This window comes from Telmatherina bonti, assembly GCF_933228915.1.
Source record: "Telmatherina bonti genome assembly, chromosome: 3".
NCBI lineage: Eukaryota > Metazoa > Chordata > Actinopteri > Atheriniformes > Telmatherinidae > Telmatherina > Telmatherina bonti.
The window spans coordinates 13,841,677-13,985,855 of record NC_136621.1 but is presented as its reverse complement, the minus strand read 5'-3'; the positions used below and the strand labels follow the sequence as shown (position 1 = coordinate 13,985,855).

The window sequence follows — 144,179 nt, the reverse complement described above, 5'->3', positions numbered from 1 at the left end:
CGTTCATCTAGTCAACACTCTGTAAATGCAGCCATCTTTACTTCTGCTCTCATAAAGTCCAAACTGGGCTTTAAAACCAAACCACAGGCAGCCAAAACAACATCAACTGCAAAATTTTCAACAGAAACACATTGTTCTCTATCATTATTCTTATCATTATTCTGCATGACGCGCTTGTGCCTACAGGTACATGGGTCGTCACGGACCGCCAATGGGTCTGCGGCCCTGGCGGTCTCCTGTGGTGGAGCCCAGGGAAAATGGGATAGAAAATGACTTCAGTGATCCAGCTGTTACTCCAGATGAGCCCAAGTCTGAGCCCCTTCCTGAGATACCGCCACTCCTTCCTTCTGAAAATGGGCTGAAAAAGAACATCCTGTACAGACAGCAAAGCCTTGTGATACTCACAGGTAGAGGACACACACACACACACACACACACGCACACACATACATACACACAGGCAACCTTATTACAACCATGTCTTGTGGTGTTGTGTCATAATTGTCTTCTTGCAGAGCCGGAGCAGGATAAAGACTCACCAATATCCACTGTAAAGACTCAAGAGATTCTTCAGGGTAATGTGGTGAGAGAGAGTGCCGAGGGTCACGGCACCATTGAGTAAGTATTGATCTTCTTGCCTCCCATTGACCTGAAGTCAGACAGCTCTGCTTGAGTCTGAAATGTGGGCTTATTTTGTCAGCAAGCACTAATTGTAATACTTTAGAACATGTCGCTTTAAACGATAAATATCTTTACCTCCTGTAAACTCAACACCATTCAGTTCCACCTCTCAAGATTTAAAGGAGTATGTAAGATTTTCAATATTTTCAAAATAAATGAACTAATAAAATAACTACAATCATAATTAGAAAATTTTTTGAACATGTAGGTTCCAGTCTGTTCATATTTGATGCGTTATTAAATTACAAGTTTAATTTATGACAAATGACAAAAAGCACTTTTTTTTTACTGGTAGGCAAACATTCAAGAAGGGTCTTTGTCATTAATTAAACTTGTAATTTAATAACACATCAAATATGGACAGTCTGGAACCTACATGTTTAAAAAAACTATCTAATTATGATTGTAGTTATTTTTTAGTAAATTTTTTTTTTTCAAAGTATTGAAAATATTACGTACTCCACCTTTAAAAACACAGGTGTTTTATTGAGTCATCAGATCATAATGACACATCATCTATGTCCCCACCCCAAACTGTGTCTGATACAGTAGACAAGGTTTACGAACTCCAAAAGGAACTACCACTACACATCCAACAAGTTGCATGCAAGTTCCCATGAGTAACTGGTTGTAGGGTTGTATGGGAATTTTCCTCATGTAATGGCTGGTCTTTGATGTGGAGAAGCTGACTGGAGCACAGACATCAGGGTGTGGCAGATGCCTTTGTTGAACAAGACATGGGTGGAATTCTTTTTTCATGCTTCAGATATTACTGGCCACATGCACACACACACACAAAGAAAACACACTCATACGCACTTACATAAGATTTAAAGAAAGCTATAGATGCAGTGACTAACTGCTCTTTTACAAGACTTTGTTACTGCTGCTAAGGTCATTGGCTCAATTTAAAACATATGGACATTTGGCAAAATGCAGCTGCTATATTGTGTTGTGCTTGTAATTACTACTCATTCCCACACATAGATTAACTAAAATGTGTAGGTGAAATAACTAAAATAAGTGAATGAAATATACACTTCCTTTAAAAAATAAAGGGAATACTTAAAAAACACAATGTACCTCCAAGTCAACCCCACTTCTGTGAAATCGACCCCAGTAAAGGAGTGGTTCTGCAGGTGAAGACCACAGACCACTTCTCAGTTCCGATGCTTTCTGGCTGATGTTTTGGTCACTTTTGAATGCTGGCGGGGCTTTCACTCTAGTGGTAGCATGAGACGGAGTCTACAACCCACACAAGTGGCTCAGGTAGTGCAGCTCATCCAGGATGGCACATCAATGCCAGCTGTGGCAAAAGGGTTTGCTGTGTCTGGCAGCGTAGTGTCCAGAGCATGGAGGCGCTACCAGGAGACAGGCAAGTACATCAGGAGACGTGGAGGAGGCTGTAGGAGGGCAACAACCCAGCAGCAGGACTGCTACCTCCTTCTTTGTGCAAGGAGGAACAGGAGGAGCACTGCCAGAGCCATGTAAAATGAGCTGCAGCAGGCCACAAATGTGCATATGTCTGCTCAGTCAGAAACAGACTCCATGAGGGTGGTATGAGGGCCCGACATCCGCAGGTGGAGGTTGTGCTTACAGCCCAACACAATCAGTGTTTTCTTTGAGCAAGGACGTTTGGCATTTGCAGACAACACCAAGATTGGCAAATTCGCCACTGGCACCCTGTGCTCTTCACAGATGAAAGCAGGTTCACACAGAGAGCATGTGACAGGGATGACAGTATCTGGAGACGCCATGGAAAATGTTCTGCTGCCTGCAACATCCTCCAGCATGACCAGTTTGGTAGTTAGTAATGGTGTGGAGTAGCATTTCTTTGGAGGGACGCACAGCCCTCCATGTGCTCGCCAGAGGTAGCCTGACTGCCATTAGGTACCAAGATGAGATCCTCAGACCCCTTGTGAGACCGTATACTGGTGTGGTTGGCCCTGGGTTCCTGCTATTGCAAGGCAATGCTAGGCTATTCAATTTTTCTTGATTTTGTTGTCAGCACATTCAACTATGAAAAGAACAAAATATTTAATAAAATATTTTCATTCAGATCTACAATGTGCAACTTTAGTGTTCCCTTTATTTTTTTGAGCAGTGTATATTTCACAATCAGTGTTTTCTTTGAGCAATTACATCAGGGCTTAGAGTAAGAAATATAAACGATTCAGACAGAGTCAGGACTTAAATACATTGAGCCTTGTTCACATTTAACCTCCTGAGAACTTACTCAAATCCTTTTAGGTTCTTTAGAAAGTTATAAAGAAAAATACACATCAATTCATAAATGTGTCACAGGTTGGTGGAGGTGTGGACCCAAATGCAGACAGGAAGCAGAACCAACAAGTTTTCATACAAAACTAAACTGAAGACAAACTCACACAATGAGGCAAAACACAAGCACATGGAGCAAACAAAATGAACCAGCAATGATGCACAGAAACAAAGCCGTATATATATATATATATATATATATATATATATATATATATATATACACACACACACACAAACAGAACAAGACACAGGTGGAATGACTTAACTAATGAGTCCAGGTGAATCGAATGAATGGGGAAGCAAAACAGGAAACAAGACAAAAGGGAGCTTAACAAGGAAAACTGCCAAATAAAACAGGAAACTAGAACCAAAGACACAACATGAAACATATCATGACATAAATGTGTTCTCAACCCTCAAAATTGTTCACAACTTTTCTCTTGTGACCAAGGATTACTAACCTCCTCCTGAGTGGAAAGGATGTATCAGCTGATAATAGTCTGCATGTAAACACACACACAAAAAAAAAAACGCACACAAAGACAAAAAGGTCCTGAAACTGAAGGGCTGTGTGCTGATATGGACAGAGGTGAGTCAGAGTTGAGAGTAATGAAAGTTTTGTTATTAACAAGGAGGTCAAGATATATCCTACAGTACATCTTTTAATACAACTAATCACTACTCTTTAAGACGTGTCATTTCCTAAAGGTTGCATACCAGTGAACCATGATGAGTTGGGTATGTGTGCAGTCTGTTGCATCGATGGCATTAGGAAGACCAGTCATAGAATAAAATCCTCTCTTGATTGCTACCAGTTCTTCAGCTATTTATGGAAATGTTTTGTATCATTTGGCTTACTGATTTATTGCATCCATGGTTCATTGAGAAGAGCATGGCTGATAGATCTCCGTCTCCCAACTCCTGGTCAACCTTTTCGGTGACCAAAGAACCTTAAGTGGACAGATCATCCACAGGTGGTGGAACAGGATTAAACAGTTGTGTGTGACATTTGGAGCCTTGATACACAGCTCACATATCTTGATAGCTTAAAGCAGGGGCCTGTCGGCTGAGTCGCCTGTGTTGGAGCAAGGATACTTGGAAAACCTGTTGGATTGTTGGCTTTGTTGGACCGAATTGAATACCCTTGGCCTAAAGCCTTCAAATAAGAACTTGCAAATAAGCCTGCAAAGTCATTAAAGATGTGTTACCTCTGTAGGCCATAATCCTACAGCAACAGTAAATATTTTATTTTCTGAGCAGGTTTGGGATGAAAATGTCTTGATCATTATTTCCAGGTCAAAATAAAGGTCTCTTCACAATCCATCACAATTTACACCACAGTTACACACTACTATTCCTGGGAAATTGCTGATGAGCTATAGTGCTTGGGGGTCGGAGCGTTTAAACAAAGTTTTGAAGGGTGAATATGCAATTTAAAGGCAGAGTATGTAAGATTTCAAGGCGATTATTTCCACCACCAAGTGGCAAACACCAGGTCGTGAGCAAAACCACAAAACTGTTACCTCCACAAACGACCACAGGTTGGCAGTAATGAGCAAAACTCACCCCTCACCCCTCCTCCTTGCCAGCTCCAATGAGGGCAGGAATCGCTTGTGATCTGTAGCTCAGAGCCGCTCTGCTATAAATGGGTTTATACTCACCCTACTGGTGGAAAAAAAGTACTTTTTTTTCCTTGTCAGAAAACATTCAAGAAGGGTCTTTGTCATTCATTAAACTTGTAATTTAATAACGCATCAAATATGAACAGACTGGAACCTACATGTTTAAAAAAAAAACTATCTAATTATGATTGTAGTTAATTTATTTAGAAAATATTGAAAATCTTACATACTCTACCTTTAAGGAAAAATCTCTGAGATTGCCAAAGGAAGGCCCAGAATAATAATGATCTTACTTGTTAATTTACCTCAGGCTGTAACTTAAAAGCTGCTGGGATGCAGTCTTTGCCATTTTTCTATTAGTCAGTTAAATAACTTTATTTAAACAATGATAAACCCTTTTAGCAGAGCTTAAGTAATGTTTCTGGTCATATGAATAAAGCACAGCATGATTCTGAAGGAAGTTAAGCTTCCTGGTCACTGATTTGTCATGTTGTCACTATATCATACTACATTCACTTTTAAAGGAAAAACCAGGTCATTGTTTAATAAAAAAAAAAAAAACTTTCTGCACAGATGTGCAAACAAAAGAAAGACACAGTTCATATTTAATGCATCCAGTCAAGTCTCACACCCTTTTTTTCTTATCTCCATTGCCCAAATATCCTGCGCATGGAGTGAACTTTCACTGCCGTTACATCATGCTGTTTTGCAGGACGGAGAAAATCGACAAGGTGATAAAGCAGTGGGAGGGCTCTTTCTTCAGAGGGAATCCCAAGCTGCGGAAGAAATCTGTGTCTCTGCGTTTCGACCTGCACATGGCTGCAGCGGACGAGGGGTGCGCCCAAACCAAACAGGATAGCCTCCCTGACGTGGAGGTGCGTCTCATCATGAAGAGGTCTCGCAGCATCTCGACCATTGCTCAGTGACTCTGCCACCGTTCAGGCAGAGATCACACTGGCTAACAGCAGTTTGTGGTTACGCTGGTGTTTCTGAGGATGCTGATGTCTGGGAACCTACGATCCATTTCTATCATGCTTTCAAATGCAACATTCACTGAACTTTGCATCACAACTGATGACTGAGGTTTCCCTTCAGGTCTGGACTCTGGCACATGAAGCGTTCATAAGTTATGTGGCTGAAATTTAAAGTGCCAGAAAAAACTACATAAAGCATAGTCCTGTCATCGCGGCAGACTGGATAAAAGAGTTTCTATCAATTGATTGTAGTATTTATTTCTGATTAACACTTGCAGTGCAGGAGTCTGAGGAGATAAAAGGAAGCACATCTTAAAGAGCTGCTGTGAAATGAGGGTGAATTTATTGATGGATTTTCAGTAAATGACTGTATGAAGGTTATTTATGTGTAAACTTTTCATTTAACATTTGCCACTATCCAGTAACACTCCTGACTTTCACTTCATTCTGCTTATCAAGGAGAGGACAAAAGCCAAAGAGCTTGTCTTTTAAAGTGGATCAGAATCATCTGGAAACTGTTCTCCCCAGTCGTGATGTGTGACTCGGGGTCTATGCAGGAGTTATTTCAGGAAGATGGATTTCAGCGGAAGCAGGTTGAATAAACTATAGATCAGAAATCGACGGGACAGTATTGAAAATAAAAATTGATAATAAAAACTAAAAATAACTGACTTTTATCTCCTTTGGCTATTTAAACAAACTTGTGTTTTATTTAATTAAATTTATTGATTTTGTCAATATATATCCATTTTTACATTTCAGACCTGCAAGTTGTAAAGCTTTTACCCTTTTCTAACTTTCTTTGTTAGAAAAGGGTTTATTTGTTTTTTAGATGTTTATACATTGAAGACACCGCGTGGTAAAGAGTTACAGGTGCTACTTAGTCTCATTTTTCAGGCAGACATGTATTAGCTTTAATTTCTCCAATACTCTGTGTTCTGGACAGTGGACAGACAGACTGTGGACAGGCTGGTCCAGTGCCCTCTTGTACGTGGTCTTGAAAGTTGCTCATGTTGCTGTAGAACATCTCTGCATTCCTGCTGCAGAGCCCCGATCCCACCCCATACCGTCAGAATCAGATTATCATGCACCTTCTTTTCTGCTCAGTAAAGTTTGAGGTAACATTTGTGAATATAACTCTGTATTGTAGAGTTTGACAAAGGTTTACATAGTAGTTCTTGTTCATGTGGTACTATCAGCTGATGATGATGATGATGGTTCTGGATGCAGGTCCATCTAAGGATCAGAGATCAGGGTGTCCAGTTTAGACCTACTCTCTTATCCTTTATACATCGAAACTCTTCCAGATTTCTTTAATTTCTAAAATGATATTCTGCACCATAGATGGAAAGTATGCAAATCCCTTTTAGTTTCCATTGAGAAGCTTTTTTTTACTTTTCAATTTTTTTCTAATTCTGGAGATCATGCAATCCTTAAAGACTCGTAATCCAGATTACAGTCACCTGTAGGCATCATCTACCTGAAATAACATAATTTTTTTATCTGTTTACAGGCTCTAAGTCGCTCTCATCTAAACGTTTTATGTACTGCAGGCCTGAAATGCTTAAATGAATATATACAGTATCAACATATTAAATTAAGTCTATGCGACAATTTGAAATGTTTGGGTTCATGTTGCCTTCAGTGGAAAATCGATCAATTAAAAAAATTGCTGGATTTTATTATATTTGCATTTTTAGTACTGTCCCAGCCTAAACTCTGACCTCGCTTTATTTCATTAAACATCACTTGGATTTCCAAGAAAATCCTAAAAAATCCCTGTTTCCTAAACCAATGGTTTTCCTTCTTGTCCTTGATGCTTTGCACTGCAAACACAAATGTCACCACTAAGAAGAGCATCAGCCCTGAAAGATGAGTTTATGCTGTATGCTTTGAGGGTATTTCGTCAACGCAGTTGGTTCTCACGCTGATTATGTTGGCTGTAATGTATACGACTCACTGTGATCTTAACGACGGCGCGGCTTTAACTCTTCCTGTTTGAGAGAGCTGCGTGAGCCTCCAGTGCTCACCAGAAGAGAGCAGTGTTTGTAAATAAATACCACTGCAGTGAATCTTCAGCACTTCACTTAGAGTTGAGTAACTCGCGCTGTACGTTGCACCTTGGATTGAGTTTTTCTGCTCAGTTTTAAGTTGAGCACCAGAGATGTTATGATTAAGAGCTGGACCACTTAGCATTGCTGTCTGGGCCCCTCAAAAATATGTTGAGAATATTTAGCTCTATCTCTTCTATGCAGTTCTGTGCTTGATTTTATGCTTTGCTCCAGGAAGTACACTCTTTATTTTGAGAGCTTTGTAACTCCAGAAGAAAAGCTTTATGATTATATATAAAGATTTATCATTTAAAATAAAGAAGAATCATGTGCAGTGTTGTTTTTGTTTTTCTGTTTATCCTAATGTCACAATGCAGATTTTTAATTGACTCACTCAGACTTAAAAAAAAAAAACAGCTATAAGAGTTAAACATCTTTTATTCAACATATCAGACAAACACTTAACTCTATGAATTTACAGAGTGCAGTATAATAAATACATATAAACAGAACTGTACAGTGAGGGAACCTGAGTGGACATATTTGTTGCTTTTCTTCAGTTCTAAAGTCTGGAATACATTTTCCTCCATCAGCAGGTGCAAATTCATGTAGATCAAGAGATAACAGATCAACAAATTTCCAGTGTTCTAAACTTTGTGTTTTTGCAAAAACATGTAGCATTAAAAAAGCTGGATACATGTGTTTGTTGTGTTCATGCTTTACATCTGTTCCACACTGCTTTTCTCATCATTGTCATCAAAAAACAAATCTGTAAATTGACAACGTTGTTTTTCTGGGATTCCATCAGCAGACAAAGAAACAGGAGTTAGTTACTACTATGTAAGTTAAATAACTTGTAAAACAGGCAACAGAAGCCTCCTAGAGCTCCAGTGGTTCTAATGCTTGTCTATAGCAGCCTGAATAAACTTGGCAACTTTGCTGCAGGGCTGCAGGGGGTCGTACTCTGCAAAGACGTGACACACATTCTCTACGCTGCCTTCGACACCTTTTGCCACAAAGCCAAACATCCTGGAGAAACAGGGACACTATTAGATGAACAGGAAGGAAGAGTTGTTCATGTGAAGTGTAACAGATATGAATCACAGATTACCTTGCACCAAAACTTGAACCCTTCCTCCACCTGCATGAGAAAAAATAAATGAAATGTACGAATATGCACAAATGTGTCATTGTCAAAATAAGTATGTGTGCAAGCAAACCTACAGTCGGTTGTCCGGATCTTCTCCACTGTAGCTCAGCAGGTGAGCAGGATAATGGCGTCTGAAAAAGAGCCTGCAGACACAAGCATGGTTTTCAGGAAATGCAACACAAAAAGCAAAAAACAAAAAAAAAGCTTTGCCACCGGCATGAATCTACTGAAAAAGTAAGCAAAATCTCAGCAGCATGCAGACAGGTTGTGCATTTTCTTACTTCCTGTTGATATCTGTCAGCGTTACACCCTTCAGAGACCCTTTTAGGTTTACAATGGTAGGTGTGAAGGTCGCTGGAGGCTTCTCAAGTGTTAAGGACACCGCCCTCTGCACCGCGCAGGGCCCCGTGAGCATCTCCGTGGGAACGGCATCCAGGTACACAAAGTTACAAGCTTTGATGAGAGGCAAAGACAGACAGTTCAGACTGAATCAGCAGGAAATTCAATCAATTCAGAGTGGAGCTTTTTTGGAAATGCAAATAGAAAAAAGCTAAAACGTCAGAGAAAAATGTGCAGATTTTATGACGATTTTAAATTTTCATGACTGATACACTGATGAAAAGTGTAATCCCTCATCAGGAACAGTAAATTGATTGTGTTCTCCTCACCTGTTGCACTTGTATTTTCAGATGCTGTCCGCTCATTTGACCTATCCCCTGTTGAGTCTAAGTCTGTGAAGGCAGAAAAAAAAAGAGATTTTTCACTTCTCTGCTTCTTAACACACTTGCACACAGCACAACATGTCAAGCAGTAAAGGTTGAGTTACCCTGGGAGTGGAGCAGTAATCTGCAGGGTAAAGCGTAAGCAGAAATGGTGTGCTGGTAGACCAGGGCTGAGAGACTACCTGTTGAAAGATTCACAATCACGTCAAGGGTCGAGCACGGTTTTAAGTCTGTCATATCAGAGTTTTAGCTCAGGTTCTTGTCGGACATATAGCGGGCAAAAATTGATTTTAATAAAGACTCTGTGGCTTGAAAAACTCATTTAAAAAATCAAGCTATCATGAATGGCAGACACTCACATTCAACAAATCCAAGCATGACTGAATAAGGTATTGTGTCAACACAAACACCAGTTTCACAATTTTTAATACGTTCAAAAAGAGATCTTACCAAAGTATGGCTCCTGAGAGGAGCCTCTGATGCGGACACCTTTAGCAGATGATTCGATGAGGAAGTGTCTGATGAGATCTGAGCTGCTTTCTCCTGTTTCCATAAAATGACAAATGTTTCTGAAAGAATGCTTTCAGGCATAGAATATCATTCACAATGTGTGACAATGATGTGGAAAAGGTACCAAAATAAAGAGGTTCTGGGAATTATTGCATCATATGCGCGCCAGTCCAAAGAAACAAGGCTCCACATGGCAAAAGTATGAAGACAGTGAAGCAACAAATCACATATTATAAATCAAATCAAGGATTCAGAAAGAGGAACAGCACTTCTGTGGAACACTACATAATGTTGTTTTAAGCAAGATGGAAAAACTTTGAGGAGATTCGTTTTAAGAAGCTGCTTTACTGGGATGTGGGATCATTGCAATGTTAAAACTTTTAGTTTTGAAAGTTCATCAGTCGTCTTTATTAGAAATGTTTTTAGGCTTATAAATTACATCCCAGAGGTAATCAAGTATAAAGTCATAAATCTACAGAACGGAAAGTATTGAAATTTCTTATCTCAGAATTTGAGTAGGAGCAGTGATGTTGTTGTTCCTCCACTGAAACACTGCACCAGCCCTGCAAGGTCTTTAAAGGAGATATTTGAGTGTGCCAAATCAGTCTACATGTGTTTTATAGACCTGGAGAAGGTGTTTAAATGTATCCTTTGGAGAGTCTTGTAAGGGGTACTATAAGAGTACGTGCCTGTTTGTATGACTGGTGTCAGAGCTTTACTGACAATAAGAATTAGTTTTTGTAAAAGCTGGGCTCCATCAAGGCTGACTTGGTCAACAATTATGACTTTTATAGACAGAATAATTCTATGTGCAGCTGAGATGTTTAGGGGAACTGGTTCATCAGGTTGGGATCTCCAGCTGAGTGTCAGGTGCCAGGGATGAGAATCAGCACCTTCAAGGCCCTCAAGTGAAGTGTGTTCTTCATGTTGGGAAACACGGTCCAGTTGGAGGAGTTCAAATGTCTCTGGTTCATAAGCAAGGGAAGGACGGAGGAGATCTATGGATGCATTGTTCCAGTGTCAGCAGTGATGTGGACTCTGCATTAGTCTGTTTTGATCAGCGATGAGCTGAACTGAAAGCAAAAAAGCCAAACTGAAAGCTCTCAATATAGTCTATGTTCCTACCCTCAGCTTCCCTCAGTAACCAAGAGGAGTTTTGCAGAGTGTCTGGGCTTTCCGTGAGAGATGAAATTGAATAGATGCTGAGCTACATCAGAGAGAGATGTGCATCCAAAAGCTGGCATGCTAATGAAAGGACAATGAATCAGCTGTGAATTTTACTCTGATTCAGTGGAGCTTCCTGAGGGAGTGGAAGTGGGAAGGGGTCCGTTTTTGGAAATGTCCAATAAGTCTAAGATGGTATCTGAACTTTTATTGCCGTAATACCATCCAGATACGGCTATACAGCCGGCCTTGTGAAGCTGTTGCCGCTCAGGATGGGACAGCTAGACTTAAATAATTTCGTTGCATTTCCAAAAAAAAAAAAAAAAACTTGCATTGTAATTTGTTCCTCGCATGCATAAGAATTACATATTGTTACGCCCTTTAATATAAAATAACTTCTCTCAGTGATGACATGCTGAGTCTGTAAGGTGGGGGGATCTCAGTGCCTCACACAGCGCTCACATGGCTTTCATATTTACTGTTGCCATGGGGCTGGAGACAATACTAATCTGTTTTTTTAGCAATCTAAAAATAGTCTCATGAGTGAGAACAAGATTTTTTCCATTTTTGTTTGCTTGCATTGCCATAAACAGCTGGGTTTCTTTTGTGCTTACATAAGGTGCACTGTGGGTGGAAAATCTCTCTGGCTCGCCACAACTTCTGGATGTTGGAAGACGACAGAACCAAACACATCAGAGTTGGGTAAATTACTGTCTTTGCCTCCATCCTGATACAAACACTGTTATGTTGTCTTCATGTTGTTTGTGTTCGACTGCAGCACAGTTGTGGCTTTGAAAATTTTCCATTTCCTCTATTTAGCCAAACTAAAGGAACTAAAAATAACATACCAAACAGACTTTGACAAAAAAGATGCTTTTCAAACAGCATCAGCTGGTGAAGGCTTTGATCGCTTCTGCCTCAGAAGAGTCAAACTTAAACAGTCTTGTACACCAAAGCAAGGACCTTAGTCCAATTAAATGGTCTGACTGAACATACTGAGGGTTTGTTTGCTGAGTTTTACCTGGATATGCAGCAGCAGTGACGTTGGTGGGCGATTGGTTTATCTTCATGGCCAAACCAAAGCTCCCCCTGTAGGAGGTACAGTTTCTCACCACAAATGTCCCTGCTCCTCTGTCCTTCAGAAGGGCTTCAGCTAAAATAAACAACACAGAAAGCGTAAGTACAGATAGAGTATATGAATTTCTTACATTTCGATTGAACATCTACACCACGGCTTTCTAACCTTCTGCCCTGCTGACATGTGGACGGAACCAAAACTTTGAAGTATCCATGACAAATTTCATCGATGGTTGGCTGCCACCAAAATAGGCCTGGAAACCAGAACATTTTTGCTTTGAGGGGGATGCAGGGATGTTCTGGATCAGGTCAACTTCTGGTGCAAGGTTCGGACTGTGCAGACTGGGTTCTGGTGCTCCATTGACAAGAAGTAGTGGAATATCAGTCTGCGATCCACAGAGCGAAGCAGGACTGCTCCGTGCTCCTTTGCTGTGGGGCTCCGGTAGATGATCTCGCTTTGTGAGTGATGGTCTGTTGTTGATTGGCTGAGTCCTGGACCCGTCACTGATGGCGCCAGGTGTATATGGAGGAATGGAGTCTGGAAAGTCAGCGTCATCTCCGGCCAAGGACAAGTTGCTTTTTCCAGAAGAGAAGGAAACATATAGATCATTACAGTACAGTAATCTATTAGTTGTGTCTGTAAGTATTAGCTTTAAAGTAAAAATGAAATATCTGGTGTCCTTTAAGAATGTCACACAAGAATGAAACTGAAACACGGTGTAAGTTTTTATTATCTGCAGGCTCAACTACAATAATTCCTTGTTGGGGTCTCCCAAAGTTCCCTCAGAGAAACAAGTTGTTTTACTCAAGGAAGAATGTTAGATGGTGAACGAAGCCAGATCTGCACTCTTCAAAGCTAATAACTTCTGGCAACGCCACTGTTTCCCCCCCGGGAAAGAGTATGAGTGTTTTTCTTGCTACTTCAGCATCATTCCAACCCTTAATCAGTTACATCGCTGTGTGTGTATAGTTCCATCTAGGCAACATTATTCATGTCCGTCATCTATGATTAACCTGAAAAGCTGCTATATTGATCATTGCCTAGTCACTTCCCAGTAATTCTCCATTCACATTAAGAAGTCCCTCCATAAGCACGAGCCTCAATTAGTTTACAGTTATTCTGAATTATGATCACACCAAAAATGTAGTGAAAGTTTATACATGGTTCGTACATCTATATGATTTATTTTGTCTAATTTAAAAAAAAAATCATGAATTTATGTCTCAACTCCAAAACATTAGTCACATGGCAAATATTGTTGTATTGGCAGTTGTTTATGTGGACAACATCTTTGAGGTTGTGTTATTTATGTTAAAGGTTAACACTTGTGGAGCAGCCTTCTCTGAAACCCTGCAACAGAAGCAACCATGTAAGCTGTTTCATAGCCTTCAGCTTCAACACAACCCGTATCCTGTGAAGTGCCATCTTCAGCACTTTTAAGGACCATGGCACCTTTAAGAAGTTGGTTTCACACTGCTTTTAAGAACTTGCATGATTTTACTTAAAACTGGTGTGGGTTTTATTTTGCAGCTGACGCATGGCCCCGGATCATCAAAATTGAAGATTGGCCAGTATTTCCAGTGGGAGCTTCTCAGCTCAAGCCAAGAGCAGTTTTATTGCTTAGACTTGTATTTCTGTGCATTTTGGGACAGGGCAGATTTAAACCAACGAGTCTTGTTTTACATTTTTTTTATTTTATATTATATTTTTAGAAATGGAACCAGAACAATTTTTATTGTAAATAAAATTGTAAACTCTTCCTGGCTAGTGCTTTTTTTTTTAAAAAACAAACAAAAAAAAAAAAAAAAAAACAGTGGACTCATTCCCCTTTTTTTAGCTGGTATTTACAGAACCTTCACACTTCTGTGTGACAGCTGTAAAGTAGTATGTTGTCACAGTGACATAAAAAGGAAAAGTCACATTTCAGCCTGAGGTAGACACTTTTTACAAAGAAATAACTAACTTTCATGAACATTACTTTTACGTTGTAATGTATGGACCCCAGAAATACCAGCTTGACCCATTTTGTAGACAGCAAATGGGGATCATTTCGACAATATAACAAAAATATTGTGCTTGCACTTATTTCTAGCCCCAGAGATCACAAATTCTACTATTCCAAATATACTGTAGATTGCATCTGTCTACACGGACAAACACACCATGGAGGACAATATTTTTTTTATAAAGAAAGATTTGTGTGTGTCTGGAGTATTTAGGAGAACTCAATGTGTTTCACCTGCAGAAGTCTTGAGGTTGGAAAATCAGAGACAAATTTGAGCCACTCGGCACATGGCCACAGAAAAGCACATTTCCTCCATATCTAAAATAACTTTGGTCTCAAAAATTGATGGCACCTTAAATTTTTTATTTAAGTAACATGGACTGTATCATATTCCATGTTTCCTCATGGTGTTGTTTTCCACTGTACGCGACAACAAATGATACATATGTTGTGTATCAGAGGAGAAGACACATTCACAACTTCCACTTTATTTTCTCTTTTTTCAATTTTCAGAAGTTTTTCTCCATTTTTCTGCCAGTGGTGTTTTCTCAGTGAAAATGAATAAGGTTTAAACATGACAGCATTGTCTCAGCTTTTCATTCCTTGCATTGAATGCTTTGTTCAGGATAGAAACTCTGCTGTAGGCTACTGGATTTGCAGTGGGTGACAGTTTTGAAAAAGCTTCACTGATAAAAAAAAAATCAAACCTGATTTGGAAAATGTGGTTTGCATCAGACATGTGTCAGACTGGGGATTTTTTTTTTCTTTTTCTGATTTTCCCCTTTTGTCTTTTTGCAAAACAATAAGTAGATATCAGCTTAATAACAAAAACGCACACATGCTCTCACACACACACACACACATTAATAAACACACACACACACACACACACACACACACACACACACATATATATACATATACATACATACATATACATGTATTAATGTATAAGTATATATATGTATATATAGTCAGCTCCTGTTTTTTTCTAATTTTACCTGCCGAGGATGTAGCTGGTGTCTGAGCATGTGGACGTGGAGAGCAGCGAAGTAGCGCTGTTTCTGTTGGACTGCGACAAACGCAGGAATCCTTGCGAGAAGTCCTGCTTTACTGAGGGATTCCGCCTGGGCGCACTTCCACATGGCAGCGGAGGCAGGGAGGATGTCGGCGAGCTGGAGAACACCAAGGTGCCTTGGGGACTGCAGCTGATACTGCTGCGTGAAGGGATGGGGATGCTGGGTGATGAAGTTGGCACCGCTGTGGGCAACGAACTGGGAGGACATGATCTAGAAGTCAGTATGTTGGTGGAGAAGTCATCTGGGCCATCTGAGCACAGGGAGTCAAAAGATGGAGAAGAAATGTTTTTGGAAAATACTTTGGAAGTATTGCAGTAATGTCAAGAGTCTTATTTGCAAGCACTGAATCTGCAGGCTGTGTCACAGTCTTTTGCTTCAAAACTTGTTTGACTCTAGTTTTGTTTCAATAAAATGGGCTTGGTCTTCTTTTGAAAACACTTAATTTAATGGATCTAAGACACTCATATTTTTCCTGCAGGAACATGCTCAGCGCATAGTCAAATATACAAACCAACTGCTTTTTGTGCAATTGTGCTTCTGTAGGAACGCCAAATCATCCAGAGGAGTTCTGACATGCTCACAAAGGTGTGTCTGCTACATTATTATTGTATTGAAGAGTAATGGGTGAATAAGTTACTTTCGGAAAATTCTGTAACCTTTGATCAGCGTGTGAGTCAAACGTGTATCTTCTGCAATAAAGTTAAAAAACACTGATCCAGACATCCAGACAAACCTTCATCCAGACATGACAAACTCCTCTGTAAGTGGGTTGGTGCTGTGAGTCTGTTGCTAGGGGAACTGCTGTAGCTTGTACAAAAGGAAATAATGCCCATCCACCCAGCACATGAATTTTCTCTTCCGTTTTTCTGCCTGTTATTGTTTCCCTCAACGACGTTTATTTCAACTTCTGCAACACTTTCATGAATACTTGCCACCAAATGTGGTGCAGATCAAGCAACAGGAAACTTCTACACTTTGTTGCCTCTTAGACACACTTCTGTGGCAGGATACTGCTGTACCAGTTAGATGTTTTTCTGAAATATGCAGGGTGTGATTACAGTTTGGACAGTAATCCACAGCAGCAGGAGCTGTGCAATCATCACATGATTGAAATAACTAATGCTGTCTCAGAGGGTGTGAACGTGTTCAAGGCTGCAGGCCATGTTTTCGTGAGCTTTCTAACAACACTCTACACTCTTTCAAGAAGAGAAATCATTAATTCATCCTCTGCTGTGTGTTTGCTTTTAACAGCATCCATAAAGCCTGAATGGTGCTTAAAGACACAGGCTCAACAGTGGTTCAGTACCTGAGGGAGGACTGAAACATGTGGGACTTTTCGTCACCGGGATGGGTTCAAAAGTCGGATCTAGTTCCAGGATGAGCTGGTTGAGGTTTTCCAGAGAGATTTCTAAATCGGGGTCTTCGCAGTGACCGCTGGACTCTGTGAGACTGGAGTGCTGAACGGCAGGTTCTTGCACCGGGTCCAGATGGATGGTTTGACCCACTTTCAGAACATGATTGGGTATCATTGGGGACATTCCTTTAGCTGTAGGCATCATATTAAGGGAACTCGATGTCTTCAAAAGCTGCCAAAGACAAAAAAACACAAAGGAGAGGAATTACTAAACACTAGTTTTTGTTCTCTACGCGACACACCCACCAGAAGCCCTTTGTTAGTATAGCGGTTTAACCTTTCAGTGATATTCTGTTCATCCAACAGAGCTTGGTGCTGGTTTTCTGCATTCATCTGCAGCTCCACCTGAACAGCTTGTTTATCAACTACAACTGATTTCAAATGATCCTCAGAAAACCGTTTAACTAAACACATGATGTTCTCAAATGCAAAACCAGCACTTAGATGGTTTTTACTTATAACCACCATTCAGGTCTTTTGAGGCTGGAAACACAAAATGTGAATTTAGACTTTTTTTTTTTTTTTTTTTTTTAGCCAAACATTTAGCATTTAGAGAATTGTAACAATTGCATGATTTTCCAGAGATTTGTGAACACCACGTTACATTTAGTTAAATTGGTCTCCTTTGCCTTTAAAGCTACTTGTTTTCCATTCACAAAGCAAAGAAATTTCTCATCTTTCGACAAGTATGCTGGTCCAAGGAAGTATTTCTTTTATCTGTTTGCTCTTCAGAAATGCAAATAAGATCAGCTGCAAGACCGCCTTAATCTTAAAGTGATTTTTTTTTTTTTAATCATGATGGGGAAAAAAAGTTAACCCATAAAATTTTACACAATCTCAAATATTATCATAGAATAGTTGTGGGGAAAAAAATTCTGTTTGTGTTTCAAAACATGTGTCTGCATTAGACAGACATAAACAAATGCAAAATAATCCTTTATTGATTATTTTTTACACAAAAAATGTTTAAAATCAAATACTTGACAGATTTAATATGTCAGTTTTAACTTGGTTGGCATCAATGTCAACAAATGTGATGAGAATGTGTGTTTAAAGCTGGACAAAAAACATGTTTGATGCTGGAGAAATGGCTTCACCGGGTCTGCTGCATACCTTCACATCATCAGGAAGAGGAAAGCTAGAAAATATACTCATCTGACTACAGAATATTCTATTTTCCTGGCTGTCCAGTTCTTGTGTGGTTGGGCGCAACAATCTCTGTATATTAATCATCAGGAGCTTCTGAAGAGCCTTTATAGAACCTTAAACCATGATCTAAAAGTTGGACACATACAGTGCAGTGGACCACCGGACTCCAGTTAGGTTTGATCACTGCTGCTGAAGCTCCTGTGATGCCATCAGGTTTCAGTCATTTCTTGCTGCAGAATTAGAGGCCAGATCTTGGTTTGGCTTCCAGGCTTTGGGTTTGTGTGCATTTCTGCAGAATTTATTGTACCGCTGAAGGATGGTATTTATTTGTTTAGATTAGTTTTGTTTTGTTTTGTTTTCTGAAAAACATTAAAATGTGCTGGCACGACACAAAGCATGGCAACGCACACCTTCATTAGTGGATCACTGATGTCAACATTACCCAGTACTAAACATATTCTGATGTATTTTTGAGGAACCCATCAGTTTTAAGTTTTAAATGCCTTTTTTCGGATTTATGTAGTATTTTTTGCTGCATTTACTCTAGTCAAAAGAAACCGCACTTGAATACTAAGAGGCAGGCTTAATTTAAAATTTGCCAACACATTTTGAAGGGTAAAGTAAGAATGTTTTAGTTTCTTCACATGCTGCCATCATGCCCTGACACAATAAAATAAACATATTTCTAAATATCGACTGGCTTTTATTTCACAGACAGATGAAGGCTGAAAGTTGTTGTGAAAGACATTTAACTTTCACAAGACTACTTGATGAGTAATGATACAAGCAGCATAAATGTAACATCTTAGTGTTGACCTCAGCATGAATCGCTGTTAACCAAGAATATGAAGGAGAATCAGATCGCACTGCGTGTCATTGTCTGCTTCTCAGACAAGGTGTGGTGCTCAATGACTCACACAGATGGTTGGCTGTTACCTTGGCAACATTAATGTTTTCCCTACAACAGCTAAAACTTACAGTTGGAAAGCAGATTTTATCTACCATTCAGATCATTTTAAAGTATTTCAACTTTTCAGAAGCACGTTTTCTTATCCTGTGCATGAACTTTAATACTGTAATATCAAATAGAACTCTTTTTAAAGCATTTATTCTGTGAAAATAAAAGAACATTCATTAAAGAAGACTTTTAATGCCTTGCTTTATTATAGAGTGCAAGCTAATAAAGGAGAATAAAACATATGTAGCACGCAGTCCAATAAAAACAAATGTCTGTTAATCTCATGTCAACACTGAACCACCTAGTAGAATAATTTTTCAGATCAGTGCCTCCTAAATCAGGGGGTGTCGATCTACACGTTAGTTCAAAGGCCAGATTTAGCGCAATCTAATCTGATTAACTTTCTCCCTTCATTTCAGTACAAAGATGTGCAAGTACATGATAATGATGTTTACATTCACTAAAATGACCTTTAACAAAACAAATTATAAACAAACTAAAATAACCGCAGAATTTAGGTTCATTTTCAACTGTATTTTGCGTTAGTTATATTTTTACACAATTTTGCATAATTAAATTGACTTAATTTGTTTAAATCTATTCTATTTGATATTTGATTATGTATATTTTCTACCTGTAAAATATATTTCTATGAAATATAGATATATTTATAAAGTACATTTCAGGTTCTTTCTTAAAAACAGATTTTTAAATATATATGAATAATTTTCTCTGTGTATGGATTAGATTTGTATTACATTTATTATATACAAATATTATATACAAATCATATATTTGTATCTATATCATTTCAAAAGCTTATTCATTCATTCATTCATTCATTCATTATCCTAACCGCTTAGTTCGGTGAAGGGCTGCGGGGAAGCTGGAGCCTATCCCAGCAGGCTTTGGGTGAAAGGCGGGGTACACCCTGGACAGCTCGCCAGTTCATCGCAGTTATTTTATTTTTGTTTGTGTTTTTAGTTTGTTTTTTTTTGTTGTTGTTGTTTGTTTTTTTAAATATTTTTTTTAACAAACTGACACATTTACATGTTTTCAAATCTAAATCACAAATATCAGAATCTCAATGAATTCACATAATCTTAAAATATTTAATTCAAAGTTTCTGGAAGTGACAAATCCAGTATTTCACAATGATCAGAGTCATTTTATTAAGATCTAGAAATTGTTTTAACAGACATGTGTGTACATTTCCACATCTGTGTAGTAATCCTGACAACTCTACTTCATCATACAAACTGAAGTCAGATCTTTTGAGAAGGAAATGTATGAAAGAATTTATTTCTTTTTTTATTTTCATATGTTCCCCTTTGATTTTGCAGAAGAACCCCAATATAAAAAACACTGTTTACATAAAGAAAAGTTGTCTTACCTTATATTTTTCCCCACCTCAGGATCCTGTAGCCTTAACACTGACGTTCTTTCTTACTCTTCATCTTCACATGTGTGTTGGAAGCTTTTATTTATGAAATCCCAACCCTTGTCCCTGTCAGCCTATCAGCAGCGAGGATCAGGAATCCCTGTTGCTCCAGCTGATGATGTCATGTTTGCAGGCTGATATGAGTGGCCTTAGGGCTTGCTTTCTATTCAGCAGTGAGATCAAAGTACACAGCACTAGAACACCTACAACTGTTTCCCTCATTAAAGTCATGAAAACTTAAAGATTAAAACATGTAAGGTCTTAAACTGAAGACCTTCTCATCTGAGCGACATTGTTGACAGGAATAACAGACTGTTTGCTGTAGCCATCACCACCATGTACTGGGAAAACAAATCAATAATGAGCACACCCCTTACACTGTGAAGCACTCCCTTTTATTCTGTTGTCCAACATCTTTAGAGGCTGACCTGAGGAAACACCTGGAAGTGTCAAAGTTAAAATTAATGAAAGTTTCAGTTTATTTCCATTTAGTTCCAGTTTAGCACAAAGACTGTCTTTATTTAATCTACAAAACTGAAGAGCCCTTTAAACATTCTTCATCAAGTCTTAACAAGTTTAAGAAGTCATGATTCAGTGGAGGTGGGAGGATAATGCTTCAGCTGTGAGCACAGCAACAGACTTTGGGTTCAGGTGGAACATTTTACCTCTTACTTTCCATCAATGCACGCTCTGGCTATTCCTGCTTGTTCCAGTGTGGCTCACAGGAGGGTGTGGCTGGAGTCTCATGCCCACTCATGCCCACAGAAATGTATGGGCATCTATCTATCTATCTATCTATCTATCTATCTATCTATCTATCTATCTATCTATCTATCTATCTATCTATCTATCTATCTATCTATCTATCTATCTATCTATCTATGTGTGGGGCACACATAAATATATATAGCCAAAATGGTGCTTGCATTTTACAGTATTTTTTAAGTCACTTTTGTACATTTAAAAAAAAAAAAACCACACTCTTAATTACAACAAACATAAACTCCCTTTGGGTAGAGCTGTGCACAACTGTAAACATTATTGTAGTACATATATTGGAACTGAACATACAACATAGACAGTACTGGAAATTGTTCATGCACATCCAGACATTTCTATTTGTCTGGCCACATATTTTCATCTACAACACACCGAATATCATCTCTTGCAACGCAAATTACAACACACCAGGCCGATGCAATAGCATTCATTACACTACTTGCAGGATGCTTAATACTGCTCAACTGGAAAAAAGCTGCTCCCCCGTCTCATAAGCGATGGATAGAGGATGTTATGTCACACTTGAAGCTCGAGCATTTGAAGCAGTGACTCTATTCATAAATTCATTCTGACGTGGCGGCCATTTCTGTTGTATTTTGTGACTGAATTTAGCAGAGTAAGGCCCAGACTCCTTCCCCCTTTCCCACCCCAATTTTCCTAATTATTGTTTATTTGTGACTTATTTGCACCTTTGTTGACATTGTTTTGTATGTCATGTTGTTGTTACATCTTTAAAAATTCAATAATACGGGTGAGGACGCCGTTTTCTGAGATGGCTGCACACATAGTAATATTCCCTCCTCGTTGGCCTGGGACATCAGTGGTTGCCCTCTGTCCAGTGCCATTCCTTCCACGTCTTCTACCTTTTGCCAGATTGCAACCCGCCTCATCAAGGTATATGAATGTGTGCAGTGGTTCCAGCTCCAGCTCCAGTACAGGCTTTATTACATATTTATATTAATATAAATATTTAAGTATGTATTATCATATATGTTTTAATATAAATATGTACTATATAATATATTTATATATTTATTACTCTCTCTTCTGAGAGAGCGACAAAAGCTATAACATAATGCATTTTGGACAACATATTGTACAGCATGGACTGTGAATACACATACACAGAACTGTCATGTAAGTGTAGTGCATGACACCACACAAAGTAAATAGTTTACAGCACTGAATATTAGAGTATGCATAACACATACATGTTTTACCTGTACATACTTGTGACGACTATCTTTCACTCTGTCGTTGTTCCGTTCATACGTCACATTGTACAGTTTTTCATGCGCATTTTATTTCGCCTGAGCACTCTGTCAATTGTAGCAATTAAAACAGATTCTATATTCCCAAAGATGTTGTCATTCTCCATAACAACACTTTGTATCTCTCTCAACCTTATGGCATTGTTTTCAATCACCACTGCACAAATGGTCTCCTCTTGTTGCGGAGTAAGAAGACGGCCTCTTCCACCGCTGCGAGGTTGTCTTGGAATCGTATGTGGTGCAGAGTAAAATTACAGTAAATATGGCGAATCTTTACTGTAACACTACTGTATACTACAATACACTAAATCTGTGATGCTGTAAAGCTGTAAGTCTAAATGTAAAATGTAAAAAGTGACAAGCTTCATGTATGACAAAATGACAGCAGTGCAGTGCAAATTATTTGGTGCTGAATCACTGTCTGTTCAGACACACCTGTTCTCCCGACAAAATGCTTGGATAATTGAATCCACAGTGATTCCCCCAACATTTTGGCTGCACCCTTCGACCAGCTTCAGCCATTGTGAGGTCGTGATTGACAACATGATCCTCAGTTGTAGGCCTGATTTAATCTAGAATCTGCCTATACTTGGCCTCTTCTTCCTCTTCCCATGTTTTGTCCCCTTCCCATTCCTCCCCGCAACCTCACCTCTTTTCCACGAGGGTGTCCTTCCATTTCTGTCACGTTATTTTTAGAAATGGTACACATGAAGTCCTGCTTGGTTCATATATGCTGGTGAATTGGGGGTTTATGGGATTCAGCTCTGAGTGATTGTAGAGAAGTGGCTTATCATTGGTTGCAACTAATGCTTCACACACTCCTTCTCATCAGTGAAAGCTGAGGTTCACCTGAGAGAAATTGTTCAATTTAGAAGACACTTTCAGAAAATTTTTTTTTTTAAATATTTATACAATTTTCTTTTGACAACTAGTTCAATATTTTTGTATGTAATGACTCAAGCAATGAAATGAGGACTATTAGCTTTCACAAGTGTAGTTAATTTTAACTGACATGACCTCAGCAAATGATAATGTTATAAAACAGCAGAGAGTTGTATAAAAGCAACTGATGCATGTCCAAACGCTTTTGCAATTTGTTGGAAGGAATGAGAAACTGCTATGATGACGTGCACAAATGACTAAAGGTTGTGGAGGTTGAACTAACTGTTGTGCAAATGCAAATAGTAATGTGAGAAATGCACCAAAGCGACTGAGAAAAACTGTAGTAGAGTAACTGAATACATGACACAGAATACATTTGATTACATTTTACTTCAAAAGCTCTTTGCTGTCTCATAATCATTTATTTACAGCGGTATGCAAAAAAAAAAAAAAAAAAAAGAATAAAAACACACTTCAGTCATATCAACAAACTTTTTTATCTTGTATGACAACTGTAAATAACATACTGCTGTAAGAGTACAGATACTTCACTGTATTGAACTGAACGCTAAACATATCAAATCACTATATATATATATATATATATATATATATATATATATACATATACATATATATATATATATATATATACATATACATATATATACATATATATATATATGTATATATATATATATATATATATATATATATATATATATATATATATATATATATATATATATATATATATATATATATATATATATATATATATATATATATATATATATATATATATATATGTATGTATGTATAGTTGTGCACATATTTATTCATACCCTTTCATTAAAGAAGGAAAAAAAACAGCTGCCTGTAAAATAAGTTGAAATTGACTAAAGTAAGTAATGAAAATCATGACATTATTTTCTAATTCTGGTTCAATCGAATTTTTTTTAAAGAGCAAAAAAATAGGAGCATTTATTATATATTACATCACTCATAAACTAATATTTTGTTGAACAATCCTTTAATGTTTCCACTACAGTCAGGTGTTTTCTGTTCCTCTCAGTCAGACTTCTGCACCTGTTGACAGGTATTTTGTCCCACTGTTCAACAGAAAAGTACTCTAATTTGTCCAGGACCAATTTGTTTTTTTTGTTGTTTTTTTCCTTTCATCAACTCAATTAAATGAAAAAACAATGTCTCATATTACTAAATTATATTTTTGCAATTTTTTGTTATTGTTCCTTTTTTAAGTCTCCTCTTATTTCAGTGACTATTGTAAATTCAGCCTACACTTAAAGAAAATTAACAACCAATGATGGTGATGAAAGCGGAGAATGTTTTGTAAAATATTGTAAACTGTGGCAAATCTGGGACAAAAGCTAAAAAAAGAAAAAGAAAAGAAAAAGCTGAACGTGTTAGTAAAACATCCAAACCCTCTCTCCTCTGTGTGAGGAGAGATCACTCAAGGTGAGAATATGGTGGTGGTCTGTGGCGAATGGAAGGTGCTGATGCAATGCACAGGTGAGGGCGCAGCCGACCCTCATGTCATAACATTATGTAATATATCAAACAAGCTTCTCAAATGTAAAGATTAACAGAAGAATTGCCTCAAATGGTAATTCAATGGCAGCTTCCACTCGCCATAGACGTCTCTGTGTCGTTGACCCCGGAACTCCTCCTCCTGCCACAGGTGTACCTGTAGAACCTCTCCTGGCTCATGCAGCCAAAGTCCTTCAGAAATTTCAGGAGGTCATTGCGAAACTTCACACCAATAAAGGCATAGACGAGGGGGTTCAGGCAGCACCTCAGGAAAGCCACACACTGCGTGATGTCAGTGGCAAACATGAGATTGTTTTCATAGCTGCAGTCTGCATCTCTTCCTCTCGCTGTGACAACTGTGGTCCAGAAGAGGACCACATTATAAGGCACCTGGGAAATCAGGAAGACGGCCACCACAGCGAGAATCACCCTGATGGCCTTGTTCCGTTCAAAGTTACGAGCCTGGCGAAGTGTTTGGATGATACTTATGTAGCAAAAGGTCATGACTACAAGTGGAAGGACAAAAGCCAAAGCGATCTGACTGGCCTGGATGCTGATGCGAAGATGGTCAGTGCTGCTGGAATATGGGGTGCAGGTTTTGTTGTTGGTGTTGGGGTACAACATTTCTGGGATGGAGAAGATCAGTGCCATCGCCCAGATGGCAGCTGATGATACCTTGCTGAAAAACACAGCTTCAGAGCGGTGGCGGTGAGCAGAGACAGCTTTGGCAATGGCAAAGTAGCGGTCGATGCTGATGAAGGAGAGAAAGAACATGCTGCTGTAGAAGCTGACTTTATACACAGTGTGCATGGCCTTGCACACCACCAAACCTAGCACCCACTCCACCATAGAGTTCGCTGCCCAAAAGGGGAGCGACAGACAAAACAGCAGGTCTGCGAAGGACAAGTTGAGCAGGTAGACATCCGTCATGGTCTTGAGCCGCTTGAAGTAGAAGACTGTGAGGATGACCATCAGGTTTCCCGCCAGACCCAGCAGGCAGATGATGGTGAAGAAAGTCGGGATAAACCAGCTGCGAAATTTTCGGTTTTGGTCTTTCGAACACAATATAGGATAGTCTTCATAATCTGGGCTGGAGGGCATGCTGTAATCTGAGTACTGTGTTGAGGTTGTATTTTCTCCATTTTCAGCCATGCAACCCTGTAATCAAACATAACGTGTTAAAATGATACCTTCTCATTTTAATAGTCAATCAAAAGTCAATATTGTATGAACCTTTAAGCTTTACACGATGAATAAGGCCAGAAAAAAAATGTTTCTCTGCATTTTGGGTTTTTTTTTTGGTGGTGGGGCAAAAATAATCAGAACAAATGTTTTTTAGCAAATGTGTTAGAAGTTAATAATAATATAATGGCTGTGAAATGGTCCAAATTTGAAACAGAAGTGTTATAACAAACACTTAGTTTGGGTTTTTTATACCTGGACAAATTGGTCGATGGCTCAGGCAGGATTATTTCCACAATTTTTAAAGAAATTCATCATAGTCACTGCAAATCTACTTCTACCAAACCAGGACCAAAGAGTCCATAAAGGGTTAAGCGGTCCCATTGGTTCATGCTTGAAACTGTTGGCCCAGTGGAAATATGCCCCATGAGAATTTCCACATTGAAGCAAAAATAACTTTAAGTGCTTCCCCTTAAGAAGGAAAGAGATAAAGAGGGACGACTTGGTTACATACAGCGCTTTCACCAACCAGCCGCTTGTGGTTGTAGCAAAACACTTTCACACTTCCTGTTTGGATTTAAACCAAAACTTCAACTGCTTACTTGTACAAGTGAAAACTACTTTAGAAGTTGGGAGTAAAATGTCTTGATCCTACACCTGCGTCACCTCAATGGTTTTCATTTTGACATCTGATACATCTGCTCTTCCACATGATCATGCTCTTTCTACAAAATTATCCATTCCACTGCTTGCGAATGCGACACGATTTTCTCATCAGGTCTCAATTCTTGCCTTTCAAAGACCAGGACTGAGGATCCCTGCTCTGTTGGGACCTACACACACCAGCTAAAAACATCCCTCCACCACCATGTGGCTGATGATGCAGCCTTTTGGGGACATGGTGTCCATCTGCCAAGCATACAGAACACCTTACATCTGAACCATCAAGTGTAGTTCAACATTCATCAGTAAAGAAAAGTATTTGGACTTGTGCTTTTTACACATCTCTGAGTCCAATGTTACTCTTTGAGCATCGGTTAATTTAACTTTTTGACCTTAAAGTGGAACTATTATGTCCATTTCAGGCTAACTTATTTTTATTTCTGAGACCAGAAGGGCTGGGATTGATCGAGTTATGTCACAAATCGCTGTATTTACTTCAGACTGACCCTCTCCGTAGGCTGTCAGATCAGCCTGTGGGCAAAATGAGTGGATTGAGACTCTTCCGCATTAAGCCCCGCCTCCTGCCACAGCACTACATTGGGAGTGCGAACTGCTTTCACCATCATTGTAACATATCTCATAAACAGAAGGATTAGGCTAATATGAACTCAATAAAAAAAAACAAAATACAATGTCAACACATAGCGTACAGCGCTACATGTTGGAACCTGAATCAGACCCTGAAAACGAAGTGGAAAACAGCAACCCACAGCAACGAATGCAGCAGGATGTCTCTCTTTGGTAAACTCACCAGCCATCGTTGGAAATAACTTTATCCGACGTTTTCCACCCGCCTGATGTATTTGTACATGCCCTTGTTAACCAGTAGAAGGTAACCAATCACCGAACCTTATCCCCCGGGACATCACAAGGATTTGTAAGTAGAAAAAACTCTCTAAACGTTTTTCGTCTCCATGGAAACCGAACAGAGAGAGTGCCGGAACTCAAACTCAAACATGCGTTTAGGTGATAAAAAAAACAGTGCCGTTCACATGTCTGATGAGGATTCAACATTGTAACACTGTAGAAAGCTCCGAAAACTTAAAATACCATAATAAGACCCCTTTAGAAATATGACTTTCACAATTTGGGGCATAATCAGCAAGATTTCCATATAGTGGCTTCTAAAGTGGCCTAACTTCAGCTGCACCACTGCAGCCTCTGGAGAACCCTGATGAAGAGATTCACCTGCAGCTTCAATTACATGCTTGCTGCTCCTCAGTGGCGTTTAGCAGCTGCTGTTGTAAAAAGATTCATTTGCATGACAGAAACTTTCCTTGATTTGCTTTTATGTGAAGAAAGCTGTTTGCTCCCCAAATGGCATTTTTACAGTTTTGATCAAATGTCAAGTGTTGTTACTCCTTTATCAAAGCATCAAACTATTTCACACTTTTCATTCACCTTTCTTCCTTTTCTCTATATAGCATGGAAACTGTGGAGCAACGTCCTCAAATAGTTTGCTTTTAATTAATATCGCCTAGAAATGTAATTAGCAAACTTGTCTGAGACGGTGATCAGTGATCTAAATCATCCATAGAAAAACTAAATCCAGAATGTTTCATTAAGTTAATCCTACATGCAGAATCATTTAGAACACAGTGTCAAGATTGAGTCAGTCTTGAAGAGTCTTATGGCCTCTGAATCTTTAACTAAGATGAAATTGTGTTTTTCAGGGGAAGACGGTGGTTAGAGCTCCTTATTTGCATATATTGTTTGCAATGTGTGATAATGTATAATCCTACCACGTGGAAATTTCTTACCTTGACATGTGTGAACCATATCAGCATTGTTGGCAGGAGGTTTGGGAGCTCTGAAAAACAAGTCAAGAGATTTGTGAAGAATTAATCAGAGATCAGTTCAGTGGTTTCCTGATGCACTTCACCAACCAAGGAAAAACCTGCCTGGCAGATGTAAACATCAGACATCAGGACGTCTCAGAGAATAAAAACAAGGTCTCCAAACCCACATAATGATGATCTAATTAGATTCTCGGGTTTGTTTGTTTTTTTTCCTCTTGTCACATCCTTTGAGCTATGGCACAGGTCTATATTGTTCTCATTTTCATTAGAAACTTGAGTTTTATGTGAAAAATATTCAAATCAGCTGAGCCAGAAGTATAAGTGAACAACACATAACTAAACACAGTGATTAAAAAAGAACAAAAAAGTGCAAGGAAATAGGGCCGCAAAAACCTTTCCTTTCCATTATCTTCACCAATAAAGCTCAATAAAGCTAGTTTTATGGGATGAATCCCCATTATTATTATTCATTCATTCATTATCCTAATCGCTTAGTCTGATGAAGGGTCCCAGGGAAGCTGGAGCCTATCCCAGCAGTCTTTGGACAAAAGGCAGGGTACACCCTTGACAGCTTGCCAGTCCATCGCAGTGCTCATTATTATTAATTTTAAAAAAAATCCTATTTAAGAAACAATATAAATAAATCTTCTGTGACTGCACCATCAGCACAAAAAAACCTGAACATACTAATGAAGACTGTGTCTGTGCAAAGTCTTCAGTCAGAGGCTTCTTCACCACCACTGCAAATAAATTTTCTTATGTGGTTAAAACTCTAACTATCTTACTACTTTGTAGTTTCAGCGAATGTTATATCATGCGCACCTTATAGTTTGACTTTGTTTCTGGCAACTTCTTGATTCTGTATTTTTCATACAGAAAGAGCTCTTGGCAGCAGCCATCAATCATTAAGGCACTGATGCTGCAACTGATGGAGCGATCACTGAGATCATCAAAAGTCCCCATTTGTTCCTCTTATCAAAACAGCAATGTAAGATTAAACAAAATAAAGAATGAAGCAATTTATTATTTTGATTTACTATGTAGCAACAGAAATGGAAGGCAGGGGTTGGTTTCCTGAAGAACAGTTAGGCTAATAAATTTTTTTTTACAACAACTTTTACAAGATATCCCTCCTCTTACATTTTCTGTCTCTGTTTCTATGATCAAAAAGTGGATTTAACTTCCTAAAAATTTTGTTTCTAAACACACGCTACAATGCCTTTGTTGCCACGTGTGTGGGTATTGTCGCATGACTTCCACTCTTTAAAAAAAAAGAAGTGATGATTAAACATCAGTGCCTGGTAGATAGATTACCTCTGATAAGTTTATATGTCATTTAACTTTAGATTTTTTTTTAAATGCCACACAAAATTCACCACACCATTCACAACATCCTTTCTAGTATCACCTCTGGCAATGTACTCACCGGTGGCAGAAGTCATGTTGTCTGAGTGAATCTTGCAGCAAAGCCACTAAAGAGATGAGATGAGGGCTGTTTCTGATCGTGGTTAAAAAAAAAAAAAAAAAAAAAAGACTCAAGGAAATGTGTTTTTTTTCCCCTGCTCAGTTTCTGAACCTTGTGACAAATTCAAAAACCACAATCTCCAGCTAAACGTGATCAAAGCTGGCATGTTTCACTTCATATCTTCATATTTTTTGCAGCTTTTCTGCATGTCCTTTAAATGTAATGAAATATTGTTTGTAAAAGTCTGGTGGTTTTGATCACACATTGTCACAACCATGCACTCATGTTTCAATGGCAGCTGTTAGGTAGATTGTAAATTGTATTTAAATGAGATGTTTTAAGGAAACCACATTTCTAACAGATGCCATGCATCAACTTGTCAGAAGATGGCAACATGATAAAGCTCAGTTCCACAAATAGTTTGAGATACTCAGCAATTCATCAAATATTTGTTCAATAACATTTCAAATAAATGCATGTTATTAAGTTGCACTTTTTCATTTTTTGTGTTGTTATCTTCAAGTCTATGTTTTTTAGTACTGGGCAACAGCTGAAACACTGCAGAAATACATCCTGAAATCCATCTGTGCAGGCATCTGTACACCTGTATCTCTGCGGTTGTGGTTTTGCAGCGTTTACTTCAAACCACAGAGTACAGAGCCCAGCAGAGTTGCAATGTGGAGCACATTATTCACATTTAAACTCAAGCAGTGTAAAATCTGATCATAACCCAGTCAGATGTCATACAAAAGATTGCACACAAATCTCAAATATCCCATTGAGGTTTCCACATTGTTCTAGGTGGTAGGGCTCAGTTTAATCACATGCACAGTTAGGTCTGTGCTGCTGAAAACAGGAAATCAGAACAATTCCTTCTGATCTTACCCACTTCCCTCACCTGTACTGTGCAAAGGATAAACATGATGCAAGTACTCACGAAAGCCCTTTAAATTCTCGGCACATTTGGTTTTTTCTCATTTTTTATTAATCACAATTTATGAATGGATTTGAAGTTAAATAAAAAATCATGTAAAATAAAAGGCAAGTTTTTTATCCTTATGTTTTGAAACTCAGGACATAAAAGATTAATTTGTTTTTTACCAGATGTCCTGCTGTAGCTGTGATCACTACACATGCAAAAAATCTCACTTACGCTGATATCTATTCACTGCAAGACCTAATGCCTTTATCAGAGTCAGCCAACCACAGCTTCCATGCAGGGACTAAATTATTGCTCAGCAGCCAGAGCCATGTCATGCAGCGAGCCTGTAACGCCATGGCAACACTGAAGGCATGGGTTACTCCGCATGGCTGTCAGGAAAGCGGCCTTTGTAAGGCAGGTGGTGTTTGAACAGATGCTGAAGAAAGCATTTCTTGTTGGCACTGGGATGGAGGTGGCTGAGAGAGTTTAAGATGCATTTCTAACTCAGTGTCAGTGAAGGAAAATCATGTTGAGCAGGTAGATAATTATTTTGTATGCAGGATCGATAATGAAATCAGATCTTTTTTTGTTTCACATTTTCATTCAGTATATATTAAGATATGTTCTTGGTTCTTTTGTATCTACTTATGTAACTTGTAGAGTGGTCCCATTGTTTTCTTTGTAAATAAACCTAAAAATAACAATTTGTCATTATGTGTTGTTTAAAAAGGCAAAGTTTCTCATAACGCCACTTTGTACTTCATATGTGTGTAATGTGGGTTAACATCTTCATGTGATGAAAGATGAGTTTAAATTTCATTTAGATTGTGGAATTTTATCATGACATAAAAAGAGGAAATGATGTTAACTGTGATTAGGTGTTGTTGATCAGGTGTTAATGATTGGCTCAAGTGTGTTTTTTTTTCTCTCAAGGCCATTTTGACACTTTACATGAAACTTGTTTCAGGTTATAATAGAACATTTCAATAGTCCTCAGTGGTTTCAGTAGAATTTGTAGTTTTTCACTTTCATATGACAGTATATGCACATTGTCACGCTAATCTACAAAAAGTAGTTTTCTGTACCTCCCAGCCTTTTCTCAGACACATTACAGCTAAATTTAATCTCTAAAGGGCAGCTTCTGGTGAGTGGTTTTTACTTTCTTGCATCTCATACCACTTTTTTTATCCAGCACCGAGCATTTCTCACCTAGGATAAGTGTGTCGTCTTCCCTTGTATAACCAATATGGCAGCTGCCACATACATTGACCTACTGCGAGTACACATAAATGGCTCATGCTAAGAATGAAAACATTATTTTAGTGAAGTGACACAAACAAAAACTTTTTTTTTTTTTTTTTTTTTTTTATCACGGTAGAAAAATTTATTGGTATAAATATGCAAAAGGAAATTTATATTAAGACTGCATGTTCATGACTGTTCAAGCTGTTTTACAACAACATGTAAGTCCATGTTTAAGCTAACCTCGTTACACTGTGTACACATTTATGGAACAATAAAGTTTCTTGCTGAAAACTGCAACACGGGTCATAACACAGATAATGTTCTAAGCATACTGCTTTTGATTTGATTGACAGCAAGCAAACTTGAGAACACTTGTAGTTGAGCACTGTACAGCATCAATGATCATGTGATGTACTCGAAAATGGAACTGGGATGGCACCCAGAGCACCCAATACACACGTATAATAAAAATCCTGATAATAAATAATAACAATTATAATAAAACACTACTTAATGACTACAAACTCCTGAGACAATACTGTCACTGTAATACCAATACAGAGAGTAAACAAATATTCTCCAACCAAGGAGATGGTCACCTAAGGTCCATTCTTCACAAATTGTTTTAAAAACAAAAAATTGCAACATGCAAAACAAAGAAAAAGTAACAATGGCACTACAATACAAAGAACAAAGTTAAATAGAACACTGAGCAATTTTGTTTGTCTGCCAGACATAGTGCTAGAGATATGTATCAGTATGTACTGAAGAAGGGCCTGAATGCGTTCTTCCTAATGGCAATGCAGCCAGAATGGTGCTTTCACATGGGCTTTTATGGCACACTTTAGCAGCCATCATTGTCAGGCAGGTCGTCGCTTTGTTGGCTTTGAGTGCAAGATTTTTCCTTTGTTTGTGTTTTGTCTCTGTGAGCCTGGCAGTTCAGGCTCAACCATAACCTCAGGCTTGTTTACCAATAAGCCCATCTGAACGCTCTCTCACGCTTTGACAAACAGAAATGATATTGTGCAATATCTGTAAGCAAACGATTGTACTGAAGGCCAGTGGATGCAATGGCAGCCTCGGGGTTCACAGATGGCTGGTGCTGGACTCAGTGGGCTGCTCTGGCCCTGCTGGGACCTTCTGATAGCTCACTAGTCGCGGCATCTTCTGTTTGAGCAGAAGTGGTCTCTGAGCCAGTGTTACTGTCGCTGGTTCCCTCCTCCATGGCTCCCTCTGGGACACTGTCCTTGTCCTCCGATGCCCCCTCCTCGCTGCCTGGGTGAGCCTCCAGCTCTTCTGACGCCTTCTGCTTCTCTGTATTTATACAACATAAAATTACACACTGTGAAAAAAGTCCTGAAAGAGACTAAGTAAGCAAAAAGATCTTAGTGGCTGACCTGGTGTATTTGTGGCGTTTGATTCTGCATCCTTGCCTTCCTTGTTGCTGCTTTCGCTGAGAGAACTTTTCTGGGACTTGCTGCCATGTGTTGCACAAATGTGTTTTTCCTCCTCTGCTAAGACACAGGTGGGGGCCTCTCTCGCTCCTCGGCCCCCTGCATCCTTCTCACGTTCTGCCATTCGTTTGCGTGCTGCCTCTTCTGCTGCAGAAATTTCTGCAGAAATCTTCTCCATGTCCACCTCTACTTTCATGCAACACAGCTGTGGAAAAAGAAGGACAAAAGGGGGACTTAATGAGAGAACAGAACTCAGGTGCTGTTATTGCTCCTTTAAGTCTGTATCCTGCCTGAACATGCAGTCAGTAAAAACTCTGCAAAAGATAAATGGCGCCACCTGTTGTGAACACCAGACACTACACTACCACTAAATCAGCCACAGCATTATGGATGCTGCAAGTCATAAATGATGACAGCTATCTGATTGCCAGAACATGTGGATGGAATTAGCTGCAGCTGGTGGCTGCAAGACAAACAGAGACTGTAATAACCAGAGCTGCAGACTACATGCAAAGTGAAGCTTGCGTGCAAGTGAGCGATGACCAAATCTGATGTAAAAGATGCCGTACCCTTTTGAGCTCATTGTTGAACGACTCTGTGGCTTCAATGAATTTTCTTTTCTTGTCCTGATGGCGATCTTCAATCTGAAGCAACTCTGCCTCTAATTTTCTCTGAAACACAAGACACGCAGGCAACAAAGTTATTCAACAACCCAACAAAAAACAAATCTGTTCATCTGGACCACGGTAGTTATGTGCAGCCTTGATCCCACCTGATGCACCATCAAAGACTGAACCTGCCGTTTGAGGACCTGCATGCGAGCGGTGGTGACGACGGAGCGCACGTCCGGGATCACGCTCTCGCTGAGGATCTCACTGATCAGACGGTGGTTGCGTTGAAAACGAGTTGCGGCTGAATGTTTTATAGAAAATCCGTCGTCGTAATCTGAGGACAGAAACAAGAGCTGTTACAGTTTTTTTGCAGGAATATTTTTGTACACGCATCAGAAATGTGTATGTGTCCATTCAGAAGCATCGGGAATGACGCGAATCCTGTATCTAAACATGAGGAGGAAATTGCTCAATATTTAAACAGAGTTAAGTGTATGCCATTATGTCAAAACACATCCTTAAGCAGAGCAGAGCCATTATCGTTAGGTGAGCTGGACAGCGAGTTAATTACAGCTCAGTGTGTGTGTGGACAGATGTTTTAAGACGTAGGCTGCAATTTTCATTCATCAACAATTGTGCTTCATTTTAAAAGAAAACTCCCCAGCTGTTTAAATACAGGACGATACTTGTGCATACAATCCAAACCAACGCCTTTCCTCTATCTATGGCGTTCAGTTTTCCCAATTCTGCTCTGAAAGTCTCCAGTCCAGAGGGCAGAAATTTACTTCATTGTTTCATTGTTATTTAATTTATCAAAATGCCTCCAGAGTGACAAACGGAACAAAATTTCTTCCAGAAAGATTTCGGACCAACATCACCACCTTCCATTAGCTTGAATTTGTGAGCCATTGTGTGAATGTTTTTTTTTTTTTTACTGGTTTTTCTTGCATATATTTAGTGAGTTAATGCAGAAACAAACATAACATGCCGTGAATGATTCACAATATCATGTTGAATGATTAGAAAGTAATTTGCTGAACTGACAAATAACAGAGCAGATCAGTAGAATATATTCTCGCTCCATCTGAAGACAATTTCTAATATTGTCCAATTATTTTTTGGGGAATTCAAAATTAGTTTTAAATGAACCACGGCACCGAGTCTATTCTGAAATACACTTAAGTCTCATGGCTCTGAAAGGGGAGGATATTCAGGAGCTCGTCATCTTAGATTTGAGAGGACCATGAATCCTGCTGGATGTTGTCTTTCATTTAAACTTCACCTTCAACAGCTAACAAAAACAAAACAAAGGAGAAAAAAAACTATTTTTCCCCCCAAGAGATTTGTTGCTGCCATATTTATATTTGTAATTGATTATGGTGATGCTATAACCTGCTTGTCCAAATAAAGTCATACTGTAATATTTCAACGATAACTGTGCCCCTAATTCTCTGTAGCATAGTTTTAGTGAGTTTCAGCAATGTAACATTTCAATCCAGAGTTGCATTTGTTGTTCACTAAAATCTTGTTCGGCAGAACATCTCAATGATTCTCAACGGTATTCAGGTCTGGACTCTGTGGTGGCCAATACATGTGTGAAAATTATGTTTTGTGCTCCTTGAACCGATCTTTCACAATATCAGCCCCATGAATCCTGACATTGTTATTCTGGAATATTCCTGTGCCATCAGAGAAGAAAAAAAACAATGATAGAATAACCTATCACATCATGTTGCTGAACATAATAATAATAAAAAAATAAAAAATAAACATAGACCTGACCAAATTCTTGCTGGAAGATAATGGTGTCCTACAATCCCACTAATAATGCTTGGACTGTTCTGAACACAACTTTAGTAGTCTCAACATACTCTTAGATGTTTTCTTTACTTTATGCCAATAATCTGATCCTTCTAAAAACAGATTAGCATGTTTTCCACAACCACAGGATGGTTATGACATGGTTCTTTTGAAAAATAAGAAGCCCCTCATTGCATCAGCTGGGGTTAAATCCCATGCAGTAACAGGAAGCTCTTACCCATTTCCTTGGTTAAGCCCAGGTGGTAACTTGTGTTTTGGTCAGGCAGTGTACAAGGCAATGTTTACAGCTCTGGATACCATTTACCATGGAGCACTAAGGTTCATCACAGATTTTAAACCCTTCACACTTCACTGCATACCACATGTTCGGGTTGGATGGTTTTCTTTGTCCTCTCATAGAGTCAAACACTGAGAAATAAATCTATTTTGTTCTGCTTCCAAGTTATCAACACATTTACATCAGTCAAGAAAATACTGGAACTTCCTGTCTTCGTTCCAGCAATCTAATCCTGTTATCTGTCCCTGATGTCCACACCAAACCTAGCGAGAAAGGATTTAAGTATGTCTACCCCAGCCAGCAGCCAGAACTGCAAAAAGAGCATTTGAATCTTACAGACTGCTCTTATTAGAGTTTAAAATATATAAGATGGAGATACACCAGCTTGTAATAATTGTGTTACATTTTATGTCTGTGATATTAAATCTTATAAGTTCTTGATGTTTTAAACTTGTGTTATTGCAGTTTGTGTTGGTCTATATAAATTCCTTTTTATACCTGTATGTATATGTAATTCAGTGTATTGTTCTGTGTTTAACACTGTTGACTTGAGTTGCTGCTTATTTTGGCCAGGACACTCTTGGAAAAGAGGTTTTGAATCTCAAGAGTTGTTTTTTGGACTTAAATAAACTCCAGATTGGGTTTTTCTTGCATTTTAGTAAATTTCCCAACTTTTCTGGAAATGGAGCTTGAATTTACCAGCAGTGTGATACATCTCACTGCTGTGGAAGAAACCTCTCTTCGTCTGATATTTTTGCAGCTCTGCACCCATGTTTGCATACTCTGGAAATTTCCGGTGAGCAGAAATGAGTCTCATTTGTTATGTTAGAGGTTTCAAAGGTGCGCGTATTTTCTCTGACACCACAACAGGAAACAGTCGGAGGGGTCATAGATTCTGAAGATAAGGTGAAAAACAGAAGCCTTTCTGAGCTGATGCAGTCCCAGTAATGTGTGCGGCTGCAGATATTTTCATAAACCCTTTCCCTCATCACCGTTCCAGCTTATTTTCTGTTATGTATTTAATATAAAACCACTGCGCCACCTGAATGCTTAATATTGATTCTGATTAATTATACCAGAGACAAACTTCACGAAGAAGATCCTACTGCCAAAGACACAAACACAGACTTCTAAGATGTGCATAATAAAGCTCACTTTGTTCAGATGCTCTGAGGAACAAACCAGGCCAATCTTGTGTACAGCAGCAGCAGATTAAGAGTTGAATTTCTCTAAGACATTATTAATAAAACTCAATCTCTGACTATGTAGCTACCTGGGCAGCTAAATCTTATTTAATTAATAACATACGTGCAAGCTGCTCAGAACATAACCCACAGGGATGCCAGCATTAACATTTTATGGTCTGGGGTGTTTTCTAAATAGCAACCGTTTTATCTGTAGTTTTCCTGTACATCATTAACTTCTATTGTAACCCAGCCAGGCCCCAGACAAGCATCATTTCCTTGAGGTGGGTGTAACTCTTCTACTGGCAAATGTGCGTCAGACTTTGAAACAACATAGAAAAGAATGTAAATTTTGTAATTATGACTAAACCAATGCCAAGAATACCTACAAAATCTAAACACTGGTGCAAAACAAAGACAATTTTTGTCCCATTCCTAAGTTTTTTGGGTTTAAAAAAAAAAAGAAGAAGAAGAAGAAGAGGAAAAGGCATTACAAATGTAGGATTACAGAAACTGAAGATGCTTGTAGTGCTGAAAGAGGAAAGCAAAAGATAACACTCTGGGAAACTCTGTGTGGTCGGGCTGCAATAATTACAGGTTTGTCTCGGTGCTCTAAACTTTGGGAGACAAAACATTCAGCCGAGTGGCCTTACCATCTGGATCCTCTGCTGGCTGAATGCTCACATAGGGCTCACCCTTGTCCAGTCTGGACTGCCTCTGGCGGCTCTCCTCCTCCAGAGCTGCCTCAGCCCGGCTTTTGGCATTCACATAGGCCAGGTAGGCTGGCGAGTTGTGATAGGCCTTCATGCTCTCATTATATTCAATCTACAGTGGAAAAGATAACAGGAATGACAAGGAAACAAGGCAGACAAGCAGACATAACATGTGGACCCTTGTTTGTATCAGCTACAACAAGACAAGGAAAAGAGATTTACTTAGGACTGTTAGAGAGGAAGGAATGATGACTGGAGGGACCCACAACTGGTGGGGACACAGCTACTGGTCACCCATTAGAAAAAACCCCATCAACACCCCCCTTGTAAAACAACCAACCTTCTCTGCTTCGTAGTCATTCAAATAATCCTGTTTCTCCTCATCAGTGAGGTCCCTCCACATGCCACCGATTATCTTCCCAATTTCCCATAGCTTCAGATCAGGATTGGAGGCTTTTACTTGATCCCAAACCTGGTGATGAGAACCAGACATGGGTGTGGGGTTGGGTTGGGTTGGAGGGGCTATGTGTGGTTATCTCTTTGGTCACAAACCAGAGGAGGCCGTGTGCTTTAAGCTCCATCTCCAAAGCTGATAAATCCCACTACGATGATGTTGAGTCCTACTTACCTATGGCTTCATACCTACCTCACTGAAACAACTAGTGTCTAGAACAAAATGTGTATCTTACTCTGAACTTATAGGATGACTTAAAATCATTGCTGCTTTATTAGCAGAGCACACGATAATGCAAAAGACAGCGAATTCACAGTGTACATACCTTTCGACTGTATCTCATGTATGGCATCAGTGGCTTATCAGGAGGCTTGGGTGGCTTTGGGATATTTATTCCAGAGGAATTCTAATAAAGACAGAAAAAGAGCCTTTTGCATTTAACTTTACTTGACTATTAAACAAGGATGATGACACTTGAGACGCATCACTTCAGCTGACATTGTGTAATTAATGACAGTTTGAGGCCATATGCAAGTCAGGAGCTTCACAGGGAACGCTGAAGCAGTGCTGACTGTGGGAAAGAAAAGAAGAAAAAAAAAGAAAAACTCACTTAAGCTGAGATTTGCTCACTGCAAAACCTAATGCCTTTATCAGAGTCAGCCAACCACAGCTTGCATGCAGGGACTAAATTACAGCTCAGGAGCCAGAGCCATGACAACCGGTGAGTCTGGAATGCCATGGCAACACTGAAGGCACATGGCTGTCAAGAAAGCACACGTTGAAAGGCAGGTGGTGTTTGAACAGACACTGATGGATGCACATCTTGTCTGCACTGGAATGGGAAGCGGCTGGGGGACTTTCAGATGACATACATTTCAGATTCATTCTTAGTGAAGGAACATTACAGGCCTCTCACACTGACTACACTGTCTCCTTTTTTCGGGAAGATGTACTACAAAAATATCTCTAAACTCATTCACTTACACATAAAACAAGCTGTCTGTAGTTTTTATTTAACTAAGTAAGCTCACTGATGTTTTGTAATTTAAATGAACTGATGTAAGATATTAGTCAGACATGTGGTACACAATGGACATTTAAAAGCATCATCTGGTCCGTATCTGGTCTGAAGATGGGATAAGTACACTTTATATGAACAACCACACATAAAATGTACATTGTTGTTTCACATCACATTTAGCTTTAGAATTCTTTGATATCCAAAGGAGTTTATGGTCTAGTCAATAGCCTGGTTTACATGCAGCTAATCGCTTTAATCTGATTGCAATTAAATCAGACCTGTACTGTTGTAACAATCATTATACATGTAGTTTGGAGAGTTGAATCACTGGAATATCCTGCCATTATGGGCGACACCATAGCAATGCATTAATCAACAGGGTCAGATCAGCTGACTTTTGACAAGAGAACAAGAGAAACGCACTGTAGCTTGACAACGGTTGTTTAGCATAAAAAGTACAATACCAGCCATTAAATCCAGTGGGAAAGTGTGTTCAAACTTTTGACTGGTTAGTGTACATCGAGGCTAACATAAAATAGTTCCTATACCTTACCATATTTAGCAAGTTTCGTAAAAAGAAATAAACATGTGTTATAAAATGCTTATTGTGGTGCTCTAGACTCTGCATCGTGCATTAAAATCGTGTCATGGACAACTCCTCGTTGTTTAATCCTTCCTTATGTAATGTAATGTAATGTCTACATGTACTGCATGTTTAAACAGAATGAATCATTTTGACGGTCACAGAACTATACCACTATCTGACTTACCGGATACAGAAATAGAAGAGAAACGGTGATGAGAGAAATAAGCATGTGCATATTTTTTGCCGTCTTGCCAATTTAACTTTGTACTCCTTAATAATTTTAAAGTCTTTTAAAATCGCAATTTGTATATTTGTATCAAACACTGATTTCTTTTCAATTTTAGTCTCACCCTGTCTTTTAGTACATATAACTTACCACATAGTTTTTTTTTTCCCCCAAATAAGCTCAGTCGAGTAAAGCAAACAAGCTTGGACCCCACTCAGCCAGAATGAAATTGTGATTCAAGGATGATCAGATCAAAATTTTATGATTGGTGTTATGTTTACACTTTTTATTGCGACCTGGCTTTTAATCCCAACACTTGTGTCTATGTAAACTTGGCTGATGTTGCACGACGTCCAGGTTCTGTAGCTTCAAGAAATGACCAAAACATCAGCTTTCCATCATATGTAATGCTTCTTGTTCTTTATCCCCTGTAAGACCGGTAAGAGTCAGATTTTTATTTTATGATGTCCGGATATGAAGTGAGTGTATTTAACACATAACTTTATATTCAGTTAATTTCTTGTCTCTATGTTACTATTCATACCATTACCCGACTGTTGCTGCTTTGGCTCCCTCCCAGCCTGTAGTTGTTGTAGGCCAGATGGCTGTATGGGTTGTACCCCACAAACCCGGAGGTGTTGGGCATTTGCTGATGGAAATACATAAGACAGAAACACGAATGAGAAATGGCATAAAAGAAGGATAAGAAAAGGCTCTAGACCAAAAAATGCAACAAATGAACCAAAAGAGAAAATTCAAAAAAAAAAAAAAAAAAAAAAAAATTCTGAGCAAATGCAAAATTGAAGTTTAGGATAAAAAAATAAATAAATCAGATGCAATTTGTGCTTCATTCTGTGTGACTTTTGCAGGTTGCAGACTTATTTCCTGTAAAATTATGTTCTTTAAAAACACAAACATAATGGCAATTAAGACACCAACCAGCAACATAAGCTAACATGGAGTACTTGAAAAGTGCTCCAGAGTGCTACATGTAGGAATACTTACGGTTGTGGGTGCAGGAGGAGGCGGAGGAGCATAGGATGGTCTCTCTGTTATGAGAAAAAATATAAGCAGTCAGTCATAATCAGTCCAGTGACACAGTCAAAAACTCCCATCTACTTTTAATCAATCCCAGTAATCTCTAAAAATAAAAAAACTTTTTTTTTTTTTTTAGGCAGTTTAAGTCATCAATCAAACCACATCACTGACTTTATCAGTTACACTTTTGGTCAGACAGCAAAATAATACAAAATTTATTATTGTAACATACGCAGAAATTAGCTTCACAAATGCTCATTAAAACACTACCAATTTCTTACTTGACATTTTTGCAGTGAGGAAGTTGTTTCAGTCATCGGATCTGTAACAGACAAGATTTGGGGTAAGACAGCATTTTATATTTTGCTGCTATAATGGAGATGCTTAAAAAACACAAAATATAGAGAAGACACATATGTCCCCCTCAGGATTCACTGAAATCTTACAAATCCATTAAAAACCCATTTTCTCTTTATGTGCAAATTATGAGCTTATACAACTACTAAATCTTATGTGGCAAACATAATTATGATACATGTCCACACACTTTCTCACACACATTGTTTTATGATCCCTTTGAGCAGAGGTGGAGCTAATCTTCCTGATGATACATGATGATAATCAGAAACCCTCCAACTGATCCAATCCAGTATTAACTCAACCAGGAAGGAAAAGGACAATATTCTATATTAGAAACCTTTTTTTTTTTTTTTTTAAATCAAAATGCCTGAAAATCAGCTAAGAAGCATGCTATGTTTCAAAGTTTACTGTTGTTGCTAGCTTGTTATCTACTTTTATGGCACAGATGTTAGCACTGACAATCTATATTCATTTGTTTTGTAATTGAATATGTATGCCCTATTGCTGGTGGTAAGTCGGATTCGTTTCCGTTGAGGGTTGGACTCCGCCAAGGCTGCTCTTTATCACCGATTCTGTTCATAACTTATATGGACAGAATTTCTAGTCACAGCCGAGGTATTGAGGGGATCCGGTTTGGCAGCCTCAGGATTGGGTCTCTGCTTTTTTGCGGATGACGTGGTCCTGTTGGCATCATCTGGCCACAATCTCCAGCTCTCACTTGAGCGATTCACAGCCAAGTGTGAAGCAGCTGGGATGAGAAGCAGCGGCTCGAAATCTGAGACCATGGTCCTCAGCTGGAATAGACCCTCTCTGGGTCGGGAGTGAGGTCCTGCCTCAAGAAATGTGTTTCCTCCGCAGGGTGGCCGGGCTCTCCCTTAGAGATAGGGTGAGGAGCTCGGTCATCCAGGAGGAGATCAGAGTAGAGCCGCTGCTCCTCTGCATCGAGAGGAACCAGTTGAGGTGGCACGGGCATCTGGTCTGGATGCCTCCTGGACATCTCCCTGATGAGGTATACCAGGCACGTCCCTCTGGGAGGAGACCCCGGGGAAGACCCAGGACACGCTTGAGGGATTTTATCTCTCGGCTGGCATGGGAAGGCCTCAGAATCCCCCCCACAGAGTTAGCAAATGTGGCTGGGGAGAGGGAAGTCTGGGCTTCCCTTTTTAGGCTGCTGCCCCCACGACATGACCCTGGATAAGCGGCAGAAGATGGACAGAGGTATGGATGGATGGATGGATGTAAATGTGTTAATTTGGAAAAATTGTCACATACACATTTAAAGAGGTTAATTTATAAAAAAAAAATTAGAAAAAAGTCAACATTTGTTGACTCAGCAGGGTTATTATTTATGAAATCAAGACAAGATTATTTTACTCAAACATGGACATTTGGGAGCTACAATAAGTCTCCCATGATGTTTAAGATTTATTACTTGAGGATTTAATTATCCTTTTTTTTAAATGATTTATTTTGTCTAATTTTATTTTATTTAAGCTTTTTTTTTTCTTAAATTACTTAATTAAAGCTGGGGTAGGTAATGTTGGGGAGCTAGCAAGTTCTGAAAGTAGCACTGTCTTCGCTCCACACCCTAAGGTTTTGCTCCTTGTGTGATCCAAGACTTTTTCTTACCTCAGCCAAGGAGGTTTATGTTTTTACTGGCGTTTATGTGTTTGTGTTCATTGTAAATTGTAATTTAATTCTTGTTATCTTATTTTATCGTATTTAATTTCTTTTTTGCTTATGTATACTTTGTTTTGTTAGTTTGGTGCCATAGTCTGATAATGGTGAAGTTGTGTGGCGCAGAGAATCACAGAAGCCGCCTCTCTTCACCATTTTACTTCACTGCAGTTCTATAAAGTTGGATTGTGTGAAGTATCTATATTGAGTGGTTTCAACTACAAATGTCAAACAAGCTTCAGAGAAATTATGTCACTAGTTTGAAGAAGTAGGCAGGGAGACTGACAAGGAACACAAAAAAATGTCCTGTTAAGAAATATGTCCAAACCACTGCATTATACTGTCACATATTCCCTTACTGCACCGTATTTATGCATCCATCCTTCTACAAAGCAACTAGACTTTTCACAAAGACAATAACTTTGCATTACAGAACCCAGAAGATACTCATGCAATGCTGTCTTGACTGGAGAGTTTGTTACAGAGACTGTTACTGCTGTTTTTGTAAATAACAAACTCTTTTAAATACCAAACTCATGCATTACAAATAAAGCCTTTTTACTCATCATGATTATGAAAAATCATGAAGAGTATTTTCACATCTGCCCTCGGCTTTTATACTTAAAGGGGTGCTATTATGGTATTTCGAGTTTTCTGAGCTTTCTACAGTGTTACAGTGTTGAATCCTCAACAGACATGTGAACAGCACTGTTTTTTATCACCTAAACGCATCTTTGAGTTTGAATTCCAGCACGCTCTCCGTTTGGTTTCCATGGCAACAAAACACGCTTCGTTTTAGAGAGTTTTTTCTACTTGGAAATCCTTGTGACGTCCCAGGGGATAAGGTTCGGTGATTGGTTACCTTCTACTGGTTAACAAGGACATGTACAAATACATCAGGCGGGTGGAAAACGTCGGATAAAGTTATTTCCAACGATGGCTGGTGAGTTTACCAAAGAGAGACATCCTGCTGCATTCGTTGCTGTGGGTTGCTGTTTTCCACTTCGTTTTCAGGGTCTGATTCAGGTTCCAACATGTAGGGTTGTATGCTATGTGTTGACATTGTATTTTGGTTTTTTTATTGAGTTCATATTAGCCTAATCCTTCTGTTTATGAGACGTTACAATGACGGCGAAAGCAGGTGCGGTGTGCGCTCCCGATTTAGTGCAGTGGCAGGAGGCGGGGCTTAATGCGGAAGAGTCTCAATCCACTCATTTTGCCCACAGGCTGATCTGACAGCCTACGGAGAGGGTCGGTCTGAAGTAAATAAAGCGATTTGTAACAATAACTCGATCAATCCCAGCCCTTCTGGTCTCAGAAATAAAATTGAATTAGCCCGAAATGCACAAAATAGTTCCACTTTAAAAAAGCATATTTCATGATTTAATGTCATCCAATGACATCCTACATCAGAGAGATGCATGTGCATACTGGGTGTAGAAGTAACAGTATCATTTAACTGTGACTATAGTTCACATGCTTTCACTTCTTACAAGATGACAAAGGATTTGTGGAGACTTGTCCACGTTCCAGTTTAAACCTGGTGCACAACTTAAGAAGTACAACCAGACAGCAGCAGAAACAAATAATCAGGTGTTCGCACTGACAACAAAATAGAACATGTAGAAATATCTGAGCGTTAATAGAAAAAGATAACGTAATAACAGAAATTTTTCCTGGTAAATAGTTACTAATTTTAAAAATTATTAACTCTGTTACTTTTTTTGGAGAAGAAAATATAACTAGAACTAATTAGGTTTTAAAGTAACGTGCCCAGCCCCGTTCCTCACATTTTGTGTCCAAGTGTCAGAATAAAATAACCTAGTTCAAGTTTCCGTCCACACTATTTATCCAAGTTGCTGGCAATGACTTTAAATCTAGCTGTCGCTGATAAGTGATACAACAACACAGTGTGGACACAGGGGAATGTACCACACCAGAGGTGGCCAACACCGGTCCTCGAGAGCTGCAGCCCTTTAAGTGTTGAGAGTTTCCCTGCTGCAACACACCTGAATCTAATCAATGGGTAATTAGCAGACCTATGCAGAGATGGATATCAACCTCTGCATAGGTATGCTAATTAAGTCTAATGTGTATCAGGTACATTGTGGCAGGAAACTCCCAATACTTGCAAGACTGCAGTTCTCAAGGACCATCATTTTCCACCCATATACCAGTCCTAGTCACCTAACTTTGATATTCACGTTTGCATAAATGTTGTTCAAATGACTTTTTTGCTTGAGGTTGGATGGCCTTATCTGACAACACATCAGTGTATACCCTGGTATATGTTAATTTACAAAGGCCTTCTTGGTCTGTTTCCTCCCTACCTGAAAAGTGATAGAAAAGAGATAGATAGATAGATAGATAGATAGATAGATCTTCAAATCAATTGGGAACTGACAGGAAGACAAAAAAAAGTGTTATTTTATCATTTTATGTATAAGCATCTCCCTTTTCAGTTTCATTTGCGCTTTCACTGATAAATATTAATTCAAAACATACATGGACTGCAAATTGCAAATTGAAACTATTACCCAAAATATTTAAAAATAAATAAATAAATAAATAAAAAAGTATTTAGGAAACTAGGTGTCATAGCATTTTAAAGGGCGGACCCTCACCGAACACCCCGGGCTGGTGAGGGCCCCCCTACAGTCACATTAATCCTACGCCCCTGAGCGAAAGCAACAGTATCAGTGACGGCATATTTTGAAGTCGAATAAAATGCATGTATTTTATGCCTTTTTAGTTTAGCCGGTAGCTTGTTAGTGGCTGTTGCTAGACACTTAAGCGTTGACAGATATTTATGATTAACCAAAGGGACAACTGGAATTTACTAGCGAGCTAACGGCTAATATTGACGCACGTCAGCTAGCGAGCTAACGGCTAGCATTGACGCACATTAGCTAGTAGCCGCTAACGCTAACTGAAATCATCAGTTGTTGCGTTAGCTAGTTTACAGCTACAACTAAATTTATCACAACAAGAGAAGGCTTTAATGCAGATGCTATATTATAACGTTGAGTAAGTGGTTGTTTAACTCTGTGAAGCTATTGTTGTCCATAGGTTTTAGTTAACGCTTAAAAAAATATTACTAGCATGCTAACTAGCTGAAAGCTATAAAGAATATGAGGTGTTAGCGCGCACTGTCAAGTCAAAACTACACCTTCAGAGATCCCCCTATATCCTAATGGTGACAAACAGGCATGTATACAGAAATTATGCCCAGACGACTCACCATAAAACCATCAGTCCCCATCACAGAGCTGCGTGGCTTTTATAGTGAAGGCTAACCACCTAGCTGTGACAAAAACAGCCCCCACAATAAACGAATGAAATGGGGTCCACTCATATGATTCCTGCAGAATCTTCCAGAAATGCACCCCCACCCTCTCCTGACTACAGCTGTGCCTTGGCTTGATGCTGATGCTGATCGCCTCAAACTGTCAGGGCTACAGCTATCACTAATTCATGTGACACCAGAAACATCTTTCTATTTAAAGGTGACCATCAGGACAAAAATAATGCAGCAGAACTAAATATGATCTTTTCATTTGCAAGCTTCAGATGTGCAGCCTTGTTATTTTTGTCTAAGTGTAAAAGTTGATTTATAATTAGTAAAAAAAAAAAAAAAAAAGGGATTTTTCCTTGGCAAAAATCTGTCATATAGTCACAACATCAATTGATACTTTTTGATGCTTTGTGGCTTATATCTGTACAATTTATCTTTTTGCCAACTTTTGCAACAGTTTTATCCACAGACTATCTCTACTTCCTTTCACACCAATTCTGGGTTAAATGATTTGTTTAGAAAAAGAGACAGAAAAGAGCATTAAGCAGAGACTAACATAAGTTTAACTAATTTTCTTCTGCGTTTTTTATTTTAGATTTGTAGCGTAGTATCTCTAATGTCAGTGCAGCCGTTTTGCTGCTAACGCTCATTTATTTCTTTACTTCTACAAGTTTGTAATCTCAGATTGTAATTGCCAGAAAATATGTGGCATGATTTCTTGTGTCAGCATATGTTAAGTTGTGTTATGTATGCTTCACAGGCAATGAGCTTTGGAGAAAATCAGCGTTGCCCTAGTCACTGGTCCTTTGTTGTTAGAACTGAAATACTTTGCATTCTTGTTCACATTGTTCAAGAGCCGCCCAGGTCAACAGTTCTAATAACGTGTTGCCCAGTGATAACAGTCCTAAGCCTGCAGGATTTACTCTGCATCTCTGTCCATTCAACCTGAATAGTACTTGTTTAGGACTTGTTAATTGATTGTGTTCATTGTGTCCCCGTTTCTCTGTTTACACTGCACACTTGAGAGCTTATTTTTTTCTGCTTGACCTGAAGCCTGTAAAATATTCATCAAGACACTTATGTGATTTCATCTCCAGGTGATGCTTCGTCTCTTTTTTCACCCTCCAGCCAGTGGCCAGGGAGGTGTATGGATGGAGAGGGGTGCTAAATCCACAAAAGTCATGTGCAGGACCTTGTGTAACATTGGACACCTGCAGTGGCGCACATCTGGAGGTAGGGTGGAGGTCACAGGCTTCCGTAAGCTACCGTAAGACTTTACACCGACACTCACAGAGGGCCTCCCAGGCACAGCTGTGGGACTGTGGATGTGCATGGGCTGAGCACAGACATTTTGAATCTGTCACAGGAAAGCCATAAAGCTGTCTCAGACCCAGTTCTTAAGCCTGTAGAGCTCTCCAAAATAGAGTCAGGCAGTGGAACTAAGCAGACTTGAAAGTTTACTCTAGTGTGGTGGATAGTAAAGATATTTTTAGAAGCTGCTGCTGTCAGGATTATTGTGATGTATCTTTTCAGAGGTATGTCTTATGCAAGTCCCTTGAGTGATATCAGTAACCTTCTATCTGATCAGTTTTTACATTAGACTCAATAAAACAATTGTGATTTGAAAGAATACAGCAGTACTTAAAGTGATAAAATTTTAAAAAAAAGTACATCTTCAAATCACAACATAAAAGACTGTTTTTAAGAAATTATGCAAATACAACTTTAGATGAACAACAGCACATGACATACTGTATTACATTGTGAAATTATTTATATAGCAAAAACAAAAAAACCTAACCAAAAATGCAGAATCAACTTGTGCAAAGCAAAGTCCATCCTTACTGTTATGTACAGTTGCTATTAATCAAATGCTCTCAATCAAACGGTCATCATCATTGAATGATCACATATATATGTATATATAGCATCTCTAATATATATATATATATATATATATATATATATATATATATATATATATATATATATATATATATATATATATATGTATATATAGATAGATAGATAGATAGATAGAAAGATATAGATATAGATATACATATATAATGGTGAGAAAAGTTTTTATTTTTAATCAGAAGCCTTTTTTAGGCCTTTTGACAAAATGTAAAAAAACGAATAGGTATACTTTTGCATGTTCACTGTTTATTACTGTGTGATATACTGAGATGACTGTCATGTCTTATTGTATTATTAATGTTTCCACCATGTGCTTAGAAAACAAGTATTAGATTGTGTACAACTGTTTTGAGACAAGTTTTTACTGTAAAAGGTCTCAGAAACAGTGTGTAAAATATGATTCATATGGCATTAAAGGGTTAAAAACATTCAACAAGAGCTACTGCTTTTTCCAGAAATGGACATCCAAGCAAGTTGAGCCCAAGGTCAGATTGTGCAATACTCTGACAATCTGCAATAAATCAAGATCAACATCTCAGACTCCCCAGGCCTCAGTTGGTTAAATATTGAAGTTTATGACAGTAATATTGAATAAAACAAATATTAAACAAGTTTGGAAGGCATACAAGTGAAAGCCTCCTCTCTGTAAAAAGAGCCTGAAGGAATGGAGGTTTGCAAAGCTGCATCTGAACCAAACACAAGATTACTGGAACAATGTCCTTTAGACTTATTAGAGCAAAGTGGAGATTTTTAATCATAATGCAAAACAGCACAAAAAAGCGCCTTTGGAGAAAACTGAAAATACAGAGACCTCATACCAACTGTCAAATACAGTGATGGAGGGCTAATGATCTGGGCTTGTTTGAGCCACAGGACTTGGACACCTTGCAATCATCAGCTCGTCTAAATACCAAAGTATTCTTCCTTCTGAGAACTGGACAGATTTCTACAAGTAATTTCTGCTAAAGTTGATTTTAAGCAACTGAATCATGAAGTAGTATACTTATATTTTTCACAAATGACTTCTTCTTTTTGACATATTATTTTTTAATAATATGTAATGTATTATTGTTATCTTCACGTAATTCTAAGACCTGGTAAGTATATTGTTATGATTATTATTTTATCATATATTAAACTTTAGAACTCAAAGCCAGATATGCTCTCCTATCACATTTCTTTTGGTATTAAACCATCAAAATGTAACCCTCCAGCTAACATAATGACTTTCCCAAATTCACAAAATCTTGCATGTTAATTGTTGTGACTCCAGCTGTATATAAGTAATCCCATGAACACATCTCATTATATAGTAATGCATCTGCAACCTATTAGTAAAAGGTTTGTTACATTTTCATTTTGGCAAAGAATCAATATCTCCTTTATGCTGATTGGAAAATTAAAGGTCTGCAGTTATCTCTCATTTATATTAATAATTATTATATTAACAATTCCCTTGTAAATAGTCTTTCACCGTCACACATCTAGAGCTTGACCAATAGTCTGTAATACCAATACATGCAGATGTATAGAAAATGTTAAGCATACAGATATAATGCAGCATTTTTGGCAGGTATCTTTAATGAAAGTATGTGGGGTAAAATATGTTATTATGGATACATGCCTGTAAAAATACACAAAGAAAAAAAGATGCTTTTTAAAGAACAATCTCATTTAAGTATGTATAAAAAAAATAATAAAAAAAAAGAAGAGACTGCAGGAATAACGCATATTAGAAAAGTCGGCTTATAAAAGCATTAAACTAGAAAAGCACTTGGAGAGCACAAACCTCTGCCAAGGCATTTAAAAGATTTCTGTATCCAAACGGTGATCTGGATCACCACCATCAGTTCTTCCTTTTGACATTTCCTACAACTGCTAAAAATTTCATGAAAATCCATACACAACTTTTTGAGTTATCTTGAACACAAACAAACAAGCAGACAAACAAACAGAACAGAACAGAACAAAAACATAACCCCCTTTGGCGGAGGTAACTATCCTGCATCCAGTTAAGAGTTAAACTCAGCAATGTAACACAAGGACAAACCTAAAGCAATGTATCTGGTTAATTATACTTTTAAAATTGCCATTAATGCTATGCCTGCCAACAATAATCACACCAGCTACTGTTTCTAATGTGGTTTTATTGATGCATTACAATGAGTACACTTCCATCAGGTAGACATTTACAATACAACTAATTATTTTAATGATTGATTGAAACTCTATATATCGGTTCTTTATTCATGTGAGTGTTTGCGCATAACGATCACGGTCTGGAACAGATACACAGAATATCAGCTGTCTTTGGCTCCAGTCCATTTGTATGCATGCAAACATCACTGTATATCGTCTAAACATCAACAGATAATATAAAATGCAAACAACAGTCTATTCTCAAAAAATGCAGTTACAGTTCAGTACATCAACGTTAGATAAAGCAACTTAGTATAGTTTAGATACACCGTTCACGCAAGGCTGTTACGCAATCAGAGCCAAAACTTGTCTGTCGTCTGTCTCGCAAAGATTAAATCAGAAATGTGTTTGGCAAGTTGATGAAGCCTAAGTTTGGATTTAGTTAGACTATTCTTTGTGTGGAAATATTCATGGATTTGTTCATCTGTATTTTTTGTATTGTTTTCAGGATCTCTGGTATTTCTTGTCAACTCCTTTGGACATGTTTTGGTGAATCGCCTTTGGATACTTTTCTTTTTTCACGAACAGTAAAACATTTAGTAGAGAATCAAAAATTTGTCTCAGTAGTTTAAGTCCATGCAATGTACATGTAAATCTGGCAGATATAATTTGGTCATATTTATTAAAATCATCCCACATGCAAAAACAAAAAAAGATCATTTTTAATAAATTTACATAATTATTTAGCATTACAAGGTGTGTTCATTTTTAATTTTCAATTAAAATTCACCCTCGCTGCATGCTAATGATACTTAAGGAAAAAAAAGGTCTAATTTGTCACATATGGGCCAGCCCATACAAGCTATTCCCAACTTGAGTTACTGGGAGAGAGCAACTTATTTTCTGCCCAAATGATTATTTGTGTTATTAACTAAGTCCTAAAATGTGATTATTTGACTTTCTCATATTTATAAATGTGCCTATGTCTGCATTTAAGAAAGTTCGAACAAAATCACTGGTCAAATGTGTGCAAAAATAATCCTGCTCATTTTTAACATTTCTAGGACAATTTAGTTGTCGTTTTCCTCTTATTTGGCTTAGACAGATTTTCAATTCTTGAACGGTGTTTAGATAAAAAATGCCATCATGCGTGAGTGTTCATTTAGATATTTTTTTACAATGCACATAAATGGGGTTTTTTTTTACGCCAGCATGTAAATACAGGAAAATCTTCTTTTCTCTCTGCTGGATAAGATATATTTCAGTATCTGAAGTAATATCAGCTCAAAATCCAACATAATCTGACCCTGTCACTCTCTTCTCTGCCATGTTGGTCCAAAGGTTTGTCAGTGAGTCACTCAGATTTGCAAGGCACTGTTACACAACACTTCCAACTCAAAGTTTATTAATCTAACAATCCCATCTTTATCTCCACCCATCTTCAACAATAAACTCCCACTGATACTAAACTTCAGGGGGGTTGAAGTGAAACCCTTCAGCCTTTATTTATTACTTTTCTATTAAAAGCTGTAGTTAACATAAGAGGTGCTATTGTTATTATTATTATTATTATTATTATTATTATTATTATTATTATTATTAATAATAATAATAATAATAATAATAATAATAATAATAATAATAATAATAATAAAATATTTAAATATTTAAATTATATTACTTGCTAGCTGTTATAAAAAAATAATAATTCTACATGACAAACTAATGTATTTCATAATATCCATATTTTTTTTTTAAAATTATTATTATTATTATTATTATTAATAATAATAATAATAATAATAATAACAATAATAACAACATTCTGTAATGTGCAAAATGGGGGTGGCATGGTGGAATAGTGGTTAGCATCGTGGCCTCACAGCAAGAAGGCTTCGGCTGGGGAGGTCTGAACGCTCGCCTTTCTGTGTGGACTTTGCATGTTCTCCCTGTATATGCATGGGTTCTCTGCCGATACTCCGGCTTCCTTCCATCATCCAAAGACATGATGTTAGGTTAATTGATTATTCTAAATTGTCCCTAGGACTGAGTGTGAGCGTGACTAGTTGTTTGTCTCTCTGTGTTGGCCCTGTGATGGACTGACGACTAACCAGGGTGTACCCTGCCTCTTGCCAATAATTGCTGGGATAGGCTCCAGCTCCATGGCCCTTAATTAGACTAAGCAGTTAGAAAAATGGATGGATGGATAGTGTGTGAAATAATTTGCACACCCTAGAGGTGATTTTGGCTGAAGTGTCATGATACAGATTAAATGGGAATGGAATAAACTGCAAATCTTTCCAATGAAGTAAGATTAAAATTACGTAACGCACCAGGTGTTTCCTGTCAGCTTGCAAAAATAAATTCACATGACTGACATCTTTCAGATATCCCAAATACCTGCAGGGATTAAAATAATTTTTGAAAAAGAGTTACCTCCATTTCCCTCTTGTAAGTGTTCACAGTTACTCTTCTTGAAAAGGTTTGCTTCCAGGGGCAACAGGTTATTTGCATCAAAGCAGTTTGGAAAAAAAAAAAAAAATTTGGCTGGTTTTCTTTCCGTTTTCTTTTCTTTCTACAATTTTTAAAAGATTGCTTCAGATTTGCATTATAATTTAATATAGACCCAGAATTGCCCATATGAGCAACAATTCTTAAGGTCTGACTCTGAAAAACCTGAACCAAATACAGGAGAGGAGCAACAGCAAAGCCCAGCGTTTGTAGAGTTGAAATGGTGGAGAACTCGCATCAGGATTTTGATGACTACTGTACAGATTACAGTGCAGAGTTTATATGTTTGATGCTTTGTTTTAATGTTGTTGGTCAATTACAACAGAATCCATCACTAGACTGAGATTGTCAGAAGCTGAACTGTAGAGGAAGGAAACAAAAGTACAAATAAATCTGTTTGCTGTGTGGTAACCCGGGCTTAGTTTGCTCTCTGGGTACTTACAGTATCTTCTTTTAAATTGGTGCATCATGCTTCAGGAGTTATTGAAATAAAGTTTTCATACTAATTTAAGTTTATATTATATCTGGACCCCGCAACCCTTACTTGGATTTGGCGAGTTCAGAAAATGAATGAATGATATCTGGATTTTGTACAAAGAATCTAAATTAGATCCAGAAGAAGAGAGGTGTGGAGTCAAGGGGCTAACTACTCCATTAACAGTCTGCTGTCACCAGAGCTGTAAAGACTATTTTGATTTGATCAAATTCTGTTAGATATTTCATTAAAACATGACGAAATTATGTCAACTTGATAAAATAGGCATATTTTTGTCCTTTACGTTTGCTCTTTGCAGTCAAACTTTCTCTTCCAAACTTTTTGGGGATATTTGTCCCTCTTCTCCAGTAAAGTCCAGACGGAAGTTGACAAAAGGACTTTAACAAGAAAAATCTTCACTTCTTTCAACAATAATCAAAGTCTGCTGTGAACCAGATTAAACAAGCAGTCATCAGCATTAGTTCAAACCTGCTAATCTTCTCTAAACTCCCTCCAACAATAGCTTCAAATTTGTTTTAATGGTGCTTCAAGCTGCACCAACAATATCTAAGTATGAGATAAGTAGCTATGTCAGCTGCAATAGTATTTATACAGCTTTAGTGATGATTACAAAACCTAGCAGATAACTGGCAATAGAGTTAGTGTTTAACATGATCATTGTGGTATATTTACTGATGTATTGTTTGTGAGCTAAACGTTGCTAACATGTCATGGGTGTGATCATTAAAAGTCATTCCCCTCTGTTTTTATAAAAACACACATTCTGCCTGCAGTTTACAACACCAGCCAATGAAACATGGAGCCAGTCAACTGCAGTGATAGTAAAACGCTAATATGGGAATTTGACACTGTTAAAGACAAAATTGGAAAGGCCAAGTGCAGATAGTTGCACACATGTGAGTGGTACTCACACTTGCCCAATGCTGCTCTTCCCGCTTCAGTTTAAATCCTAAACAATATCCAAAAAGTGCAGAGACCATTTTTGTTTTGTCTGTTGGCACAATCAATATATAGCACCACAAAGTTCTGCCAAGCTGTCTATTTGGGAGAAATCTTGTATGCCACAGCATCTTCATACAGAAACAGAAGTCATACTGGCATCTTAGCACCAGCTGGAGAAACAGGATTACCCTATCAGCAGTGAACAGGGTTTTCAGCCCAGCTACGCTGCCAGTCTTTTTGCCACAGAGGACTCTCCAGCAGAGACAGGGAACGTAGACTTAACCACTGGGTGATGAAGCAAATCCACCCTAGACTCTCAGATATGCAAGTTTTCACACTAATCTCACTTTTTTCTTTGGTGCTCATGTGAAAAGCTATGGTTATTATTTGGTAGCTCAGGACAGGGGGTTGATGCAATCCTTTGTAACCCTTGTATCTGTTCTCATAGGTTCTTTTGTCATCCCATATATTATTGCTTCTCTGGTATCATCACCGAACTGGACGTTGAGATTGAGCAAACACATTATATGCTTTGCTTTAACCTACTTGGCAGACAGATGGAGTTTGCAAAACAGAGAATTGTTTGAATAAGAGACACAATTCACAAGAAAAGTGACATAAGATGTTGATAGGTTAGAATACAATTATTTGATTGACAGTCCTCCTGGATTCTCCTGATGCAGAAAATCCTACTGATCTAGTGCTCCAGAAAGATTCAAACAAATACCAACCACTCTGGTAATATCAGCTCTAATTATTAAGTGGAGTGAAAGCATTTTTCTAGTCACTATACTGAAGGAGTTAGACTAGAACAAAACCACAGACTCCACATTCTTACATAAATCACAACTAGAACAGCTATCTGTGGGAGTGTGTGTGTGTGTGTGTGTGTGTTTTCTGCCGCCTGGTACTTTAAAGCGCATGTGTTTAAAGACGGGCTGTCTCAAGTTCACATAGTAGGAACGAAACACAACAAGTGCTCAAAAGACTCAAATCGCATACTCTCACACAGAAACAAACAGCAAGAACTCAGTTCAATGGTCTTCTTTTTGTCGCACAAGCTCAAGTACTGCTGGCCTCAGAGAGGGTGAGGCTGAAGGATGAAGTCCTTTAGTCATGAAGTTCTACAAACAAGCACCAGTAGAATTCAGCTGGTCTTGTAACCCCGACCGCTTGTCCTTCTTCCTCAGTCCCGCAGGGTAGCAGTCATTAACTGGTGGCAGTCTAGTTCCCCTCGCAGCTCCAGCGGTCCCGGCAGCCTCAAGCCCGTCTTCTGGTCAACGCACCAGCACTTCCCCCGCTGGCCGTCACGTGCAGGATGGCACTGCAGGCGTAAAGAAAGTCATTATGATGAGGCAGAGTTCTTTTTTTTAATCAAAGCTATAGTTGGTAATCTTGCTCAGAGACATTTTTTTTTTGGGGTGAAGTAGATCCTTGTCCTAATAGGAGTCTGTATAGTGTATACTGTATACTGTGACAATCACTTTATGCCACAGCTGTAAAATACTTGTACATACTGCAGATAATATATACTTTGCACTTGTTGCTTATTGCACTCTGGTTGGATGCCAACTGCATTTTGTTGCATTGCACCTTGTACATGTGTAATGACGATAAAGTTGAATCTAATCTAATCTAATCTAGTCTATACATTTTGTAATCATGAACAATAAGAAATATAGTTAGACCCCTCAGTTTACTGTAAATCTGTAAAAACTCGGACCAGTCCAAACGTTCGGACCAAAATGGAGTCGTTCAATTCTTATTTTTTGTAAGCTTCTTCACCCGGCTCCCCTCCTCCCCCTCATGCAGCGCATACCTGATAACCACACCCTGTATATAAATAACATGTTAGGATGAAAATACAAAGTAATGAAGAAGAAACTCAGAAGTTAAACATGGCTGAGAAAACGCAGGAAGGATTTCCCCGGCCCGGCTCGGTTTATTTGCATCCTCCCGCTAAACAGCCGAGAAAGAGAAAATCGTTGGTGGAAAAAGCTGCAAATAAAAAAGCCTTGGATCACGCAAGGAGCAAAACCAGAGGGGGAGGAATCAAGACAGGGTGTCACTTTCACATATTGCTAGCTCCCCAACAAGGCCTACCACAGCTTTAAGTTTTTATATCAGAGAATCACATTTATCTCATTACAGATATTTTATAATAAGGAGATATTTACTTCCACAGAAGATGTTACATTTGTCTTCCAGGCTTTTCTTCCTGTAACGATGATATGACATGATATGATATAGCTGCTTTCACACATGCACTGGAGTTCTGTAATATTCTAGAGATGCTCTGCAGCGGTGGCAGGTGAAAACGTACATGTCTGCAAACTCTCTCTGGGCTTTATGCAGAGATTTTCTGCTTAGACAGCTAGTGAAGTCTCTGGAATGGTACATGGTAAGACAGTGTACAAATCTGCCATACTGTGCACGAGCATTTGTACTCTGCTGACCTTCCTGTTCTTTTTGGTGACTTCCTGATATTTAAAGTAGCCTTAGGTGGCAAAATACAAGCGCAATGACAATGAATCTGACACAACTAACGATACAACAATGAGGAGTGTTTGTAGTTCCAGAGGCGACCAGTGCTAACTTTTGTTTGATGGCAACTTTTTCTTGTCTTTTCAACAGTGAGTAAAGACTGAAGTGAAACAAATGAAGCTTTGCAGGGTGTTTACTTCTCATGCTTGCTTTTGTCACGAGAAGTGATATTTTTTTTGTCTCTTAATCAGCTAATAGTATTGTGTTACACCATTAGCTCCACCGTACTGCTTCGCCGTACTGTTTTCCAATGGATCTACATGCTGAACGGGCCCACAAACGGCACGGTTCGGTTCGGTTTTATGGGCCCCTTTCATGATGGAAAAAAAACCCACGCAAAGTCAAAGGTTAGTCACAAAAAAATACATACATTAATTTAAAAAAAAAAAAAAAAAAAGGTTACAACCTATTTTCAGGATTTTAACTGGAGCTATAGTATGTCAATTGTAGTTACTGTGTATAATACACTCCCACATATACACACTTGGATCAAAGCCCCCTCCTCGCATAGAAAATCCCAAATTTAACCCCTGCTGACACTGTACCTTGAGAGAAAACTAGGTAAAAGAGTGCAAATATGAGATTCCCATTTATCAGCTGCACAATCAAGGAATGTAAATATTGCTCCATGTGAACTGGATGAGTAAGTACGCAACATGGTCTGGTGACATGCCCAACATTCACTAAAAGGACTTAAAACCCAGTTATGAAGCACTGTGCTTTCAACAGCATGTGTTGTGTTTACACATTTCCATAATGATTTAGTTTCAAAAAGCCTCCAAGACAGACCAGTTAAGAATCTCAGAGAAAAGCCTGCCTTGAAATGATTCCCAGTTGTCCCTAATGACCTGTGCTTTACTTCTCCATGGGTTTTTATCACAGTGCAGCTTTAGTTAAACAGTAAACAGATGCCCAAGAATCTGAGCATGCAGAGATACTTTAACCACGTTTCACAATCGACATAACTCAGACGTTTTGACAACTGGTGCCTCCGCAGAGCCTTTTGTTTTATCACCGACTCTGCATCTCCAGCTCAGAACAGCCTTATCTCTTTTTTATTATTTCTGATTTTCTCACTCTTATCTGCGCGTTTGCTCAATCCTGCAAAAAGCAGAATAACACAGAAAAGTAACTAATTGCACCCATCACAGCAGTGAATTGATGATCGTACATCAGCTAAGGGATGAACCGCTTTTACACATAAAGTCTTAATTTCTGAAAGTAAATCACTGTCCATGTGTGCTTGGAAAAACAAGGCTTTGGCTTCACCGTGACAGTCTGTTTGGAGACAGTTTTGTTGATCTTGAACCAGTTAGACTGTATGTCACCGTCTGCAGGCGTGTTTTGTGCTTTGGCCTACAGATTGCTGATGTCGTCTCAAAGTTTAAAGATATGTGTTTTTATTTGTATTGGCGTGACAATGGGAATTCACAGTTCACCAGCAGCAGACATGGCCAGCCAGTGGTCTGCTCAGTGTTACAGGAAAACTCATCGTGCACTTGAAGTCACAGACCTGCTTCGGGTGGAAATCTCCGTTCTTGTCACAGTTGGGTATGGGGATTGTGAAGAGGTCATCATGAGTGCGGGAGTTTGATGCCAGTCTGTCCAATGCTCGTTGGATCTCAGCACGGCACGGGGCCTGCAGGAGAAACAAGTTTACTCATTTGCCCAAACACGTCTTCGTACAAACACACTTACTTTTAACATACATGATAAAAGTTGGGATGTCGTGTAAATTTACAATAAAAAAGTGAATTCTTTGCTGATTAAAGCTCAGAAAATAAAGACATCCTGTCAAACGTGAGAGCTGAAAACTGACTTTGATCTTGATGAACGTGTTTGAGCAAGGTTTGATGGGGGAACGCCTACCACGCTCTTGTATCAGCTCTTCTTTCTGCAGTGTTTGAACTGAGGAGACCAACTGCTGTAGTTTAGAAACTAAAATGTTTTTCCATTTTGCCTTGATATAGTATTTCAGCTGCTCAACAGTTTGATGCCTCCTTTGTTATATTAATGGCTTCATACTGCTCCAAGTGTTTTCAGTGGGTGCAGGCAGGCCTGTTTAGTTCATGGACTTATCTTCTGCGGAGCCATGCTGTTGTAATGTGCAGATGTGGTTTCTTTTGTTTAAATACAGAACTTTGTTGGAGACACCAATAATTTGTCTTCATATTGGCTGGAAAACGGAATATGTGACATGATTTATGGAAACCAGTGAAATAAAGACACAACATTTAGGCTAAAACAGAGTTTGTAGAATTATAAGGAGCTTGAAAGTGAACTTATTAAAGTTTTCTGAAGGAATGGTTCCCCAGGCCCTTTGAAGGACTTTCCAAAACTCTTCTTTGGATGTTTCTCCTTTTTGTTCCATTCTCTGTCCAGATGATCCCACTCTGCTTCAGTAATGTTTAGGCCCAGGGTGTGAAGAGGATTCATCCATCCTTCAGACCTGTTTCCGCTGATTTCCAGTCCATTTCTGTCATGTCAGCCTTTTCCCTGTTCCCTCTACTTAAAAATGACTTCTTGACAGCCACTCTTCCATGGAGACGAGGCTTCAGCCAACAGTAGATCAATCAGTTAAAGGTCCAGATGTATCTCTGAGGTTCTGTGTCTGGGATTTGCTGGATTTATTCCTATTTCTCAAGGACATCATGATCAGATTCATTTTATCTGCTGCAGATAATAACACTCCTGACATATGGTGTTAGCAGGTCTTTGGGAATCACATTGTTGCAGCTAAAATAACATCTTCTGTCCATCAAACTGGTGAACAATTGATGTGTCTCTTTATGACAGGCTGCTGGTAACAAACTGTCCTAAAGATCCAATCTAAAATGGGTTCAACTGGAAGCGAAGTTGTTCCTCATGTGAGCCAAAATGGTTGAAACTGTTGAAAAGGCTAAATTAGTTGTTTAGGAGAAAAATAATCAACTTCAGTGTCACTCTGAAGACATCTGTTCTTCATCTGTTTCCATGTGGGAGAAGCCGAATCAGAGTTCATTCTTATTTTCTCTATTTTCTTTTTCGTGTTTTTGCTTCTTAGACGAGGATGATTTATAAACTCATAAATTGTTCCTTGGTTTTAGATTAATAACTGCAATCCTTCATTTTTTTTAAATGTGTTGCATTAAACTTCTCGTACAACTGCAGAGTCCTCCTCTCATCTTTATTTTTGTCTTAATTTTAGCTTCTCCTTCAAGTTTTTATCACACTAATACAAATGAACATAAAATTAATTTATTCAATAAAGTTTTTTATATTAAATAAAACAGTATAAGTTAAAACAGATGTGTTTCACCGCATAACCCATCTTCATCAATAAATATGATTAACGTTAAAATGTTTTGGTTGTGTTTCAGCTTCACACAACAGTACTTGTCAAACTTTTTTCAAATTTGTCGAAGATGAATGTGAGCAGCGTTTTTTAAGCACTAAAATTTCTCACTTTTAACACTGGCTAAATTAACTTAGTTTATTATTCAGTGAACTTTTTTAGGATTTTTAGATCACAGCATTTTCTTTTTATTTCCATTTGGCTTGTAATTCTTATTTAGAAACAGAGTGTTATAAAATAGAGAGAAAAATTGTGACGTTAAGCTGAAACAAATACTATAAAAAATGACCAATTTTTGACTCTGATTGTAGTTAAACTACAACAAATAGTCTAAACATGATTTCTCCAGCTCAAGATCCCAAACTTTAAGCTTTTGGTTAGTTTTAATTTGGTCAGATAGCAGGTGTGGAGCAATATTCAACATCTGCCAGGTGTTAATTTGACATCTGTGATATGCATACAAACAGCTACACCTTGTTTGTGCAAATATCTGCAAATAGTCTCACGAATAGCCTGCAACATCTTCATAAACAACCAACGGTGTGTGTGAAGGCTTGTTTTGTTTTGTTTTTTCCAAACGGTCCAACAGTTTTCCAAGGAAGAAAACATTAAAAAGTTGGAGTGTGAAAATGCTTTTGAAATAAATGTACTGCGTCATGTGCCTGGTCCTGATTAATTATGATCCTTCTCCTGCCAGTGTTGCTGATGTCAGCGTGCACCTGCCTTTATTTCACAAGGCTGCAATTTAATGTTATGGTCTGTAAATAGCTAATTTGTACAATTTATAACCCGACTGCTATGCTCGCGACTTTGGACCTGTAAAACCTTAATGTGAAGCACCTGCTGAGGCTGAGGTATGTGCTCAGGCACACATTGTCTGAGTTGTTGTTTTCTGTGGGAACAATAAAATATCAGAAAATCCTTCCTCTTACCAGCACCAGCTTGGTTTCCTCCCTGGCGGAGTTGCTTCTCTGATTTGTGGATTTTGGAGGGTGTCGGGCCAAGGTCTTCTGTATGCAGCGTTTGTCCTGTGGACTACACCGGATGTTGCTGTTGTTCGGGTGTTCAAGAATGATCTCCTCCTGTCTGTCCGTTGCTAAAAAAAAGACAATGAATGATGAGGCTTTAGTTCAGGTGCCTGAAAAATAAAGTAAATCCTGTTTTAATTCAAAGGTTCTTTGGATCAAGACATCTTCTGTTAGGGAAATGCAACCTTGTGACATTTAGGATTGTATTATTATTCATTTAACAGTAACATGCCCAAAATGTAGAATCCAAGAATCAAAAACTTAAATCCATCCCATGATTCAACAACATGTAGAACCACCCTTGATAGGAGTCATTTTAATAAATAATCTTTCAGTATGACGTTATCTATCATTAAAATCATTGCTGAGGAATTTTAGCCCCCTTCTTTGCAGTGTTGCTTCAGTTCATTGAGCTTTGTTAATTTGTTTATGCACAACTATCTTCAGGTCTTAATCCTTCTTTGGGAAATGGTGTGGTTTATTCTGATGCAGCTTTGCAAAACTAAGTCGTTCTTTCTTTTTTTTTTTTTTTTTTTTTTTTTTTTTAAAAAAAGGCCTTCTCCTGCAGGCCTTCCAAACAATCCACTTCTTCAGTGTTTTTCCAGTTGGACTATAATGAACGTTAACATTTAACATCCTTGCTGAGGCTTGTAGAGTCTGAGATGTAGCTCTTTTTTGGGGTTTTTTTTTTTTTCCCCCATGTTTCTCTGAGCATTGCTTGGTCTAATCATGGGCTAAACTTAGGACATCCACTCCTGAGCCTCTTCAAAGTTTGTGAGGACTGATGAAGATGTGCTCATAGTCAGTGATAAAGCACAGATTAAAGAGAAAGCACAAAACACTCTTTCACTGTTGATAAAGTGCTTTCTCAGCTGTTTGACAGTTCTCCCTCACTATGCGAAGGAGATGAGTATATTTAATCCCAATGTAAACGTAGATTTGTGTTCAACATTTTTCTCATTTACTGCATATATTTATCTTGAACCGTTTCCAAGCTACGGCCTTTTGAATTCTTGGTTCAAAACTTATTCTTTTCCTTGAAAAACTGTGGCACCTAAGGACAGGGGCTTAGACTAAAAAAAGCAGTGTTCAATAAATAATAACAGTGTAATATGTTGTGCATTGTTGTTTGCATGAAGTCAAATTTAAGGTATTTGCAGACTTTGTAAGAGCCAGAATGAAAGCTGAAACTTGAATTTAAAAGTATACTCTGAAGAAAGACTCACGGTGTGTTGGAGATGGCTTTTGTTGTTTCGTGATTGTCTGTGGAATTTCAAAATGCCAAATTTGGGGCAAAACATCCCTCCACCCTGCTCTGCCACCTCTTCTTGTCCTTCAACATGCATCCTTTACAGCTGACCATGGAAAAATGTAGGCTAAAAATGAGGGCAGGTTAACCTCAAGGACAGAGTGCTTTGTTCCTCTTCTGGAGCGGGGAGGCGTGGGGGGGGGGGGTCTGTAGCTCTAGTCCTGGTGCTCGTCGGCTACTGCACCACAGCCACGCCACATGCTCTTAAAAATGACACCACCCCTGTTCTGCTACTCTCTGTGCATTGTGGTCTGCACCACATTCACCTTTACATCCCTATAATTCTGCAGTGCTGTGGCCCTGAAGGCACCCAGCTGCTTCCTGAGGAAATGCCCCCCCCCCCCCCTCCCCACACCCCTTCCACCTTCCTTCTTCATCCTCTAACCCCTCCACAACATCAGTCTGTGCCAGATGAAGGTTTAAAGAGTATTTGCAATGTCACAATTGGGCACTGTGGGTGAGTGTGTGTGTGTGTGTGTGTGTGTGTGGAAAGGATAAAAAGTTGTGTGTGTTTCTTTGTGCACATGCGTCTTTCCTTTCGCTGCTGGCTTAAAAGACTTGTTTTCTGCTTTCTGCTCAGAGCCCATGACTTTTGACAAATTGGCACTAGTATCAAAGCTTCTCATAGGTTTTGTTCTGATCACTGAACCAGATCTGAGCTCTGGTTAATATCCCACGTCACTGCCAGACATCTAGTTAATTGCTGCTGGCAAAGAGTTGATAAAAGAAACTTTCGTGGCCTCGTGCAACACCTTCTTAAGTTTACAGTTCACAAAATCATGTCCAACTGAGGTCATGCTCGTCTTCGCAGGTTTCTCCAAGCTCCATAGTCAGTCATCTTGCTTGTCTGGGGGGGAAGTGTCTCTCTGCTGTTGTATTTTTAGTGTTGGTGGTGTGAAGCTTTGCTCATCAGCATTTTTTTTCTTCCTCAAGAGCCATCAGTCTCTCAGCTGCTTCCTTCACTTCATCCCTTCTCTTCTGCCATCTCACACTTTTCCGATTCCACGCTCTTTCACAGGGCAAGCTGGAATGATTTCAAAGTGGGTCAGGGGTGGCATGTCCTGTTTGCTACCCCTGCTGTTTTCCATGGACGCCATATCTATGTGGTTTCACTTGATTTGGATCTCCACCCTGTAATTCCTTTATGATCTGTGACAGACTGCTGAGAAATGATGTAGTCACAGGTGAGCTTTGACAATAAAGGAAGGCCTCATCAACTTAGATTCACTCACACATGTTTCAGGTTGTTGATGTTACAATAATGTTACAATATCTGTTATAACAAAGAAGTTAAAGTCTGTAAAACTCAAGTAAGCTATGGTCAGATCAACATCCAAACCCGCCAGCTACCACTGACCCATAAGCAGGCCAACTAAGATATGATTATGTGCACCAGTTTCCTAAAACCTTTTAGTTGGCGTGTGAATAACAGAAGGTTAAAAAATATACAGTATATATTCAACAAAAATCTCTATTTTGAATCACAACATTTATGTAAATTAAGGCAGAAAACTATAATATGTCTTAATATCTGCAGTTATTGAAAAAAGAGCCTTTCTTTTCAACTACGATCCCAAAGACAGCTTTCATTGGTTTTGTTGTTACCCCTATGCCATGACTGAGTGGTTAATTGCAAGATATATCAGGCATCCTCTAATCCTAAAAGGCTGGAAAACTGTCAGAATAAAAAAAGGATGAAATGGCTTTTAGAGGATTCAGGTCTCTATTGCAAGAAGACACCCACACCCAAAATTAGTCTCTCTCACCAAAATAAGGCCAAATTCAGATTTTTAATATGGTATATGTTCTTTGTTGTTTATGCATTAATGTGTTTAGAAATAAGATGCTAGTTTCACAGATTTATCTTTACATTACTGGTTTAATTTTGACAGCCTTGGTAAAAATCCCAAACTGATTTGATAAATGCAGGCTATATTGTTTTTACAATCAACCCCCCAAAATGGTCTCATAACCCTCATTTGAGAGCCACTGGATGATAAAATCTGAACAAGAGCAGCAGATAAATACCTCTGTTTTACTTTCTTGTTTTTTATTTAAAGGTGGAGTATGTAAGATTTTCAATATTTTCGAAATGAATTAACTAAAAAAAATAACTACAATCATAATTAGATAGTTTTTTTAAACACGTAGGTTCCAGTCTGTCCATATTTGATGCGTTATTAAATTGCAAGTTTAATTATTCGTAGCTCCCACCCTGTGCAACCTTAAAACCGTCTGCTCTCCAAAATTGGCATGTGGTCCCACATTTCTTTGTAAAGACTTTAAACTGAAAAAATAAAATGTTGATAGTACTTTATATGTTTGAGAGAGAGCAGAGGAAGAGAGGTGCTGTCATTTAAAAGTGGTTTCATCCCATAGTTTGTATAGCAGAGCAGTTCCAATGACTGCGATACTGTCAGATCAAATCAAATCAAATCAAAGATACTTTATTAATCCCCGAGGGAAATTCAGATTATGTTGTAATCACTTATTTACTTTATGAATTAAATAGCTGAATAATTTTTGAAAGTGAGCACATCATGGCAGCATATTGACCTTACTTTGTTTTACATTTTGGTAAATTGAGCCTAAATGTGTCTCTTGGTATATTTTTTGTCTTTTTATAGTCTGTAGAGTAGCAGACATTTGTTCTTATTCGTGGTGACTTTTCAGACTGAGACTGTACATCCTGAACACAAGTATCCTCCCATCATAAATATTTTGTTTTCCTGAGCTGTTTTATACCTTTATGTGTCCACTAATCTTAGACCGCAGACAGACAAGAGTCAGAATGAGACATGTACAAATGCATAATGTGCAGCCTTTTAGAGATTATATTTGTGCTCTGCTTACTGAATAAAGTTACAGGGCACTTACAGTGTGGAAAATGGAATAGTGTTAATAGTTTAGATAGAAAACATAAAAAATAAAAATAAAAATGCTGTTATTGCCTCTCGTGTAGCACTCAGAGACGGATGAATGTTTCTCTTCAGAGTTGATTATCGTTGCATGTGATGGTGGATGTGTGGCATGTGTATCATGATAGAAACAATTTAAGTAATCCCAAAGAAAAAAAATGTCTTTTAACATCAATGAAAATCCTGTTCTTTCTGTAATTTCTCATTTAAGAGCGGGGATGTTAACGTTTTCTTTGGAACATTTCTTTGAGTAAACAGAGATCTCACTGCTGGGTGTGGCTACAGATTCCCATTTCTGACTAAACACACGGAAAACTTGTTAAAAGAGAGAAAAATGAACATTTTTTTAGTTCCGTAACTCATCTCATATGGTTTGGCACACAAAAAAGGAGACATCCAATATCAACACGGGGAGGAATGAATGCTAGTCCATCTAGCAGTCGTCTGCTCAGTCGAGCTCAGACAATATTGATTGACCCAACACAGACTTTTTCCTAATTCTCTACATTCATTTGTTTTAAAAATACCTTTTTCCTATAACTCCTACAAGTCTTTTTTTAAGCAAATCTGTGAGGTTGGGGGGATTATACAATAATTACATGATGTGTCTAATATGCGTATTTGTCATAGATATGTAAGACTGCATGAAAATTGGGAGTCATGTGACAGGTTTCAACTTTTACTGAACTGTGAAAGTATTTACATACAGCACTGGTGTCCAACACAGATGTCTGTACGGGGTCATGTAATATTGAGCTGTATCACATATCCCATCTTATTCCATCGCGTCATATGCAGATAAAATATCAAGTTAACAAGCAGTTTATAGTAGTTAAAGTAGTTTTATATTAATGTATTAAAAAGGAATGGCTCCTTTATGTCTCTCAGAGATGATCCATCAAATCACAAGTTAAACCATTGATGGCCTATTTTGACATTAGAAAGTTATTATTGATACTAATAAACTATCAGAACAGACCAATTTCAAAGTTTTTATTTGAAATATAATATAAAACATCCTGGAATTTGTAACCAGAAGGAGGCCATACATGTGGTACCAACATGTTTTGTTCACATTTGTGACTGTTTTGCTTTAGTTGTACACGATAACCTACATAATGATTTTCACCTGAATTGTTTCCACTGCAGTGAAAATAACATTATCACTTAGTGAGGACGCTGCAGTGAGCTGGTGGGTTTATATTCTCAGACCTTCACTTTCTGGAATAATAGTTGTGAACATAAATATTCAGATATACACTGTAGGTAGGAAGGCTGATTGATTGTTTTGATTTACACGTAATTCTCACCCTACCATCTGAATGTGGAGCTGTAATGGAGACTCATCAGAGACAATGTTTCTCCATTTTCTGTTTTCAGGGTTTTCTTTGTGTTCTCGGGGGGGGGGGGGGTCTTCTGCTGCTGTAGCCCATCTGCTTCAGGGTTGGATGTGGTGTTTGTTCAGAGGTAGGATTCTGCATATCTCTATGGAAACCAGTGGTTATTTGACTTCCTGTTGCCTTTCTATCATCTCTACCAGTCTGCTCATTCTCCTCTTACCTCTGACATCAAAGAGACAGTTTGGTCTTGTAAACTCATGCTTATTGTACATTTTTTCTGTTTTTGTTTTCTGTTTTGTTTTTTTCAGACCATTTTCTGTAAACCTGAGAGATGGTAGTGTGTGAAAATCCTAGTAGATATAAGCAGTTCCTGAAATATTCAGACCAAAAACCATGCCACTCACTTAAATCCTCTTTCTTTCTCATTTCAAGCCTCAGCTTGACCATGTTTATGAGGCTAAAGGCACTGAGCTACTGCCATGTGATTGGCTAATTTTATATTTTTATTAACAGGCAGTTGAACAGGTGGACCTGATATGAGTTTATATATCTAGCCACATCTGGGAACATCTGTAGCCCTGGTGAACATTTGTGTTCAATATTTTCTTTGCCTTTCAGTGTGTAGTTCAGTGTTGGTCTGATTCCTCATTGGCCCGATTCAAAAGGTATGCTCTGTGTCATGTCTGTCACCGAGAGAGATCACTAACTGGCTGTTTGGCTCCGTGATTAGGCTCTGTGGTGACTGCGAGGATTTTTACGCGAAAAGCTCAAATGCTATGTGAGTGAAACAATTCATGTAATGGGTTACCTAAAAGGAAAAAGCAAGTTTTTGAGTTTTAAAGCATGTCTCACTGAGCTGAAACTGTGTTTGACTCTAAAAGCTAAACTAATGAAGCCCAAAATGTAGACAAATTCACCACTATTAGCATTGAACTGGGAAAATCTGGGACTAAACTAAACCTGTCTTCAGTATATAGCTGTTATGGAGAGCTGCCGCTTTCTGCTTCGCTTGGGGGCACTCTTGCTTTGTCATCCTTTTTTTTTCAGATTACCTCTTTTAGCAAGTTATTTGTCTGCAAAACTTCAAGTGAATTTCACAGAAAGGAATAAAAACACTGATTCTGCTGTTGTGGATTTTCATGACATTGGATACAACAGTTTATACTTCACTGACAGCGTCTGCAAAAGATTCTGGCAGCAAGTTCAGAAGTCATCCAGACTCAGAACCAAAACACTGTTCTCTTCAATCAACACCGGTTTCTGCCAGAGTATCAGTGTCAAACCATTGGTTTCCAGTCAAAATATTTCTTTGAATTGGTTAATCATCAGCTAACGTCTGATTCAGTTGTATGAACACTGATCAGGACTATCAGCAAGGCCAACTTGAACATGTCTGTGCCTCTTTGCAGTGTCATTTGTCAATAGAAAGATCTAAAGACTACAAATCAACATTTGATGGCAAAGGCACAAAAAGCAACTGCTGCTGCTGTTTAGTCTGATGCTGTTCTGTCCGCAGCATATTCAGCTCATGTCATAACAGTACAGCACGTTTATTTGTGGGAACCCAAACGGAGCAGAATGTACGAGTGATTTACTGTTTTATGGAGTTTGAAATAAACTTAAGTCGTAAATGTGACAATTTAAGATCCAACATTTATTCCATATACTCTCCGCAAGGGATTTACAGCTTAATAATGCCACTGTTGAAGCCGACTTCAACATTACCATCAGTCTTTTCTAGCAGTTCGCAGACAAGAAACAGTTTGTTGACTCTGAAAATTGTGTAATCCTTCAGCCTGAAACACCAACAATCCAGTTATAACACACAAAGGTGTGGATCAGAGACAAAAATCTGTTTAAATGGTAGAACAGAGCAACTTCCAGATGGATCTTCATCAGAATAAACAGTATGTTTAATCCTTGAAATATTTTGGGGAAAAAAAAAAGAAGTGAGGGGGGGGGGGGTGCTTCATTTCTCCCTCTGAATGTTTCTTCAGTGTTTTCAGGAAGGAATTCTGTTTTTCATCTCGATAAAGGCAGAATATGAATTTGTGTCAGTTATCCAACAATATTATCTAATATGTTGTGTAATTTCACCTCTTTAGCCTGAGGTACCAACCTCGGTGTGAATGCAGGGAAAAGAGGAATATAGGGAAACTGCGGGTTCAGTTAACTACAGCAACGTGAAAAAGAAAATACACCAAATGCCGAGGAGAAAATACGTCAATGGTCACTTATACGGCTATTTCCAAACTAATAGAGTTGGTCCTTCTACAAGGAGAAAGATTATTAACACATGAAAAACATTCAAAACAGCTGCCAATCTTCCCAGGAGTGGACATACCAACAAGCTCAGCCAAAGGTCAGGCCATGCCATGTTCAAAGAAACTACAAAGAAAAGAGCCATATCTCAGACTCCAGACCTCAGTCAGGGTGTTAAATGTTAAAGTTAGACAGTAAAATTATAAAACAACTGAACGAGTGTGGATCATTGAGAAGGGTTGCAGGAGAAAGCCTCTTCTCGCTAAAATGAACACGTTATAGCTTCGTTTGGCATGGCTTCAGGAATAATGTCCTTTATAAAGACTAGACATAAGTGGAGATTATAGGTCAGAATGTTCAACAAAGAAAAACCTACAAAATGTTAGCTGTCTAGCACGGTGGTGGAGGCTGATGATCTGGGCTTGTTCTGCAGCTGCGGGACCTGAAGTCATAGTGTGAACTGTGAACTCATCTGTACCAACGTGTTGTAGAGTGGAAGATGAGTCTGCCCGTCTGACAGTTAAAGCTTGGCTGAAACTGTTTCATGTAACAGGACAGCGATCGCAAACACAACAACAGATCTACAGCAGTAAGCCTGCAAAAGAAAAGAATCAAGGTGTTGACATGATCCAGTCAAAGTCCAGACCTTAAACTGATTAAAATACTGTGGGAATAGTGATGCACAGATTGTGAAATCTCCAGCTGATACTGATTTAGCTGGAAGCCTTCGGCCTTAATAGTACACGGCCGTACCATCTGTTTTAGTCATTTATTATTTTTTAATGTGCATGACATCATTTTAATGAATATTAGTTTGAAATATTTCAACACTTCACATTATCTTTGAATGATCACAAGATCTTTCATACAAACGTTTAAAAAAGCTTTATTATAAACTTTCATATAAATAATCTTTCTGCAAAACGAAACAGCTCATTGGTTTGTTCATAAAACTGTTTGGGAATAAATATTACATCTCCCAAATAGATAATAAACTATCTAAAGCATTATAAACAAAGAAAACGTTTTAAAAAGCAATGTTTGTTTTTTGTTTTTTTTAACTGTGCAAAATGACCATATGATATTAGGAGATGTAGATACTCCTGAGTAATCACTGTCCTCCGACTAATTATGTGTCATGACCAGGACAAAGTTGGACTATTTGTGTATCTCTCAGCTCCAACTCTGGAAGGGGGTCTCTGTCCCACAGAGGAAAGCAGTAAGCTAATCACATTTACTCCTGCATAAGAGCCCCAGCTGTACAAATGCTCTGCTCTGCCCAAAGAAAACAAACATATAATATTCAGAGACATCTGCTGAAAGTAGTTTGAGAAAAAAATCCTCAATTCGGTGCCCCCCCCCCCCCCCCCCCCTCTCTGAGAAAACACCTCCACATCTTTAACCAGTTCAAAACTCCCAAACATGTAGAGGAGTCCCTCCCGACGAGGAGAGAGCAGTATCTGGGTTAGCATGCTGCTAACCTGCGTGCTTCACAGCACCGGTAAATTGAGCATAGCAGAGCAGTCTGGCTCCGCCAACGACTTCATTCATGCAATTCCCTCAGTGCCCGTAGGTGAAAGACTTTTCATATCTGACATCTGTATCAGTCTGTAAATAATATCCGTTTCACCGTCAGATTGACCCATCTGACCACCTGACACCAGCACTCAGCAAGAATGTGGGAACATAGCTGATGCCAACACATGCATGATGATTTATTTCCAGTATTAAGATAGGGATGACTTTGAAGAACAGGATATTAAGAAGCACTGAAACCGTCACAGACTTTGACTTGAGATGCAGAGAAATGCCTGTTGTTGCTATGGAAATTAAGCTCAAGAGAGAAGAGATGTCAGGAAATAAATGGACTGCTGGATGATAGGTCTGCTAAGCTGTATTTGATGTGTTACTTTCCATGATACTTGGTGCAGTAAGTAAAAAGAATAAGTGCTCCTTTGCAAGGTTGTAACTAAAAGCCTGAACACCCGAAATTCCCTTCTGTTTAGATGTGCCTCGCTCCATCCCGGGGCCTTTTTTTTTTTCATTTTTATGAATTCGCTTGGATTTTAAAAACCCTCTTCTATTTTTATCTATCATGTTCACTGTTGCTAGGAGTGGGGCAGCGTTGGACATGTATTCAGGAGATGCACCCCCTCGTTTAATAATTCATAAGTGCGGTGAATGCTCCACAAAGGAAATCAGCTGCTTGTGACTGGAGTTGCTCTTTTTCCTCTCCCTCATGCCTCTCTAATTGTCTCTCCTATGCCCTGATTTACCCTAAACATCCTTATACATCGGATCTAAACTGCTGATTTACAGTGAGATTCATTGGGGAGAGCTTCAGTGCGTTGTTATGACAGACTCCGGAGGCAAGAAGGAGTGTGGAAGCAAACAGAACTCGCCGCTCGTGTTACAGAACACCAAAAAACAAAACTTATGAACTTTCCATTTACAGTCACCCCACCCTAGAGAGAAAAGACTCCCCTTAGCTCGCCGCAGCCTGGTTCCAGCTCCACGGGCAACGCAGCATCAAAGAGCAGTGTTAATACTCTGCGAGATAAACGGGCGTGGACGGACGGAGGCAGGCCAAACTGAGACAGTCGTCCATTTTGATCAAACTCAAAACAGCTTTCTCCTCTTCTTCTCTGACTCCATGCAGTCACGCTATGTGCCGGCCTAACCTACGCTGGCCCTGCACAGAGAGAGCAGAAGGCTCTAATTTCAGCTCTGGCAGCAAGAGTGCCGATGAGCTCATCCTCATGAAGGAGCTGGACGTGGTGGGCGATGCGCTCGAAGGCTTGTTAGGGCTCAGAGGAGGTGGGGTGCAGTGGGGTCATGGGGAACAGATGCTGCAACGAAGATGAGCACCCAGGGAGTTATATATCAGCTGAAGCTTATCCAGTCCTTTGGTGTTCTGGCACTACAGCAGACTGCCTCCTACCATTTCCACTAACTGTCTGGGAGCAACAGAGGGCCAGATAGTAAGGTCTTTTACAGCATCTTAATGGAAATCTGCACCACCACAGAGCAGAAAATGACAAATGGCAGACTTTTGTCTGTAGGGAGGCTAATATTCAAGCAGTGGACTGGAGCTGATTATTCAGATTCAGCTTTATATATCCACTATGTGACAGTGGAATCAGACTTTCCTCCTCGCAAGAGGAATGCCACAGCAAAGACAGAAAAAGAAAGAGGAACACAAGACTTTGATAGAGACATCAGAAGAAGAACAAGAGGGAAAAGGCAGCAACGACAGCGGAGGGAGGAGGATGGTGGGGGTATCCATGAAAGAGCACCAAGTGAATTACTGATTCCAGAGAGCACTAATAGCCCCAAACTGGCCACACTCCATTACAGTCATTTCATACAGCAGCTTTTATTACATCCTTCCATTACAAACACATACAAACACCGACTCGCATTTCCAGGATACCTGCACTGCATTTGGCTTGACGGCTACCTGCAGGATCCCAGGACCTGCACTGCATTTAGCTTGACGGCTACCTGCAGGATCCCAGGACCTGCACTGCATTTAGCTTGACGGCTACCTGCAGGATCCCAGGACCTGCACTGCATTTAGCTTGACGGCTACCTGCAGGATCCCAGGACCTGCACTGCATTTAACTCCACGGCTACCTGCAGGATCTCAGTTTAAGCCGGCGTGGAGAGGGGAGTTTTACTGTAACCTTCAGAACAGGTAGCTCTTGCACATGCTGCACACATATGCAGCTCCATGCACACGCCCACCCTGAACATCATCAGGTCATTCACCCCGTCACAGCATAGCAAGTGTGCACATGACAGAGCTGTTGCATGTGCATGCTTTGGTGCAAGGCTTAGCTGAGATTGTGGAGAATAAATAGGTTGTTGTCACTGCTCTCCAGCTCATGTAAGGCTGAGGGACACGGAGGTTTGGGAAAGGATGAAGATTCAAACTATTTAATCACATTTATCTGTCTGCTCTTACCTGAATTGTCCTCCACCTCCCTCTCATCGGTGCAGACCCCCTGGCCATGCATCAGAGAATGCAACGGTTTCTCCACGCCGCGCGGCGGATAACAACGGAGGCCCGTGCCACATCGGGGCGAGTAGACACCGCAGTGTGCTCCCTTAGGCAGGGCACAGGTGGGGCAGCAGCCGCAGCCGGGCTCCCGTACCGTTTCCTCACAGCCGTCCGGCAAACGACAGCTGGCCAGCCTCTCATCAGAGCACACCGGGCAGCGAATGGCCAGGTCCGACAAGCACAGCGCCGCCAGTGACAGGACACTTAACATCCACAGGCCCCAGCAGGACGGAGCTACTGCCACGCCACCTCCTCGCACCATGACAGCCCCGGCACCTGCAAGCAATCCTTTGACCTCGTCTACAGTCGCCTTCAGAGTCCCTCTCTTGTCTGAGTGTTGTGCAGCTTTTTGTTCTACTTCAACAGTGGATTTTGGACAAACAAGGGAGTCTAGTGAGGAACACTTTGTGCTGGAGAGTCTTTGATATTTTCAGCTGGTTAGTATATCAATTGCAGGGACACAATGCCGCTGCTGTGTTGCCACTCGGTTCCCCTGACTCAGTTTCACAGCGCAGAAATCGGAGCTTGCTCTGGAGCTGCTCAGCTGGCAAGTGTTAAGAGAGACTAGTTTTTGTTGAGGTGGGACAAACAGGAAGGATATCCTCTAGTGTGTTCAGGTGAGCTTCACTCGGTCTTCGAGATCGAGTCCAGAGACTTGACCACACTCTGCTAAAACACCCGCAGAATTAAAAGAAAAAAAAAAAAAAAAAAAGATAAAAATCTGGTCAACAAGTGTCCAAATGCAAAGCAGGTCATTAAAAAGGCAGTGTTTAAAGTAACAGCTGCAGTTGCTTCCTCTTGCCGGCGTGCAGTGCAAAAGGACTGGCTTCTGAGAGTGGCTCAACACGAGTGGCTCTCCTTGGACTTTATACTGGTCCATGGACACGCCTCTCCACCGTGAGAGAGGGGCTGAAAGGCGCAGCGGAGAAAATCCAGGCTACAGCTCTCTCCTCTGTCTCCCTCTGTCTCTTCAAAGCTCTCTCTCACACACTCACACACAAACTTATACTCGCTCTGCCTCACTTGTTGTCCTGATCACACTGAGATAAAAATAAGAAACAACCTCATCTCCTGCCTACTTGTTCACCACGAGAGTCCACCTTTTTTTGATTGTTTGTATGTCATGTGACTGTCACACTCACCAATTGATCTGCATTCTCTCTGATAACCATATAAAACATGTGAGTTTATAGGGAAAAAACAGAAAAATTACAGAGCTGCTTTAAGCTTTGAATGTGCTTTAATCAACCCTAAATGTACATTAACACACAGACAACTACCTCTGCTCGCTCATAGTGTGTGTTTGTGTGTGTGTGACTGCTTGCTTGTGTGTGCAACGGGTGGCCAGTCAGGTCGCTCCCATTGTTTTTCCCTCCCTGCCTCATTTTGTCGACTCCCTGATCTTTTTCTTTCTCTTGCAACAGGCTGAAGAGGGCAGCTATAAAAAGCAAATGGATACCCCTCTGCCCCTACTGCCCTCCCCCCCACCTTTCCTAAAAAAAAAAGCCTCCCACCGGTGGGATTGTGGGATATGTTTTAGAGGGACGGTTTTATCATCTGTTTGTGTTTCTGGTCATTTTAAAATCTGCTTGTTACTTTGTTCCTGTTTGCTTGTGTGTGTAAGATTTAGACTCATGGCTTTTACGTCTTTTTTCCCCCTCTCTCTCCTGTGTTCCTTTGCCTCTTCTTGCCATGGAAACCCAGCATGCATTGTAATGCCTTTGTGTGAGTGCGTTCTTTCAGCTTTTTTCTTCAGGCTGGTGGCTGGTTGCCATAGACGGGCCGTGGCCAGGAGCCAAGCTTTACGAGGCCCACTCAGGTGGGCGCTGCAGTGCGTGCTGTTGCTCTCGCAGCGCCCAGGTTCCTCCACATCGCGGCCTGGTACATGCTAAAGCATATGTTGAGGTGTTGACAGCAGCACCTCAGACATGGTTCCAAGTCCACAGAGCAACAGCAAGGCTGAACTTAACCTTGTATTAATCTGTTTAATGAGCAGACTGAATGTAATAACAACAACTACAGCAACTCAGGCCTTCACAACCATCCCTGCAGTTTCATTGCGTCTTAATTATGAACTGGTTGACTGTTTTTAGGAAGGCTGTAAGATGCAGGATGACATGCTAAGAGGTTAACGGTGGTTGTTAATGTTTTAACTAATGAGCTCTTTATGTAACTTGTAACTTAAAGATGCATTTACATGTTTCATTCTTTTTTTATATTAATAATTTTCATTCTTTTTTCCCATATTTGTTCATAAGAATAGAGAAACTACAAGAAGAAAAGCAGAGAGAAGGATGGGGAATTATTTGTGACAGGACTTTGGCACTGTGGTTTATGGTTGGTGCCTCGAACTTAAAAAAATAAATAAACAAACACTCAAGAGCACATCCTCGCCTCATGCCGTGGTAGAATGTTAAAAGAAAATTATAGTCTGGCATCCTTACAAAGAATAAATCAGTGTTGTTGCTGTAATCACGCTGTTTATACTGGCAGCTAACTTCAAAACAAATGGTGGCTCGCCAGCTGGTGTCGTTACAAACTTGCAGCCGTATGAAAAAAAAGTGCAATATTTCTTATATCTGGGGATTTTCAGTATCAGAACCAAATGAACAATGATCTGGTCCTCATCAGGTCTGACACTTATGTCGATACCACTTCACATGGACAGCTACACACAGAATATTACATTGTGTCATCATTCATTTGACAAAAAAAATGTGCAAAAAAGCAGAACTAGTGTGCAAGAATTAAACCCTCCTCCACAGTTTCATCAGGGATAAAGAGGGTAAGCAGCAGCGAGCTAATAAAATCCAGACCGTTTATTGATCATTAGCGTGTGATCACCACTTGAAAGCAGATGTCTTGACAGTTTTCTGGTCTAGAGCGTTCAAATGCCAAGAAAGAAACATTTCGTAAATGATCTTAGAGAAGCAATTTTAGCTGTCAATCAAATAAGAGTGAGGTTTATCAGACCCTTTTCAAACAATCTGGAAGTCATCATTCCACAGAGAAAAAGGTTTTTCACAAATAAAAAAACGTTCAAGACAACTCCCATGCAAATAGAAAATGTTCAAAATAGCTGCCAATCATCTCATGAGTCAAAGCTCCAGCAAGTTCAGACTGGACTCTGCAATGCTCAAAGGAACTGAATAAAGAGCCAGGTGTCAGACGGGACACCTTGCAGTCAGATAGCATGCAGGAGGTTAAAGTTCATGGCTGTCTAGTTAGAAAAAGACAGATCGAGTATGGCTTGTTTGCAAGCTTTTGTTTGTTTGTTTCCAGGAGAAAACCTCTTCTCTCTACGAAGAACATGAGTAGGTTTACAAAGCAGTATCTGATTTCTGGAGCGACGTCCTTTGGACAGACCAGGCAAAAATGTAGATGTCTTATCAAAATGTAGCAAAAAGAAATCAAAAACATATCAACAGAAACACCTCACATAAACTGTCAAGCACAGTGGTGGCAAGATGTGGTTTAGGCTTGTTCTGCAGCAACAGGACCTAGACCTGAACCTGGACTTACAGTCCCTGAGTGGACCTTGAACTCCTCTGTATACCAAAGTATTTTAAAGTACAAATTTTAGTCCATTTGTGTGACAGCTAAAGCTTGGCTTAAGTTGGTTTATGGAACAGGGACATTGATCCCAAACACAGCTGCAAAACGACTAAAGACTGAAAAGAATCAAGGCGTTACAACGATTCAGTCAAAGTTCACAAATCAACCTGATGAAAAAGCCGTGGTGGGACACAGCATAGGATCCTGCTTCACGCGACCATGAAATGGACTAAGCAGTTAAGTAGATGGATGGATGGATGGATGGATGGATGGGCGGATGGACGGATGGATGGGACCCTAAAAAAGCAGATGTTGCAAATCCCAACTGGAGCCAAACTTTAACTATAAAGACAAGTAGACCAAAACTCCTCTGAAATTAACAGTTGAATAAAGTCTAAGATGATTCTATTGATATATTTTAGGAATCTCTTTCACTACCAATAAAAAAAAAGCAGCTCTTTGAAGCTCTAGTTCTTCTAAACCTGCATTGGTAGATAAAAAAAAAAAAAACTCATTGTCACTGTCCATGGTTTATTTAACAGACACTTCTGACTCAAAACAGCTATGAGTGTATTTAAATTCAAGATACATGAAATCAAACTAAATCCAATAAGTGAATACAGATTCAAACAGTGCTGAGGTCGATGTAAAAAGTATTTATATGCTCCAACCACAAGATGGCGTTATGACATCTTAAACTGAAACAAGTTGGGGACCTCGCAGTCCACCTAAAGTCATATAAAATAAAACATAAACAGTTATTTATTTTACTTATATGAAGTTTTTGATCATACATGTATATTGTTGGTGAATATGGATGTGAAAGTACTCTTTCTTGTTTTAGATGTCATTCTTTGCTGCACATGAAGCCTCTGTTGCTCCACCTTGTTTCAGAGTTCCTGTTCCTTTAAGGGATCGCTCCAACATTCAACACAGTCACGTTGCGCATATTCCAGATTCAGAGAAAGTCCAGCGGTGGAGTGTGGAATCCCCTGCTGTGAAAGCTGTCCTCCTTTCTGGTGCTGAGCAAAATAATAAAAACAAAAACAGCAGGTAAGATCACATCAACATCACTCAGACTTACATTTAACTTTTGACACAAACAAAACCATCTTTGACTTTAGCTTGTGTTTCCTTGTCTCTGTTTGACCATGTGAGAACTATTCCTGCTGTTTTCATTCCTGCACTTACATTTTTAGAAATGATACTTTTTTTTTTTTTTAAATTAAAGTTGAAAAATGTAGTTTTAAAAATGTTTAATGTTAGATGTTTTGTTTATGTTTCTTATTCTTGTTTTTTTTTTTGTTTTTTTTTTTTTGTCTAAATGATTCGCACTTTAGAAAAATGGTAACAGGTTTCTGGAGCATCTTTATGAGTGCATATTTGATGTTCATTTTTCAATTGGTCGCTACTTGAACTTGAACGTGGTCTTGCTGCTGGAGTGGAAAACTTTTTTTTTTTTTTTTCATTTGCTCCTGTGTAAAAACCCAGCAGGAAATACATGTGCAGTAAGCACGATGTCTTTCTCATCAGGCTAAATGTAGAGACAGGGTCGAGCAATCAACCGTGGACTTTTACCCAGTCTTATTTTTACAAACTACTTTTGACACTGTCCAACCAACAGACACAGTGAGATGCAACTGCTGCTTCTATTTCTTCACATGCTCTGTAAAGAACAGAAATAGAAAAAAAAAAAAAAGGGTCTTAGAAGCAGAAAAAGTTATACAGTCTCAGTCTGTATAACTTTTCAGTCTCAGTCGCTTAAAGAAAAGTGCAACATGATGATTGTATCCTGCCAACCCACCTTGTCAAGATGTTACAGGCTTTTCTATTTTATTCTGAAAACTTTAAACAAACAAACTTGGTTTTGAAAATCTGACTTGACCCGCTTCTATTTCCAAACTATCTCTTTAATCAGTCAAATATTGTGGTTCCTCTCCACAGAACATTTCATCATGAGCACAGACAAGCAACCTGAAATAACTTCCCTGGAGGGAGATGGGACACGTGAGTATCTTAGTTTTTGTCTCTTTGTGTACGTGATCAGTTTGTACTCATCCCCCCCCCCCCCCCCCACAGGAACCGCCATCCTGCCCAAAGTCCGTGCTGAAAGCCCAAGATCTGGGCATGGAATTTGTGCAGGCTGAAGCTGATAATAGACCATCGTTTATGCCAGTTTGTGTCCCTGCAAGAAAAAAAAGCCGAGTTTAATTGGAACTTTAGTGCTCCTGAAGATTATATATATATTTAATCTTTGTTACACATAAAGCTTCGATGTTTCTCTGAACTGAATTGAAAATAAACTCAAACCTGTTATTTTCTCGGAGCGTTTGAAAGTATATTTAATAGATGGAATGAAACACAAAGAAAGTTACGTTTGGTGTCATCCTTGTATTTAAGATATATATAAAGAGATTTCAAATTTAAAGCATTAGAAGAAAACAATGGATGGTCGAGTTTACCATGCTCATTTTTAATGGTTTGGGAGTCCTTTCTTTCTGAATCCCAGATTTTAGTGGCTCAGTAGTCCGTTATTGTTGCTGTCTGGTTCTCCTTTTCATGATACTGCATGAAGTTTCAGTAGGAGACTCATCAAACACTCTGCACGTATGAAGCCCTGCTCTTGGAAGTCACCCAGATGTCTGGTATCTTCCTGCTGAAATATCCGCACACCTCCTAGGAAAGGACAAAGTTCAGCATTCACCTCTATATTCAGGCCTTTAAAGATATAAGGTCATCCATTGCATGGACACTGATGCTCTTCCATCCATCGCAGCTTTTTTGTGATAATAGCTTGGATGGTCTTTCTTCTCTTTACCATGTAGAAGCAGATGAAGCTGAAGCATAGACTAATCTGACCACAGAGCACATGTCCATTGTTTCTCTGTACATTTGTGTGAAGCTGATGCTGTTTTTATCCTGGTTTCTAAATAGCTTACGCATTGTGTAGTCTCGTTTTAAATTATATTTCTCGATGCAGCTGTGGACAGTGTGGCATGAAAATGTTTCTGAGCTCAAGTGGCTCAGATCATGGTTTCATGACGGTTTCAAATGAAGAGTTGCCGGAGAGCTCAAAGAACACAAATGTCTGATAAGATTTGGTTATATGCAGCGATCCACAACTAATTCATGCTTAGAATGAATAAGAACATGGCAGATACTCCTGTTTTACCCAATTGTGACACCCTCACCTGTTCTCAGTTGTTTACAAGAATTGTAGACTTTCTTTGCCATTCACAACTTTTTTTTTTTTTTTTTAAATGTGGCTGCATCAAAGTCTACATTTGTCTAAAGTCTAGATTTTTTCCAAAAGTTCCTCAACAAAGGCATGGAAGATCATCTCTTTTTTTTGTCTATAATATAAATGTTCAGATGTATTTGGTTACAGACATACATTTATGTTTCTAACTTTCTAACTTTTGTGGACATGTGATCTGTCTCTAAATGGGCCTTATTAACTGTTTTTCAGAAGCTCTCAGTAATGTCGCAGAAGATAAGTTGCTGGAAGAGGAAGAGAAGGAGCCCTCACTCAGTGAGAATGGCATACAGTCTAATGAAGGTGTCACAGATACACGTATGTACTCACACATGCTTATAAGTAAAATCCTATTAGATTTAATGGGAAAGTGTGTCCTGGTAGTGTATCTGCACACACCTGGAAACAATCTGCCCTTTGCAATTCCATTTCAGCCAGTGTGCTTCTGCCCTTTCATGTAGTGCATTTTTGTTTGTGGACTTTACAAACAGTGATACTGAAGACAGCGATGTAGCTGCAGTAACTTTATATTTTATTCAGGTCATTTTACATTTGTGTGTTCATTGTAAGGATTTAGTTGACAAATGTGCAGAACTTAAGTAATGAACATGAAAATAAAGGAAGCAGTCGGCACAGATGGTTTTTAATCCAATCAGTAATTGCACATTATGACCAGGAAATTTAGAACCTTTTATGTGTCAAGCTAGCTCATCTGAAAAAGAACAGAACATGATGTACAAGCGGTCCTCTTTTTCATTTCTCACTGGCAACCATCTACCCCACCTTCCTAAAGCTTTGCTCTGCGTCTGCACAGCCTGCGGTTCACTGCTCTGAGATACTGGACTCTATATCGGGCCTCTCGGATCTCTGTGTGTTCAAAGTTTCCATAGCACTCTGAGCGCTTTCCTGAAGACAAGGCGCTGCTCTTCAGCTCATCACCACTCACCGCCAAGACCACGCTGTGGTTTCTGGATGAAACTGAACACACCAAGGGTTGGTTCACGCTTAGCAAGAGGTTAGGTTAGAGGTCCTGCAAGCAGGGTCGTAGAGTTCTGCAAAAGAGCAGCTGTAAGGGTGAGAAATGTAACACGCAGCTGGACGAATCTTTAAAGCCAACCAAGTTCAGCATTAGATATGTAAAGCTAAGTAAAAGGTCTTTTTAAAAAATGAAAAACTTGCTTGTGAACAACTTGGGCTGGCTGAGGTGGGAGATTTAAGAAATGTTTCTGTGCTGACTGATTGATATTCAGTTTTAATCATTTTCACTCTCAGAGTTGATTTAAAAAAAAAACAAAAAAAAACAGAAAAGCTTTTTAAGCTGATGAGGAATTGGTGTCATTTATCTGAGGCGCCTGCTGTTTCTATCCTGTCCTGGTTCTAGTTTCTGTATTTTCAGAGGAAACGCTTTCCTCTTATCTCAAGCACACATCTTCTGAATCTCTCTGTGATACTACACATCGGCCCAAATTAAGCTTCCCACACTCTGGAGATGTGCTTGAACTAATACCAAAGTTTAAGTGCAAATGTAGAAGTGAGTGGAGTCAAGCTCCTTATATGGAAGTGCAGAACGTTCAACACATCAGTCCCATCTTTGCCTGTAAGGTACTTCAGTTTTAACCACTCCTTGTGCTTTTAAAATGTCTCTCCACATGACTGTTTTGTGTCTCTTTTACGCCCAATTTGCTCAGGTGTAATAAAGATGGAGGCTGAGGAGGCGGGAGGTAACGAACCGTATCTGGAGACTGAGAAAGAAGGAGGGATGGTGCCTAAAGAGGAAGCAGAGGGAGGCAGTGAGGATGGCATGGAGGACGGATTTGATGAGGAGAGAACAGAGGATGACAATGATGAGGAGAGGGATATGGAGGGAGATGAAGAGGGAGATGTCCCGAATGAGCCGCAGGACCTATCCCTGGTGGATTACACACGTTATGACCACGCGGCCCTCCCAGACGGCCATGCGACGGCAGTGGCGGAGGAGGACGTCGGAGAAGGGACGTACATGTCTGGAAGCTCCCGCAGCCAGACGCCAAGCAAGCTCAGCTGCGACATCTGCGGCCTGTCCTGCATCAGCATCAATGTCCTGCTGGTGCACAAACGCAGCCACACCGGTGAGAACCCACATTTCTTCCATTTTATTGATCGTCTGCATGACATGTGACGCATAACCCCAACCGGTGTTGCATCAGCAGTTGTGCAATAGCTTCTATTGTTCAATAATACGCTGCAGTAGCTGCGTGATTTGATGGCAGCAGCTGATAAGTTCATTTGCACAGACATAAAGCTGACACCAGCACTGAAAGGAGGTCAGAAACTCATTATTTAAATGCAATGTGTTGACAGTCTGTCTCATTCCTTCCATCGTTTTGCTGAGTGACTGAGAAAGAGACGTAACTGAAATGAAGACATTGAGATCTGTACTCTCTGCGGTCCCAGTGACCCTTCCAGCAGCAGTCTGCTGGTTAAACTGACTTTTTCTGTCATGGTTAGCCGTGCTTGTGCATGGCTGCTGGAGTTGTGAGGCTGTTTTCAACATCCAGTGCACCACACATTTGGTGGTCTGAGTCATGAGAATGCCATTTTAAGCTTCCTGACAGTGAAAATAAGATGCTGTTAGTTTGTTCTTCTTTTGAAGATGGTGAATGATTTTGTTTTTTTGCAATTCATTGTAATACGAGGAACCAGAGGACAACTCAAAGGAAAGATCTGTTTTGTTTGTTTTGTTTTGTTTTATTAGGGGGTGTTCTGTGAAGTACTTACAAGATACCAATTTCTTAAACCAGAGTTGATGGTGGTCTGATTGCTTTCAGTTTGTAGAATTAAAGAGGAATTGGGACAGATGAGCCAACAGGTGCAGAAGAAGGCGGAACAACTTTGGATTTTCAAGTTTCGAAAACAACTAAAACCTCATAAGATGACAACAGATTTAGCATTTTTCCATCATTCTTTATGCATTACCATTAAAACATACATGTTGAAAGCAAAATTGAAGCTATTAAAAACATAATTTGATGTTTGCTCAAACTGCCCTGCAGATTTCATGAGCATTGAGTTGTTTTATGTGCATGGCAGCATCATTCCCCTCCCTGCCTCTTCAAACTGACTGCAGTCTGACCACTGTCTGCCACAGATAAGAGAGTATCATTCATTCTTTCATTCGTGATCCCAACCGCTTCGTCCGATGAAGGGTCACGGGGAACCTGGAGCCTATCCCAGCAGTCTTTTGGGCGAAAGGCGGGGTACACCCTGGACAGCTCGCCAGTCCCTCGCAGAGATAAGAGAGTAACTGATCATAAATACTTTCTTAAAGTTAAACAAAAGCAAGGAAGAAAAGAGAAATCCATTTAAGTATAAAAACAGACACAATATCCAAGCTACGCTGCAAAATGACTCTTGTTGCACGTGCTGCTAAAGTTGGCTAAAAATAGCTGAACCTTTTAGTGCAGCAAGCATTCACACTGTTGTCATTTTAATGAGATTACACAATATCATGACAATCATTTCCACCCAGATTTGTATTCATAAAGAGCTTAGATCATGTGTCGATGATGGGTGAAACCTACCCCCGTCCAGGCTAAAGTTAGGTGTTTCTGGTCCCAAACACTGTAAGACAGTGTCTTTCTTCAAATTATCTGGTGGCGCTGTATGTGTCGTATACTGTTGTATGTGAATAATAACAAAAAGCAATTGAAAAGATTAAGAAAAAAAAAAAAAACACTCCAGACCATGCATATAAATGAAGTATGACGCTCGTTGAATGCTGTTACATTAACAGTAACCTGTCCAGCTGAAACAACCCCAAATCACTTGCTTCGTTCGCGATATTTTTATTTCATTTTATGTCCCTTTATTTGTTTATTCCCCTTTTTAACCACCGTTATCTTAAATCTAAACAATGAAAAGCTACGCTTGTCTTGATGCAAGTAAAGATTTAAGTCATGCTAATTTCTGAAACATGTTTAGAGATGAAATGGCTAAAGTAAAGAATTTTGACATTCTAGTCTTAGAAATTAACATATTTACAAGCAGATTTTATGAGTTAAAGTCAAAGCTTGTGAGGCACGTGAAATACTCCTGCATAAAAACACCCTGCAGATGGGAACCAAGTGAAGACATCCACATTAGCGTGTTGTATGAAAGTCGTCCGCAGGTGCAGAAAATTAATGGGGTAAATCTGAAAGGAAGGAATGGTTTATAAAGGGCAAACCTTTGTGTGGAACAAAAATTGCTCGTGCAGCTTCTGAGCTCAGAGCAGACTGACTTTGGTGTGTTTTCTCTCTCAGGTGAGAGGCCATTCCACTGCACTCAGTGTGGGGCCTCCTTCACCCAGAAGGGAAACCTGCTTCGCCACATCAAACTGCACTCCGGGGAGAAGCCTTTCAAATGCCCGATGTGCAGCTACGCCTGCCGCAGACGCGACGCTCTGAGCGGGCACCTGCGCACCCATTCTGGTATCATCACACGCACACACACACACACACACACACCCTCAGTCACTTGCACATTATCTGCACTGATACTGTATGCACCTGCGTACAGTATCACATTGGTTGGTTTCTTACTCCTTTCGAGTCTTGAAACATGTGAAGTACTGAGCCTACATAGCTTTTCCAGTAACATTGTGCCATGAGGTGTAATATGGTTACGCACATCTTATGTGATATCTTACTCACCCCTGGAAACTTAAATCGCTCACTTTCAGTTCACGTGTTTTACCTGCAGCATCCACATCATCACTTTTTCTTGCACTTTTTTTTTTTTTTTTTTTTTTTTTTTTTAAATAAAACCACACACTTAAGGAAATAATCCTTGCTGTGGCATTTTTTGCTTTTGTGCTGATTAAATGAAATCCCTGCTCACAGTGGAGAAGCCCTTCAAGTGCAACCACTGCAATCGCAGCTACAAGCAGCGGAGCTCCCTGGAAGAGCACCGAGAGAGGTGCCATGTGTATATCCAGAGCAAAGGTCCTGCAGAAAGAGGTGAGCTGATGTTACGCACGCACGCGCCAAACCCAAAAACCTCTCACACTGATAGGTGTTAATGTAATCGGTCCACATGAATGCATATAGATACACACAGCAGGCGTGTTGCAGAAGCTGTTATTTATTGCAGATCCTGTTTTCATGACCTTTTAAAATTAATGACCTTCTTAGGCTAGTGCCACATCATCATCACAGCAAAATAGGTTATGGCTGTTGTGGTGTGAAGGCTCAACCGCTTCTCCTGTCTATATAAGCAAAGGGGAAGGCAAATAGGGCAAATCTTTTGAGCCCAGCAGCGAAGCACTGCACTCACACAAACATCACCATCAGCTTTCGTAGTCCTACCCCCCCCCACCTTTACGTACCGAGAGGGCAGTTGCACAATTGCAACATACACCGCGCTCTTTTTGTGGTCACCGAATGTCGTAAGTTATTGCTTGATAGTACCGTAGTGGTGAGGAAGCACATCCTCATCCTGTGGTCTCCTCCTGCACTGATGAAGTAAAAAAAAAATAAGAAAAAGTAACCAGGAAGTGAGGTCACGGGAGCCGCTGGTGTCAAATTAATATCTTGTTCCTCCCAGTGTCACTCTATTCATTTTTTTTTTTTTTTTTTTTTTTTTACTTTATATTCTAAGATGAAATGCTCAGAAAGCTGAGCGGCCGCTGTTCAGAGCGCTCATAGTACTGCGTGATCGGCAGCAGCTCCTCATTTCTTCGTTGCTCTGTGTGTTTATTGCTGTGAAGCAGAAGACAACCACCCATCCAGGGCTCAGATGGGCACTGAGCGTGCGTTGCTACTCGACCGGCTCGCCAGCAACGTTGCCAAACGGAAGAGCTCCATGCCACAGAAGTTTACAGGTAAGAGCCGCGACACAGATGTGATCCAGAACTCCAGCTGCTGACAAACCAGTCGAGCACTTTAGTTCATTTTTATTAAATATAAACCTAAAAAAAAAACAAAAAAAAACTTTTTTTTTTTTTTTTACCAGCTTTTACTTGCTGATGTCTTCTGTTAAGTGTTTTGCTTTTGCTGTGCTTAAAGGTTTCAATTTAAATGATATATTAAGCTGTGTGTCTGAGCTTCTTGTTTGTCTGTCTGTGTTCTTTGCTGGCCTGTGTCTTTGCCAGAGAAGAAATGAGGGCAAAGCAGCTGCCTCCTCATACCACAGTGGTCTCCACTACCCTAAATTCTCTGCAAGAGTTGTGTCATAGGTGGGTACAGGCAACCATGCATGATTATTCAATTAATTCATTTTTTTTTTTTTTTTTTTTTTTTTTTAAAAACGAAAGAGTTTTTTTTGTTGTTTTTTTTTTTTTTTTTACCAGAAACTTGCTTTATTACTCACTTTATGTGCTTTGAATTGAACACAGATTACTATGTCGGAGCAATTTATGATCAAAAGTTTGCAGTTTCAGTAAATAGCTGAGTTGGCACTGCCATTTCCCAAACTTTAGAAGCACACACAGGATTTTCAATAGCTTGCTCTCACCTTTTGGTTAAGCTCAACCTTGAGTTGTAGTTTCGCAATCACGCCTCAAGCTGCCGGCGAACACGGAGAGAAAAAAAAAAAAAAAAAAAGACTCCTACGTCTATCAGCTTGACAAATGAAGTGAGATCTTTCAATATGACAACCACAGGGGAAAAGAGAAGTAAGAGAGTCTGCAACCACAGAGAAAGAGAGAGAGAGAGAGAGAGAGAGAGAGAGAGCGGGCGGGAGGCGAGAAACGTGAGCAGGTGTCTCTGTGTCGATACTTCTGTAGAGCAGCTGCACTGAAGGCCTTCATCTGCTGTTATCTGCTTCCTTTCAAACCTCTGTCCCCTCCTGGTTCAGGATGATTTCTTGCTTTAAAGTCTCTTTAGTTCCATGAGCCAGATTTTCTTTCTTAAGATTTTCTTTCTTGCATGTTTTTCTTATCGCCGCCTACCGCTTCTCCAAACGAAAAGCAGACCCTTTGAAGCACCCTGACTGAATTGTGTTAGCCGTGACTCTTCTTGCTGCTGTTTGCTGCCTGAGACATCTCTCTGATCTGTGCAAACGTCTTCAGTGCCCTCTTGTCTCCCTGGTCTAGGCGATAACGGCGTCTGCCTGGATTTGAGCTTTAACAGGGAGCTGGTCCACCGATCTGACGTGAAAGACCCTCCTGCAGGCTCACCAGGGCCCGACGGTCACCACCAGCAGCAGCCCATGCTGTCTTGCCCAGATGGTGACCCACCTCCCTCTCATAGGCCCTACCCCATCCCGCTTAACCGTACCGACATCACCTCCATGGGCCTCACCAACGGCCACAAGATGGGCCTGTCGCTTCTGGGTCTCCCTCAGCCCCCCCTCGCCATGGACTCATTCCACTCTGATAACTCCCAGATGACCCAGCCCATCATGTACCGCTTAGGGCACCTGCTGAACCACCAGAATGGGGTCCCGCACCCACACACCCAGCCCATACCCTTGTCACCCCACGAGGCCTTGCGAGTGACGCAGGCCGACGGGGAGGCCGGCGCTCTGCCTGGAGCGGTGTACCCCTGTGGCCACTGCAGGGTCATCTTCCTGGACTACGTCATGTTCACCATCCACATGGGCTGCCACGGCTTCCGTGACCCACTGGAGTGCAACGTGTGTGGCCACCGCAGCCGGGACCGTTATGAGTTTTCCTCCCACATAGCCCGTGGCGAGCACCGCCTAGAACTGAAGTAGATCACACTTATGCACACAGACGGGTGACTGTATGGGAGGACACACAGAGATTTACTCATTTTTGTAGCTGGTAGTATCAGAAATGAACGCATGAAGTAGCAGCTATGTCTGCTCTGTGTGTTTTTCTGCACACATGTGTGTGTTTTTCAGTGTGTGTGCTTATGTCTGAGTGAGATATTGAGAGAAAGAGAGAGACACTGTGGGAGTGCGACGGCTGTTCTTAGTCATTCTGTTCTCATCTGAAAAGATGGACTGTAAAGTTTTAATGCGGGAGTAATTCTACTTCCTGTCACACATGCATTTATACTTCACCTCAGCAACTGGTTGTATCATAAACCTTGTTTTTATCCAAATGTTTAGCAGAACGGCAACGAAATGCATTCACTGTGTACCAGCTGTTGTTGTTTTTTTCCCTTTATCTGTGTAAAGATGTAAGAATAAAAAAAATTAACTATGACACACAAACTGCACCATGTTACCAATTGAAGACTGAAAAAAAAATCCTATTATCTCTAAGGTCACATGTCTCTTTTTTTAAGACTGTGGTTTTCCGTGCAGTTCACGGCTTCAAAGGACACCACTTGACTCTGCACCCCGTGTTGGTTTCTCACTCCAGAATATTATACTCATTTAGCGCTCAGACAAGTTAGAAACGCCCCGCGATTTGTGCAAAGACGTTTTTGTCTCACAGAGAAGATACATGTGTGAGATGGACAAAGGTGACGGGGGACAGAAGTACAAAGACGGCGCAGCTTAATGCTGCTCTGGTACTTTAGATTAAACCAGAAAAAGGAGCGGTGAAGGGGGAGAGGTGTCTGACATTTTTAGTTTTTGTTTGTTAGGCGATCAGAAGTCTCATCACAACATCTACTGGGTGAAGTGTTGTACTACACAGCAGAAGACAGTTTGTTACTACAAAAGCATGAGAAAGTACATAGAAGTTATTTTGTTCAGCAGTTTCACTCTCACCTCACCCACAGAGTGAATAGTAATAGATCATTCGTTCCAGTAAATCTTCAGATATGGGAATTTGTGAGTGTGAGAGGAAATTTTTCTTTTTTTTAAAAGAAAAAGTAGGATATATGGGAACTTTTGACTTTCTTAAAGTCAGCTGACTGCTAAATGTGACTCTTTTTATGGGGAAGTTTTAGTGAGAACACAAAATGGGGTCTGAGTTATCACTGACTAACTTATCGTGTCCGTATGTCTGGGTTTTTTTGCGTGCATGTGGATGCGCTCCACCCACACGCCAATGCAGGAACTTGTTCACGCCTTAATGCCTTCAAACCAGAAAGCATGCTAGCTTCATCCAGCTGCCACCTCACTATCTGTCCTTTCCATCAGCACTGGTTCCCTTTTTCTCTCTTTGGGTTTGAAGAGAAGTGACACTTGTTTGAGGCAAACTGTCATCACAGCTTCAGGTCCATATGTCAGATTAAAAAGCCTAATCATCCATTTCAACAGAAAAACTTCACTGCTTCTCTTTTTCCAGTTACAACAGGATGATTTCAAGACATTTTTCTTCTGAGAAGTTATGAAGATGTTGAGTAAGCTTGTGACTTAAATGTGAGGGGTTTTTTCATGGTGGTGTGGGAGGATAAAACCTTTTTAAAAAAAAGGGCTTTTTTTTTTTTTTAAATGGGACTAGAAAGCATGAAGGACTGCTTCTGCCCAAAAAGCGTTGATGAGCCTATAATGTAATGAAAACAAATGAAGTCCCAGAGTTTACTCAGTCAGACCACATAGCAGTCATAAAGCTTTAATGACGCAAGTCCAGTCAAATTGAGAGGTTTTTGGAGACATCTGCTGACTGAATTATGGGACTCTGAGCGTCATCATACTGAAATCTGCGCTGGTGTATCTTAATGGGAACAACTGAAAACTTTGGTACGCAGCAGTTTCGCACTTTGCATTTAAATCTGAATCTCATATCTATTTGGCTTTTTGCTGTTAATGAGACAGAATTAAAAAATGAACAAATAAGTTAAAAAAAAATGTTTGTGGTATATTTTTAACACACTAATTAAGTATATTGCTTTAAGTCAAAGTTTTAAGATTTTTATTAAGAAATGTTTCATCTAAACAGTCAGATGTCAGAAAGTCAGAGTTTTTGGACTTACTTCCTTTATGCTCCTTTTTTATTGTAACCTTGAGTAGAAATGCAATTCCATATTTTTAAGGTCTGAGTCTAACGACAAAGTTTCTTCCTGAATTGTGAAATGCCAAGTCAGATATACACCAGAAAATTCAATAAAAAACATTTTGAGATACCAAGTTAAGATTTTACAATGTAAACTCAGAATTCATTGCTTTTTTTGGATTTTTTTTGTTGTTGTTGTATCGTTTGTTTTTTCTTCATGTCATGACTTTGGTAGAAATTGTATTCCATATTTTCATGTCTGAACTTTGATTAAAAAGGCAAGACTCATTTTATATATATAACACATTTAATACACAAGGCAACCCAACCTTTGTACATGATCAAGACAGACAAAAAAACACATACAGTGAGTCACATGATACAGAAAACAGGAAATAAATCATCATCATAATAGGCCTACATATGTGAGAAATTTATATTCAAAGGAAAAACTCCTTATCCTAATTAGAATATGTGACAATAAAAAAGTTTGAAGACTTCATTGAAAAGACCTGAAGTTTGAAGCAGACTTCTGGTTTTAGGGTTGTTTGTTTCAGACATTAACAGCACAAAACTGAATTTTTTATTATTAGTTTTAATCAGAGACATATTGCACATTAATGAACATAAGTTAAAAAAAAAAACACAAGTTGCAAATGTGAACAGATTTAACATTCTGCTTCTTTTCATCCCCCTTGACAACTCACAAACTTGACTAATATTATATATATATATATATATATATATATATATATATATATATATATATATATATATATATATATATATATATATATATATATATATATATATATATAATGAAATACAGATTTAAAAATCAAAGGGAAGATTTTGTTGTAATAAATATTGTGCATATTTCAAGTGCTTAGAGATTAGAGTGGTGTTTTAACCATTGAATGCTAAATGTATCATATGTGATACATGCAGTTTCTTTTTCCTTTTACGTCACTTTATCATAAAATTCTATCAGAAAATGTATAAAAAATTATTTTTGTTAAGTGCATTTTTGTTTAATGACCAAATAAATCCTTCAGATTACAAAAGTCAAAACCTCTTTCCCCATTTTTTCTTTGGGTCGGGCTTTTGAGGGTTAAGATATAACAAAATCACCATCATTCATCTAAAACATTAATATAAACAATATTCTATATCAGTGGATAGGCTATTCTAGGAGACACTCTGTACAAAAGTAAGACAGATGTGTGCAATGCACATCTACAGACATATGATCTTTGTATCTGTGTTCAACAAAGCTTGAGAACAGGTTTGGTTGGTAATAAGCCAGTTTTTGAGATGGGATTTAGAGGTGGTTTATGTGGTACGTTCTTTTATTGCAGGTGGTATTGTGTTCCAAATGTTACTGCCACTCATTCCCCATGTTTAGTTTTAATTCTCAGGGTGGAAACTTGACTCAGATTATTTTAGAAGTCTCAGTGGCTCATGTGGCATCAGCAGATCAGATAAATATCTTGTACAGAGACCATTCACTGCCTTGCACACCAGCAGCAACATTTTAAAATTAATTCTTTTGCACACAGGAAGTCAGTGGTGAGAACTAAATATTTGTCCTTTTTTATGTATTTATGTCTGTATGTATGTATGTGTGTATGTATTCATTTATTTATTTATTCATTCATTTATGAGAATACAAGCAGAAACATTCGGGATTAGCTAAATAGTTTTAGCGATTTTTAGAGAGACCTGTTTTATGTCCTTTATGTTTTATGTCCTTTACAATAGTCAAACCTGTCGGGCAGATAGATTTTTCTCATTATATTAAAATACTAAATAAACTATGTTTATTTTTTAAATGCTCTGTTTTTCCCTTTATTTATTAATTTATTTTAAATCTGTTTCTCATGACATTGATCGAAAGGGAATCCCATAATTTTTCGGCTCAGGATTTGAGGGGTTTGGATGGTGAAATACCTTGTAATTGTTGTTATTCCTAACAACTCCGGAAGATGGCGCTGTTTCCACACAGTTGTTAAGACAACCAAAGCCAGCGGTTTTGACTTGATTGATCCACATGTTTCAACTAATCTGACAGGTTTAGTCGTTATAATAATAAAAAGGGGGGCATTTACATTTTTCCCCCTTTAAATGTGAGTTAAAAAGTAACCTTTAGATCCTGACAAAGTGTGCTGAAAAGGAGCTCAACGTTCAAAATAAGTTGTTACCTTTGCTTTGACTTTTTATTCCGACCCAGAGGAATCGGCTCTACGCATGCGCACTGCATCGCTTCTACGGGGACGGGGAGGACATCACGGAAAAAACGTAGCAGAAACACCACAAACCCCACGCCGAGATTTGGCTTCTCCGCTGCGCCAAAACTGCGCGACCGACGCGGTCCACGACTATGCTCGGTAAAGTGCGGGACGACCACTTGACAGGCCTGGCCGAGGTCTGAGCCGTCGCCGAGGAGGGGAAATACATTTCTTCATATGGGAGCAGCATGCGGGAAATGGTCGGAGGCTGCTGCGTGTGTTCAGACGAGCGAGGCTGGGCTGAGAATCCATTGGTTTACTGTGATGGACACGGCTGCAGCGTCGCCGTTCACCAAGGTAACATTAGCCGCTGTTAGCGTGTGATTACCGGGCAGCTGCGGTCGCTGAGGTGGCGCCTGGAGGCAGCCAGAGGCGCTGGTAGGTCCGTCCGCGGCTTTCTAAGTAGGCTTGTCTGCGTGCGTGTGGATGTGTGTGGGAGGGGTAGGAAGGTAGGTAGGTAGGCAGGCGTGCTGTTTGTTGTTTCCACTCAGCACACATGAGTGGACGCTCAGGGCCGGCAGGGTGACACCGAGGCTGGATGGTGCATCGATGGCAGGTCCGTGTGTGGTTGTCCGGCCCGCAGGGAGAAGCGTGTTTTCCCGTAGAGCCGCTCCGGGGAGGCCCGCCGGTTTGGACACTGCCACATCTTCTGTCCACTTGCTTTGTTGTTTTAATCCCATTTGAAAGGAGGGCAGATAACTCCTGGCATCATATTTCATAGACTGGAGGCTTTCTGGGAGGCTGTTAATAGAGTTTATTCTCTCGTCTTCGGGTTGGGGTCTGAAATTAATGTGGTTCCCCAAATAAATCTGCACAAGTGACTGAATTTTGATAAAGAAGGATTTGGGGAAAGGCAGAGTGAGATGGAAATCAAACTTTCAGGATTATCCAGATGGTGGATCATTTCATGTTAATGGACAAGAAAAATAATCTGAAATAGTTAGTTTTAACCTCCTGTATTATTTGTGGGTGTTTTTTCGTGTATTTGTCCCAGCATGCTATGGCATTGTACAGGTCCCCACTGGTCCATGGTTCTGCAGGAAGTGTGACTGAATTTTGATAAAGAAGGATTTAGGGAAAGGCAGAGTGAGATGGAAATGAAACTTTCAGGATCATCCAGATGGTAGATCATTTTATGTTAAAATTTAAATAGAGTTAGCTTTTAACCTCCTGTGTTTTTTTGTGTTTATTTGTTTATTTGTCCCAGCATGCTATGGCATTGTCCAGGTTCCCACTGGTCCATGGTTCTGCAGGAAGTGTGAGTCACAGGAGCGAGCTGCACGCGTAGTGAGTATGCCATCATACATGCAATCCTTTTATTCCATACTTTTTTTTTTTTTTTTTTTTTTTTTTTTTAAAGAATTTAAAGTTATAGTAGACGCACAGCAAACTCTGCTCCTCCTGTGTTGTTACAGAGGTGTGAACTCTGCCCCCACAAAGATGGAGCCCTTAAGAGGACCGACAGTGGAGGTAAATCTGTTTCCCTAACATTCAGAACAAGACAGCACTGTTCTCCATGATGAAAGATCATGTAAATCTTTGCCTTGTCATTGACCCTCTGCTGATGTATCCGTGCCGAATAGGCTGGGCCCACGTGGTGTGTGCGCTCTACATACCTGAGGTGCAGTTTGCCAATGTCCTCACCATGGAGCCCATCATCCTGCAGTATGTCCCACATGAGAGATACATCAAGGTACTGACACATTTTAAACATTTGTCTCCATCGGAGCAAAATGCTCTGCCTTATAAAACAAAACTTCACACTGTTTGTCTGTTTTTTAATATTTCAGTTGAGCTTATACAATAATCGGCAGGTATTGTTTTGGGTTCGTATCTAGAGCCCTGTTTTGGATTCACTCAATTTTACAGAACAATGTTAACAGAATAATCTTTTAACTTATGTATATTTTTAGCCAACAATTCTCATTTTTGTTCACATTCAGTTCCAAGTTCTTCTAATTTAATCCCTGAATTATGTCTGAGAAAAACAATAATTTGGTCTCAACAGTTAAATGTTTGTGTCAGGCAGGATGTTGTAATAACATTTACATCTTAATAATTAAATTAATGTATTTAGTTCTTTAAAATTAGCTAAATAAAGGCTAATAAAAGCAAATGAAAAACCTCCCGAGTGGATAATTCTCAGATTTATTCCTTTAGGCTCCTGTAATAAGCGAAAAAGAGAAATAGATTTTTCCATTGCAGTGTATTTATCAGACAAAAGCTGAAACAAATTTAAAACGTAGTGTCCAGAAAACTAAATCCTCACATACTACTTGCATAAGAATTAAGAGGGTAGGCAGCCACCAAGTGCTGCTAATAAAATACACAGATTAACTAATCATCATAAGTGAGAACATCTATCAAAGCAAAAGACTTCTCAGTTTCCTGATCTGTGTATTTATTAACACAACTCCAAGGAGGAAAGACACTAGAAATAATCTTTGAGATGCAAATGTTGCTGCCTATTAATCTGGGAAGGGTTATAAAGCCATTCCCAAACTTTCTGGAGTGCGTCATTCTGCAGATAAAAAGATTATTCACAAGTGGAAAACATTCAAGACAGCTGCCAGTGTTCCCAGGAGTGAACATCCCACACAAGTTCAGCCAAAAATCAGACTGAGACGTGCCTAAGAGCTGCGTCTCAGACTCTCCAGGTCCCATTAAGTATTTTAAATGTTCAAGTTCATGACAGTGTGATTGGAGAAAGACTGAAGAAGACTGGTTTGTTTGGAAAGGTTGCAGGCGAAAGTAAAATGAACATGACAGCATGGCTCAGGTTTGAAAGCTGCATATGAACCAACCACAAGCCTTCTGGATGTTTGGTCGGAATTGAAAGCAAATGGAGAAAGCCAGACTGTCTTGACAGCTTAAGCTTGACTGAAACTGGCTCATATTAGACAACGTTGGTTCCAAACACAGCAGCAGAAAAGAATCAAGATGTTGATGTGATCCGGTCAAGTCCAGATCTTAACCTCATTGAAATGCTGTGATGGGACGTTGAAAAGCAACAAGGTAAGGAGAGGTTAGCCTAAACACCTCCTCACTGCTTGGAGAGACTGATTATGTCATGCAGAAAACCCTTTTTTTCAGGTTATTGCTGCTAAAGGTGGTTCCACAACCTGCTGGATTGTGGGATGGATTTGGTTTTTAGACACTTCTTCTGCATATTATATTTGTTTTTGTTAAATAAAAACTAACAAAGTTTATTAGGTCATGAATTGTTCATCTTCATCTGAGATTGTATTCACATAATTTTAAGCTCTGACTAGAACCAGCTCATTTTATTATGGCCTGTTACACTAAACCTTGAGGAAGCTTTGCTTTCTTTTCAAACATGAATATATAATCCTGATAACCATTTTGTTTTTATTTTTTTATGTTTTTTACATCTGATAAAATGCTGTATAACATAGTAGGGCTGTGACGATATGCTTTTGTCCCGATTCGATTCCGATTTTTTTGGGGTGCCGATTCGATTTAAATTGCGATTCTCAAAATTCTTCAATATTGATGATTTTTGTAATTAAAAACAAAAAAATTTTGTATAAAACTTCTTTTTGCTAGTAATTGTTCTTTATTTCAATTAGGAAAAAACAACACAGTAGCCAGATCATCATTCCGCTCAAGTTAAAAGATCAATAAAACCAATGAAAATGCCAAAAATTTTATAGTGGATTAATTTTATTTATTTGGAAAAAAGGCAGCAAGTCATAAAACCAACTCGAAAGTAGCTTCAGAAAATCTTTCTGTAGATAGAAATGATTAACTTCAAAGTAAATTTCGGCCTTTACAAATCATACCAGTGATTGGAGGTGGTGTAACACATCATGATGCAATGCAGCGTCAACACGCGTGGGAAACAACACGAGCTCAGCTTTTTCCTCAACGGGAAAGGCTGTTCTTCTTAAAGTTCCTGCTCCCTCTCCACCTACACGTCCCGTAGAAACCCAGACCTGAGTGCTGCAGCATCATGTCTGCTCTCTGGAGGAGGTTGAAAGTCTTTCTGGGAAATGTGGGAGATTTCCAGCAGAGGCAGACGTAGATGAAGCAGGTTCCCTGAAGAGCAAAGGTGCACATGTAACAGAAGTAAAGACTAGACTGGAATATTTGTTGTGCTGTAGTGAATAGTCATGAGGTGATGAGTTGAAATTCACTCGGATGCTGAAGATTTGAATGTTCATGGCTTGTGGACTTTTGGTTCAGTAGCATAAAGACAATTATTTATACAAATCAGCATTGATAATTCAGAAATATCCCTACTTTGCAAAACAAATTGCTCAACCACAGCGTATTTCCATGCTGCTGTAACTGTTTCATATATCGACTATAAATGATGTTTGGAGCATTGTTAATAATTTGTTATGTGGCCCAGTGTGTACCTGGACTAGTGTGTGTGAGTGCATGTTTAAAACAATATAAATTACAGAAAAAGAATTACTATTAGATGCAGGAGCATCTATTGCCGCTGGTACCCGTGCACATGCTCGCATGTAAAAAGCACATGTGGGAGTGTTTGACTGCCCAGTGTCATATTACTCTATCAGCTACAGTAAATTACATCCAGCTTTCCCCCCAATCAGAGCCATTCATCCCGATTCTGCTGCCTGCATTCCTCCACAATGTCACAATGGACGGCGAAAACTCGAGAAGCCACTCTTCCTTTTTTACGTTATCGTTTCTGGTTGTGTCTCCGGCTTTTTATTTCGTCCGCTGTGGGATCATGGAGAGCAGAGTGGGTTGTGGAGAGTGGAGGAAAAAGAAAGAGAAAAAGTGAAACAGAGAGGGCTGAAGTGAGAAGGTAAAGAGCCTGCTGTTCCTTTGTCTCGCACCTGTTGCTAGGCCTCTTCTGCCCCCCGCCAGTCAGCCCTGCTCGCGGTGGAAAAGCAGAGCAAATACAAAAGCATATGTTGGGTTTGTTTGCTTTTGTACGCTCACATATGTTCTGTTGATGTGTTTGTGTAGTTGCTTGTCAGTCAAGAGGGGTGTACATTTTTTATGTGTTCATTATGTGTAATGTTATGTTCAAGAGAATCAGAAATTTAGATTTTTATCCCAATATTAGAATAAGAAAAAAAAAAAACATCCCCAAACATCTGGTCAACAGTTTTGTTGTACAAAGCCCTGAAGAAAATGTGTTCTCCTTGAAACCTCATCTGCAACAACTTCCTAATCATTTACAGTACAGCTGCAGCAGGACTTAAATGAAGAGTGATTGATTTTAATGACTAAATAACAGGAAGATACGAGGGCGCAACGGTTGCACTGGTATGGAAAAGCAATGCAGCGCCTGTTAATAATAATAATGATTGATATATCCGTGTCTCTGCACCTCATCTGCCCTGCAGACTTGTTATATCTGTGAGGACCATGGGCGGGAGAGCAAAGCAGCCTGTGGAGCCTGCATGACCTGCAACCGACAGGGCTGCAGACAAGCTTTCCACGTCACCTGGTGAGTGTTAAACAGTGTGGACTTTTATGTGTTGGAGTTTGTGTATGGTGGTGTTCTTCAAATGGGAATCATTTAAAAAGATTTTTTTATTTTTAATGTAGGAATATATCGACCCGCACATAGTCTGATTATGTTTGAAAGAAAAAGTCTACATACAACTAGTTACACACATTTGCACACACAGCTGCAGCATTTTCCAGAAAAAAAGTTTGTGAGGTTTGAATAATTTCTTGAACAAAAGAAATCAAATTTCAAACAAGTAATGAGACATAAACAGAAATCCTGTGTCTATATGAGTTGTCTGTCACCCAGAGTCGATATGTTATAGATTTCAAATTGAGCAGAAATCACAGCTACCAGCCTCTGGTTGTATTTCTTCCACTCTGAAACATGAAGCCAGTGGGATATTTTTTCTCATTCGTCAAGACAAAACTGTTCCGGCTCTTTAAAACTGGATGGGTTCTGTCTATGATCATCACTCTTAGTCAGACCAGATTCTGAGTCAGATCGGTGGACTTTGCTCATCCTGAGATGTTTCAGTGAGTGCTGTATTAGCAGTGTGTTGGTCAAAGACATAAACTTGTCCTTTAACAGTTCAACTCCATTATGGCTCTGTTTGGTTCAGAGCTGGTGCTGGAACCAGTTTCAGCTTGTCTCTATAAAGCATGCATGTGAAGCTCATTTTAATTCATGGCCTGCATACATCGCAGAATGAGCACAAATGAGTCAGACCAGTAAAATAACAGCATAATAACACATCCATAAATGACAAAAATCTGCATTTTTCTCTTATTTTAGTGCAAAGAAGTACATCAGGATGTTTATGTTTAATGAACTTTCTTTTTAGAAAACAAATTATGAACAAGGGGAAATTTCCTGAGAAAAATCATGGAAATGTCACAATATTTTGCCTCGTTCATCATCTACACATGCATCACAACTTACAAACCACAACGTTGTTTCTAAAATCACAGAACATGTCTGGAACTGGAATATATAGTATTTCACATGATCTTTCATTATTTTTCAAGATCTAAAATTTATTTTAAATATGCACTTGAACATTTTCACATCTGTGTAATAATCGTGCCCCCCCCCCCCCCCCCCCCCCCCCCCCCCGACTAATTTACCTCGAACACAAACTGAAGCCAGATTCATTCAGTTATCCCCCTTGCCTCCGAAATGTTTTATATTTTTACTCAAAAACAATTTAACCTCCTCAACAAATAAGGAATTGCAGTTATTTATATAAAATACATTGCAGTTAATGTCTTTTATGTTATTTTTTACTTTTATCAAAAGCATTCCACAGGCCCGATTGGACCCTCTGGCCCCCTGGTTTTGGCCCCCAGCCGTATGTTGGACACCCCTACAATAACAAATTTTCAAAAAACCTTTTTTTTCTACCTTTTTCTTCCACTGTTTTTCTAATCCTCAAGTCTCTTAAAGCATCTTTTCCAACATACTCAAACCTCCTTCTGGCCTATTCTGGGTTTTGGTGGAGGATCAGAGTGCAGGGAGACAATCTTTGGATCACAACGATTCAAACTGATGTCTTAATGTCATCAGTCTAATTTATAAACGCTGTCTTAAACAAAATTCAGTGTTTTTGAGCATGCGTGTTTACAACAGCATTGCAAACAGGTTTCAAAATCTCTAGTTTGAACCTGACCTAGAGATGCTAGATGATGACATTAATACACCAGACAATGATTTTGTTTGTTTATTTTTATATTATGTAGCTCCAAACCCAGCCTATGAACTTGTCATTGTGAATTTGCAGTATGCTGGGCTGCAGTTATAAGCACTGGTGGTATCAGCTTGTTTATGAGCAGTAAAATGAGAAAAACATCGAGGTCATGTTCTTCCACTGCTTTAAGTAGACTTGATGCTGCACTGGTTCTGAATTTTTATACATGTTAATAGCAGCATGATAACTTTTCTGGTTGGTTGGAAAACCCTTGACTAGGACAGGTTTTCCTTCAGAATTTACCTACAAATTACCACCATCCACCATTCCTACAATGCTGGACAAATACTCAAGAACTGTCCCACAGCATGATGCTGCCACCACCTTGTTTTACTCTGGAAATTTGTTCTGCTGGTGAAAAAAGCTGGTTAGTTTAATTTTATCATAGTAACGTGTCTTCCAGATGTTTTTTTTATACTCTGGACAACTCTTCCATTAAGTTCATGTTTTTAAGTTTATGGCCGAAAAGTTCCTGTGTCAGCAGTTCAGTCTGTATCGTGGTATTTTACAGCTACTTCAGGCTTTCATGCACTACTTTATCGCCTGCAGTAATAAGCAGCCCTTTCATGCAAAACATCTATACGTATGAGAAAGAGCTAACTTTGCATGAGAAAGTGGCCCATGTTGCACAACAAACCCTACTGCACATGCTCAAAACCTCGCTAGGTGTTCACATCCTTCCATGCGACAACTATTTTCCGCTGCTTAACGACATTCATGCCCGAGCAGGACGTTGTTCTCTTTTATCTGCTCAGGAATCATACTGACTTTTATAGTTTAGGGAAGAAGTCCAACAACTGGATTGAACACCTCCTTCTATTTTAGGCATGGTCATAAATATGTGGAAGTCCATCCTGACTTTGATTGACAGCTATTATAACACAATGATCATAGTTTGTATATCCTTGTTGCACCTTTGGCAGAAACTGAGATTGACTCCCAAATTTCACACAGATGAGCTTAATTTAAACTAATTTTAATGACTTCTGAAGGGAGTGGGTGGCATCAGTCTCAATTTAAAGCAAAAAGGGGGGATAAAACATCAATGTAGTTTTTTAATTTTTTAAATTATTTTTATTTTACCTGAACCAGTATGGAGTATTTAGTGTGAGTATTTAAATTCCAGGTTGTGGTGTCAGTATTCAGATCGTTATGGAGGACTGGATTCCACAGATCTGGCATTTAATCCAAAGATGTGGTGATCTCTATTGGAAGCTCTCAGGCGAAAATGAGCCGTTTTTGTCTGAGTGTTTTTATCAGTGTGCCTGTTTAAACCTGGCTCTCCTTTATGATGCTGTGCTCAGCGCTCAGATGGCTGGTCTGCTGTGTGAGGAGGAAGGTCCAGAAGCTGACAACGTGAAATATTGTGGCTACTGCAAGCACCACTACAACAAAATGGTAAGAAAGATTAGAATAACTTTTCCTTTTTTTTTTAAGCATCTCAGATCACAATAAGGATCAGTCTCGTCCTGATTGCAAGATTGTTTTATAAATTTTTGTTTCCAAGGTTTAATGAATTCTCTTTTAGGTGAGGTCAAACCATCAACTCGTTGCTTAATCATCTCTCAGTGGCAGCATGGCTGTGTAATCTCACAGTTGCTGTTTAGTAAATAGTTTTTGGATAAATCAGATAAGAAGTGAAAATGTGAAGAAGTTTAAAAGAGGCGGTAGGTGTTGTTGGAGTTGTGTGACATCTTGTGTGAAGTATCTCATGTCTAAAAGCTACTCGGTGCCGCTCCATCTGGAGGAAGAATGCATCGCCATCTGAAAGAACTATAACCTGATAAACTTTATTGCAGCTACATTACAGTGATGTACTGTGGATATTCCCACTGCATCACACTTGTTTAGACTCTGAACTGCAAAGGCATCTGTAGCAACACCGTCTTTAGCAAATAGTCTGGTTCAGAATACTATGGACCTCATTTTGTGCACACAGTCCACATGATTACTTCATACACCCCTACCTATTAAATAATATTGATCTTGATGCTGTGATGCAGAATAAGACTGAACGTCTGTTTGGTTTTCACAGCAGAAAAAGTTGCGCTCCAGTGAAAACACGAGTAGCTCCTTCAGCCATTCCAGGGGGCGTTCTAGCTCTCCATCACAGGAGAAACATTACCATCACAAGCAGAGGAAGGTAAGCACAACCGTGGTCGGGATTATGGGTTCTGGTTTAGGAAGATTTCTACCTGGGAAAAATGACCCAGACAGCCATGAAAAGAGCTGGTAGGATTATTAATAATCTCTTCAGGCTGGGAAACACTAAACCATCCGTCATAATAACTTTTACACATGAACTGAATGTGTCAGTGTCACATGTGATTCACCTCGCTGCTGACTTTCTGCAGCGCTTTGAGACTGCGAATAACATATACGCGTCATTTTCAACTTGGTGCAGGTGTGAACTGCAGTCACATGACCAGACACACATCAACGACGGGCTCATTCGACATTAGCTGCTTAAAGAAAGATTACATTATTAAAAAATAATTCTATTTATAATAATATAATTACCAATAATAATTACCAGCGTTTCCTTCTATGTTTTTACCATCAATAAAGAGCTGCAGGACTAAGTGGTTTATTCTCAGTGTCTGAGCTGAATGATACAGAAGAAAAAAAACATTTGACAGTGTTATATAGTTTCTTCTGCTCCCATCCACTGTGAGTGCAGCATGTTTGTTAACTTAAAATATATTTTTATGGCCACACAGCAAGTAAAATGTACCGACAAAATTATTTTAAAAATGTGTCTGGTGCTGCAGGCTGACACAGCTCACACAGCTGTGACAGTGGAGATGATTTCATCCGGGGACATAAAGTCTATATAACACTGACTCTTTAATAAATTAAAAAAATTTTAATTGCTTCCATCCACTCCTCTGGTTTTATTTATCATTCCTCTGGTATTATTCATTATGTATGAATTAGTATGCTGGTGTCTCAGGTGGTTAGAATTTGTAACACTACTGACTTATACAGTCCAGTTCTACACAAATTACAAATATGCACACTTATTTAAAGTATATCTTTATTGAAAATGACTTGTTTTTCTTAATGTTCAAGTTGCTTACATAATTTTTTAAGTTGTTTTAAGATCTTTTATCTTGAGAAGGACTGAAAGTAAATAAATATGAGGGTCAGCAGGGTGTGTGGGAGCACACTGACCTGATCTTTCACTCTGTGGTATTTTTTAAGTTTTCTTTTCTTGATTTGAATCCGCAACCTTGATAATAGACAGTTATAAGATTAGATAGAACTTAATTTGACTTATTGTCTACATTTTGTCCATAACCTTAAGCTTAATTTACGCAGAACTTGCTAAAAATGAAAGTTTTTATCACATGACTGCTGCTGTTTAACATACAAACTTCTATTGAACTAGTTTGTGTTGCATATTGTTTATTTTGCACCTTGGTCCTGGAACACTCTCCAGGGTTTATACTGGTTGATTTAATGCTTCATTTAGCCAAAGTTTGCAAACACTACTCTTAAAATGTTTTTATGTGTTTTGCACCTGTTTTATAGTTGATTTAACTGTTTTATTGTTTGCTGTGTTTTCTGAGTTGATTGTTATGGTCTGCTTTTATGGCCAGCTTCTCCTCATGAAAGAGAAAGTAGCCTCAAGAGACTTCCTGGTTAAACAAGGGTTAAATCAATACATATCTACACTCTGTCAATCAGTTTGTTAGAGGCGTAAAACCAGCACTAGTTTGGACAGTCTTTTGGTGTCATCATGGTGTAGATTCAACAAAATGTTGTAGAAAAAAAGGAACTATCTCAAACTGGATATTTTCTCTTTTTCAGACCATTATCTGTAAAGTTTGATATGAAAATCCCAGTAGATCAAATCTGAGTAGAAAATATGTGCCCTCTTCAGCCCTTCCTCTTACTCCCAGTGTGATTTGAAAGAAACCTCCGTTACCAGTGCAAACAACCAATCAGATTGAGAGGGAGCCTTTAATCAGGTTGTGTCAGGGCAGCTGTAGACGTTACCATGGTCACCAGTTTGCACATACATGACCACTCACTCTTAGAAGTCGGGGTTTGGAGCCAGAGCTGAAGCACAGCAGAGAGCGAAGGGGAGGGGCTTGTTACTGGAACCAAAATGATGCCTTACTGGGAATAAAGTGTTTGTTTGTGTTTCCAGAGTCATAAGGACAAGATTCGGCAAAAAGAGCGGCACAAGAAGTCCTCTGACAACCTGAGCTCCTCCCTGACAACAAACAGCATAGAAAAGGTACAAGAATCCAAACCACAGGTGACTGGAGGCGTGGCGGTCACTGTGGGATGGACGTTAACATCAGCACCTGTTTACGTTTTTCCATGTGTTGCCAGATTTGTTCAGCTTGGTTTGGTTCTGACCCACATGTGTTGGTACAGATCTCCTCCAGTCATCACAGCAGCAAGGACAGCGAAGGGAAGTCAAAGAAGCTGAGCTCCCACAGTCATGGTCATCACAGTAAGAAGACTGGAAGCACTGGCAAGAGCTGCTCCTCCTCCTCCTGCTCCTCCAGTCCGTTTAACACCGGTATGAAAGCCTAATGTGACAGTTGGGGGGGGGGGGGGGGGGGGTTGTGGTGTTTGTGTTTGACTGTAGCTCGATGTGTCTCCTGAAGGAGGCACGCTGTCTACTGCTCAGGACTTCCATCAGTTTTCATCTTCTTCCCGCCTGGACCAAAGCCGCGGAGGCGACGACCACAGCGGCGAAGAGCGTAAGGAACGTCACAAGAGGTCTGCAGTTCACGAGGAGCGAGAGGAGGACGAAAAGGAAGACGACAAAGATGAGGAGGATGAAGAGGAAGAGGAGCAGGATACTAAATACCACCATAAGCCACCAGCGCTGACTCCCGCTGATGGCCCACTAGCAGGGTCACAGAGTCACGACAGGTCAGAGAGCAACTCCAGCCCCTTCGAGAACAAGGTGACTATCTCCACCTTCGGCTCCATCATGCGCATCACCTCTTCGTCCGGACTGGGCAGCAGCACGAAGATCCGCAAGATCACCACATCAGGCGACTACAAGCCCTCCAAGTCTCTGTGCAAGCCGTCGCAGCTCAGCACACCACCTATATTAGAAGAGGCTGACCTGAAGGAAAAGGCCACGCCTCCTTTGCTGCCCCGCGAGAGGAGACACCGCGGCAACAAGAAGAGCCGCCACGGTCCCGGACGCCCACGGGGGAGCAAGAACCGTGAGAGGAGGGAGGAAGATCATCACCACCACCATCACCACACGGCACCTCCTCCCCCTGCCTTAACCTCCTCACTCTACACAAGCCCGTCCTCCGTGCCCCAACCCACCTTCCACTCGACTCTTCTTCCCACCACCACCTCTTCCTCTGCATCGTCTTTCTCCTCCTCCTCCTCCTCGGCTGGGAGTTTTTCTACAGGCCGCAGCAACTCGCTGCTCAGCTCCGGTGAGTCTGAGCAAGTGGGCGTATGTGGTAACCCCTCTAACTTCCTGTGTGTGTGTGTGTGTGTGTGTGTGTGTGTGTGTGTGTGTGTGCGTGCGCGCGCGCGTGTGTGTGTGTGTGTCTGTTTAGAGGAACAAAACTGCACTGTTATCTGTTTGTTCCCTGGTGTTTTCATTTGCGGCGTGGCTCTAAAGTGTTTAAATATTTCCATGACACACAGCTTCTTATCTGTGTTTTAGGACCTCACTGCGTTTCCAACAAGGTGCTTGGAGAGAAAACCAAGCAGGTCACGCAGATTTAAGATTTTCTAACTCTGCTATTCCTTCTGCGTGAGGCAGAGATGTTGTCCTAGATAGTGGTTTCTATGCGCGCTACACGTTTTCTGACCTATTTTCAGAGTCTCGGAAACTCTCAGAGGGTCGACGTATGTTAGTCTCACAACTTGTCATGAGGAAATGATGATTTTATTTCTTTCTGTCATTCAGGCATTTACTCCAGTCTCAAGGACCCTCTCACACTGGGCGGGGGTGTCTGCAGCACCCCTCTCTCGATGGGTGGAGGGGTGTGTAGCACCTCCTTGTCCCTGGGAGGGGGCATGTGTAGCACTCCTCTCTCCTCAGGACTCCTTCCATCCCACGTCTCTTTGCTGTCTCTTCCATCAGTAAACACTGTCTCAAACACACAGGTACGTCTGCGGACTATTCACACGTTTCAGGTGTTTAGATCAGATCTGTTCGGACGTCACCAGTCTGTTAATATGGGGGCCCTGTAGATTGTTTCTACCCTGCCGTCCCAGTTCTGGTTTTGCTGAATGTTTAAACAGAGTTTTTCTTCTCCACTGTTTCCCACTATTTGCTCAGGACAGAAGACCGAACCAGAAAGATTCATGCAATCTGTTGGTTTCCTTAGTTTGGCTTTTTTTTTTCTTTTTTTTTTCATAAACAGGGTTTGTCTGAACCTTAGGGCTGTGACGATATGCTTTTCTCCCGATTCGATTGGATTACGATTTTTTTTGGGTGGCATTTCTATTTAAATTGTGATGCTCACAATTCTTCAATATTGCTGTTTTTTGTAGATTAAAAACAAAATAAATGTATAAAACTTGTCATTTTTCTTGATTTCAACTAGGAAAGAAACAACACAGCCCCTAAACCCTTATTCTGCTGCTATAATGCCCAAGAAGACAAGTAAAAAGATCAATAAAAACAATAATAATATTTTTATTTATCTGAAAAAAAAATAAAAATTAAATTGTGAAGCAAAAAAATACTGATTTTCAATTCGATGTTCCCACCCCGACTGAACTCAGTTATTAATAATTAGACACACTCATCCAACAATGAGCAATCCTTTCTCATCATCATTCTGTCAATACTTGGCTTTAGGTTAAAAATACTGAAACAAAAACAGCAGAAACTATTTAAATACCACGTTTACACTTTTTCTCCCAGGTGATTTTTTGCTATTTACTGAGGTTTATACTATTTACCTGCTGTCCTCAGAAAACCAGCTCGAAATCAGCTGGTTTTCGGCGCCACTGTGCATCAAAAACATCTCGGCTTTATTTCAGCCTCAGATATTTATCTTATCAGACAGACATTGAACTTTCTGCTCTGTTACTGATCTTTGGCTGTCTCTGATTGGACATTACCGCCTCGTACCAATATAGAGGTCTCTTAGCAACATAGTAGGGATAGTGATCTTTTTATGATATACAATGGTGTTACCATGGATCATGCACTGTCAATTTGCCATATTGGGTCTGAATCAAATCTGTATGTTGCAGCTGGATTATAAATCTCTTGGATGGGATATAATTGCCTGCAAAACATTCATAGATCTCTTAAAGGTTAAGCTGTAATGCACTTTACTCTTCCTGGGAAATTGTTAACAGCATAAATGACACCGGATTTCCAACAGAGTTTTAAGGCTCCCTGACGTGATTTAGTCATGAATTAGTGTGATATTAACAAACCCAAGCAAAGTCAATTTTATTTATAAAGCACTTTAAAAACCGCAGCCATGGGCCAAAGTTCTAACCATAGGAGTAAAATGGCTTAAAATAAGTAAAATGCATGAAATAAACCTAAATAAATAAACAGGAACTGAGTTCTGTTGTGCTGTGCAGAAATCTCTGGTAGTCTGAGTAACAGAGTAATGAACATATATATTCATCTTTAAAGACATATTGTATGAAATTAAGAAACCGTTATGTTTGTGGTTTTCCATTGCTGTTGTTGATGTATATCTAGAAGATGTAAGATAAGAAATGGTAATTGAGGTGGTTTTGCTTTTTTCAAAGATACACGCTAACTTTGCTAATCTCCTCTGAGCTGCTTCTGTTCTCCAATAGCAAACAATAAACCGACATGACAGCTCTGCGATGAGAATCTCACCACACTTACACTCAGAAGCAATGCAGGTCTGTAGCACTAAACCACAAAAGTGTTCATTACATTGTCTACTTACATCTGTTTAGATTGTTCTTCCAATACAATCTCATCATAATGTCACACAGAGAGGATGCAGCACATTTTTTGTGTGTTTGGATATAAAATATTGTTTTATTTCCAAGGTTTGTCCCTTGGAAAAGACTGAAAAAAGATGTTTTTTTTTTAAAAAAAAAAAGTTTTGTCACGGGCTGACTCTTATCTGAACAAAAGATAGTTTTTTTTTCCAGAATGGATCAATAAAATTGAGCATACCTTAAAAAATGTGGCTGTGAGTAATTATGGAATGAGTTACCACTTTTTTTTTTACATAAAGGATGGTCCAAGATTTTCTACAAAAATAATAGGAGCAAGTTGACTTTTAGATTCTTTTGTTTTGTTTTTTTTTTACCTCCTCCAGCTTTGTTTTCCAGTTATGATAAACATTTCTATTAAATTACAACCAGTAGCATCTTCAAGCCAGTTAAAGAAAGAGCGTCTGATTTGCATTATTTTTTTGTGGCTATTTAAATCAATAATTCTGATTTGCTTCACTGGAGACAGTGATGCATCCATAAGAAAGATCCTACAAACAGGAAAGGTGAGAAGCAGAAAGCCTGAGGAACTGTTCGCTTTGGAAACAAGCTGAATCCACGTCTAACCATGTTTCTGCAGCAGCTAGTAACTGGTGTATTACCAATGCATGCAGTACAGAAAATCTTTGTTCACACTAGAAAGCAGCGGTGCAACATGTGGTGTGCGATTCTTCAATGGAAAGATTTGTCTTTGTGATTGTTTACATCAGGTGCTTGATAGCAGGGTTAGTTTGAACAGATTTGTATTTTATTAACTAAAGATGCTTTTTGACCGTCTGGAGTTAACGTTTACCGTCTTGTAGGTCCATCCAGGTTCCAGCACCTCCTTCAGCCTGACCTCCTCTCAGCCTTTCGCCAGCTGTCTGTCCACCGCACCGACACTGCCGCCACTACTGAGCCAAGCCCAGACCTCACTGCCAGGTGAGAGGAAGGACAGCTTGGCATATCCGCCTCCCTCCACACATGGGCCTTTTGGCAAACATGACTTCATGAAGTATTTGTCTCCATCCTCAGAGTCTGACCTCGATGACTGTCGCTTCCCATGTCAGGGGAACTCGCCAAGAGAGAGTCTTTCCTCGCAGTATGTCCCAACATTTACTCTCTTATCAATATTGATTTTTGTTTGAAGTCCTGAACAAACAGCAAGATTTGTGTTCTTCCTTTGTGCTCCTGACAGAAACAGAGCATTTTTCACAATGAACCCATGTTGTTGTTGTTATTATTATTATTATTATTATTATTATTATTATTATTAATAATAATAATAATAATAACAATAATAATAATAATGGGATAATTCGGATTATAAAGATTAAATCTTTATATTAATGTTATAATCATGAATTTATTTACAACTATTAAAAAAATTATTAAAATACTGGAAAAAATTGTGAAAAAATACAAAATGTAAAAGATTAAATGAAATACTATTGAATTTGAGATAAATGAATCACAATAAATAACAGATAAATATTGTCAAAATTCAGTATATAAATATAAGTCAATAAAAGCAAAGAAATAATAAGAATAAATTTATAAGATAAAAGAAAACAAGGCTAAGAATGGTTTGTCACAAATTTATGACACCATGCAACAATGGATTAAACATAACATTGAAAATGATTGGGACTTTTTCATAAAATAACAAACAAACAAACAGCTCTTTAAATGGAAAATGTTTGAAAAATAATCAAAATAAATGTAATCTATTATTATTATTATTATCATCATCATCATCTTGAGGTCATTCCTGGGTCTGGTGATTTGATTATGAACCAAATAAGGAAACCTATGTTCATTTTTCAATGTAAGATATTCCTAACCAGAATGTAGTCATTATCTCTTGAATATTTCAGGCAAAACTGTCTGCAGAAAACATTATAAAGGCCCAGTAAGATGGCTGAGACTAGTGTGAAATTATCATGTCTGGCTGGCCAAGTCCAACTCCTTATAATAATAAAATCAGAAAATGAAATCATTTAAAAACAAGGACAAGTGTTTTATCCTTCTTGAATTACGGTCTGGAAGACGTAAACACATCATTTCACAACATACTGATTGAAAAAGTTAGATAATAACTTAGATAATAATGTGATATAAACAATTTTAATTGTGACTTTTTATTTTTTGTTTAAATAAACAACTAAACATACAAACGTTATGGCTACTCCACAACAAACAATCATGACAAGATGGTTTAGTTGTTAAGTGCTAGTGTGAATTAGAGACCAAATGTAGGCCACAGTGAACTCACTGCTGTCTAACATGTATGTCCTCCTCCTCTCCCAGGTCTCCCATGAGCTGTCTTCCTCTTCTGTTTGACCAGAGAGACGGGTTGGGCTCCGGAGTCCGAACCCGCCCTGAGAACGTCCCACCTGCCAGCTCCCACATCGAGCTCCTGTTGGAAAAACATGGAAATGGAGAGATGGGAGTCAACAGTGAGTTAGCTGATAATGCATCATATTTAGGTGTCCCTTGGCGCCTTTGAATGAACAGAATCTGAGAAGAGAAACTAACAAACGATGATGAGGAGGAAGCACATGAAGCTTCATTCTTTGTAAAACAATAGGAACATCTGTGAGACTTTAAATATGTTGTACTCAATTTGCACATTTTTATTCATCTCCACGCTGTCGGTTCCTCTTTGTGCACACAACCTGCTGTGATCCACAGATGATAAACGTACCTGCGACTGAAAGATATGCAGCTGTGACAACATTCAGCACAACTCCAGATGCTTTGTTGGTTCTCTTTATTTCATTTCTTCTCTCAGACATTTTTTATTTTCTTCTGATCAACAGAAAAAGCTTGTTTTCTTGTCTTTAATTTGCTTCTTTTTATTTCCACACATCTCACTGTCTTCATTTTTCATCATGCCCAGCGGGAATGATGAGCAGCTCGTGCAGAGGGGGCGGGAACTTGTAGGGAGCCTAAATGGATATATTATAATTTACTAATTTTAATTAATATTAATTTTTGTCGAGGGGTCAAAAATAGGTTTTTGGTGGAGAGTAAAATGTTGATATTTTACACATACGTTTAAAACGCGATGTAAAACAGAACAGTAGCACTGCAAAGCAGGATGGGAAATATGCAAATGAGCCACCCAGAGGGCCAATCACAGCAACTGCTACAGACCCTTGTAGGAAAAATGCACTGAAACCCAAACAGCTTCTGCAGCAGAGCATCCAGCGGCGTTTAAAAAAAACCCCAAAAGAATCAAATGTTTTTGTTGCACCGCAGTCGTGTCAAGCGCTCGCTGCCATCAGGTGTCGTTTGTGAAACAAGTGCAGGTGGAAAGAAGGCAATATTTATAACATCATGACAGTCTAGACCTCTGTGAGACTACAACTATGTAAAAGTCCCCGCCGCCGCAGGAGAAAGTTGCTGCACGGCTTTTCCAGGAAAGTCTTAATAGATCCTAGACCCAGCTTAGGAACCAGTTGAGAGGAACCAGTTGAGGTGGCTCGGGCATCTGGTCAGGATGCCTCCTGAGATATAATCCCTCCAGCGTGTCCTGGACGCCTCCCTGGTGAGGTGTTCCGGGCACGTCCCTCTGGGAGCAGACCCCGGGGAAGACCCAGGATGCGCTGGAGGGATTATATCTCTCAGCTGGCCTGGGAACGCCTCGGGACCCCCCCACAGAGTTGACAAATATGGCTGGGGAGAGGGAAGTCTGGACTTCCCTGCTTAGGCTGCTGCCCCCGCGACCCGACCCCGAATAAGCAGCAGAAGAATGACGGATGGGCTTAATAGATCCATATTTACATGAGAACACTTGATGTGTTGATGAGCTGCGGGGAACTTCAGCCCAGGACTTTTACTGTTACAAGTGTTTTGGTGCCATCTGAAACAGTCGATTATCAGGGTAAAAATGGGAGACATTGCGGCCCGCAGCTGTTCTACTCTCTTCTTCTGCCAGTTCACCCCTGTGTGCAGCCAGAGCTGCCCTGGGGCAGACTAGTGTCAAAACATAAAAATCAGCTCTGAAACGTTAAAGAGATCCGGTTAATCGTAGTGGAAAGCATTTCTTTTCCTGTCTCTCACGTCACATTAAAAAGCAGCCAAACCGTTTCAAGTGCTTCTATTCTCCATAAAGGACTTTCAGACTATTTACTTGATGTAAAGCACGATATAAATAAAATTAATTATTCATTATTATAGTTTTTCTATTACTGCAGCAGCTGGTCTTCAATTACGCCCTTGTCAGGGTTATGGCATGCTGGAGCCTGGGCGCCGACCCCTTCTCCCTCCACCCAACCCCCACTACAGATCATAATGCAGATCATACATGCCTCATAATTATTGAGAACTTCTGACCTCCAAACATTAAATAACTGTGGCGTCTGCTCCTGATATGACCACAGTGTAGCTGCGGCTTTCTCTTGCTCTGTTTATCACTGAGGAAAATGTGGTAATTATAATTATAACATACCGGCAGAGGCAGCAATTCCTGGCCCAGAAAGTAAAAGTCCTGTCCGGCAGCTGTTCGACCAGTCACCAAACGAGCTGAATTTAATGAGTTTATTTAGCAGGTAAACAAGCCTGTTAGTGAAAACACCTGCTCTAAACGTACAGGTAGATCCAAAAACATGGCAGGACTTTTACTTTCTGGACCAGGAATTGCCACCTCTGCATGCCGGTATATATCTGATGTCCCAGTATCTCCATTGTTTCTCAGTAGAGTGCAGACCTAAGAACAGCCAGGGTCTTCAAGCTCCCAGGACTCTGCACCCAAACTTGAGATAAACAGCCGCCTGCCCTGCCAAGAGGAGATGGGAGGGTGGGATGGGGGAAAAAGGGATTTTTTTGTTTGTTTGTTTTGTTTTGGAATATATTGTAGTGGCAGTGTATTGCATAACTGCCTTTAATGAAGTGGCAAATTTGCACATATACCTCCTCATCGTCACCCAGTTAGATCTTAGAAAACAGTCTTTAAGTAAGTGTCCACTGTGCTGATCACTGCATCATCATCATTATCCATAACTCTTTAGAAGCAGTGATGTTGGACTTAAATAACAAATAAAATATTATTTTAAATTAGTATTAACATAATTTTCAGACAGATGTTTATATTTGTTGTTAACCTAACAACTCTTTGTTGGTGTGTTTCAACCAAGCAGCAACCTCCGGCGGTTAAAAGTGAAGCCTATGCGGAAGTGTATAAAACTGCAGTTCCCCCTTCATCCGCTAGGGCTTCCAAAACAGAGCAAATCCCCATAGACTCCCATGTTAAAAAGATCAACTTCACAGCAGAAATAAACATGTTTACAGCCTGGTTCAAAAATCCATTTTTGGTTTATAGGTCAGGTTTACCTTCATGACAACTGTGGAGGGAGTGAATTTTTTTCTAACTCGCCCATTTTAAAGTAATTTAATCTTGAAGTTCGACAAATGTAGGGGCGTGTCCTTTTGATTGACAGGTACCCAATCTCCCGCTTCAAGTAAGAAGAACGTAGAACAACCGCGGTTTTTAGCCAGTTAACAACGTGACTTAGCTTTAGCCCGCTTACCTAGTTTTCAGCTACAGAAAGCTCAGAGTTCGCTTGATGTCAATCATCCACCATGACGCTCACAGCCCCGCTCTCAGCTCCACCTCTTTGCCCATATTTGTATTTTATGGGCAAGACGACGCGCATGACGCTGCCAACATGGCAACGGTAGGAACCGCCCACCGAGCTTCATTTCAGATCTTCAGAAACATATGGGTGACGTCACGGAGACTCCGTCCAACTCTTTATATACAGTCTATGGTTTCAACCTGCAGAACTGTAAAACCGGAGCATGTTTACGTTCTGTGCCTGCGATGCTCGTCATGATGTCGCAACATCAGCAAAAATCAGTTCAAAAGCATTTAGTAGTTGTGACTGATTTCCTTGTTGAACTGCTGTGAAGTGATTCCCCTTTCAGATTAGTTCATGGATGTGTCTATCAAACGCGAAATAGAAAGTCTGCATGAGGAATGTAATATTATACGTCACTTATTTATCATAACCTCGCACTACTGGCCAGTAGTTCCCTCACTGGGACTCTTTCTGTGGTTGTTAAATGGATGAAGCTTGTGGGACATGAATATGAAGCTGGCGTGTCTGAATGATTAAAGAAGCACCTAATGTTGTTTACGGACAACATTAAAGAATAACTTTGGACTATACAAGCCCCGGTTTGAAGCAGTCCTGGACACAGACATAGTTATAAAGTTGTGACTGCTGTATTTTCCCCCCACGGCTCTGCCCGCCATCTAAACAGCCCAAACAGGCAGAATGATTGGAAACACCTGTGTGGGGGTATGAGACCTCTGAAACTGAACTCAACTGGACTTGGGGTGTGGGTGTGTGGAGGGTATACGCCATAATGACTTCCTTTCTATTCAGCCAAAAGTCTTTTCTTTTTTTCACAAATGTACAAAAAATAGATCCATCTGCTTCCAGGAAGGTTTTCGATTACCTCAGGTTACCTCAGGTTAGACTTTTTATGTAAATGGGCCACATTGTGACAGAAAAATGTGCCTACCTGCCTGAGCTGTGCAGCGCCACATAAATGTGCAGGGTCTGAAATCTTCTCATTTATTCTGAAGCAGGTCTGACATTATCCTGTTCCTACATGATGATGTATGTTGTTAGTTTCTACAGCCCAGCACTTTGAGCCACATCTGCAATGTGCCTTACATGTTATTTCAGAATATCCCCTCTGTTGGATTAATTTATGGGAGGTTTTCACATGCAGCTCTCTTTCATTTCACTCTGTTTTTGCTCCTTTTTTTTTATTATTTGTAGGTTTTTGTAGTTTATTTGGTTTATTGATGGTGCAGTATGAGCTGAATCTGAGTCTTGGTCTGCTGATTTCTCATGTCATGGCCTTGTGCTTCGGCTGTAGAGACCTAGAACAATGCTGGAGGGATTGTATATCCCTTCTTGTCTGGGTCTGCTTCAGGGGTCCCAAAGGAGGAGCTTGACGGTGTCACATGGGAAAGATATGTCTGGGTTTCTTTCCTGAACCTGTTACCTCTGTAACCGGACTTTGTAAACACAGGAGATGGGTGGTTAACTTTTATTTTCATTCCAACTCCTTCAGAGGCTCCTAGCTCCTACTCATTACCAACAATGAGACTCACTGGCCAATTTCTCAGGTCCACCTCGCCAGTACTGGGTTGAGCCCTCTTTTTGCCTTCATGTGCTTGGATTCAACAAGGTGTTGGAAACATTCCTCTGAGATTTTACTCTATTTTGACATGATAGCACATCACCACATCCCAGACGTGCTTTCTTAAACTCATTGTCACGTTCAAAAAGACAGTCAAAGATGATTTGAGCTTTGCGACATGATGTATTATACTGCTGGAAGTATCCATCAGGAGATGATTCACCGTGGTCATGAAGGGATGGACATGGTCAGCAACAATACTCAGCTAGGCTGTGGTGGTTAAACCATTGGTACTTAGGGGCCCTAAGTGTGCCAAGAACATATCCCTTACACCGTTACACTACCACTAAATGTGGGGGGCTAAATTGAGACTCATCAGACCAGGCAACGTTTTTCCATCTTCTATGGTGCAATTACAGTGAATCTGTGTGAATTTTGCCTCAGTTTTCTGCTCTTAGTAGACAAGCATGGCACTGGGTTTTTCTACTGCTGTAGCACATCTGCTTCAAGCCTGGATGTGTGGATGTGTTGTGTGTTCAAAGATGGCCTTCTCCTTGGCTGGAACCAGTGCTGTCTGTCATCCAGTCTTCCCATTCTCGTCTGACATCAACAAGGCATTTTGGTCCAGACAACTGCTGCTCACTGCATATTTTCTCTTTTTCAGACCATTTTCTGTAAATGCTAGAGATGGTTGTGTGAAAATCCCTGAAATACTGAAACCAACCATTATGCCACATTCAAAGTCCTGACAGTGTCTACATGACTAAATGTATTGACATGCTGCCATGTGATTGGCTTTTTAGGGATTTGTGTTAAATTATTACAGAAGTGTCCCTGATAAAGTGTTAAATAAGAGTTTATGTTGCCGTTAGTAAGAAGAGAGCAGCATGTTTGAAATACAAAGAAACCAAATATATCCTGCATGTCACATGGCATCTGGACCATATCGTCAAGTGTTTATTAAGAAAAGTTAAACTTTTCTGTATATTTGTTTTATGAAGGACAAGATTAAGAACACACAGTCTGACTGTACTGACGTATAATAAATTATATTATTGATAAATCTCCTGTTAGTCCTACATTTACTAGATTCTTTGATATTACACAAATGGTTCCTGCTATTTCATATTGATGTTGTTACGATCAGCTACAAAGACCATAACAAAATAAACGAAGAGGAATACAAAAAACATATTTATTAACTAAACCTAAATCCAACCCAAAACGCCAGGCCCCCAAACTCGTGTGGACCGGGGCGCGCCCTGGAAGAAGTGGATCTTAAATAGCCGATTGGAGACCCTGGCCAGCTGTTTCCAATCAGCCATTAACTCCACCTGCAACAAAACACAAAACACACAACGACCCAACAAACCATGGGTCGTCACAATGTTCAAGTCCAGATAAGTGTCTGGAGCTCAGTCTTCTTTGTGCGATGCCAAACTCTCATAAACAGGCAGAGTAGCAGTTAACAGGACTTTACAATGTTACATTGTTTGTATTATTGCTCATGTTCAGGAATTTTATTAGAAAATAAAGTTGTAGTATGAAACATTTTTAAGTTTCCTCTAATGGTGTAAAATACTGTCACACCAAGCGCTTTTGTTTACTGATGTAACATTATTTCAACTTCTTAAAGGGGGCTAAATTGTTCAAAATTTATATCTCTATCCCTGTTTTTATTCAGCTTGTTGCATCCCACCTCAGTCCCTTGGTTTTCTGGTTACAGTTGTTCATTGCAGTGTCTCATGTTTGCTGGTAAATGTCTCTTCTTCCAGTTGTGGAGATGCTCCAGTCGCTGCACTCGCTGCAGCAGGAAAACCAGCGGCTCCAGGACCAGATCCTCAGCCTGACGGCCAAGAAAGAGCGGCTGCAGCTGCTCAACACTGAGCTGGCCGTGCCTTTCCAGCCTCACCTTCATTCCGCCCAAACCTCCCTCCATGCGTCCGCCCAGATCAGCTTCTTGTCATCCTCTCAAGGTGAGGTTCTTCTCTGCTGTCATCAACATTTATACTGTTGTCATGGTGTCTCGTAGAGCGCTGCATCCCTCCTTCCGCCCCTCACAGTCCTGAACTGATAAACTCACCAGGCCACAGCTCAGTTTAAGTCATTTTTTACCCTGCAGCTGCAGTTTTTTCCTTGTAATTATACTTCTCATTCCTGTAGACCCCCTGAGCACCAATAAGAGTCCCCTCTCCAAAAGCTGCTTCCTGAATGACACCTCCTTTGTTACCTCATCAGAGGTGAGGAACTGGAGATTCTTCCTTTTAGATCTGATTGTAGAGAGAAAATTTGCAGGTTTTGTTGTCAGAAACGTCCATGTGCGTAAAAAGCAAGCTGAGAGATGAAAAGTTCTCCTTTGGTGTCTTTGTTTAGGAGCTTCACTCTGGTAGTCCGTCCCGAAGCAGCTCGTCGCTCTCCTTCCAGAGCACCCCCCCTCCTCAGCAGAGCCCCGCCTCCTTCGGCCAGCCCCTGCTGAACGGCTTGGGTCGAGGTCTTTCTGACGGTTTGGGCAGCATCAACCAGGCAGGCGGCTCATCTCTGCCGATGGTGGGTGGGCTCATGGCGTCCCTCACAGGAAGTCCTCAGCTGACGGTAAATGGAGTTCTGGGCAGTCTGAATGGTGTGATACAGTCACCTGCTCAGAACGCTGCTCAGCCGACGCTCCCAGCCCTTCGCCCCCAACCGCCACCGCTCAACCCCCAGACTCTGGCTCAGGGATTTCAGCTTCCCAAGAGCGCGAGCCCGTACGTACCCACACACCCAATCTTGTTTGGATTGCTTTTTCGTCTCGGATCGTGTGTCATGTGACATGTGTTTGATGTTTATTTCAGGTCCTCCCTCCTGTCTGAGCAGCAGAAGCAGCTTCTTCTCGAGCAGCAGCAGCAGCAGCTCCAGCAGTTTCTCACCTCACAGAACTTCACACCGGTAATGATCCCCTTAAACCTTTTTTTTTTTTTTTTTTTTGCACATTTAATATCATTATTAATGTGGTTACGTTAACTTCTCCGTTGGTTAACTAGTGGATATAAGCAGTGTTCATACCCTTGTTCAAATGTCAGGTTTTTGTGATGTTCAGTATTTTGCCTGAACAGTTCAGCTTAAAAACAAACAAATCTGTTTGAAAAATATGAGAAATAACTAAACTTACAATTAGGCTTGTCAGGGTAACAAATTTTGCCACACGATTAATTGTCTCAGAAATTATTGCGATAGACAATAATATTGCATTAAGCAATTATTGTTGTTATTTTACGACCATTTTCAACAAAAATACCAATAATACCATATTAATGCAAGTAAAGCCTTTCAAAGATCAACATACTTTGATTTCTAAAGAACATTTAGCTCGATGTGCAGATTAGTTTATGCTCATCCAGTCCCCAGTCTGCTGAAACAGATCAGGATTTCTCCTGAGGTTTTGGCAACGTGGTTATGTGAAACATATGGTCTCTAAACACAATGTAACACAGTTACATAGAGTATAGTAAAGCTCATGTAAGAGGACATGTTTGGATTTGATCAGAGGTGGAAGGGTAAAATTGAATGTCTTTGATCGCCTTCAGTACGTCATTTTTCATGTCATTATAAAGTTGTGGAATTTGTAACATGTATGTTCATCCAGACAGTGAAATGTTTGTAACCTTTTTCAAAATGTTGCCTTTTTAACAACATTAAATGGCAGCATTGGTTTACCGACCATGCTGTCTGAGTGCACACCATGTTGCACCGTCCTGTTTGTGTTTAATCTGTCGCTTAAACGCTTCAGTGATCGTGGACGGTCGGGAAGATGGAGATAGCATGTTTGATCTTTTGTTTCCCAACTGGGAAAACTGACGTTGATGATTGTGTTTTAGGTGCCGATGGAAGCTTGTTGTACTGCCAGGTTTAGTTAATATTGTCTTGAAAAAAGAAAAAAAAAAAAGCGGTACACTCACCTAAAGTGAGAGAGTGAGCGAAAGAGAGAGAAAGGCAAATGAAAATGATTGCACCCAGCAAACTTATCGCATACATTTCCTTTTATTCATTCATTCATTTTCCAGACTGCTGGGAGCCTATCCCAGCAGTCTCTGGGCGAAAGGCAGCGTACACCCTGGACAGCTCGCCAGTCCGTCGCAGCATTTCTTTTTATTATGTGACTTATTGATTATTGTTTATTGCTTATTGCGACAGGCCTATGTACAATAAGCTAGCTGCAAAACTATGGACACACTAAAGCTAACACATTGTTCATTTTGATTAAATCCCAGTATTCAGTCTTCTCAGCTCACCATCTGGTTGGCTGGTAAATACAGTATTTTCCGCTCTCTTCCTTCGAAATTCAGTCCAAACCCGTCAAATTTAAGTAGCGTCTTGTTTACCGCCGGATTCATGTCACCCCGCTGATTTTCTAAAGGGAATTAAATCTGTTCTTTGGCTGAGTCGATCCAAAACTTTCATTTTCTTCTGGCGAAAACTGTTTTGTTGGTCTTGGTTGTCTTCTCGAGGTCATTGTCATGACAAAAAGTTGAAATTCATTTCCAGCCTGTAATAATGATACTCCCACCACCATGCTTCACCTTAGGTTTACTGTTCTTTTTAAGTCTTTTTTTCTCTTGGGATTATGGTCGAAACATTCAGGCTTCATCTCATAAGAGCAGAACACATTTGCCCACCATGCTTTTGGGAGACTCGTAGCCTGGATTAGATGTTTTCCCGTGTCAGAAAAGGCTTGTGTCCGGCAGCCCAACCTCGTAGTCCAGACATACAGAGAAAAGAGAAGACTGTAAACAAGCCAGGATTTTTACGCTGCTTCTGCATTGCTAGGCCTGGTAGCTCCCCTGACCAGTTTTCATCTGGTTCTTTCTAATGTCCCATATTCTCCCCACTTTTTTAATACTGTCACAGTGTTGAATTTGTACCTTTCTCCTTACTGATACATTTCAACGATGAGATCTGTTTGGTGCTTTGGATGTGAAGCAGGAAATGCGTTACATCTCAGGAAAATCCTACAAGGAAAATAAACTTTATTTTCATTATTCATTAGAGTCTCTTTAGTAGAGGACAGGTATGTAAAACAGAAGACTAAATCAAAGGATTAAATCAATACTGTTCTTTCTATTTTTCCCTCTAACATATATTTTTTTTTAACTTTTTTCAGGTTTTGTCACATAAAAAATGAGAAAGATCTTTAAAGGATTTGTTGTGCTCACTATTCTGTACATCACAACAACCAGCATTTGAACACTTTCATATCCATTAGCCTCCCACCGCAGGAAGAGGAGGGGTCCGGTGTAAGAGTTTCAGTTCTTGTTTGGGTTTACAGGCGTTATTACGTACAAGATTTTGCAGACTCAGTTTCAAAAGTCAAAAAGTATTTAAAGATAAGTTTGTTCTGTTTCCTCAGGACCTTCATACGCTGTTCGTATTAAATCAAACAAAGGAAAGGTGGCAACAGTGACAACAGAAAAGACAAATCAGTTTTTTCTTCTCATTTGTCATCTTCTTTTCTAACTTTTCCTGTCTCTATGTGGAGTAAACACTAACTGGTAACCAGCATTCAGGAGAAACCAGCTCACACTGCATGGTTTTCCAGTTTCCTGTTGAATGAAGCCTCTTCTTCCTTCTGCCGCCCCTTTCAGTGCTGCAGAGTCATGTTAACTTGGACCACTGTTGACAATAATTCCTAGATAGCAGCTGGTTCTGGTTGAGAGGATTTTTTTTTTTTTTTTTTTTTTTTTTTTTTTTTTTTTTTTGGTCTTGTCCAGCATTTAAGCAAGCAGACTGATGTTCTGGATGCTGTGTTCTGCTGAGCAAATTTATTTTGCCAAGGGGAACTTTTGTAGATGTAATGATCCCCTTGTATTTCTTGATTCTTATTTTATTTTTCAATTTGTTTTGGATAAAAGCTTGTATTACAGAGTTTATGCTGCTGGACCCGACCGGAAAGGACAGGAAAGGGGCAGAAAGAGAACAGAAAAGAGAACATAAAAAAACAAAAAAAAAAACAAAAGAAAGAGATCAATGCATACATGTATATGCACATACATACCCACCTACATATATATGTATATACACTCGCACATACATTATATATATACATATATACATACACACATACATACACATGCATACACACACATGTACACATACATGCATACATAAAGATAGATATACATACATACATATACACATACATACACACACATATATATATATATATATATATATATATATATATACATATATACACATATACATACTCACATACATACACATACATATACACATACACACACATACACATACATATACATACATACACATACACTCACACACATGCATACATATATACATATCCATACACATACATACATACACATACACATAAGTACACACACATACCCACCCACACACATAAATATATACACCCACACAAGCCAACTCTAGATTCGTGGAGAACAAAACCGTTGACAATCATGAGGACCAGAAACTAGCAAGTTAAGTCAAAAAGACAGAAAGAGAGCTACCTGCTGTTAGTGAATAAACTTGCTGGATGACTCAGTGACTGTGACACATGCAGAACATTCATGCAGAACATTCAGAGTGGAACGTGTTTAGAGAAGAGTGATCATGCCAATGTGACCCCGCCCGCCTACAGCTAGAGGAAGGCCAGGAGAACCCAGAGACCCGGGTAACCGACAGTCACCCCCAGGTACAGATCCCAACCCCCCCACTCCAGAGCCAGCCATGCATCTGCCCAGGAGGTGGCGAAGGAGGTGCCCAACCAGAGTCCCCCGCAGTCAGGGGGAACAGGCCCCAGCAGGCCCAGGCCGGCAAGGGCCGATCCCACCTGGTTGAGAGGATTTAATGGAGCTGCACCAGCTTCCATGAGGCTGTCAGGATTTCTGAAAGGTGCAGGTTTTACATGAAGAAGCTCAGTGAGCGTCTTGTCAATTCAAGCAACTTTCTTGTCATTGTATTGGGTTTTTTTCCACAAGCAAACAGAAATCTATATTTGGATCACTTATTAATAGACTGCTTTTTGAAAAGAAGTTTTCAAGTCTTATGTTTTTTTTTCCACATTTCTGTAGTGATTGGCTTCATCTTGTCTCATGTCAGTGCATCTAATCAAATGTCGTCAGCTAAGCAGCTACACACGTAGCTGTACAGATAAAGATGAAACAATACGCTGCTTTTTCTTTTTAGACACTGAGAAGCAGCAACACTTATTTGACTTGCAAACTGCAGAGTGCTGAGGTTGGAAGCAGCCAGGCGCCGTGACACTCACTAAATATAGAAACCAATTTGTTTCCTGTTTGACTGTGGAGGTTCAGTCACTGTGATGTGCTGCAGTCGAGACACCAGGGAGATGAAAATTTCTTGCGTTTTCTCTGTTAAAACACGAGACTTGGATAGACAGCTCCATTGTGTGGCGTCACTTAGAATAGCCACCACTCACATTATTCCTTTTCTAAGATCTTGCTGGATTCTTACTCTTGTCTAAACAGCTCCATGCTTTTCTCTGACCAGACTGGGCTTCTTTTCAGACTGTTATAAAAGCTCTATGGAAGATCGTAAACCTGCTGTCGTGTCCCCCCCCCTCCAGGAGCAGCAGGTGGTGGTGTGCCAGATGTTGCAGCAGCAGAGGCAGAGGGAGTTGCAGCGCCTCACGCTGACCGGAGCGCTCGCCTCCACCCCCAGCTCTCCCATGATCACCCAGTCCCCCAACCTGCTGTCTTCAGCTACAGCCTCACCACTGCAGGGCGGTCAAGGAGGCGGCCTCTTCGGCCTGCAGGACAATGCACTTCACAAGAGCGGGGTAAGTAATGCTGCACGGTCCCTCGTTAATATAGTGAAGCCTCCTTCTCTTTCAGAGTGACCCAATTTCTTCATGTTTAAAGCAGAGGTGTCCAGCGCCCGGTCCTCAAGTTCCACCATCTCTCTTATCCAACACACCTGATTCAAATTAAAAGGCTTTCTGCAGCAGCTCGTTGTCAAGATGTTGACACATCAGTCCGATTCAAGTGTGCTGCAGCAGAAAAAATCTAAAAGACCTGCAGGAGAGGATGTAACTACTCTGGTCCACGCTTCTTACTGATGCATACGTTTTTTTTCCATGAACCACGAAACAGCGTGAAAACTGAAAGACAAAAATCTCTTTTCAAAATCAAGGCTCAAACATTCTTTTCCAATCATAAATATATAAGAAAACATTCACGTTTTAAATATCCAATTTAAACCTTGTTTACAATATATCCATAAACTAAAGAAATAGCTCAACAAACATACCGTGTTCGCCTTTCAGACCAGCAGTAGAATTTTTAAGAGCATAAAACCGATGTCTCTATTACTTTACTCTTTTGGGCGCTTAGTGAACAACTTCTGGGGCGCAGTCACATGACTCATGACGCAAACCTATTCCCACAGAAACAGCAGCACAGCGATCAAACAATGGCCAAAGTCATCAGAGCATTTCCAAAATGATACAATCCAACACTCCAGAACTGTGTTAAAAAGAATTCATTTTACATCAAAACCCACAAAGAAAAACACCGCGAATGCTGACTTCTGGCGTTACTATGGCAACACAAACATTACCCAGAGTATGCTGCCAGATACACAGGGGCCTGCAACCCTCGGCCCTGGTTTAAAGGACTTCTGCTGTATGAGGATCCACTGAGAGGCCATCCAAGGACAGAAAGTCGGTGCAGTCAGCAAGAAGCCGGTCTGAGTTGACATGACCTTTGTCATATTTGTGTTTCCGTGTGACGTACTTCCTGTACAACTTGTATCAGTCAAGTCCCCTAAAGTTGAACTCATTTGTAGGGAAAACTGAAGTGTCAGCATAAAAACTGGTGTTCCCATCTTTTACGAATAAAATCTCAGTTTCATTGTGTTTAGCAGGAGATGTCTTTATAAGTTAAAAAAAAAAATAAAATAAAATAAAATAAATCTCAACCTAAAAAAATAGTTGAAGGTTTCTCAAACAAACAAACTTTGGTGGGAAACTTTGTTAAAAGACGGGAACTCAGCCTGGAGCATAAAGCTGGCTTAAAATACAAGTTGCACATCAGAAAAGATTGAGTCTACCCTAAATGATTAATCTAGAGTTCATTCACTTTGGAAAAATGGCCAAAATAAGAAGAATTCAGTTCTCAAAAAAATACTTTATATCAGATGGAGAGGGAGCCTCTGCCACTCATCTATCAAATCATATGACAGTATACATAAACTTTACCTCTGGAACGATCAACTCTGATAAAAAGAGAACAAAATAGAGGTTTTAGTTTAGACAGTTTAAGCAAGGTTTCCAAAATGGATATGTATGCACAGTTCGGCAACATCTGTTCTCAAAGTCCTCCATTTGGGACTTCGGGTTTTAATAGCTTAAGTCAGTGGTTCTCAAACTGTGGGGGGGTGAGGGGAGATGGTGTCACAGAGGGGGTGCTGCAAGGCTTCATAAAACTTGAGAGTTTTGGCACTGAACAAATTTGTAAAAGTACCAATGAACTTATGATGAATCAATAAGACTTAAATACAAAAAAAAGAAGAAAATATGATGAAGAATATCTGCTCCTGCTTGACCAGGTAATGGTCAAGTAATAGTAAGAATCACTGGTGGGTAATGCAGAGACCACAATGTGTTGTATGTATCATAATACTATCATCTAATATTATGAAGCCAAACAAGTTCCACTTGGAGACTTTTCATCCTGAACACAAAGAAAAGCCTGTTGGTTACTTTAGAAATAATCCATCCAACCATCACAAATAGTTGCTTTACTAAAACAGCATCTGTATCACTGAAAACTCGGCTCACCTGAAGTAGTTTGCAGAGATTCCTGGTTTAAAATGTCTCAGACTGTACCAGAAAAATGAATAATAATACTGACACTGACCCAGTTGTCACTACAGTGAACTACAGTACAGTCACTAAACTAACGACGCATTTCTTTCTATGTTTCTTTGGTTATTGTAACAGGAGGGGGGGGGTTGACAGTATTGTCATTGATGAATAGGTGGTCCTGCACAAAAAGTTTGGGAACCACTGGGTTAAGTCATGGCCACACATTACCAATGCCCATAATGTAAAACCAGTATCCAGTGTCTCTAAGTGATTTATCAGAAGAGGTGCATGATTATATTAAGTTGAATTATACGTGTTACATGCATACTATGACCAACAAGGAGCTCTTGTATTACGCTGTGAACATAGTTTTATAATCACTGCATATCAATCAAATAATTAGTAATTATTTTCCATGAAAGTCATCAAACAGCCTGTCAATTTGGAGAATAATCAGAGTTGCAGAATTTAACCCTGATTGTGTTTTCAGGCTGCAGGAGAGAAGGGAGGAGACAAGAACGGCTGATGAGACCTCGTCTGGGGGAGCTCATATGGAGACATCAGACATCACCTGCCGTCGTGAAGAACTTTCCTCATCATCATCTGCATCTGACAAACCTTTTATGAATGTATAACAGGACGTCAAGGTGGATTTTCTCGTGTTTTGAAACTCTTGATCTTTCTTTGTAGGTTTCTTTTAGTTGTTTTTGTTTGTTTTTGTAGGCAGCTTTCAGAGAGCATGAGTACAGTCGTCTCTCTTGTTAAATTGCACTAATTTGTTAGCTCAACCAAGGAGGCTGCTGATGAAGGCAGAGCCCGAGCAGGAGCTGTGTGAACTTCTTTTCTGAACATATGAACTGAACATCAGAGTTTTATCTCTGTGACTTTTCAAGCACTGACCGCTCATGATCTCCCTCCACCACTGAAACCGTTTCCAGTCAGTCAGCAAGGAACACAGACTTCTTTTTTTTTTTTTCTTTTTTAAGAAACCTCAACAGTCTTTATATTTTGTCTTCCCTTCGTGCGTGTTCCCCCCCCCCCCCCCCCCCCCAACAGATCTCCTCTACTTTATTACTAATTGTGTAAAGATAAGTAGTCACGTTGATGTGTTGTTAGCGGCAATCATCATTAAGCTAGTTATTACCTCAACCTTTTTGCCTGCTGTTTCTCTTCTCATTTTGTTTTTTTTTTTTGTTTTTTTTTTGTTTTGTTTTTTACCTAAACAGCCTTCAGTTTAAATAAATGTTCACCAGAAAAATGGTGGCATTCACTCTGAGGTTGTGTTTAAATGTAACAACATCAACATGCGAGCGCCAAGTTTTATTCCAAACCACCACCAGAGTTTTATATCCTTCCAAGTTGCTGTCGAGATTAAACAGACAAAACCAAACATTTGGATACTTTAAGAAAAAAAAAGGGAAAAAAAACTGCTTTTCCTTAACAAATGTGCACTTTGCATGTTAGCTAACCGAGCTGAATTAGCCATCGTCACGGTATCTTATAAGAGATGCTCAGTTCTTCGTATGCCGCTAGGGAGTAACAGGTTTTTCATTTGTGAGTATTTTGCACTCTGTCTTGAAGTTTTTTTTTTGTGTTACCTTCATACTTGCATAAGTCTAGCTCTTCTTTTAGCAATACTGGATAGATAATGCCTTAATGATGGTAGATTAACAGAAAAGCAGGAGCTCTTTCTTTCATAGTGTTTTTTACTCGGGCTCGCGGAGGAGTTCGTTATTAAATGAAAGCACTCTTCTTAAACCTGTTTATACTTTTGATAGCTGAAACGTGTGAATAACCGTACAGTGGTGACTAAAAAGTGTCAAAGCATTTTTCTATCGTAATTTTTGTGTTCAGACGCGACTTTCCTTTTCTCTGAGAAACAAAGGACTCGTAGAGCGTGTTGCAGTGCAGCCTCAGTGGTGTCATAGGAGAATTTTACCTTTTGTTTTAGTGTGACTGTTACAGCAGAAAAACAGCTTCTTCCTCCTCTTTGCTTTGTCATGTGAAGATACTTTAGTTTTGCTGACTTTTGTTGGTTCCTCTCATTTCAGATGCTTTTTTTCCTTGAACTCGCGCTTCCTCGTGTGTTTAGTTTGGTTTAATTTGCAGCTCATGTAGAGGTAAGTTGGTGATAAATACTGTAGCAGTGACAGAAGGAGAATGTCGGCGATGTTGATGAAGACGGTGAAGCGAAGGATTTCTGAAGCGGTTTTTTATGTTGCACTGGGGCACTTCGAGGCCCAATTGTAAATCGTTTTTTTAGTACTTTTTTCAATTTTTGTTGGAATACAAGTTGTATACTTTAAAATGTTTGTGTAAAAACACATTCATTCTTTTAAGCTTTGAGGTCTGGGTAACCAAGATAATCCATGTTATGAATGTCGTACTGTGTATCTTTTATGTCTTTACAACATTTTAAAGCACCTGGCTGTGAATGAGGCTTCAAATATTGGGATATGACTTGCATGAAATGCAGTGACGTCTCTCAAATGTATCGCTAAATACCAAGTAATAACTATGCATAATTTTAAATGCATTGTTCCCTGAAAATAAAAATGGAAAAAAAAATTAGCACTGAATTTTAAAAAGGACAAGCACGTTGTCATTGTATAGTGTATTTGTTTGACGAAATGAATCGAAACTTAATTTGACAATATTCAGATTAAAAACCCTGTAAAGTATTTTGATATTTTTGTGTGTAAGATTAAAAAGGACAAATTAAGACGACTTTTTATTTGTCAATAAATGTATTTTACTGAGTTGTACACTTTTGTTGTGGACATTAAATGACTGGAAATTGTGTCAGACAAAGTTACTGGCAAAATGCAGGATACCTGTGGCTGCCACTCTCATTTCCTCATGGTGTTACTCAGAGATTATGAGATGGATGAACTAATTTATTAAACCATCAAAATACAGTATGTGGCCACTTAATTAGGTCCACCTTGATAGGACCAGGCCAGACCTCCTTTGTCCTTAATTCTTTCGACATTTATCAGATGTTTTTCTCCAAAGTGAGTAACATCATCAGAGTGAGAACAACACGAGAAAGAAATCAAACAGTAGGAGACAAGATGGGTAAGCGCTAGTCAGACTAGTAGACTGCTGCGAGTGCAGCTGGAGGACACAGGTGCTGCCATGTAGTGCTGGAGGCAGTGCTTTTTTTTTTTTTTTGTTCCCTTCAAATAGTCTCTTTTCTTAGTTTACCAAGAATTCTTGGTGGCATAGATTCAACAAGGTGTTGGAAACCTTCCCTAAAGATTTTGTTCCATGTTGACATGACATGACACCAGTTTCTGCAGATTTGTCGGCTACACATCCATGATGAGAATCTCCCATTCCACCACATCCCAAAGCTGCTCCAAAGCAGTAGGAGATTATTTAAGCTTTGTGACATGGTGCATCATCCTGCTGGAAGTGATCCTCAAGATGCCACACTGTGGTCATAAAGGAATGAAACTCTGCCATGTTGGTGTGCCTAGAAAATATCCCCCACACCATTACACCACCAGCAGCCTCAACCATTGATCCAGGGCAGGATGGATCCATACTTTAATTTCTGATCCTACTAACTGAATGTGGAGCTGAAATGGAGACTCGTCAACCAAAGAAACATAATTTCCATCTGCTTTAAACCAGTTTTGGTGAGTCTGTGTGAATTTTAACTTCCATATCCTGGTGTTAGATAGCCTGTGTGGGTGCTGCTCACTGGATAGTTTCTCTCTTTCAGGCCATCGTCTATAAACCCCAGAGATGGTTGTGTTTAAAAATCTTAGTAGTTTCTGAAATTCTCAGACCAACTATGTTTAAAGTCCCTTTAATCCCCTTTCTTACTCATTCTGATGCTCAGATTGAATTTTAAAAAGGCAACTTGACCATGTTTGACTAAATGTGTTGCGTTGCTGGCATGTGATTGGCTATTTACATATTTGTGCTAACAAGTGGATGTGTACAGAAAGTTTCTGCTCCAAGATTTGTCTTGAGCGACTTCAGCAGAAATGGGAAAGATAAACATTTCAAGAGAGATATTTTGTCTTAAGTGCTGGTTTTAAGGGTTGTTGTGTTAGGTATCACAAACATGTCACTGTTGCTAAAAGAACAACCCCTTAAAATGTTTTCACGCTTTGTTAATAAGTAGAATATTTTTACAAAGCAGACATCCATCCATAAATCAGCAGCAAGAGTTCGACCCATGCAATCAAACACACCCTTTAAACACCCTTTATATATATATATATATATATATATATATATATATATATATATATGTATATATATATATATATATATGTATATATATATATATATATATGTATATATATATATATATATATATATGTATATATGTATATATATATATATATATATATGTATATATGTATATATATATATATATATATATATATATGTATATATGTATATATGTATATATATATATATATATGTGTATATATATATATATATGTATATATATATATGTGTATATATATATACATATATATATATATATATATAGTGTGTGTGTGTGTGTGTCAGCGTGTGTTAAAGTCAAAAGAAAATATTAATGTTATACCTAAAATAAGGCTCATGTTGCCATGTAATCATCCATGAATTTGACCTCATAAGAGAAGTAGATATCTTTAGTTATATATATATTTAGTTTTATATATATATTTAATCTTTGTTCAATAGAAATATTTTTTTTTAAAAAAAGCAAACAAATAAGATAATTTATTACATATGACATCACTCATAAACTATTTTGTTGAACAATCCTTTAATGTCTCCGCTACAGTCAGGTGTTTTCTGTTCCTCCCAGTCAGACTTCTGCACCTGTTGACAGGTATTTTGTCCCACTGTTCAAACAGAAAAGTGCTCTAATTTGTCCAATTTTGTCTAATTTGTGCTCTAAAACAGTGTCTTATATTACCAAATTATGTTTTTTGCAAATGTTTTGTTATTGTTTTAAAGTCTCCAGTTATTTGAGTGACTGTTGTAAATTCAGCCTTTTCTTTCATGAGAAGGGTATGAAAATTGTTTTGTTTACCATTCAATAAAACTTTTACCTGTATGAATGAATGAGGCGTGAGGAGGAGGAGGAAGAGGAGGAGGGGGAGGAGGAGGAGCGGTGAAGCAGCACGAGCGTGTTTACTCTCATCAACCAATCAGCGACGCCGTCGCAGCCATGTTGTAAAAAGTGGGAACTTTTACCTTCGTTCATCTGGGAACAGCCGTGTGAGATTACCCGTGGAGAAGGGGAAGAAGAGGAGACATCATCTTCATCATCATCACTGACAAACAACGTGAGAATGAGCGCAGTCTGGCTGATGTCCGCAGTGTGGAGGGGATACCCGCAGACCTTCAGATCACCTCGGCTCCTTCCGCCTCTTTCCTCTGTGAGTCTGCTAAACATCCTGAGAATTTATTTCTCTGTTTCTTTGGGACACACTATCACACAACATTTTATTTCGTCTGTTTTCTGGTAAATTACGAACAGTAAGAATAAATGTTGACGTCTCCTCAAAGCAGCCTTTGTGCGTCTGTGTGAATGTAAATGTGCAAACAATAACCCCTGACACACCCTACTTCTTTCACCTTTAGCACCTTTCCAGATAATCCTTTGGTCCAGCAGGTTATTAAGGACCAGGGCTCCTCGTTTATTCTTATCAATGTGCAGATAAAAAGACATTTGAGTCATGAAATATAATGCTGTGTCATTGTGGACAGTAGTCTGCTGAAAATTTCTTATATTTAATACATGTAATGATTTATAAATGAAATATAAATCATTGTACAATTTAAAATATAAATTAGTGCTGCAGTGAAAACCAAAGTAAAAGTTTTTATGAAGTTTATAGAAATACAAACTCGTTCTGTGTACGAGTTTCTGCCATCTAGTGGACAAGTTGGACATGACAGCCATCTCAAACATAGTCATGTTTACAGATCTAATTCCTTGATTGCAGGGCTGTCCAAAGTCTGTCCTCAAGTCATGCAGGTTTTTGATCAATCCTAATTTATACACACTTGGCTTTCTTTAAATCGAGTCAGGTATTTTGAAGCAGAGATACATGGAAAACCTGCAGGACTGTGGCCCTTGAGGGCCGGAGCTGAACATCCCTGCTTTATTGGAATAACAACTTACAATGCTTCATATCAAAAACTGTTTAAAGGTTTAAATTAAACATTAGTAGTCACAAAACAGTCAACATAGTAGTTTAATGTTTATGAATGCAGTACCAATGTAAATTAAGTGAATTGATAAGATTGACTAAAATCATACTTTTAAAGAAGAAAGTTTTAAATTTAATATTAAAAGTACAGACAGAGTCGGCGTCCCATATACTGATTGTGAAATTACATATTTATGTTTTTAAATGATTAATCACTTTGGATATTTATATAAAATTCACACAGCCTTTGAAATGTGTCAGTTTGTGGTGTTATTTATTTATTTTAATTTAACCAACTCTTTCATGTGGTTCAGTCATTTATATGGTGGACTGAAATTTCATAAATAAAAATTAAATCAATCTTTTTAATGGCTAAATAAACTAATTTATGTGCCAATAAATTTGACAAAAATAGTTTTTTAAAAATTATACAAATTTAAGTTGTATTTTTTTTTAACAGTTTCAATATAACTTTGCGTGAATACTCCTCTTCATTTACCTTACCATTTAACTTTCAATTGTATTTATTTATCGTGTGCCTTTTATTAGTTTCCTCCTTTATTTTGTTAATCTGTTTATACATTTTTATAGTGAACATGATTATTTTCTATATTTAATTTTCATCAAAGATTTTTTTTATTCATAATTATTTTGTTCACATTCATATTTATTTCCCCATTGATTATTTCCAGTTTTGCACATTCTTCTTCTGTTTATTTCTATGATCTATGACATGATATGCATTTTTATAGAATTTCCCTTTGGAGATTAATAACATATTTTTCATTTCATTTCATTTGTGTGTCTCCTTTTTACATTTCTGTATTTATTTCTGCCTTATAATGTAAAACAAAGGGGTGGTCTGTCGAGGCAAGTGTTGGGGGCTCCCACCTATCAGTCGGTCAACCCTGAGCAGATCACAGGCCATATTAATGTAGGGACGCCTATGTATGTCTTGCTGGCTCTCTGCTCGTGACTTTGGTAGGGGGATGTAGGCATTTTTACCTGCAGGAAGGAAATATCAACCTTCTAGCAACCTTCCCTGAACCTGCTCTTCCCAGTCTCCCACCAGCTTCTTCTCCTCAGGCCCTGTTTTCATGACAACAGTGAGACAGTAGGGCTCAAAGGTTTTGTTTGATAACAGTGCAAAAAGCTTCAGGGATCATGCTGTTGCAAAGGAACCTTTACGCTCTCTTCCCATTCACACTTCACCTACCAGCCACCCAGTCGCAGCACACCTTCATTATATGCATCTTATTTAGTCCAGAGTTCTGCACAGCAGCGAGTAACTCCTTCACAGTAAAGCTAAAATTCTTTAAGAGAGATGAACACTCTTCCACCAGATGATATCCGATCTGGTATCGATATGGTTCCATATCCCATGATATGGAACAGAAATGTCTTTGATTACGTTTTTACGTGAAATAAGCAGATGTATTAAAAGACGGGCAGTTCCAGCGCCTGGTATCTGGTGGGATTTGCTTTCTACGCCAAGTTATTAAAATTCCTTCAACCAAACAGTTCAAAGGAACTTCACAATAAAAAGAAAAAGAAAAAAAATATGAACAGTTTGATGTTTTTGCATCTTTCAACTCTCTTAGTTCTTCATGTCATCACTTGCAGTGTTTTGGTTTTGATGGAGTTCCCACATATGTTGAGCACTTGTTTGGCTGCGCTCACGCTCCAGCTCATCGTAAACTCCCTCAGCGGGGTTTAGGCGGGTGCGTCTTGATCAAATGGTCGGGTTCAGACTGAGGGAACTGGAAGATCTGAACTGATTTTGGATGTTTTCTTTCTAAGCCAACATGTTACACAAGATAATGGAGTCTCACAATTCATCAGTGATGCTTTGTTATGAGGAATTTCAGAAGACCTGTAAAATGTGCGTTTTGTCTTTCAGGTCCAGTGCCGGCTGCAGACCACACAGCCCGTTCCGGCTGCCCGGTTGCCCTGCAGAGTCAAGGTGTCTGCTGGAAAACGCTACGCCTGGTGTGCTTGTGGTCACAGCCAGAAACAGGTAAGGGTGAAGACTGGAGTGATGAGGCAGCTGTTTTACATTTCAGTTCTGCCTTTGAGTCCGTGAGAACTTCGTCTTTGGCTGGATTTAATTTTTTTTACTTTAATCCTTCAACAAAACTGTCACTTCTCCATCTCATGTCTCAGATGAGTTGTGACAGATACAGATGGTTTCTTCCAGGCAGATTTGTTGTCTCCATATCCATAAGGAGAATCTTCCGTTGCATGCACCAGCTACTCTACTGGATTTATGACTGTAAAGCCAATGGAGTACAATGAAGTCATTATTTTGTTAAAGAAACCAATTAGGAGATGATTTAAGCTTTGTGACGTAGTGCATTGTCCCGAAGGAAGTATCATCAGGAGAAGATACATTGTGGTCATGAAGGGATGGACGTTGCCAGCAACAATACTCTGCTAGGCTGTCGTGTCACAGTGGTGAAAATATCCCCCACACCACCAGCAGACAACTGCTGACCAAAGGCAGGATGATCCGTACTTTCATGATGTTTCCACTAAATTCAGAGCCTGCCGTCTGAATGTGGAGCTGAAACGGAGACTCATCAGACCAGGCAACACTTTTCCATCTTCTGTTGCCCAGTCTTTGTGAGTCTGTGTGAGCGGAAGCCTCAGTTTCCTGTTCTTAGCTGAAAGGAGTGTTACCCTGTGTGTTCTTTTGCTGTTGTGGACATCTGCTTTAAGGACGGGCAAGTTGTGTGTTCTGCTATGGTCTCCTGCTTACCGGGACTGGAACCACGGTTATTTTTACTTTTCTGTCATCTCCAGCCAGTCTGACCATTTTCCTCTGATAGTTATGCAAAAAAATCACAGTAGATCAGCAGTTTCTGAAACACTCCGACCAACGAGTATACTGCATTTAAAGTCACTTAAATCCCCTTTCTTTGTCATTTTGTTACTCAGTTTGAACTTTAAGAAGTGGTCTTTACCGTGTTTTCATGACTAAATGGAGAAAGTTGTCGCCATTGATTGGCTGATGACATATCTGTGTTAACATGCAGTTGAACAGTTTGGACGTAAGTGGCCACTTTGGGGGGGGGGGGATTCCAGTACTTGAGGTCTGCAATCCTGCAATTGTTCAGAGTTTTCCTGCTGCAACACACTTGACTCAAATTGATGGCTAATTATCAGACTGGTGAAGAGTTTAATATCAAGTTCTGTACCAGTCTGCTAACTAAGTCTTATGTGTGTCAGGTGTGTTGCAGCAGGGAAACAATGAACACTTGCAAGACTCAAACTTTCGAGGACTTGAGCTGCCAACCCCTGGTTTTAGATGTTTTCACGTGCGGTAACATGGAGACCGTGGGGGAATTAGATTATTTGATGTTGCATTTCTCTTGGACTAAGAGCAACACAAGGTGGACGGTGCTACTTATACTGTGCTAGAAAATGAGTCTGTCCAGACTCCAGGTACAAACATGGAGCCTAAATCTTTGCACAATGTGGTCTAGTATGCAAATGTTTATTAAACCTGATTGGCTGAAGACATATTCGTCATTTGAGACGCTGTATGTAAAGTCATTTCAGCATACAGATCGTCCACTGCAGAGATGCACTATGATTTTAATCTTAACAAGAGCAAGCTGCTTGTGAAAGGATCTGCAGCTTTCTCAGGTTGGATACAATATGTCTGTTCATCTTTTTCAATCCCTTTTGTCCTGCAGCCTTTCTGCGACGGAGCTCACAGGACAAAATCCCCAAGCATCTCTCCTCTTCGCTTCACCCCCGACAGAGACAGGACGCTCATGCTCTGCGCCTGTAAGCAAACCAAAAATGCTCCGTACTGCGACGGCTCACATTTTAAGGTCATCTTCAGGGATGTGGTTAAGTCTGTGAAAGGCCTGTTTAAATAAACACTGTTTCAGATGTCAGACCTGCGAGCGGAAATTACCTCATCTGGGCTTTAACTGTCAAATGTGCATCAGGGGGGAAATTATTTTAATTATTAAACCATAATCATATACTGCTGCTCGTCTGTGTTTATTTAATTTTATTGTCTCAGCTTTAGTGTTTTTAAGTGACATATTTTATCGTATTCATAAGATTCTTAACTCATCTAATGCTAAGAGACTCCGTCACACATGAAAACAAATATCAGAAAGACTGGATGACATGAGAAATGATGATTTTAAACAATAAGTGATTCATTTAGTTCATTATGTCATTTAATACTTTATTCATTTATGACTGCAATTTCTCTTAGAGATAAATCACTCATTTTTCATTTACAAGGTAATATTCATCTGTTGAAGTATTTTAGGCCTGCAGTACTTTTAATGGTTAGGATGGGGTCACTGTTGGGGAAATAAGATTTGGGTTGTTTTTTGTTTTTTTTAAATTTTTGTAACTTTGTATAAACAATATTCCTGAAGAAAAAGGAAGAATGAAGTAATTAAGTTAAAGCTAAATTAAAATGGGACTGGTTTGAATCTCTCCAACATTGAATATCAACATTTTTTATCATTTTTATTTTTGCAAATGAAGAAACACGTGTAAACCAGATTAAATAAATTTGAAGAAAAAATTATCAAGATCTCCGTTTAGCAAATACATATATATATATATATATATATATATATATATATATATTTTATTTATTCATTTCATTCAATAAATCAAAACATATTTTAAAATTTGAACATATCTTCAAGTTAAATTTGAATGAAATAAGGAGCAGCAGAAGTAAATTCTTATATTATCTGCTCCCTTTTCACCCAGCTATCATTACAGTATATAATCAAACAAACCAAACATTTATACAAAATGAAAATAAATCTCCAGAACTTAGTCAGGTACATGACGTCCCACAGACTAAACACATCATTTTCTTGTTTAGTTTACCACTCATTTTAAGCATTCCTTAAAACATTGGACATTTAGTAATTTTCACAATATTCATAATATCTGTTTGATAAAATTACTTTAATCCTCCTTTTAAACAAAATTCTTGAAGTTAATTCTTTCACTTCTTGGTCCAAATTATTCCACAAACGGACTCCTTTCACTGAAATACATCGTTCTTTAATGTAGTCCTAAAATACGGTTTCCTGGAAATACCCACATTTTTTAAATGAATAATGACTTTCTCTCTTTATAAATATTTTCTGAATATTTTCAGAATATTATTTATAAACAGATTCAGTTTCTGATCTGGTATAACCGTATTTATCATTACCTCATTACTTCTGATGGGAGGACGACATTTTGTTTGTTCAGTCAGGTCAGCGTCTATGTGAGACCAAAATCTTTTCATATCAACATATTTAAGCTGCAGCTGTTTACTTACATGTTAGTGATAAAATATTAAAGTGTCACACAGTTATAGTCAAAGTCTAATGTATTCAGGTGACATTTAGCCGACTTCTGCAGAGCTTAACATTAAACTCTGCACTAGTCTGCTAATTAGCCAGTGATTAAAGTGAGGCGTGTTGCAGCAGGGAAACTTCTAACACTTCCAGGGCTGAGGGCCCTGGAGAACCAGACCTGCCTTCCATGCCACATTTTAACCAAATCAGTATGTAAAAGTAGTAGGCTAGGCAGTGTTTTTAAATCCTGGTCTACAGGACCCTGCAGGTTTTAAAGGTAACTTTCTTTTATACATCTGATAACAGGCTTGCAAAAACTTAATGAACAAGTTCATGAATCTAAATCAGGTGTGTTGTTACATATCTAAAACATGTAGAGCAGAGGGTCCTGAGGGACTGCATTAAAACCACTGGAAGTGTTTTTTGCAGTTTTTTTTTCCTGTGACATTTTTTCATTTTTATTTCACACATTGTTTCAGTTTGCTGGGACTGACACATCTTTGCATCCTGTTAATAATTTTGCCTGGCCTGTTTCAGGACTGCTCTGAATATTTTAACTGGATTATCAACCTTTAAGTGAAGTGCATTCAGAAAATCTTTACTCTAAATCACAATGGTTGATTTTTTATTTATTTTTTTTTTTTTTTTATGTCTGCATTTTATTTACTCCTTTTACTCCTTAGTTTTTTTTTTTGTTTTTTTTAAAATAAAAGTTATTTTAAGTCACGTTTGCAGAAAAGCTCCTAATGTGAAACATTTCCAGTTGTCAGCACGAACCTTACATTTGGTTTCGTATTTGAACAATCCTCAATCTTGTACAAAAATGTATTTTTAAATTTATTTTTTAGTGTTTTGCTTTTTGTGTTTGAAAAATGCTTCTTTTTTTTTTTTTTTGCCAATTTTTTTTTTCTGGGTCCGTGTACATATTTCTCATTTTTAAATAAATAAATTAAATATCAGTTATTGGCTACTTTTATTTCCCTCTGAAATTTACTCAGCTGCATTTTCCTTTAAACGACATCTGTGTTCTGATTGGCCCCACGACACCCACGTGACGGTTCAGGACGCGGCTATGCCAACCTGACAGCTGTCTGGGCCTGAGATATTTAGCATTTCTCCTGCATATATCTCTATCTTTCTCTCTCTTTAACTACCTAAATGACTCAGCCTTCTGCAGTTTACTTTATATTACCAGACTCTCCAACATCTGCCAGGTCATTGCAGCTGGAGCAGCGCGCGAGCTCTTCACGTCCACTGAGTTTTGGCCGCAGCGTCAGCTGTCGCTGACAACATGAACCTCCTTTTGACCCAGTTAGAGCAGAAATGGATTAGTTTAACCTTGAGAAAACCGTGGACAGCAGCCAAGGCAGCTTCCAAGGTAAAACTGTGAGCTTCGACCTTCTTGGTCCTGAAACTGAGCTTCATATGAAACTGGTGTTACTGGTACAACACTGAAACTAACCAGTTAAAACACCCAACAGAGGAGGTTGTGCATCATGTTCTGACTTCTGTTTGTTGTAGCTTTTCACAGGTTAATGTGTTTGCTTTTTACTGTTGTTATGAAGTCAGAGAACTATAGATGGCAGTGTAACATCTCGTCCACCACTCCACGCATGTTTTTCAATTATAGCCTGATTTTTTTATTTTATTTTATTTTTTTCTCAGTTCAATTACTTTATTATCAGTGTTATTCCTCTGATACTTTTGTCAGCAGGGTTTGCATTTGTTCTTGTAAGATACCTGCAATCTGACACAGTGTTTTATTCCTTCATGACTGCACAACTGTGTTCTGGCTGTTTACAGCTGTAAAAACTGCATCACTCTTCCCACTGGTAGGTTCTTTATTAGATACCAAGTGAATATCCTTTCCTTTAAGGTTGTGTGTTGAGAACAGAAATAAAAATCTCAATTTTTAGGATTTGAGGAATATAGACAAGAGGGAGATTATGAAGGCTACCAGGGGTCAAGTCCAGGCATCTCAACAACTGCAGCTGCTGTCAGAGGTTCCTAGTTTGTTGTGGTCTAAACATACCAAACGTTTCGCAAAAGAAAAGAAAACCAGTGAACTGCTAATGCACATGGAAAGCAGGTCAGACCAAATCAAAACAAGATGTATTTATTTACCACCTTTCATACATGAAGCATCGCAAAGTGCTTTACATATGATAAAACAACGAACACGTGCAGACACAGTGAACACCACCCCCACCCCTCCATCTGCACCCCCAATCCCAGGTTGCATGGCAAAACTCTAAAATAATCTGTTTCTTTAACAACAACAGCTAAATAAAATAAACATAACCACAGAGTGTGCCACCCCTGGAATGGCCAGGACTAAAGTTAGACCCAGATCCGCTCTGCAGCCTATTGGCTACAATGCAAATGTTGGCCTGTGTTGTTTAATCCATTACAACAGCTACTACTGTACATATTGGTGTAAACATAATGCCAAAATGTCAAAGAATGGTGTGGGAACACACACAGTGGTTAAGATGCCCATCCTGGTGCTGACCTGGTTAAATAAAATAATTTTATTCTTGCATCACGTGGAGGAACAGGGGCTGCATTTATCAAGTGTCTTAGCATGTCCTTTTTTTTAGTTCCAAGTGCTGAGAATTTGTTAAATTTAGTTTTACTATCATACTTCAGAACAAAAAGTTTTTCTTATCAACTTCCTCAGGTCCAGGGGTCTCCTGATCCGGTCCTCAGGGGCCTGCATCCTGCAGGTGTTGGATGTTTCCCTGCTGCAACACATCTGACTCACATCAGCTGGTTAGCAGACAAGTCCAGAATTTAACGACAAGCTCTGCAAAAGCTTTCTAATTAAGTCTGATGTGTGTCAGGTGTGTTGGAGCAGGGAAACTCCCAGCACCTTTAGGACTGCTGCCCTCCAGGACCAGAATTGGCCGCCTCAGTTGGATAGAAACTAAACACTGTTATTAATGCCTTAAAAGGAACATAGAAGAAGACAGTAGACATGTATTGTACACACTGTTGAAATAGTTCCCTCTTGTCGCCGCTGCACCGGAGGCCATCCGATCCACTCACAGATGAAAATATGTTTGTCTTGCCGACTTTGGGCCACCGATGGCCTCATCTCATCAGTCTTAACATCCAAATATTTTTGTTACCTATGCTGGAAAAATGTATCAATGAGCGTCTAGAGTCTGTCCTCAAGGGCTGCAGTCCTGTTGGGGTTTTTTATGTATCGCTGCTCCAACACACCTGACTAGATTTAAATAAACCCAACAGCCTATAAGGTTCTGCACAACAATTTGAGTCAAGTGAGTTGGAGCAGGGATGCGTCAAACCTGTAGGATTGTGGCCCTCAAGGACAGGAGTTGGACACTCCTGAATAAGAGATTAAACGGTTTATTCCAGTGGTTACAAAACTATTTTACTTGAAGATCCCTTCATTTAGCAGTCAGAAAGCTGCAAACCCCTTTATGTGGTGGGAGTTTAGTTTATTAAGGATCCCCTTTAGGAGTAAGAGCTACAGGTGTTCTTCATCCTTAGTGTGTTGTCCCTCTCACCTGAGATTTGATCGGAGGAGTTGAGATTATGGTCATTTAACATATATTGTAGGAGTGGGAAAATCAAATCGAAAAATCGGAAATCGGGATTTTTTTCTTCACAATTTTAAAATGGATTTTTTTTGTTAAAAAAATCTCTTTTTTTTTTTTTTTTAAATAAATAAAATTAATGCACCATAAAATTTTTGTTATATTTACTGTTTTTATTGAACTTTTTACTTGTGTTCTTGGGCATTATAGCAGCAGAATGATGGTCTGGCTACTGTGTTGTTTCTTCCTCATTGAAATGAAGAAAAATGACGCTCAAAAAGAAATTTTTATACATTTTTTTGTTTTTAATCTACAAAAATCAGCAATATTGGAGATTTGTGAGAATTGCAATTTAAATCGAATCGGCACCAAAAATATCGGAATCGAATCGAGACAAAAGGATATCGTCACACCCCTAATATCTTGTTTCATATTTTTATGAAAGTGACCAAATAGTTGATATATTCTGCTTTTAATTCTGCTTACAAGATAGGATATTGAAGCATTTTACATTCCTTTACTGCAAAAACTGAAATCTAAGATTAAAAATCTTAAATTGAGTACACATCTACTTATTTTTTGAAGGTAAGATAATTCTTAGTTTTAATCCCAGAGAATACCTCTTGTTTTAAAAGTATTTTTTACTTGTTTTGGGAAGTCTTGACAAGTCAAATTTGCTGGTTCTGTTGGCAGATAATGTATCTTATTTTAAGCAACATTTACCTAATTTTTGTATTCTTTTTTTTTTTCTTGTTTTTTTAAAGCTGAGTTTTTGCAGTGTTGGATAATCCACCTGTGTGTCCTCAGTGTAGCTCTTCCTACACTTTGGTTGTAGGTGCATTTTAAAAGCTAACATCATTAAAGATATTTTACTGAGTTAGATTACAGAAGAAGTAATGGAGGATAAGATGAGACAAGAGTTTGACATGAAAAGAACCCTTTGGAGTCATGAGCAGTACAAGGAAACCCAATGAACTTTAACTACATCATGCATGTCCTGTTTTTCAGGTCAGGTTGTCCACACTTCCTCCAGAACCTGTCATCCCCTGTAAGAAGCCTTTCAAAGTGGAGCTTGTTGGAGGAAAGCGTTACTCATGGTGCACCTGTGGACACAGCAGGAAACAGGTAAGAGCATCACTTGAATTTAGAGTTGCATAAATCCATTTTGTCCTCTGATCTTGTCCTCTTGTCTCTCAGCCTTTCTGTGATGGAGCCCACAAAACCAGAGCAAAAGGCCTGTCGCCGCTTCGCTTTGTCCCAGAGAAAGACTCTGCAGTCTGGCTGTGTGGATGCAAATACACCAACAACCCACCATACTGTGATGGCACACATAAGCAGGACTTCATTGTGTCTGCTCCTCTGCATGAACACACAGATTCCTGAAGAACTGCTTGGAAGTGGCGTTTGTCGGACTGAATTTAGTTTCCTGTCAGTATTTCCACCTGATTCTACTTTTGAAAGGCGTCTGATTGTTAAGCTTGAATTAAACATAACTTTTATTTATTGGCTGTTTAGCTTGTCTTCATTTTCATTGACTGAAACATGAGACACGCACCATCGACTTAAGAGCTTCTCTACTGAAGGAAACCACACAAGGTGTCATGTGAAAGCAGAGTGTTGACAAGGATGTTTCACTGTGGGAGAAAAACTCTGAATTAGTGGCCAGAGTTGGAAAAAAAATAAACAGAATCATCACTTAATTAATTAATCTTTTAGTTGTTTTATTAACCTGCATTCGGTTAAAGAGACAGTAAAGAGAGAGTAGTCCTTGTGTGTGTGGAAAGAGCTTGTGTCTTTATTATTTTTAAATGCCTTTTTATCCACTGTTTGTTTTAATCCTTATGACTTGATTTTATCTTGTAAAGCACTTTGTGTTGCCCGTGGCATGAAAAGTGCTCAAGAAATAAAGATTTGATTTGATTTGAGAAAACAATCACATAACAGAAGATGTCATGAATTTGCCTTTTTGTAATGAAATGTTTTATTCCAGTTTGTCCAAATGAATTTTAAACTGAAGTATTCACTCTTCTGATTAAATATAATCTTGGACTTCACTTCTTTAGATCCTCGTGGTGTTTCGAAGGTGAATTTCCCTAGATTCTCTTGACTCAAACCATTGATAGATGTGCTCATCAAAATTGACCAATGGCTCCCTGAGATCAAATCAAAGATACTTTATTCATCCCCGAGGGGAAATTCAAAGTCCAAGCCAGCATGCCAAGGTTTGACATACAGACATGTAACATTAATGACGAAAGAATAATACAGAACCAAGCTTGAGCTCAGGCCACGCAGCCAGTTTTACCGGAGCCGCCTTATAACAGGTAAGAACAGAGATACATTAGGATAATAGGAGGTCGAGGGAAACAAAAAAGGTCATGTAACTTCGGGCTGCGCCACAGATGATGCAGTCTGAAGATACAGAGGACAAAAAAAATATTACCTGCCTACACACCTGTAAAACCGCTCAGCTTCTCTGTTTTAGCATCTAATGTTTCACAATTCCTCACTGGACATCACTTCACCAGTTCCTAGAGGAGTTGGGCTGAGATGCTCTGGCTGATGTGGGCTTTTATTTGGATGTTTACTGTGTCCTCTAACACAGCAACACCTGCTTCTTTCTGAAACTTCATCTCTTATCTTTTTTTTTTTTTTTTTTTAAACCAAGATTCAATGTACAAGCCTCGTGAAGAACACATTTATATTGGAGATGTCATTTCAGACAGGAGGCAGGAAAAAGGCCCTTGTAAAGAAGAGGTTAATAATAGACTCCTTTATATCTTTGATTTGGATGGAAGTGAAATTATCTTTAACACGAGCACAGACTTGTTGGTTGTAATTTTTAATTCAGTTTACAGCCTGAAAATGTGTGTCGCTTTCATCTCAGATGCTAAACATTTCCTCCTGTAACCTCCCCGTTCTCCTCCAGGTGCATAAATTAAAGGTGAAATTAAAAGGCTCTTTAACACTTCAAGCATTTCTAGCACCGTCTCACATTCATCATAAATGCTAACTCGATGCAGTTTGAGAGCTTTTCATAATGCAAACGTCTCTTTTATGCATTAAAGTGAAGATGGAAGACTTATAACCTCCAATGGGGATTTTTGATTTTTTTTTTGTCTGTATAAAGCAACATTTTCCAGAGAATCACAAACACAACACTGAGCTCAGAAAAAAAAAAAGCCAAGCAAGTAAACATTTTATTGACCTAAAACATGCACATATGGCTGATTTAAAGAAAAGTATTGTTTCTCAAAAAGCAACAAAAGGAATGTTAAATTATGGAACAACGTACATGGTGAAATACTCCAATCCCTTTTGAGTTCTTTGAGAAAAAGAAGACAGTTTGCTGATAAGCATCTGCTTGCGAACATGGTAGTGCTTGGACTTCATGTCAGTATAAATGCTTCTGCTGGAAAATACTTGGTTTTGCGTGACAGGACCTTGACAAAGTGCATCATTGGTTTTTTTTAAAATGTACATGTTATCTAATGTGCTGTTGCTTGTTTTAGACACATACAGCATTTATGAATACAACTGCTTAAAGGCAGATTTTTTTTCTGGTGTTTTACTTGACGTCCGATTTGTGCAGCGAGTCGTACTGCAGCACCTTTGGGCCTATCGTCTCAGGTTGGAAGCTAAATCAGTGTGTGGAGATGAAACGGACCCACTGCATATACGATACAAAACGATTACAATATCTTGTATAAAAGATAAGTTTATACATATGTATGCACACATGCTCACATTTGATACATACTGTACAGATTGGATGTGTGCACTGTTCTAGTCTACCACACAAACACGCACACACACACACATACATACAAGTGTCTATTTGGCTGCACTTTTCAGTCTTTCCAGTGGGGGAGAAAAAAAAACACTTTAATTTGCCTCCTGTTTGTCCAGAAGGATGAAGGCTCATGCCTGTTTTTGCTTTGCAGAACAAAAGAAAGGGAGCAATTTAAAAACACTGTCCTCCCCGTTGCCCCGTGCACGCGTTAGGTTGTCGGAGGCAAACCGCCTTTGTCTCCTCCTCTCGCCTCCTCTTTGCCAGTCCCAGAGCTTGTACCGTTCACAGTCACCTTACGTGTGCTGGTGCCTTGTTTGGAGGCAAGAGTGTGTCGCTGAGTGTTATTTGGCACAGTGGTACCATTGGAGCTTTGGGTGGCGGAGGACAAGTTGTGGGAGTTGGGGCTGGATTGCGAGGAGGTTCGGGGTGGTTGGGCTGCGGCGGGACTGTGGACTTTGTCGCTTTGAGAGTCACTCTCTGATGTCGGGCTGGTGTTGACACCATCCGAGTGTCCCTGGGCTGCAGACTGGGACGGCCTCCTGCGTTTCCGGGTGGGTTTGACCAGGTACTGCAGGGGGATGGGTCCAGTCTACACAGACATACAAACCATTACTACCGATGACGGGTCAAAATTAACTCCATAAAAGCTCATTTCTCTT

The 144,179-nt window shown here is 39.4% G+C and overlaps 9 protein-coding genes across 12 annotated transcripts in view; 4 read left to right on the top strand and 5 right to left on the bottom strand.

Moving 5' to 3' along the window:
* Positions 1–5,512, top strand: part of krt222 (keratin 222) — a gene marked incomplete at both ends in the record, with an annotated part of 24,621 nt that extends 19,109 nt beyond the window's left edge. The window contains 3 exons of the mRNA XM_079262418.1: positions 187–407; positions 516–618; positions 5,299–5,512. Coding sequence (XP_079118544.1) covers positions 187–407; positions 516–618; positions 5,299–5,512 — 538 coding nt within the window. The remainder of the gene's footprint in view (positions 1–186; positions 408–515; positions 619–5,298) is intronic.
* A 2,995-nt stretch (positions 5,513–8,507) lies between these two features.
* Positions 8,508–16,878, bottom strand: LOC306772784 (tensin-4-like; the record flags this gene model as incomplete). Its single annotated transcript, XM_079262406.1, has 11 exons — positions 8,508–8,640; positions 8,723–8,752; positions 8,836–8,904; positions 9,043–9,214; positions 9,430–9,492; positions 9,588–9,665; positions 9,934–10,026; positions 12,179–12,310; positions 12,401–12,810; positions 15,242–15,569; positions 16,626–16,878. The coding sequence occupies 11 exons, from the start codon at positions 16,876–16,878 to the stop codon at positions 8,508–8,510; spliced, it is 1,761 nt and encodes a 586-aa protein (XP_079118532.1).
* A 7,968-nt stretch (positions 16,879–24,846) lies between these two features.
* ccr7 (chemokine (C-C motif) receptor 7) lies at positions 24,847–25,917 on the bottom strand (the record flags this gene model as incomplete). The annotated part of the gene is made up of 1 exon (XM_079262394.1): positions 24,847–25,917. One exon carries the CDS (start codon positions 25,915–25,917, stop codon positions 24,847–24,849), a length of 1,071 nt encoding a protein of 356 aa, XP_079118520.1.
* A 6,367-nt stretch (positions 25,918–32,284) lies between these two features.
* LOC306774607 (SWI/SNF-related matrix-associated actin-dependent regulator of chromatin subfamily E member 1-like) lies at positions 32,285–46,948 on the bottom strand. 4 transcript variants are annotated; one of them, XM_079264720.1, is made up of 11 exons: positions 46,765–46,948; positions 41,768–41,808; positions 41,454–41,497; positions 40,993–41,097; positions 38,941–39,021; positions 38,502–38,633; positions 38,102–38,273; positions 34,328–34,500; positions 34,125–34,226; positions 33,499–33,760; positions 32,285–33,415 (listed from the first exon to the last, which is right to left on the bottom strand). In XM_079264720.1, the coding sequence occupies exons 2-11, from the start codon at positions 41,772–41,774 to the stop codon at positions 33,210–33,212; spliced, it is 1,284 nt and encodes a 427-aa protein (XP_079120846.1). In that variant the 5' UTR covers positions 41,775–41,808; positions 46,765–46,948; the 3' UTR covers positions 32,285–33,209. The 4 variants fall into 4 exon arrangements, with proteins under 4 accessions (XP_079120846.1, XP_079120847.1, XP_079120848.1 ...); XM_079264721.1 differs by having other exon boundaries at positions 40,999–41,097; XM_079264722.1 differs by lacking the exon at positions 38,502–38,633.
* Positions 46,949–50,874: 3,926 nt separating this feature from the next.
* On the bottom strand, positions 50,875–74,448 carry LOC306774644 (insulin-like growth factor-binding protein 4). The gene is made up of 4 exons (XM_079264784.1): positions 73,529–74,448; positions 61,637–61,800; positions 58,884–59,009; positions 50,875–56,150 (listed from the first exon to the last, which is right to left on the bottom strand). The coding sequence occupies exons 1-4, from the start codon at positions 73,884–73,886 to the stop codon at positions 56,013–56,015; spliced, it is 786 nt and encodes a 261-aa protein (XP_079120910.1). The 5' UTR covers positions 73,887–74,448; the 3' UTR covers positions 50,875–56,012.
* Positions 74,088–88,109, top strand: LOC306772770 (zinc finger protein Aiolos-like; the record flags this gene model as incomplete). Its single annotated transcript, XM_079262381.1, has 10 exons — positions 74,088–74,171; positions 75,049–75,140; positions 75,381–75,505; positions 80,649–80,753; positions 81,348–81,455; positions 82,124–82,543; positions 84,716–84,883; positions 85,295–85,411; positions 86,164–86,274; positions 87,487–88,109. 10 exons carry the CDS (start codon positions 74,088–74,090, stop codon positions 88,107–88,109), a joined length of 1,953 nt encoding a protein of 650 aa, XP_079118507.1.
* Positions 88,110–92,725: 4,616 nt separating this feature from the next.
* LOC306774880 (protein AF-17-like) lies at positions 92,726–125,178 on the top strand (the record flags this gene model as incomplete). The annotated part of the gene is made up of 20 exons (XM_079265058.1): positions 92,726–92,834; positions 93,745–93,824; positions 93,953–94,007; positions 94,121–94,230; positions 97,886–97,989; positions 101,044–101,137; positions 101,775–101,882; positions 103,896–103,985; positions 104,129–104,276; positions 104,365–105,162; positions 105,645–105,844; positions 108,487–108,604; positions 108,698–108,764; positions 109,973–110,121; positions 116,602–116,802; positions 116,990–117,066; positions 117,200–117,570; positions 117,658–117,751; positions 122,412–122,624; positions 125,143–125,178. 20 exons carry the CDS (start codon positions 92,726–92,728, stop codon positions 125,176–125,178), a joined length of 3,222 nt encoding a protein of 1,073 aa, XP_079121184.1.
* A 12,055-nt stretch (positions 125,179–137,233) lies between these two features.
* On the top strand, positions 137,234–141,547 carry LOC306775009 (uncharacterized protein). Its single transcript, XM_079265214.1, has 3 exons — positions 137,234–137,542; positions 140,736–140,852; positions 140,925–141,547. Exons 1-3 carry the CDS (start codon positions 137,456–137,458, stop codon positions 141,108–141,110), a joined length of 390 nt encoding a protein of 129 aa, XP_079121340.1. The 5' UTR covers positions 137,234–137,455; the 3' UTR covers positions 141,111–141,547.
* Positions 141,548–142,569: 1,022 nt separating this feature from the next.
* LOC306774774 (polycomb complex protein BMI-1-like) overlaps positions 142,570–144,179 on the bottom strand; it is a 9,410-nt gene continuing 7,800 nt past the window's right edge. Inside the window, exon 9 of the mRNA XM_079264941.1 lies at positions 142,570–144,109. Coding sequence (XP_079121067.1) covers positions 143,729–144,109 — 381 coding nt within the window. The 3' untranslated portion in view covers positions 142,570–143,728. The remainder of the gene's footprint in view (positions 144,110–144,179) is intronic.

Excerpts from the sequence above, each read along its gene's own strand:
- LOC306774607 (XM_079264720.1), bottom strand. Across the intron at positions 38,634-38,940 it reads ACATGAGATACAGTCGAAAG|GTTTGGGATCAAGTAAAAGC; the intron begins GTATGTACACTG and ends TCTCATCACCAG. Across the intron at positions 33,416-33,498 it reads AAACGCCACAAATACACCAG|AGAAGCAGAAGGCGTCAGAA; the intron begins GTCAGCCACTAA and ends GTATAAATACAG.
- LOC306774644 (XM_079264784.1), bottom strand. The coding sequence starts at position 73,886 with ATGGTGCGAGGAGGTGGCGTGGCAGTAGCTCCGTCCTGCTGGGGCCTG. Across the intron at positions 61,801-73,528 it reads GGAGGTGGAGGACAATTCAG|CAACGGACAGACAGGAGGAG; the intron begins GTAAGAGCAGAC and ends TCTTTTTTTTAG. Across the intron at positions 59,010-61,636 it reads AGGAAACCAAGCTGGTGCTG|GCCCCGTGCCGTGCTGAGAT; the intron begins GTAAGAGGAAGG and ends TTTCTCCTGCAG.
- LOC306775009 (XM_079265214.1), top strand. The coding sequence starts at position 137,456 with ATGAACCTCCTTTTGACCCAGTTAGAGCAGAAATGGATTAGTTTAACC. Across the intron at positions 137,543-140,735 it reads CAGCCAAGGCAGCTTCCAAG|GTCAGGTTGTCCACACTTCC; the intron begins GTAAAACTGTGA and ends CCTGTTTTTCAG. Across the intron at positions 140,853-140,924 it reads GTGGACACAGCAGGAAACAG|CCTTTCTGTGATGGAGCCCA; the intron begins GTAAGAGCATCA and ends CTTGTCTCTCAG.